Raw genomic sequence first — 120700 nt, forward strand, 5'->3', positions numbered from 1 at the left:
CAAACGGATGAATAGTTTGAAATCACACGTTCAGGATTATTAAAACTAAAGTGATAAAAATGATAAAAACCCATTTTAAGCAGCACACTTAAGTATTCAGCTTGAGTATTCCTAATTTAATCATAATATTTTGCTGAATATACGTTCATGCGATTATACATCACGGTGTTTTATTGCTCAATTTGCGCTTATTAAATAACATATCAAGATGCTTATCTGTTTAGTTAATATTTATATGATCAACATCATAATGTTGAGTTATTCAGTCAAAATGCTTATATTACATCGTATATCATGGTTTTGCAATGAGTAAAATTTATAGTGCTTCATAATGTATTACGTCACACACCAATATATTAAGTTATTTTACTGATATTTACAATATCAAATCATGTTAACGTTAGTTAGATCATACGTCGTAATAATGAGCTGTATAAATAAACTTACTATGTCATACAACATAGTTAGTTTTAGTTCACCGTTAGATTCCATCAAGGAACATAGGGCCGCAATCGCTTGCGGGTTCTTCAACAAGTATTTGAGTGAGTAGGTTGTTAGCCCACTGCACCGAGCCGTCCCTAATTTAGTAGTGTAAGACTAGAGGGAAGGCAGCTAGTCATCACCACCCACCGCCAATTCTTGGGCTACTCTTTTACCAACGAATAGTGGGACTGACCGTCACAATATAACGCCCCCACGGCTTGGAGGGCGAGCATGTTTGGCGCAAAGCGGGCGCGAAACCGCGACCCTCGGATTACGAGTCGCACGCCTTACGCGCTTGGCCATGCTAGGCCACCATATAACATACTGTTGAGCTATTTGATTAGGTATTAAGTCGTTCAATTAAATATAATTTCGAACAGCAAGATTACCTTTATAGGTTTACCATTAAGACCACTTTAATTACGTATGTCTTTAACTTGTTGATAGAAACTAAGAAGTTATGTGCTGAAATATTAAACTTATTATACAACGTTCGTGAAATTACATTTATGTGTGTAAAGAAAAGAACCGTGTCAAGTCGTGGTAAAAATAGTGTTCTATTTATCTAACGCAGAAAATACTTATACAACCTTGCCTATCAAAACACACTAAAACTAGTATTTTATATCATACATTATACTTTAATTTATATTATTATTATTTTATTATATTTTTAAAGATAGAATTTATTCGGTTAAAAATCAAAACACAGCATTTAATAGAAATCCATTTTCAGAAATAATACATACTTACGTGTCTTGTCGTGTAATTATAATCCTTTGTTTATATATATATGTTTTAACTGATTACCAAAATTATGGTGAAAACATCAAAATTAAAGATTTTAACACGATACATTATATTACGTGACATCATTTAAAAGTGTAGTATATATATATATGTAATTCTTATACCTAAGGAAATCCAAAACACTGATTTTTTGTAACTTCAGAGTTAAACAGGCTTCTCGCAGTTTGATGGATACAAAATTACCTTGATATAAAACTTTCGAGAGAAACCACAAAAACATACACATGCAATTATACAGGGTGTTCGGAAAGTCACTGTGCACTTACATATGTATATGATTACAGAACTGCACAGTGACTTTCCGAACACCCTGAACTTCTGAATACAAGATAGTCTATCCAAAAGACCGTCTACACGTGAAAAATGGTATTATTTATCTTTCGTAGCAATAACAGATTTATAACATGTTCAGTGTTATTGTTTTGGAATATTAAATATTAATAATGCCTTGATTAAGCACATTATACAAACGACATTTGGACATGTATTTTTCCATATTGAAATTTCCTTGAATGGCGGTACAAAGCGTGTGACGTTTGATAAAGAAAATTTCAAATTCACCCATTGATTACAAACTTCTTTTGCTTTTCTCTCACATGTGGAAATCTTGTGAGACCAGATTTATTTCAATAATATATTTTACATAAATATTCAGAAATTATGAGATAGATGTTTTTAAATAGCAAAGCAGCAAATTAACTAAAATGCTACATTTTCCCACTAATTATTGAAGTTATTTTAATGGGTTTATTCGATATGTACGTTAGTTGGTTCTAAAGGGTTGATAAAACATGGTTGAAAAATATCAACGCCAGTGGAAGATAGTTTTAAGTATTCACTACCAAGGTATTGTCTTTTAATATCAGCATATTTTAGAATAGTCATACAATATGCATTAAACTATTCCTGACCTAAAACGTTACAGCTTCTCGAACTAAGATACATAACTTGCATTAACAAACTCCAGATTTAATAATATTCAGAGATGCGCAATGGGACCGTTTACATTACACAGTTATTGTTAAAAAATAGCTACATTTTAAAACTTGTACATTTCTCCCTCTTAATTTTGAAGTCTTCATCAAATATCATATCTATTATGCTTTCTCTTCTAATGATATTAAAACTACCCTGAAATATAATGAGTAATCTTCCCACGGAAGCTTAGTTGTTTCCTATCACTCATATCAAATCCCGAAATGGTACATACGATTCGATATTGAACTTCGGCTAAATTGGAACAAGCGGTAAAGAATTGTGCCTTCACAAGCAACAAACATATGGTCACACATTGCACAACATTTCTATCATGTCTTATAATAGATGTAACGTGTATGACAATATCCGTCCATGTAACCAAATCGCCTTCGCCATCTATTGAATGGTACCACAAACAAAGATCCATAAAACATTCCAAACTTTTGAGTATTCAAAATTCAGACAACTGGAAAAAACCTGAGGTATGTACAACAACCATTTCTTTATAATAGAACACTATTCTAAATACAAGTACTCTCCTCACAGGAAGAACACGACTTTCACTAGGACTGTGCGAGAAGATTTGATTATATCTTTATTGGTTTAATGTTTAAATATAGTACAAAATAGTTTGTATCAGTAGAACTTACGAAAATTAGAATTGTGAGCTCTGTACAATAAATAATTTTAATGCATCTAGTTGTGCATAAAGATCACAATCCGAACACTTTTCCTGTACAGCACTTTTTCTAAGCATTTTCCAAAGAGGTATGAATATTACAATTAATAATTACTAGAACAAACAATCGCCCGTAAGGAGAAATATTTTCTACTTTATGGAGTATCTGTTGAAACTTGTGAATAAAGTTGAATACATAAGTGACAGAACTGAGAAAAATGACATTTGTCACAATAAAACTTTTAAGTTAATAAGTAATCTGTAAATGTTACATTTTTTTATATATAACCGAGGTGGAAAACTTTTAAAATTCAGTAAACTTTAAACTCTTTTTACACACAATACCTAAATTACAGTTATGCATAAAAATTAATAGATTTAATAGTTAAAGGGCTGAGAACAAATGATGACCTTTCGAAGAAAGACCAACACTAAAACCAATGTATTTGGCAAACATCAGACCGTTTCCAACTCACTCGAAACAATGAAGCATTTTCTACAAGCTGTATCATGCTGGCTACACTCTCGTATACCAGGTTGTTAATTCTGACATTTGTCATCTATACCTTCCAACGGTTTTACAGTTATACGTGTTTTTTTTTAAACCTACGCTTGTTTCAGTAGTTTTATTTTTTTGTATGTGACGTTTGTGTTCACATATGGTTGTGGTTTTACTAGATCATCCAATGTTCTTGATTTGACTTAGCTACTAATAAAAAGACTGACATAGTTAAGGAGGAATTTAGTCCTTTTGTGTCTGTTTGTTCTGTGTCTTTGCTTATTCCATACCCAGACGCATTTTACGTTATACTGAGCAGCTCAGTAATTGTTATTAGAAGGTATACTGCCTTAAGGTTCAAGTCCTGCCACTGATAAGTCTGTTATTGCTCAGGGTATTGAAGGTAGGTTTGTTAATGTTCCTCTTCATAACATTTATTTAACATCAGATCCAGTTTAGTTTCGAGACCACTTGTGGTTGGAGTAAGACCTACTCTGCCAATTAAGAGTGTATCATTATTGTTATGGAAAGGATAAAAGTTGGTGCTGAACCCAAAATGGGTAACGAAACGATCACTGTTTCATCTAATAATGACGTTGTTGTTGAGAAAAATCCAGAAATGTTTCCCTCGTGTGCTGTAATTTGATCTAAGGCTAAGGAATTAAACAAATGATAGAGGCGTATTCAGATAACGATATTATAGATTTATTTCAGACATTTTTTCTACTTGATGAGGATCATGTGAATAAGTGTCCTATTGGCAAATCATGACAATGAGGGATCTGGCTCACCTGCTGAAGTTCCTTTTGTTAGAAGAAAACTGATTGATGAGCAAGAAGATCTACAGATCTCATCAGTTTAAATATGCACTCCCATAAAATGAACTGTAGAAAGTTCCATATGGTTACTCTTTCAAAAATTGTGACCATTAAATGTACCAACTTCAGATGACCGGGCTGTAGGTTATCAAATTATTGTTCCAAAAGCGAATCATATTAATATATTGAAAAGTGGTTCATAAAATGCCCATAGGAAGTCACTTAGAAATCACTACGTCATGCCTAACCATTGAAAAAAATACAATAATAATAATAATAACAATTATTAAAATAATTATACGCTTCTTTTTTCTTTATCTTCAGATCAAGTCAGGTAACAAAGACCGGTAAACAAAAGGTACAGTTTAGGTAAAAAGTGGTTTATGAACGACATATTCCCTGTTTTGTCTCACAGTAATAGCTTGAACATTTTGTACGATAGCTATTTATTTTAAATGTTGTATCATTTAATGCTTTAGTTGTCATATGGATGTTTATGCAAAAATAACATCGTTATGTTTCATATCACAAACAGCTTTCTTTTACTCTTGGTGTTCACATATCATAGGTAAAACATATCAATTAATTTGTTACTGTCTTTATTTCAAAATATGTTTGTTTCTTACATACATGATTTTAAAGGTTTTATTAGGGAGATGTAGAAAAGTTGAAGGGGCAATAAATTAAACTGCTGAAATTGATCTAAGTTATTAATAAATTATTCTAAAAGTTTATATTTTTATTGAATGATAAAAACGAGTTTATTATATATAAAAGCTGAAAAATAGTATATGATGAATACGCTCAGAGTTTTCATGAGACGAGGCCTTGGCTTAACCTTTGTAAAGTAGAAAATTGTATTTATTTATTTAAAGCAATGTTTAAGAAGAGTCGGTAAAACAAACATACTATTGATAAGTAATAAGTATAAAAAAAAGACTTTACCTATCAAAAATCATGTTCTAAAGTTGCAAATAACCAGTCATAGTTGGGTATAGAATCATGTGTGGAAGAAGACCTACTACCAGAATCAAGAATGACGCAAGTTAATGTCACTCTGACAACATATTAGCATAGTTACTGTATTTTTCCTTCCGATATCGTTTACAAATGTTGAAATACATTGATGCACCACCAGTGATTCTCGGGTAGATTTACCTGAAGTCGTGCAATTCCTTCTCAGGTAGCTGTTTTTAACTTAGTAGTGAAACACTAGAGGGAAAGCAGCTAGTCATCACCACCTACCACCAATTCTTGGTCTACTGTTTTACCAACAAATAACGGAATTAACCGTCATATTATAACGATTCCACAGCGTTATATAATGTGTGAGCATGTTCAGTAAAGGGAATTTGAACCTACAGTTTACCTCTTGAGCGTCCTTAACACCAAATCAAGCGAGTTAGTGTAATATTAAACGGTATAAAATAGGAGGATACATTTCATATTATTACAGTAAGTTGAATAACAAGACAAGTCAATGAAAACTGTTTTTAAAGAGGATTTTAGATAAAATGTTGTAAGACTTACTTTTCGCGAATATCAGCATCCGAAACAACGTACGGCATATCGTTCTGAAATATTGAAAGTTGCACATGAACTTCTCATGGGAGGCCACCAGGTGCCAACAAGACGTGTGACAAAATTATGAGACGTTTCTTTTGGCCAACAATTAGGCAAGATGGTTTTGATCTTTGTAAAACTTGTCATACCTGTCAATTGGTCGGAAAAAATAACCGGAAAATTTCCGTTGCTCCTATGAAACCTATCTCAGATTTCGTAGAACACCTTACTCGTGTAATTATTGATTGCGTTAAGCCAAAAAAGATAACATTTGTGTTTACGCCTTTTCATGTACTATGTAATGTTATAATCAGCAGGTTGTTTGTGTTATGAAATGTCATGACTTTTGAAATTGTATAATTCTTTGAAAATGTACTGTTATTAATGTGTTTGTGTATAATATCTTACTTAAAATTGTCTAACACCTATTTTTAATTGTCTAAGGATGGAGTGTAACGGATTTACCGTCTAATATTTATTTTAATATCCAAGTTTGTTTTCAGTAAGTTTTTCTTTCTCAATGTGACGTATACTGTTGGATAGGTGTTGCGAAAGTCCCAGCTGTCCTTTAAATTCGTAGAGGATTCTCAAAAGTAAGTTTGTTTGTTTGTTTTGGAATTTCGCACAAAGCAACTCGAGGGCTATCTGTGCTAGCCGTCCCTAATTTAGCAGTGTAAGACTAGAGGGAAAACAGCTAGTCATCACCACCCACCGCCAACTGTTGGGCTACCCTTTTACCAACGAATAGTTGGATTGACCGTCACATTATAACGCCCCCACGGCTGGGAGGGCGAGCATGTTTTGGCGCGACTCGGGCGCGAACCCGCGACCCTCAGATTACGAAGCGCACGCCTTAACGCGCTAGGGCATGCCAGGCTCCCTCAAAAGTAAGAATCAACAATATTTGTTCTTCGAAAATGCAAGCGTGTTTCTGAACATTGTGGAACGTTCGACAATCTCACCTTAAATTATATAAAGAGACGAACCGAGAGACAGTTATTGTTATTCACCTCGAAAGCTATAATTGTGATTAACTTATTAATCGGAAAACTACAGAATTTGACCAGAAAAGTTAATAGTTTTCAAACATTGCAAACCATTCAACTTCTGTGAATTTGCTTTGGACGTTAATATTTCTATGAGGAAATTACAATTATCGTGGTGAAAACTTACGGGTGCTTCAGACTAGCTAGCCATAAAAAGAAGTGTACAGGTGTATCAGTAAAAAATTAATCACAATATTTAACACGCCAAATAAAAATCAAGGCCTATCTAAATGCCACCCTTAAACCACGCTACTTCATGTAGTTAATAAACAAGTTACAAAGTTAGAAAAATACAGTTACAATAATACCTCATTTTTAGATTGGGAAATCCCTTAAACAGTTGTTTGGTTTGTTTTGAATTTCTCGCAAAGCTACTCGAAGGCTATCTGTGCTAGACGTCCCTATTTTAGCAGTGTAAGACGAGAGGGAAGGCAGCTACTCATCACCACCTACCACCAACTCTTGGGCTACTATTTTACCAACGAATAAGGGATTGACGATCACATTATAACATCCCCGCGGTGAAAATGGCGAGCATGTTTGGTGTAACGGGAATTCGAACTTGCGACCCTCAGATTACGAGTCGAGTGAGTTAACCACCTGGCCATGCCAGTCCATTAAAGTTATACTACCAAAATAGAAAACTACACTAAATTATTCATTTAACTTTTCTTCTGAGAGATTTTTTCTTTCGAGACACATGGTATACAGATGGGATGTTTGTTGTCACTGATCATCTTGTCACTGGAAGTGTTGATGCTGAGAAAGTGGTAAGATGAATCTACTTACGTTTCCATCCTTGATGATCTTCTGGAAGTAGTCTCGCCAGGAACTCAAGATTTATCTGCAAGTTGCAATTCTACTGAAAAGTTCTAATGTTATCCAGTTTCCCATTTTCCTACTGAAATACTTCATAAAATGATCATAATAAGTGATATTACTCTTACATCGGCTATTCTCTGAATACCTACTTAATCTTCGGTTTTGTTCTCTCTTGCAATGAGAACTGTTCAGCCATACCATGTCACCTCGACGAAATTCAGTTGTTTCAGTACTTACAGTTTCCTTTCTCTGCATCACTAGCTGAATTAAGTCTTTCCTGGGTAAAGTCAGTCATGACATCTTTATTCTTTATGTCCAGCAGAGCTCCTCCAATCGCTTTATCTCACATGATATGCTGGAGTATTTGGCTTCACTGTGTTCCAGCTATAACTATTGCTACTAATTCCTGACAGGATATGACTATTCTGATTTCATTAGGTGTTCAACCTTTGGTGTAGTAACTTTCATGTAATACACAGTGATTTCTTCGTCATAAGACTATGAAGCTATCCTGACATCGCATATGTCTCTGCATGAATGTTTTAAATGCACTCTTCCTCAGTGTCTACAGTATGGATAACTTCTACTTTACCTCTTAAGGATTTACAATGCTAAAATCAGGGGTTTGATTCCCCTCGGTAGACTCAGCAGATAGCCCAATGTAGCTTTGCTATAAGAAAACATATGCACCTCCCCCCAAAACCTTACGCCCATCTGCTCTTTTCATCACTCAAGCTTTTTCATTCACAACCGAAGGCAGTCTCCTCACCTTTCATTATTCAAACCAGTTGAAATACTGTAGATGTAAAACTATTGTGAATCAGCTTTCACATGAATGGGCTCTTGAACACATCATTCGGGTTTCATTTCTTTTAATTATTAACAGTCCTTGATTCCTCATAATCTCCGCGAAATTCTCCATAATTATAATACCCTCTTTCTTAAATGTTCTCTGAGATGAGTTATCATTCCATACAAATAATTGATAAGTAACAATATTTACATAGAATTATATTCTAATTTCAGTAATTTCTTTTTGGACACAAACATATCAGATATTTAATAACAGAAGCAATAAAATATATAAAATATTGTTTTATACTTTTATAAAGTTCTTTCTTCACACAATGAGATAATACGATTGTAGTTCTGTTATAGCTCAAAGTCACCTAATAACAGTAATAACTTATACAGTATTATGTTATCATTGTCTTATAACTTCTTCCTTGTCTTAATTACATGACTATTAACAGAAGTAAGAATACTTATGTAAGATTGTTAGTAATTCTAGCAAGTTCGTTTTTGACCAAATGAATATTAAATAATCATTTATAGTTTGGTTGGTTGATTGATTTAGTGTTTTATGGCACAAAGCAGCTAAGCTATCACCTGTACAGTCACCTGTAGTTGGCCTTTCCAGTCCTGGTTCCGAGTTATTTGACGTTATGTACATTTTCAAAAAGTAAAGCAATAAAAAAGTTTTAAAAGACGTGCAGCAAAATTATAATAATAACTTGCCAGGATGACTAACGGGTAGTTCAAACAGCAGCGTCAGTCACCTGAGGTTGGCCGTTCCAGTCCTGGTTTCGAGTTATTTAATGTTATGGCCATTTTCAAATCGAACAAGATGTACTGTTATTCTTAAAATGGAACCACACTGAAAAAGGTATAAAGTATAAATTAAAAAGCTTAAATGGCATTAAAAAGATTAATGGCCTTTAAAAAAATAAAAACGTTACCAAGGTGGGCAGTGTCACCACCACCAATAACACTCTCTAACGTTATGGACAAACCGTGGGTCAGAACATATTCAAAATAGTGCCATCGTTGAAAATCGTAATGACGGCAAGAAAGTAAAATGTGGCTTATTGTAATCTGAGTGTTACACAGACTACACACTGGTGCATCAGTTCCAGATAAAAAAAAAACGATGAGTTAAAATGTGACCAATGCGTAGTCTAGTTAAAACAACTTCCTCTTTCTGATCCTGACGGAAGCAAGACGGCCTAAGTCCAATATAGGGTTTTATTTGGAAAAGCTTGTTTTCGCGTTGTTCACTCCAAGTCGACTGCCAGATGACACGGAGCCAAGCCTTGAATACAGGACCATAGTCCATGTGTGGAACAGGCACAACAGTGATAGTGCCAGAGTGGACAGATTTAGCTGCAGCGTCGGCGAGCTCGTTCCGACGAATACCAAAGTGGCCCAGTATCCAGAAAAACTGGATAGAAGTAGATGTTAAAGAAAAATGGGCCAATCGGTTTTCAATATTGGCGAAAACAGGGTGTGCACCAACGTGAAGCGATTTCAGGGCCAGTAGAGAACTAAGCGAGTCAGTATAAATAGTGCAATTTGAGTACTGCTTAGCTTCTATGTGATCCAGGGCAAGAGAAATGGCACACAGTTCAGCAGTGAACACATAAACTGTAGAATGGATTCTACATCAAACCACAACAAACCATGACAGAACCCACACAGTCACCTGATTTCGAACCATTTGTATAAATATAAATGGAAAGATGATTCGAAAGATGTTCAGCAAATAGCAAACAGTATTTCCAATTGGGAGTGTCTACTATTATTAGATGACTTAAAGATAGGTTACAATTTGGAACTATAAGAAGCCATGGTAGGATGGGCTGACCAGTGGATAAAGCAATGTTATCCAATGACAGACCCATTTCATCAAACTGCACCTGAATACAAAACCAAGAGGAACAATGGCAGACCATCTGTTCTAAAAAAGTATGGCACAATGAGAAAGGAAGACATCCTCAGGTGGGATGCTTTGATAAGGAGTGAAGTTTCGAAGCATATAGCAAAGACAGTTGCAAACAGCAGAGGTGCAAAGAAGGTTCATGAGACTATGTATAAGCTCTGAACTGGGGAAGTGCAGAAAGCCCCAGTGCAGAGCCTAAGTCCTTGATGATGAATGGGGTCCAGCATCAGTGATCCATAGTCGAGATTCAATTGAATAAGAGCAAGATATATCTTTAGCATAGAACATCGATCTGCTCCCCAAGTGGTGAAAGAGAGGACACGGAGAATGTTCAGTGCTCTTGGACATTTGACCCGTAGCTGCTTGATGTGTGGTATATAGGTCAGCTTACAGTCAGCGAGAAGCCCAAGAACTTTGTCTCAGTTACCACAGGCAGCATAACTTCACCAATACAGAATTCATGATTAGGGTGAATACCCCGTCAAAGGCAAAACTATATGCAAACAGTTTTAGAGAGAGAGAAATTAAAGCCCTTTGCTGTGGTCCGTTTCAGTAAACGATTAAGGACAGTCTATATCTGCTGCTTGGTATACCTCATGTTAGATGACTGACATGAGAGTCGTCGACATAGAGCTCATTTGCAACAGTGAGAGGGAGTTGTTCAGTGATGGCATTAATTTGTATTCTGAAAAGTGTGACGCTCAGAATAAAGCCCTGAATAACTCCAAGTTTCTGTAGAAAAGAACGGGAAAGTGTCGAACCTACACAAACTTAGAATCTCCTTACCATTAAAAAAAATTAATAAAAATGGGCAAATGGTTAGACCTCCATGTTGTATCATAAGCCTTATCAATGTCAAAAAATATTGATACAAGATGTTGTTGTTTGAAAAAGGCTTCTCTGATTGACGTTTCAAGTTGAATCAGGTTGTCCATGGAAGAGCGCTGTCGTCAGAACCAACACTGGGTGGGCGAGAAAAAGTTGTTTGATTCAAGGAACCAAACAAGACGAGCATTAACCGTCCTCTCTGAGGTCTTACAGAGACAGCTCGTCAAAGCAATTGGATGGTAATTTCAAGGAATCTTAGGATCATTCCCAGGCTCAGAGAAAGGTAGGACAATAGCCTGGCACCAGGCATCAGGAAAAACATTCTCCTGCCAGATCTGATTAAAAACAATCAGAATAGCAAGAGAAGCAGGAAATAGATAGCGCAACATGTCATAGTGTACATCATTAGGTCCAACCAATGTACTGCCAGACCGATTATAGGCCAGTTTGTGTTCTATTTGAAGGAATCTTAGGATCATTCCCAGGCTCAGAGAAAGGTAAGACAATAGCCTGGCACCAAACATCAGGAAAAACATTCTACTGCCAGATCTGATTAAAAACAATCAGAAGAATAGCAAGAGAAGCACGTCTTACCCACCAAGCATGTTCAAGGGCCTGCTGGAAAGCAATGCAGTTCGAAAGTGTGGGATATCTGCAGAAAGTATTCCAGGCCCGTTTTTGAGCCTTCCGTGCCATGTGGCAAGCAGGATTCTACCATAAACGAGAATATAGTGTCGAGGTTTTAGGAATGTATTGAGTAGCTGCTTGTATAATACAGTCAGTTACTGCTGCCAAACAGTCGTCTATTGATAACTTACAGACAATGGCAGGATCAAGTTCTGCAAAAGCAGTAAAGAGGGCCAGTTTGCCTGATCCAGCTTCCATTCCACTGGGACATCCGCGTCGGGTGGCATCGACCACGGCCAGTCTCTCTCACAATTATAGGTAAATGATCACTGCCCTCGTGGATTATTGTCAACCCTCCAAGAAAATGGGAAAATAATGAAGGGGAGCAAATTGAGAGATCAATAGCAGTAAAGGACTGACTTGGTGCATGAAAATAAGTAGAAGAACCAGTATTGAAAAGAGAAAGGTTGTGATCAGAGAGCATATGCTCAACAGAGCAACCCCTCCTATCAGTATCAGCATTTCCCCAGAAGGGATGATCTCTATTAAAGTTCCCCAGGATAAAAAAGGGGAAATGGGAACTGTTCAATGAGAGCATCAAGGTCTGATTAATCATATGTCTCTCCAGGCGACAGGTAGAGAAAACAAACAGTGATGGTATGACCCAAGGAAACACGAATGGCTACGGACTTCAAGATGTGTCGAGTGGCAAAGACAAGGTGGACACAGGCTGATTAGCCAACAGTGCCACCCCTACATGCTCTCGTCCATCACACAGCCTATCATTTCTGTACAAAGAAAACCACCGAAAGGTGACTGTATCGGCAGGTTTCAGAAATTTTCCCTGTAAAAAAAAACATACAGTATGGTAGGAAGCTATCAGTGTTTTGATGTCATCCAGATTAGAATGTAAACCTTTACAGTTCCATTGTATCAAGGTGGCCATTTTTATTTTCGTTTAGGCGAATTGAGTGCAGAATCCTTCTGTTTACGACCACGTCTTTTTTCCTTACTTGTTATCGAGGGAGGTCTATCGACCTCCATAGATCCTGCCCTGGGTCGATTGGGCAGGTCTTTGCTGTTGGAAGGGGATTCCAGTGACTGAGGACATAAACGAATGATTGTTTTGCATCTTAGGGTGGAAGATGTATCCAGGGAAATGCCTTTACCCAGAACCAAAGGATGTCAATCTTGGGGTTTTTTGGAATGTAAGGGACAGAGATAGGTGTTGAAGTTCATTCATCAGTTTTTCTAACCATGGAGATCAAAAGACTTTTCATTTGTTTTAAGAACAATTCTCTTGGAGGCACAGAGAGATCTGTCTGCACTACCACTGTAGTTGTGAAATGAAGTGCAGCAACATACATCCGAGATGAGTTGGTAGACAGCAATTTTCCAGCCTCAGGATAAGTAATGTTATGAATCATTTTCAAATGCTGCAACTCTTTCTTCCAACCAGTTAGGGCAAGAACAAAAGTAGGACAAGTGAGAGCCATTGCAATTGATGCAATGAGGGTCCATTTCACACTCATAGGCATCATGATTCTTGCCACCACAACGAACGCACGTCAGGGAACCACAACATGACGTCTTTGAGTGACCAAACCACTGACACTGAAAGCATTGGAGAGGGTTTGGAATGTACGGCCATAATCTGCAATTAAGATAACCTGCCTTGATGGTGGCAGGTGAACGTGGTGGTGTAAATGTCAGAATGAGAACATTGGTCGGCATCATAATTTCATCTTTGCGAGTGGAGATACGCCTCACTGCAAAAACTCCTTGAGTGGAGAAACCAGCGAGAATCTCTGACTCGGGGATGATCTTCACATCCCTCTCAACAATAACTCCTCATGATGAATTCAAAGTAGAATGAGGTGTAACCTCAATATGTATATCCACAATTTCCTTTGATGCAAGAAAAGTTCACTGTGTTGAGATGTGGATGTCTCCACTAATATGTCACGAGTTCGAAGCTTCTTTACTGACTTTGGAGAGCCAGCAAGTCCTTCCAGTCCCTTCTGAAGAAAAAGGGAGATATTTGTCCTAAAGGTTTGTCTGAAAGAGAATGTAGGATAAGAAAATGAGGTACAACAGGTGGTACAGATGTTGAAAATTGCTGCTCAGAAACTTCAAGACGTGGTCGTTTACCTGTGGACTGCTTTTCACTATTTTATTTGGAGGATCCATAATAAAGAAAGTGAAATTTCAGTGCCCTCTCACCATGGATCCCTACGAGGGGATGCACTACAATGTCAAACAAGGACACTGCAGCAACGCCAGGGTTTTGTGAGCACTATACCAAAACACCAGCATCAGGTACAATATCCACAATACCTGCTGAGAACATCCAACACTGGTACTTGTTTCACCCTAGCCTGAGTGGACCAGCCAATTGACCTAAGGGAGGACATCCCAAGATTGCCCGTTTACAGGAATTCAAGGACAAAGTGATGTGTTAGGGTTGGATCCCTTAACCAACAGGATCCTCTCCTCCCCTTCAGGGGCTGTCACGCACGGCAAACACGTGGGTGGATGTTCAGATCCCAGAGGAGGTAAACTGAAATAACAGAGCTTTCCCTAGGAGATCCCTTCACCACATACAAGAATCCAAACCGAGGGGATCATTAACACATCTGATTGTACTTGTCATTCTCATAAGCTGAACTGAGATGCTTCATAACAAATTCATAGCCCTAAAATTCTGATTCCTGGGCATCTACATGTCGCAGCTTATTCACGAACTGGATACCCTTGCACGTGTCCTAGAAATGGTGGATGTCATTCATCATTAACCTAACTACAAAGCAGCTTCTGTGCAGCATGCATGTACTACAGTTAGACCCAATCTATTTCCTGAAAGGTCCTTTGTCTTGTCATAGTATCTCTTCTGTAATTTATGGCTTGTCTTGCCAGTTCCTAGCATGCAAACTCATGCACCTACCAGCACGCATGTACTACAGTTCGACCCAGTCTATTTCCTGAAAGGTCCTTTGACTTGTCATAGTATCTCTTCTGTAATTTATGGCTTCTCTTCCCAGTTCCTAGCACGCAAACTCATGCACCTATCAATGCTATTCTCAAATAATATACAGGGATTGTGGACATTGTGGTGCTGTGAAATTAGGTAGATTCAGGTTTTGCATTACGCCTGATGAAGAAACGTTTTCCACTCAAACAATCTAACTGAAGTTGGTATAGTAAAATGTTCGTATTTACTACACCAGAAACTATATACAGCTCAGATAGTAAATATCGATACGTATGTTTCGTGATATACATGACTCTCTCCAGGAGGGCGAAAACATGCTAATTCACGATTTCACCAACACATTAAAAATGGGCTGTGTAAAAGGGCCAACCAACAGATACACTTTGGCTCATTTGGTGAAGTAATCAATGAAAACTAGTACATATCAGTTTCTTTTTTTACTTTCTAGGAAGAGAACAGAAATAACCAAGGCTATTCTTTGGAAGGAAAAATTGTTTGTTTGTGAATTTCGCGCAAAGCTACTCGAGGGCTATCTGTGCAAGCCGTCCCTAATTTAGCAGTGTAAGACTAGAGGGAAGGCAGCTAGTCATCACCACCCACCGCCAACTCTTGGGCTACTCTTTTACCAACGAATAGTGGGATTGATCATAACATTATAACGCCCCCACGGCTGAAAGGGCGAGCATGTTTAGCGCGACGGGGATGCGAACCCACGACCCTCAGATTACGTGTCGCACGCCTTAACACGATTGGCCATGCCGGGCCCGGAAGAAAAAATGAATTTTTTCCCGTGTTGTCATGTAATGAATATATCGTTGACGTACCTTTACCAGATTTTAGTTTCTTGGTGTGTATAATTTTTTCAAGACAGTTAATTGTTGTAGAATCGACACACAGAAGCCATTGTAACAGAAAATATCCTTCTACCTCACCTACCTAAATCATGCCAGTACAACTTTGCATCCAACAAAGAAAACTTACTCATTGAATTTACTTACTTAAATATAGTACTATCTCGAGGTTTCAACCACATCATCATAGATAAGGTTTACATCATACATCCAAAGAGTGAAAAGTATTTTAAACTCTAACTTTACACCTATCAAAGAACATAAAAACATATAAAATTTGTCTCATTTCGTTTTATGCCAGAAATTTCTGGTCTGTTTAAATATTTGAGTATTGATATAACAACTGCATTCAAACCTCAATATAAAATTAGCACCTTACAACCTAATCGTTATTGAAATAATAAAAAACAATGTATTTACAGTATCCATGTAAAGGTGTAAAGAAATACACAGGACGAACGTCAAGTTTATCACAAATAATACCTCAAAGCACAAAAGCCACGTGTACATTGGTAAATTTCAGATGTCCGCCTTAACTTACCATCAACATAAAACAGGTCACACTTTACTTTGGAGGGAAATCTTTATTTGACAAGATCTATTCATTAACCATGCATGTAACGTTTACATACATCCTGTCACTTGCTGACACCATTTTTGTGCCTTTCTGTGATATATAAACCTTGTATTGCTTAGAATACAGACCAACACTTTGTCGGAACATAAAGTACAAGCAGATGTACTCCTCTACAATGAGGAGAAAAGTTTGACTCGATTTTAATTACTTTGTATACTTTAAAGAAGACAGCGTTACACTCTTGGTTTCACTCAGAGCTACTTATACCATGAAGAGTTGTTGAATATCTCTCCTGCTAACAGCCACTCAACAATAACATACAGTAAACCTACATTTTTATTCTTCAAGTTTCGTATTTTGAAATATGAATGATTGTATGATTAACTACCAATAGTCTAGTATAGAATATTCCTATTGCAAAATAAAATTTCCAATCAACATTATTCATGCCAGTTGAGCTTTGTCTGCGTATGCAGCTTTTCAAGTAGAACATGATGCACATTAGAACAGATATAATTGTTCCACGATCTTTAAAACTCTTTCTTCAATCAGAAAAGGTGTGAAAAGCAATGTTATTACGAAACACAGTGTTAGGATCTTAAATGAATGGCAAGTAATAGGAGATTTCACATTTAATCTTAAAATGCTACATTAAGATGTACAAACCTCAATTTTTAGTAGTCCCAAATTACATAACAAGATTTGTCCCTGCAGGAAATGTAAATTTTGTAATTCTATCGCTTTAGGACATTTCACTATTATGAAAGATTTGTAATTTTTATGATTAAAGTGATTGTCTTTAAGTTTCATTGACCACAATACATTATTTACTTGGTGTTACGTTTTCTAAATCCTAACTGCAGCTGATAAAAAAAAAAAAGTGATTCAGGATTTACTCGCTAAAATGTATTTTGCACGGGCAGGGCAATAGTTGTTGATTTCAACATGATGCTTGAAGCATTATATTTGTGGGAAAACAAAGAGGGTAGTTGATATAGCGATCATCTCCTCCTAGTAAGGAGCTGAAAACGACTGATGTGTAGTTTTTCAGTATATTCTGTTTTTATCCCAATGGTACGTTTTCTTCGAACTAGGTTTTTACCGCTTAACTTACAAATCTGATGTCCCATAAAAAAATACAATTTTTTCCAGCACCCAAAAAGGACTTCTTCTGTTATTTAGTCTATTTTACCTTCATTTACAGTGCACTTTTCAAAGATATGGTCTAACTGGAAATTGTTTTGTAATTTTGACATACATACACCGAGCCTTCTTGTAAGACCATGTGTGCTAAAATGTATGGTGCATTCAATATTTTAGTTTTATGTACACATGCTTGAACAGAATTTTAACACAATCCTCTTGATATATTTTTCACATTGTGGTCCTAAATTTAGTTTTTTCAAACCACTAAGAGAAAGATATTGGTGGGACCACTCTCCAGACAGTCTGATTTATAGTTCATAGCCCTACATAAATGAACTGCATTGCTTGCCAATTTGTCAACAGTCTGAAACAATTTATCACGCTTTACACTTTTTCCTTTCTCTTTATTTACACAATGATCTATCAACATCTTTATAACTGAAATTCTACATATTTTGGAAAAGGTATTGTAACATCATCAATCACCACCATTTCTGTTCCCACTAAGTGAAACTGGCTTCTTCTACACATAGTTGATCATACCTCTTCAGGCTAAGGATTTAATGTTGTGCAGCTTACCTGCTTGCAACTTTAAAACATTCCACAAGCTATCCTTGAATGATTTATATGAGTAAGATAAAAAGTATTTTGAATTCTGTCATTTAACCTCCAAAAGATTCCAACTGATTGATCATCACAAGGTGACTCAAAGAGTTTTCTTTCAACAGAATTATTTTCTTTGTTAAACCTCTCCATTGCAATATATTGTTCAGAAATTTCTTATGCTCTTTCACTGTTATGGATTGCATTACTCCTAAATTTGAACACTTTCCCAAATAAGTTATTACAAACTGTCCTGGCTGCAGTGTAAAATATATTTGCACATTGGAATACATTTCAATGTACTGCCTGTCTCTCATCACCTTTTACTCTCAGTTTAACACCTCTAGAATGTATCCTCAAATAAGACTTTTTCCAGCAACTTTTTCAACCAAATACTAGCATTTCATCCAAAAGCAAATTCAGTGCATGGCATTATTATCAGTGAATACAATTCTTTAATGTCTCCAATGTTTTAAATCACCATAATCATGTTATTTATTTTTCTTTTTTGTGTTCCTCTGTTCATTTGATCTTTAATATTTTATTGATCGTTGTAAGATACAGAGTTCTTTGATGCTTACTACAATGTCAGTCTTCCTTTTCTTCTTTTCCTAGGCCATTATCTCTGGCCTTTTTTCTTGTGGTTTATTTTTGACTAGAATGTTAGCACAATCATAATCACATCTGCTTCATAACATGATCATCTGGTACATGCAAGTGATTAGTGTAGAGTGGCTTGTATATAGTATATACTGGTAAGATTATGTGCTAGTGCTATTGCAAACATGACAAGAGAGCAATGCACTTTTTCGGTCAAGCCAATGGTTTGAGTTTTTCATGGTCCATACTGAAACAAGTTTAAAAAATTCCATGGCTTCATAGGATTGAATTAATAAATTTCCAGGAACAATTTCCAGTGAATAATTATAAACAAAATATGACTTGCAGAATCTATTACTGATATTACTTCTGACATAACTTAGCATAATATACAAATAGGGGCATTTAATGCAAATTAAGTGTTTTAAAATGTTTTTATTTGAATGATTCTGTTCAATAAACTGCTTCATTGTCTTTGAATTTCATTTTTTTGGGCAATTGCCACTCAGATTCAATGTCTTCATTTAGACTGTAAAATGTTCATTTTGTCATTGGTTGTTCTAAAGATGTTTGACCTTATTACAAAGGACAAGTTATCCATAGCCTCTGCTCTATCAATATATACATCAGCATATTTTATAAGTTCCACTATGTCTTTTTGAATTGTGATTTTCTTGTTTTTTTATTCTTTTTTCTTCAACAAGTACAGATTTTCTTTTCAAGTTTCTCTTTCTTTTCCTCCAAATAATTTATGTAATGCTACCTTGTAGCAGCTGCTGATACCAAAAGCAGTTGAGAGATTTCCACATTATGTATTCTTCCAACTGATCAAACATAATCACAAATAAGTCTTTGATCAGTCACTGAGCCTTCCGAGAGGTTTTCTACTTCAATTTTTTTGTTACCAGAGGATCCTCTCTCCATTATGACTTAGCCATGGGACAACAACAATGATTGTTTTATTATTATCCAGGTAAAGTACACTGAGAGTGACTTCCTATTCCTTGGCTTGTAAAGAATGACGTCTAGTATTCTCAGCATACAAGTTGAAATTCTTGAGATTCACTATTTGCTACAACAGTTACACCTAGGAATTCCCCACTCTGTCTCAAAATTTCATCACACTGAGATACTTGTAACGTTTTATCACTAATCGGATTGTTCAATTTACTTTTCATTTTTCTTTTACATTTATTGCCATTACCTGCCATAACTCTGGGATATAGGCATGACATATTTCTGGCAACTGAATAGTTTATAAATGTTTTTCTCACTAATTTAGCAACAGTTGATATTGATACCAAAAAAGAAATGCAATCTACTTTGAATTCCATAAGTTGTTTTTCACCAAACTTTGGGGATGTCATTGTGAACAAGCCCATGATTTTGTCTTCAGCCACAAAGCCATCCTGCACATATTTGTGACTATTTATGTTCTTGTTTGTCACATTTACTTGAAGTAACTCTACAATGTTGGTAATATTCTGCCAGATTTCTTTCTTGACAAAGTGATATATTAGTCCTTTCACCCTACAACATAGATCCTCATACAGTTTGTATTGGCTTGTCTGTCTGGTACTTGTTTAAAGATACTCCAGCACATGGGGAAGACTACGTCACAGCAAGAGGATCAAGTGTCTTTCACCTCAAATTTTGTAGCCATCAGCAAGTAGAAAATGTAGTTGTTGTTTATTATGCTATGAATGTAAGGCCTAACTTACTTGAATATATAGAAAAGGTATCCATTGGAACTTTACCAAATGCTGGTATCACATAATATGATGTAGTGAGAATCAGTTGTAAAGATGTACTGACGGTAGCAAAGGTAGCATGTTTTGTTTATATTGCTAGTCAAGTTAACGCTATTCCTATGCAAGTAATACAGATTTCCAAAAAGGCTTCCAACTCTCCAACCAGATGTCACTGCACCTTTTCGAAATGTATTGTAGACTGTATGAAACCCACAAGAACAAACATTCACAAAATGTTCCTCATAATTGTTTTGTTTTTTGCAACTACCTGTAAAACTTTCAATTAACATTTGGTTTATCTACAGGCATTTCCTGCAGACTTCAGGAAATGTTTCAACACGTCTTCTGTAGTTGCATGGCAAAAGATGCCTTACCTGAAAAATATAAAGAATGTAAATTTTAAGTATAAACACTTTTAATTATATATATATACATATACATACAATCACAAATGAATCAACACAAAATTTTCCAGTACAATTTAATAAAACAATCATATAATTTCAGACTTACAAATATAACTGCAACATGATTTTTGGTTTTTAAAAGAAACAGATTTGAATTATTCTTGGAATGGATTTCACATGTCTTGCTGCAAGTGGTCTTGTTTCTATTGTTTAGACAGTATATCTGAAAATGTATTATGATGGGTCATATTTAAGCTCATCAATTAGTTCTGTGTATGATAAAGATCTTGATACATATGAAATGTAACAAAAAATAAAAAAAAATATTAAAATACATTTATCTGAATCTAAATCTTGATTTGGATATAATAGTTAATTTAACTTACCAGGTCGCTGCTTTCTCTTATTTGCTCATGAATATCCATCTGCTTTGATCTGGCTCTTTGGTTTAGACTTTCGTCAAAAAACAGTATATAAATATCTACAAAATAATAACCTCCTATCTTTTTATTTTGCTGAGATGTGACTTATGTACTGAATCAAACATAATGGCTTCATTCAACTCTTTCTATTTTTAGCAATGGACCCTTGTATACACTTTACTACAATATATGACATGTGAATAACACTGCACAACAAAGTTTTTGCGACTTGAACACTGTTGGGTATTCTTTATAGATTTTTGGCAACTAATCACAAAAATCACATCCAGATTTGCCCATCACGTACCATTTCATTGAAATATTTAGTTTTGTCATGTTTTTTTCTTATATTTATGTCCAAAACGTTTCGTTTCTGTAAGAGACCTATGAACAATGTTTTGTGTAGTCTGGGCATGTCCAGGCTTGAAATTGGGCCAGGTTGGAAGCTGTTCTGTGAAAGTATGCAGCCCAGGACAGGTCAGAGCCAGCTTGACACTGTCTCAGCAAACTATAAAAGTGGCTTGCATACACAGATGCTGCTCACTGGATTAATATAGACCTTATAGTGTGTACATATTGTTTCAGAATAAAGCATTGCATCAGTAGCACTGTAACAAGTAAGTTAGATGTTATACATATTTTACAGGATAACTGGTCTCGGTCAACATGTCTCGTCAATGTCGTAAGAGCTACAATACATTCTGCTATATTTGTGGCAAGCATATGCTTGTTCATCAGAGACGCTCAGTGACTGCTCTTGTGAAGAAGGCATATCATCTGTACTTCGGCTGTAAAATTGGTGATCAAGACCAGGAATGGGTGCCTCACATTTGTTGTGCGACATGTGCTGTCTGTCTGAAAGCTTGGCTCAGAGGCACTCAAAAGACAATGCCATTCGATGTCCCGATGATATGGTGAGAACAGAAAGACCATGTGACGGACTGTTTCTTCTGTTTGACTACTGTGTTTGGTTTCTCTGCCAAAAACAAGAAGTCAATTGAGTACCCCAATCTGCCTTCAGCAATGAGATCTGTGCCACATGACGACAGTCTTCCAATTCCGAAACCACCAGAGGAACGAACCTTAGACGAACTAGATGAAGAAACTGCAATATAGGGAACTACAGTGACATTGATCCAGATTTTAAACTATGCTTCTCAGGCAATCCACATCTCATAACACAGTCAGAATTAAACAATCTGGTCAGAGATTTTGGTCTGTCCAAAGCAAAAGCCAAATTGCTGGGTTTGAGACTACAGGAATGGTGTTTGCTGTCACCGGGTACAAAAATTTCTGTCTTTCGTAGCCATCAAGATGATATAACCAAATTCGTTGCACAAGTTGACAGTCTCTGTTTCTGTGTTGACATCGAAGGATTGTTCTCTGCTTTGGGTTGTGACCATGACCCGCAAGAGTGGTGTTTCTTTATTGACTCATCAATGTTAAGCCTCAAAGCTGTTCTTTTACACAATGACAACATTCACCCTTCAATACCTGTTGGCTATGCAGCACACATGAAAGAAACCTACGAGAACAAAGGAAATGTTGCTGAAGCACATCCAGTACAGCAAGTACAACTGGAATATCTGTGGAGATCTGAAAGTCGTTGCTCTGTTACTGGGACTGCAGCTTGGCTATACAAAGTACTGTTGTTTCATCTGTGAATGGGACAGTCGTGCCAAAGAGTAACACTATCCTAGACAGAGCTGGCCACTCCATAAAAAGTTAGTTCCAGGACAGAAAAATGTGGTGCATGAGCTGCTTGTTGACCGCTTAAGGCAAAGATTTTTTTGCCTTATCTTTACATAAAATTGGGACTTATGAAGAATTTCGTGAAATTAATGAACAAAGAAGGTGAAGGTTTTCGTTATTTAAGACAGATGTTCCCAAGAATAACTGAGGCCAAGATCAAAGAGGGCATTTTTGTAGGCCCTCAGATCAGACATGTTATGAGTGACAAGCAGTTCGAAGATCTGTTAGTTGAGCCGGAAAAGATTGCCTAGAAAACCTTCAAAGACGTTGTTGACAATTTTCTTAGCAATTACAGAGCCCCACATTACATTCAGCTGGTAAACAAACTTTTCAAAGCATACAAAACAATGAAATGCAACATGCCACTCAATATTCATTTCATCCACTCACACTTCGACTTCTTCCCTGCAAATCTTGGTGCTGTCAGTAACGAACACAGTGAAAGGTTTCACCAGGACATTGCTACAATGGAAAAACAATATCAGGGCAACTGGAATCTGTCAATGCTTGCTGACTACTGTTGGACACTGCAACGTGATGCACCGGACATTGAATACAAACGAAAATCAGAAGCAAAACACTTTTAATTATGTTGAACTTAATAGAGTATTAGAAACATAAATGCCATTAAATACGTTACTGCCGGTAAGCAGTTAACTGTCTATTTCTCAGAGCACCAAAAAAACTATATTTGTGCATACCCACCAGGTACCTGTCACAATCAGCAAAAACTTTTCAGGAAGCAAAACTTTAAAAAAAAAATTGTTGTGCAGTGTAATCAACAGACAGATCAGAATATCCCCCTAATGGTTTTCTCAGCCATTTTAATTTGTGAAAAGGCTACCACATTCTTTCGATCCAAGTTTTCAAGAAGTTAGACTGTGTCTTTAGTCTGCCTGAAGTTTCATATTTTATTTTATACCTAAATAAAGCTTAGTTACTTAGCTTGATAAATTAATGGAATTTTATGGGATCAGTATAGTTATTTATGATTTTTTGCTTATTCAAATGTACATATATATAAAACCTAAAAAACATTTTGTTTGATATCTTATAAATGACAAATTTTAAAAAGCTTAGCAATCTATGCCCAGTAGCAACCAAGTTCAAAGGTAGTAGGTACAAGAGATAATTGTTTGCTTTATTTAATGTTCTGTATTTTAAGAAAATAAGTTTTATAACTTATTTCTAAATAGTAATAATTTAAAAAACATAAATTTATAATAATTTAATACAAAATACTTGCACATGAAAACACAGCTAAGACGAGGTCAGTTCTATATTACTGGATACGGTAATGTGTGCATGGGCATCACATCAATACAAACTATCTAATGTTAGTTAGGCATGACTAGAAGTTTGATATAATAGAAAATAATAAATATATTATACCTACATAGTGTTATGAAACGTAAGCTACTTACACTAAATATTTGTTTTTTGTTGTTATTACATGTAGTCATTCTAGCATGAAAAAAAAAGTTTATATTTATTTCCTATATTTATATATTATATTTATTTATATTTATTTTATATATTAAAATATAAAAAATATTTTATATTTTTTTTATGATTGTTATGATGTTGGTCAGTTAACAGACCCCATTCAGCATATAGAAAATAACTAAAAATATACAGTCTTACTGAAAACAAAAGTTTGAAATGTAGTTAGCACGTTTTGGAGAATACACAGATAATATTTGAAATGTTTTGGATAAAGAATAGTTTTTAATAATAATGTGAAGTCACTTTGTGCTTGAACTAGTAACCAAACAGGTTCAATATTTTCACAAACAAATCTTTAGTAAAAGTATTTCATTAAAAAAATCATATTTTTTGTGTACATAAAACTTGTAATATTTACTAAAAGTTTGCCAAATTTTGTAGAGGTACACATACTGCATCAAAATTTATATGGTAAATACTTAACGTGTAAATGTGTACATGAGCTGTGTATATTATACTGAGCCCATTTCAAAAGGGTTAAGCAGATATTTTATACACGTAATTCTATATGTGGATAAGTAAACAACTCTTCAATTAGCACATGTGAATTTCTTTACAATGCCACTATCAGGAAACATCATAGCAAATTCTTTTTGAATATTGTAATGTAATGTGACATTACAACTTTCAAGGTCTATTATTTTTTATTTTAAGATGTCAGTATGAGTTACATAACCTGAGCACTGCTAATCAATCTTAGGCTTAGCATTAAAATGTCAATTATCAAAGCCATAACCATCACTGATAGTGCTACTAGATCTACTAGTACTACTATTAGTTACAGTAAAACTAATGCTAGTAGCACTTTCAAGTCTAGGCAAAGCAGCAACAAGGAATTTCATATCGATTAGAGTCTGTGCAATTTCTCTCATAAAGCTGTCAATTCCTAACATTTGTAGACATTGTTTAAATAACCCAAAGTACTTAGATCCTTTCAAATAGCTTTTAATCTCAGTTTTCCCCGTATTCAAGTCTTATATCAAATGCTTTTTTGCACATGTTGCAACCAGCATTGTGTTCGGCTGCATCATTATGTACAAGCCAATCTGCATATTCTGATTTATTAAGCCATAAGGTATTAAATGTCCATTACCAACCAGGAATCACTTTAATGTCTTTTACATGTTTTGTCAAGTACTAAGCATGATAAGTCAATTTTTTGTCAAGTTTCAACAAACCCACAAACTGCCATTTGTTAAAACTGTATTGTGCACGTATGAAAATAAGACATACAGTCTTCAATTCAGTAACACTTCTTACAGCCTCTGTATTATATATAAGGGACTAAATTATAATGGTTGTAGTATACCCATGTGTACTTGACCATGTAAATTGTTTTAAAATATTAATTTTTTGGGTTTATGTGAAATGAAAATACAAAAATTAAAAGTAAATTAATTCCACAAATTTTCAGGAGCTTTTGCACACTTCCAGGACTTAAGTACTTCTACAGGAGTATGTTAGTTTTCCAGGACTTTCCAGAAACTTCAGGAGGAGTATGGACCCTGTTTATTTTTCACTAGGTAAGGAATTATTAACATAATAAAAACATTGTATTTTGGATACTTTTCATTTAAAACTATCTGCCCCTATTAACTTTAGATTTTACTGTCTTGACAAACCCCAAAACTACCAAGCTGCTTTACATCATAAATCCAACATTAAGCATTAAACATGTTTAATCTATAGTCTCTTCTAGAAAAGTCTGATTAATCTTGTGCACAAAAAATATTTTCTTCATTCCTGTATTATCCTTAACAAAAAATACACTAATTCAAGAACATACAAAACTTTCCAAGCTCATAGCACTTTTATACAATAAAAGTATAAATAAAGAACTAAAAGAAGGTGGGATTTTACCCTGCTACCTTTTACTGCTTTAAACAAACTACTCAAAATGTTAAAAGCACATTTTCTGATTATAAAAAAAGCATATTTGCATTGTCTTCCCCATGAAACAAACAAGTTACATTAATTTAGTTTGTTGTCTTCTATTGAAACTATCATCATGATTTTAAAATAACTTTTGCATAAAATTTATTCCCTAATTGTGAGCATTTTTCCAAAAGTAAATTAAAGAAAATGTTAACTAGTTTCATTACTGTTCAGTCCAGAATATAAATAAACTCCTCTTAATAGCTAAGTTGCACTAAAATATTCATTCTGCCTTTTCATCAACACACTAACAAACAAACAAAAGTCCATGTGCTCTGATGTATACATAAAATTCAGCATACCTCAAAGTACAAAAACCTGCACAAAACATGAAATGGTAGATCCTTGAAAATATTGTACATACTAGTACAAGAATATTGTTATCAGAAAATCATATAAACACTATCTGCACATAACTAGTCTTCATAACCAGAAAATTAAATTATAAATAATTTCATTTACAGTATACTTCAACTGAAAAACCTGTATAAAGACTGAGTAGAAACTGCGTGAAGTAGTTATGAAAAATTGGCATATATATAACACATTCGCAATAGACAGCTAGAATATGAAGGAATTGCTAAATACACAACTTGTATTTTTTAAAGGCATCATTGTGTAAAACTCAAAACTGTTTGAGATGCATGTAAGTTTCTCCTAAACCTTGAATAATTCTGTTCTACAAAACCCATACTTAAAACTAACATTTTTCTCAAATATGGCCCAAACTACTTTACTCAGAGTACTAATCATGTGACATCTTCCTTGTTACTTTCCTTACACACAACACAGAATGTCTACAACGTGGTTGGTACAACACTAAATAATGCCCCACAGAAGTTAAGAGATATCTGGTATTACTATTACTATAAATACTAATCTAACAAGTGACTGACATACAAATAAGTATTATATATAAATACTGAACTGTTCTACACTTGGAAGGTTTTACTGAGAAGCAAGATTTGAAACAAAAGCATAGTTCATCACTAAATCATAATTACAACACAAATCTACCTACAGTTCTAACATTGATGATTTCCATGACAAGAAAGATGTTTGGCGAGCATTAATGTTTATACTTTCAAGGTTGTCTTCTTAAATAACAGTTTCAATTGGAACGGCAACTATAGTATCAAGAGCATTTGTGGACTTTCATTAAGAATTTAACGTTTGGTTGGTACAGCAAGACTGTGCCCTGAAGCAGATCCACGGTTACCTTATCAAAAGAAAATGATGCGAGTTTCACAACTTCTTTGTCAGTAGTGATCCAAAACAGTTGTGCATCCAATAGTAACAACTCCATGGTTATCTTATTCTCAATACAGGCCATGGTTACCATGCCAATAAAGATGAGATACCAGTTATACAACTCCTTTGTCAGTGAAGTGGTAGTCCAAGACGTCATCTTCAACTTGGGAAGAAGAGAAGTAAACTACAATGAGTGAAAAAAAATCCATACACACATGTACAATCATGTGAAAAATCATTTGTATGTATAAATACTTCAGTTGTTTAGTTATCGTTCAAGTAAATATAACTACTAAATAATTCTGAAACATTAAGATAAGGACATTATTTTCTGTACTTAAAAACAATTATTTTAATTTCTCAAACAAAATTTATTAAATTGTGTTTCTTTTACAACTATTACAATATTTGAATGTGGTTACAGCATAACATAATCACTTCACTCCATCCAAGGACATATATATCCTAGATATAAAAATAAAACAAATGTTTAAACTAACCCCCTTTTGACAAAGATGATGGATGACAAAAGTCAACACACAAAGATACTAAGGTTGGTGACATTTGTTGACATAATGACCCCTTGTGTGTTTGGCTAAGATATATTGTGTCATTTGGTTATGTAATACCAAATAACCCTCTAGCAAATAAAAATAAATGTTTGCAAACTAATCCTCATTGTTTTTATTTGTAAATACCATTTATTGCTAGTAATCATGAAGTTTCTAATGTGGTGTGCTTGTGGATACTATAAACTTTCAACCTGCAAATTATTGTCAAGTCATTTTTATTTTCTTACATGAAGTTTCCACCTTGTTTCTCAAGAGAAAAAAAATACACTGAACACCTTATCAACAACTCTGTTGACACTGCACCTACGTCTCATTTTCACAAATGGATTGATACAAATGTATCTGAAATAAAAGCTTATGTAACATTACAAAGTACAATGGGACTGTGCCAATAAAAATGAACCTGAAGATTACTAAGGAACTTTTTACTCACCTTCATTGTGTTCAGTAATATTGAGAGACAAACTTAAACTGAAAACCTTCTTTCTACATTATGCAGATAACAGTCTTGTTTGTTTGTTGAATTTTGCACAAAGCTACTCAAGAGGTATCTGCACTAGTTGTTCCTATTTTAGAAGTGTAAGACTAGAGGGAAGGCAACTACTCATCACCACCCACTGCCAACTCTTGGGCTACTCTTTTACCAATAGTGTGATTGACCATCACATTATAATGCCCCCATGGCTGAAAGGAAGAGCATGTTTGGTGTGATGGGGATTCGAACCCGCAGATTAAGAGTTGAGTGCCTTAACTACTTGGCTATGCTGGGCCCTGACAATAGGATCAGTCTGTATTTGATCCATTATTAAAAATATGATACCTTTTGGATACTTGTAATCCTCCACTAGACACCGCATTTGGTCCAAGTAAACACTTATCTACTGATAAAAGTTGTATTTGTGATGGCAGAAAAAAAACTTTGTTTCAAGGTGTATTAATATAAAATGACAAAACCCTGTAACCTTTTTGTCATGAGTTTCATCTGAACAGATTTTCTTTATCCTAAAAGCTTAACTGTAGGTAATGTTCCATTTAATATGAACAGGGTAACAGTACTGATAGTGAGGGTACTGTCATGTCAAGAAAGTTCATTGGTATAGTACAGTAATAAAAAGTAAACATGACTGTTTGGGGAAAGGTGTTTTCATATGAGATAAATTCTTTAAGTGACTCAAAATTGGCCAACCAAAAGAAAAATATGTCATCTATTAAAGTTTCTATGTATGAGGTTTCACAGGGCTTAATTTTAATATCTGGCTTTAAATATGATCCATAAAAGTATTGGCATAACTGGGAGCCATTTTGGTACAAACAGTTGAACCATTAACCTAAAGGAATTGTTAATTATTGAATTAGAAGTTGTACAGATTTAAGACCAGGCTGGCAATACAGTTACTATCTGGAATTCTGATAGGTCAGAAAGATAAATGCAGATATTGGAGTTTCTAGTCCTTCATCAAGTGGAATGTCAGTGTAAAGGGAAGAATCATCGAATATGCAAAGAAGCCTCTTAGGTGATTAGTGTCAATTGGTATTGATATTTTCTACAAGATTACCAAAATGAATAGTATCCTTTATGTAAGTATGGAGGTCACAATAAATATGTTTTATGCACTGGTCAACATAAGTGGACAGCTTTTCAATAGCTATGGTTGTGCTATAAATTATGGGTCAGACAAGATTGTATTTTCAGTAAGAGATAAAATCTACTTGGATAAGTTTGTGTGGGTATCAAATACTGGAAAGTTTCTTTGTTATTTTATTGCTTTGGAGAAGTTCTTTTAAGTTTATCATTTATAGTATAAACAAACCTAGTTGTAGGGTCTTGTGAGAGTTTCTTCTAGTTGGTGATTAGCTTTAGCAATATAATCATATTTGTTAAGAATAACAACAGCTCCATCTTTGTCTGCTGGGTTTATTATGATATTGTTGTTCAATTTAAGATTGTTTGGAGCAGTTATTTCATTTTGGTTAAGAATCTTGGCAGATTTTAAGACCTATATTACATCACTTTCTACTGCTTTAATATAACTAGCTCTCTAAATGTAGTTCTCTATTTAATGAAGGTGTCTGTGAACTTTTCTTTCAAGTTCAGTGAAAGATAATTTTCAGTATATAAAGAAGTTTGGATATATGAACTTTTTTTTTGGGTATAATTTGAGAATTTAATAAAGAGACTGAGTTCTATTTCTAAGAGAGTTATGTCTGAAAGATTAATGATGTTAGAAATACATGGAGCGTGTACATCATCTGTGTGATTTATGAGGTCATTATTATTTTTAACAGGTTTGTTTGAGAGAGCTTATGTGTATTAAAGAATGAAGCTATTTTAGGGGTTTCAGAAGTTTAAGGTTTTTTTTATCTTTTTGAAGAAAGTATCATCAAATTTAAGATCCATGTACCTTAAGGCAATATACGCCATCTAAACCCACATGTAGGAGATCAAACCAGAGTGCCTTATGAAATAGTAAACCTGGCTATGTTTTGAAATTTATTACTTATTGATCTAAAGGGACTTATGACTTCACTCGAGAGGAGTTTTCTGTGAATGTAATTATTTGCATTGAATTACTGAAGGAATATGATCACAGCTGAACAATAATGTACTTAAATGATCATAGTTTTCAAAGTTACCAAGTTTTGTTTTAGTAGCTTATTCTTATTGATGATTTGAACATTTATTTGTCTTTAAGCACAAAGAACTATTATCAAAACTCAATTTTTAGTATTACAGACCTTTACACTTACTACCACTCTGTCACTAGGAAGCTTGAATGTGTATAATTAAGGTAATTTTGTTTGAGATGACTAATTATTTCAGTTGAAGCTAGCACAGACTTTCAATGTGTTTGACATATCAGAAATAAGTTATTTTTTGACAGACAAAAATACCTCATTATGGTTATCTTCATTTCTAAAATGAAGTATCTTAAATATACCATTATTATTTTTTTATTATGATTTAAAACAAACTGCAGGAAATCTATGGATCAACATGTAATCATAAACATTTGCCTTTTAGAAAGGTAAAATGATTTTATTTCAGATGTGGTAAACTATTTTTTAAAACACTCTTTTTAAAATATATTAGGCTGTTCAAAAAAGAATTGCAGATTTTTATATTAGGATTTTAGTCATTTATAGGGATATATAACCTGTCTTTTTTATGACTTGACTTCATATATACCACTGAAAAACTAAAAGTTTCTTCTGTTCATTAGTGCTTTTATTCTTTTCTAAAACTATTTCCAATATTTCAGACCCTTACAATTAAAGATGGGAAAAAAAGTTGCACATTTTCTTGCACTAACTCAAACTAGGTCATAATACATCTCAAATAATTCATAATATCAACCAAGCATTTGGCAAAGGAACTACCTCCAAATGTACAGTACAGTGTTAGCTCCAAAAATTTCATAATAGATATGTAAGTCTTTAAGATAATAAAGGCAGAGAACATCCTCTTGCTGTTGAAAACGATGAATTGAGAACATTATTGGAAAGATATCCACGCCAAACTGTTCAAGAAATGATACAAGGATTGGGTGTTGGCATTTCCACAATTGTGGATCATCTTGAGCAAATTGGAAAAGCGAAATAGCTTGAAAAGTGGGTTCCACAGGAAATCAGTGAAAATCGGACAAATTGCTATTTTGAATTGTGTTCCATGTTGATATTGCACAACAGAAATGACCTATTTCTTGACTGAATTGTCATTTGTGATGAAAAGTGGAACCTTTATGACAACAGAACGCAATGTACACAATGGCTCAACAGTAATGAGGCTCCAAACAACTTACTGAAACCAAAGTTGCACCAACAGAAGATTATGGCCACTGTAAGGTGGTCTGTGGCCATTACCCCATTACACCTTCCTCAACCAGGGCCAGAATATCACTGTGGAGATTTACTGTCAAGAACTGGAAGAAATTCATAGAAAGTTGTGTTAAAAAATGCCAGCATTAGTCAATCAAAGTGGACCAATCTTGCTTCATCATAATTCTCAGCCACACATTGCTCAAATGATGCTACAGAAATGGGCCATGAAACATTGCCTCATTCTCCTTACTCCCCAGACCTGTTGCTCACTGAATACCAATTTTTTAAGCATTTGGACAACTTTTTACAGGACAAGAAATTCAACAACAGAGCAGCAGCAGAGAATGGCTTTGAGGAATTTTTGAGTTCTAGAACTTCATAGTTTTATTGTCATGGCATAAAGATTCACTAGGTTCCTAAGTTGCTTTTGATTTTTTTTTCTTATTACAGTTAAATTTTTAAATCTGACATTTTTTGAGCAGCCTAACATATACCTATAAAATTTTAACTTTTTAGTGCCTAGTTTAAAATATAATAATACTTTTTTCACTACAAACTAGTGACAGTGTGCCAGTTTAAAAGTTCGAAAAATTAGAGTAAAAGTAGCTGACATATCTGACTTGTGGTTTAAGTTATATATTGAAAAACCAAAACTGTCAACCACATTAACAACATAAAACTCAAACTATTTACAGAAACAGTTCTTTGTACAAAACATTCATAACGATTAACCAGAGGTCTAATACCCCTCAGTTCTGGAAGAACAGCTTCAAAATGAGCAATATCTTGAGAACTCTGTGTATTGAAACTATGTTCACTTCCACTGCTACCAGCTCCTCTTTCAACACCTAAATCCCCATGGTATCCGTCACTCTGCACACTTGGTACTTCCATTTCGCTACCCATTGGACTTGATGATTTTATTTCATTCTCTTTCTTAGTTTCACCACTATTACTGCTGCCACCTCGAAAAAAAAGCAATTAGTACTTCAAGCTTCTGTTATCATAATGTCAAATTAAAAGAAATGTCATGCATTACTCACACACATTCTACAAGTCAATATTACAAAAAAAACAAAAAACTCCTGTATAAACTGCAGCTGTACCATAGCTTTTTTTGTACTAAAAGTATGCTTACATGAAAGTATTTCACACATATCCCTCACACTTTTTCATAGTCAGATTTGGGGGAATCTGACAAAAACAACTCTAGTAGCTCATTCTTAGCCATGAAAAATTGAGAAAATGGTGATCACAGGCTTGTTGGGTGAAGCAACACCTCTCAGACAACTACAGTATTTAATGTAAAATACTCACTATAATATAGATATTACTCAGGCAAAAATTTATTTTGATAGCTATCATACCCCCTCTATCACAAACTACCCATAGTTCTCTGTGATAGTTTTTGCTATATCACTTACAACTAATAAAAAAACCTATATTTTGATCTATAAAATTATGTATTATGTTTTTTCTTTCTGTACCAAGAATTGTCCAGTTTGCCTCCAGTACTTCTTTTTATGAGAATCACCTTCATACATTTAGCTAAATTGTTACAGGCTCTTTTCATACGGCTAGAGAGTCAGAAAATCAGTAATAGTTATACAGTTTATCATGTGTAGTCTTTTCATCTAATTTAACTGAAAAGTTATCAACAGCATAAAATCTGTAAGAATTCTTCTGAAAAACAATTTCATGTACAAGCTATTCTCATGTAGTTTATAGCTGAAAAATTATGGTACAATAGAATCAATATCTGAATACTTAACCATTCATCTTACTAATTTCTGAAAATTCTAGAAAAGTATAAAAGTAAAGTAGTGGTTAATGACAAAACTTTAACAAATTGTACAAAATAAATTATTAGAGCAATATTTAACCACCTTGCCATAAGATAATATTCTAACTGAAGAAGCTCAGATTGAAGTGCTGTGGATATACAATCATATTCTATCACTTATAACTTCTATTGTGATTAATCTATCCCATGCTCTAGAATAAGCTATAAAGCCAAATGTTAAAATTTTCCAACTATGAAAATGTATTTGTAACATGTAGTTACTTCTGCTCACATATATAGCTATATTCATTTAGTGCTGCCTTCTATTTGTAAATTTTTTGAAAGCCACAATTCTTTCACTCCCATGCACCTCTCGATTCAAATGGTTTAACTGATTCTTACATGCACACTATCAAGTAACAAACCTCTACCAATAGTAATGCCAAATACCAATGTCACTCATATAATTCTTTCTATGCTATTCTTCTTAACTATCACTTTGCATTTAGGCAGAAATGTCAGTACCAGTTGACAGTAAGGAGGAATGGTGAGTGGAAGTAAGCATCTGTCAGAAATATATTTTCATTGCAGTAAAATAACTTTTTATAAGGTACCTTACTTACACTCACACATGTGGCTAAAATCCCACACTGAATAAATGGAAGGACCAGAAGAAAGAAAGCAGAAGCATGCTGCAAAAGGAAGTCCTCTCAGAAGAGGATTATACTTGATAACCGTTTATCAGGTACACTCTTTGTCCAAATATAGAAAAAGTGTGACAGATTTGGTTGAAAAAATGTGAGGTGCACAATCCAATAAGAGGGAAAATGGTTGGACAATGAACCTAACTAAAAGATAATTTCAATCTCCCTGATGAACATAATGGAGGTAAAATAAAGGATGTGTCACAGGGTGCAGAGAGACTAGAGCATATCAAACCAGACACAGCAAACTAACTGCATCCAAGTCTAAATCATTGGGAAATGACATTCATGCAGGAAAAGGAAAGAGAATCATATCATCTTCACTTGATGTTCAGCCCATCAGAGAAAAGAAATCCTACTACTGATCTGTGAATATGGCACATGTGAGCAGAGTCAACATACATCTAAATGCAGTAAAATCCTCTGCATAAGGGCATCAAGGGGTAGCTCAAAAGGAAGCAGAGCAACCAACAAGTGCACCCATAACATCATGGAAATGCACCTGAGAAAATGAGTGAGGTACCAGGCTTTCCCTCTAACACATGTGTGAGGACTTATGTTGATTGGTTCAGTTCTAGATACAAAACTCACCTGCTAAAAAATGTGAGGGTAGGATGAGGGATTCCAATCAGCAAAATCAACTTTAAATCAAAAACTCAACTGCTGGGAACAAATTTCCATGCAGGAGTAGGATGAGGAATCCCAATCATTATGCCTCGTGTCCTCCAAAGCTACAACATCCCCTCAGACAAACCTGTGCAGATATTGGAAGACATCTCATTACCTACACCAGCAGAACATCATCACCCCACTCTCCACTTCATTGAGTCTTTATATTGTATCTCTCCCATTCAGTAGGATACCTCCATGGTCTATTACCCAGCAGCTTGGATCTGGAAAGTGGTAAGGACATTCTTACTTCACTGGAAGTAATGAGGAGGGGATGCAGTGGAGAGTTCAAAGGAACATTCACACCTAAGATAGTGCAATGGGTAACCATGATTACAATACAAAATCCAGGCTACCATGAACTAACATTCATGTGACAGTTGGAAAGAGGATCACACCTGTCTTCACTTCAAGTTTATGAGACCAGAAAAAATCAAAATTCCCTAGAGCCATGTTAATATAAGAAATAGATAGATTGACCTGTGAACCCTAAATCCTCAATAAAAAAGATGCCTGCATAATGCAAACTATCTCCCTGAAAAATGAAAGAGACCATAACCACTCCAAGCATAAAAACATTCTTAAAATAATAAACATTGAGGGATAGCAGAAGTAATCTGTAAGTAACTCCACTATGACCCACAACACTAATGAAGAAACAAGAGTATAACTGAGGGAGGAATACAGACATCTGTAATACAAGTGTGAGCACTCATATTGATTGGTAGAATTCTAAATTCAAAAGTCAACCACTGGTAACCAACATCCGTGTGGGTGTGGATTTTAGGATGTTTATTTGTGACGAAAGCCTACTCTCAAGTGAACAGTTGTATAATCATCTCTTTATTTTGCTTGTATTTGTATTTTATTAACTCATTCAGGAGGATGCCTCCACAGTCTACCACCCAAGTGAATTGGAACTGCAAAGTGATAAGGTCTCTCAGTGCAATGTGTGACTATGAAATCCAATTTTTAAAAGCATACCATACCAATTTATTTAATACAAGGCATGGCAGGGATGGGCAGCTATCCCCTTCTGCTTTACCCATGTAGTTCAAGGGTGAGTATGGCCCAGTACAGGCAAATTTTTTTAATTAAAAATTCCATTGTGAGGATACACCAACAAGCAATCTAATGGAACACCCTATCTCTGCAGCATGGCTATGGAAATATAAAATAATTAGATAGAATAGCACAGACAGAGCCACAAGCAACTTCTGTGGGTGGCACCACTGTTGTTGTTGGATTTTTTGCATAATAACATGCATACAAGAATCAGACAAACCACATGAATTGAAGGGTGCTTGAGAATGAATAGCTTGTGGTACACAGAAACACACACACACATATGTATTTATATATAAACATAAATCCTGTTTTTTGTTGTTGTTTTTTTAATTTACCACTTACAAACATCAGAATGAATAGCTTGTAGTATACAAAAACATTTTTGCAAATAGAAGGCAGCAGTGAGCAAGAATAGTTATATATGCAAATGGAAGTAAGGTACTCTGTTAAAAAACAGATTCTACATATTTCCTGGTGTTAAAATATAAAGTTGTTTTATTTCATTACGTGTTCTTGTTTTATCATTAAAAAGTATATAAAATAACCTCTTCCACCTTATTCTATTAAAACAAACATAAATAAAAGTAGTTAGTAGTTTTAAGATTTTTTCAAGTTCAATTTCATTGAATACAAAGTACCAAACACAGTACAGTTTTCTATTCTTACCAGAACCACTATGAACACTCCCTTCAGGGAGAAAGCTTGCTTCATTGGTATAATGGAGGGACATTGGTACAAATCCCATAATTTGAGGGCTGTAATTTCCAGAATAAGGCATCTTTACTCCCCAAGGAGACTGGGTTGTGGGTGGAAGAAGAGGACCAAGAGTATCTTGGCTTGTCTCACTGCCCACTTCCTCATCTGTGACTTTGAGAGCAGTCATATCTGAAAGAATAAGAGCTGCTAACTAATTTCTTGACTTGCAAACCTAGTTAGGTAAACTATTTTCTATCTGAATCAAACCTGTTAGTTATAAGCTTTTGTACTTGAATACCTGTAAGAGCACTGCTTTCATAAACTGAATAAGTATAACCAGTTTATAAAGGAACTATTCTTGTGAAATTTTGTTCTGTAAATTTGATATGCTTTTATATTGCAGGTGCATTACTTACCAGATATAGAAATACATTTAATTACAACTATATAACTAATTTTTACAATGTACATACTACTACACATGTTGACCTTTACCAAAAAGGGTACAGAAAAATGTGTAATTAAAACTATATGTGATTTTAATGTTTGATAGTTTAAATGAATTAAACTTGTTTTCTTTTGTGAACATTTAAGTTTTATGCCAATTTTTAACTAGTAGTAATGGAAAATTGCAAGATTTTTTTAAATCATAAAATTCTACCAAACTATCTTATCCTTCTATGTTATTTCAGTTCCATGTTTGTGTCAAATATGAATCACTGGTTGCAGGCTGTTCCTACCCATAAAAACTTGATGAAATGAAAGTCAGAGTAGCAACAGTTAAATATACTATTATGGCATTACATATATGCAGAAAATCACAAATAAACATAATTTGATTTCCTTGATAAATTCAAAATATAGTCATATGATATCTAAGAAAGAAGTTTACTTTATGAATGGCTCTTCAGATACTTAATTTATGAAATCTTAGTTTTAGGAAATGTCTAATCAGCAAAAAATTATTAGTCACTAGTCTTTGATAAATATAGGTTATACATATCCTATTGTTTAAGCCAATAATTTATTGTACTTACTGTTACAAAGATCTCCAAAAACATAGTAACACTGTTCTGAAAAAGTAATTTTGTTCACTGTATGGCGAATAAATCCAGCCTTCAGCATTTGGATGGCATATTTGCGAGCTTCTCTGCGATCTTGAAATCCCTGAACATGATTTAAAAGCCAGTGAACCACATCTGCTCCTGAAATGGAATGTAAAATTATCACTCATAAGATATATCATTACAGGAAGTTATTTAGAATAAACGGTAGTAACTTAAATATAGTAACGTAATTTATTACAGGTGCATTCCAAAATTGGGGGTTGTGATCGTGAAATTATAATACTTTTCATACTTTTGTATAGCCTTTAAAGAAAAACTGTATTATCCTAACAAGAAAAAATATGCTCAATTTCTTTTGGATACTTGAAAATTGGTAACCATAACATGCACTCAAACTTTGACATACATATCTGTATACACTGAGATACTCAACTTGGTACTATAGATGGAATATGGCATCTATAAATTGTTGATTATCTTAACAGAAATATTAACATTTAACCATTTTGCAATGGGATCACTTTTAACTCCACAGTAATGATGCCAGTTTTAAACCCCATTATGTGCATTTTACTGAGCTACATTAAAATGTAATTAAACCCCTTTATAATAAATGTATTTTAATAAAACTACTAATATGAAGTATGTTAGAAAGAGTTCATTTTACAGTAAAAACTAACAATGGTTATTTTGAAATTTTTGGCACCAGGTCTTCATAACAGAGTACATGAAACTGGCTTGTTGGTTGCTTGATCGACTACAGCACTTATGATTGTTTCTTACGTAAATATGTTATAGTTACAGATACAGTTTAAACTGTAGTTAAGTCTTACTATTATTTTTTAGTTCATTTTTTATTAGTTATGTTTTACACTGCATAATTAAAAGACTTAAACATTTTTTTAAATATACTTCATACTTCACATTTATTATCAATGGTTATGATATTGAGCATAGAACAAAAATTTGGCTGAAGTGTTATGCATGTCTCCCAAAGAAATTGTAATATGTTTTGAGGGCATCATTGAATAACAAGTTATAAAACACAAGAAAAGAAAAGAAAACATTAAAAATTAACTACATCTGAAAAGGAAAAATGATGAAATTATAATTTTAACAAGGTAAAACTATTTAAAGATACAAAAAATTAAAAGATGTATTTTTTTGTATTTTCTAATTTTACTTATTTTGTTGCATTGTATGTTGATAATAATAACTAGAGTTAATGACATGGTAGAGAAAATGAAAAATAAAATATAAAAATTTATTATTAATTAAAAAAAAACTTTTGATATATATTTTAGGAGGTTCCAGAGATAAGGCAAAGGAAATACAAAATTACATAATGAAGAAAAGTATATTTATACTCAAAGTAAAAATCGCTTTGCATTTGATTTGTTTATATTTTAAATGCAAGTAACTACACAATAGAAAAATATATTTTTAGTAAAAAAAATGAAATTATAAAACTGTCATTATACATGTACAAGATACATATGATGTTTTTCTTAAATCTTAATAGTTTTTGAGAGGATATATTAAGAAATCTTAGAGTTATGCATGTACTGTTGTACAAGTGAAATTTATAACTCAATTCCAACAAACTGCATGAGCTTGAAATGAAAGGGTTAAACATAACTTATTCCTAATTTTTTCTGTAAAGAGCTTATGACGAACTATTGCAAACCACTGTCAGAGGTACAATAGTACAACAGCATTTGTTGTTAGTAATAATGGCTTAAAATGAAGATGTTGAAGAAAACTTATCACAAGTACAATGAAATGATAGGTTTAATTTAACTACCTAAGCCAGTAAAAAGTACAGCATACAAAACAGCAATGACACGCAAATAATTTATACATTTAACCATATTTGAAGGAAGTAACTGTCCTTAAACATTGAATGTATGAGTCAAAACAGCTGGTAAGTTACTACACTTCATGGAATTCACTCTGCACAGCAGTGCATTAAATAAACATATATCTAATTTGAAAATCAAATAGGTCTGTTTTTGGCTTAAAAAACAAACTTATGTAATACTGTAAAAGTTTGCTTCATATTTTTTTGATGTTTAGTATAATTTCTTACCTGACTTGCCATATTCTACTTTTACTGTGATTCTTTTAAAAAAACTAATAAACTTTGGGCCACACAAACTAATATGAAGATTTATAAGATTGCTTCCAGTACTTTTTAGTTTTTGAGACATCTTTATAATCTCTTAAGTTACATCTTGAATACAAAAGTAATCCTATCACTATGAGTCATGGGGCTAAGACCATGTCATCATGTTTGTTAACTTGCATTCACAATTCACAATTTTATTGAATTACAATTTTATGAATGTATGTCAATAACTTTGATATCAGACTGTAAATAGTTCAACTTCTATGTTATCCAATTTCTTAATTCAAAGGTAAATATAATAAACAACAACACTTAAACATCAATTTTTGTGTGGCATGTAGTATGTTAAATGTACCACCAGTTCAAATCAGTTGTTTGTAATGACAAAATACAATTTCTGTAGTTTTGTAGAAATTAGGAAATCAAATTACTGATATTAATAAGTTAGCATATTTAAAAAAAGAACCTTGTGTCTTTTCTACCTGCAAAGATACTGTTCATGTACTGAATCAAACACAGTAGCACCACTCTTCTCTTTTGAATTTTGGAAATGGTCCCTTATATACACTTATTTGTGTAAATGTAATGTGTGAATAATCATTCAACAGCTCAACCAGTCTCCCATGTAGTTTTCCCAGCCATTTTCATGTGTTAGGATGTCATCTAATTCTTTCAAGATGCTATTTCGAAGAAATAGATTGCATCTTCAATCTGCTCCAAATTTTATATTTTTCAGACCAAACTACAACTTAATTACTAAAATTGATAAATTGTAATGAAATTTTATGGTATATAATATTGTAATTTATGGTTATTCAAATATATATATATAATCTAAAAATCTTTTACATCCTTCACAAGTGAAATTTCTTAAAACTATGAGAAGCAGTAAACACATACAAAGGAGGTAACATGAACAGGTAATTGTTTGTGTTACTTCTCCATTTACTGTTTTAAAGAAAAATAAGTTTCACAACTTGTTTGTTAATAGTAATAATCTATATACATATATCATGTATAATAACTGAAATGTGACTGTACTCTACAAAATACTACTCCCACTGAAATAAAAAGCCAAGACAGATCACTTTATAAAAAATAAAGGCAAGTTTTACATTAATGGATATGGTAATATGTGTGTCACATCATTATAATTTCAGGAATGTCATTATAATAAAAATAACATACATAAATGTATAATGCTATGAGATTTAAGCTATTTATACTAAACATTTGTGTTTTTGTGTTATCACTTGTAGTCATTTTATAAAGAAAAAGCATAATTTATATTTATTCCCTAAATTTATACAGTGGTTATGATGATGGATCAAAATGACAGATAAATTTTTAAAGAAAATAACAAAATATAACGTTTTACTGAAAAACAAGCATTTGAAATATATTTAGGAACTTTTAGATTACATAATATTTGAGATTTTGCGGATGAATAATAGTTTTTTTTTAACTATAACAAAAAAATTTCTCACACCCAGACTGAGAAAGTTAAAGTACATGTGGCATAACATTTTACAAAGTTACCTTCAAAATTTAATTAAAGAACTTTATTACATATTTTTAGCACAAAAACAATTAGTAAATCCATGTTAACTGAACGAAAGCTTTAAGTCCTTAATTTTGTAAGGAAATACTTTTAAAAAATTCTTAATTCCCTCTAGCATGAAAATTGTGACATGTTATCTAGGTCTTCCCTCTTCTCTAGTTTATTTACTACCCCTTCTCTTAAGTTTAATGAAGTTTAAATTACTGATTATAATATACATACTACTAAATCAAAGTCTGAGTTTTATATCCTTGAATTTTATTTGTTTATGAAGTTGTAAATTAGAAAATCATATCAGCTTACTACACTCACCTGTCATGCCCTCTCTTTTACAAACTGACCACACTTCTTTTTGAAGTTTTATACTGTATTATTTATAACCAACAGAAAGGCAAAATTTTAATTTATTATTTTCATTATTTATATTTTCATCTTTAGTTTCAAAATTTCTCTCACTGTAATCAGATCAAAAAGATTAAGTTATAAGTATAAGAAATACAATAGATTACTTTAGGGTATTGGTAGGAATAGATTTTGATATGAAAGGAATAATTGAAACATGGTTAAATGTAGGTGATTTTGATAACAAATGTCTTTAAAATACATGGTTATAGGTCATTTAATAGGAACAGAGTAGTAAAGAGAGAGATAAAAGTCACTCTGTATGTAAAGTATGAGTTAGATCTTGTTAAAGTTAAAAATATTAATGATAATAGTAAGGAGACTGAATCCATTTGGTTTTATGTTAGTGAATATCGAGGGATAAAGCTCTTAGTGGGAGTATTTTACAGTCCACCAGATCAAACTTAAGAAATTAGTGGTTGGAGGACATTTTTTGGTGCAAAGCAACAAGGTTATCTAAGCCAAACAACAGGTAACAAGTAGGAGTAAAATTATTATAATGTATAAAAGAACATAAAAGTCAAAACAAATCAATGGTTAAAATTTGGATAAAAACCTTAAATGGAATTGAAAAGACCAATGGCCCTTAAAAAGTTAAAAACATAAGTAAGATGGACAGTGTCATCATCACCAATGACACTACACTGTCCAGCATCAAGGGTAAACCTATGGAAAAAACACATTTAAAACGGTGTTGTTCAGAGTCATAAGGATGAAAAAACAGTAAAATGTGGACTACTGTGACTTAAGTGTCACAAAAGCCATAAATTGGAACATCAGTTCCAGATAAAATAAAGCAATGAGTTAGAAAACTGTGACCAATGCGCAGCCTAGCCAGGACAACTTCCTCCTTCCAATCCTTATGGAAACAAGACAACCAAAGAGCAACAGAGGGTTTGATCTAGAAAAGCTTATTATCACGTTGCAGATGCTAAGTCGACTGCCAACTGGCATGGTGCCATGCTTTGAATACAGGACTGTAGTCCAAATAGGGAACAGGCATAGAAGTAATAGCACTAGAGCAGATGGATTTAGTTGTGGTGTCAGCACTTGTTCCTGCAAATACTGACATGGCCAGGTATCCAGAAAAACTGGATAGAAATGAAAGATAATGAAAAACGGTTCAGTCAGTTTCTAATATTCATGAGAACAGGGTGAGAACTAACATGAAGCAATTACAGGATAAGTAGAGAGCTAAGTGAGTTGGTATACACAGTACAATGATGTACTGCATAGTTTCCACATGATTTCAGGGTAAGAGAAATGAAATACAATTTGGCAGTAAATACAAACTGTAGATGGGATCCTGTGTGAGGATAAATAAACCACAACAAACAGTGGCAGAGCCCACAGAGTCACCTGATTTTGAAACATCCATATAAATGGGAATGCAAGGATGGCTTCAAAGATGTTTGGCAAATAGAAGATGGTACTTCCAATTGTGAGTATCTATCTTCTTCAACTCACTCAAAGGTCACAGGTGGGAATAGTAATAAGCCATTGTGGGATAGACAGCATTGACACTAGTGACATACCCAATTCAGCTGTGCCTGGATATGGAGGCCAAAATGAAGAATAACAGGCCATCTATTCTGAAAGAGCATAGTCCACAGAGGAAGAAAGACACAACCCCAAGTGAAATGCTGTGGTCAGGATCAAAGTTTAGTAGTATACTGTAAAGAAAGTTGCAAACTACAGAAGTTAAGAGGAGGTCTCTTTGCCAAGAGTATCAGTGATACTATGGGCATCAGCAACTTCCTGACCATCTGACAGCAAGACCATAAGGGGAGGGAAGTATACTGATCACTGACCTACTGATTCTTGTTCCATAGGATTTTGGAACTGATTATAAACTTAATCCAAGATTCCTTTTATCTTTGACATCTTACCTGTTGAGCATGCACATGGGCCCACTGAAAATTGATGTGGTTTGAAAGTGTGGGATACCTATAGAAGGTATTCCATGCCATTTGACAGGCAGCATTCCACCAAGGACAAGAATATCATGGAAAATGTGTTGAATTTTTATGAATAGACTGAGCAGCTGCCTGGAAAATACAGTCAGTCACTGCTGCCACACAGTTGTCTATCAATGGCTTATAGACAATGGCAGGGTCAAGTTGTGAGAGATCAGTGAAAGAGGATTAGTTAGCCTGGTCCAGCTTTCACTCAGATACTTGGGTAATGCTAAGTTGATCATGGCCAGTTTCCCTAAAAATGATAGGAAAATGATTACTACCTCATGGGAACAGAAGTGAGAGAAGAGTGAAGGGAAGCAGACAGAGAAAACAATAGCAGTAAAAGACTGACTTGGTGCATGAAAATAAGTATAAGAACTGGTATTGAACAGAGAAAGATTGTGATCCAAGAGCATTCACTCTATGGAACGAATCAATATCAGCACCATCCCAGAGAAGATTATGTCCATTAAAGTCCCTCAGGATTGAAAAGGGAGATGGCAATGAGAGTATCATGGTGTGATTGATCATAGGTTTCTCTAGCAAGCTGGTAGAGAAAACAAACAGTGACAGTACAACACAAGGAAACATGGAGGGCTACAGCCTCCAAGAGTGTATCAACTGGCAAAGACAAAATGGACATGGGCTTGTAAATTATCACAACCTGTCATTTCTGTACAAAGAAAACTGCTAAAAGGTAACTGTACCGACTGGCTTCAAAGACTGCTTCCTGTAAGGAAGGACACACAGGATGATAAGAATCAATCAAAGCCTTAATGTCATCCACATTAGATCAGACATATTGACAGTTCCACAACATCAAAGTGGCCATTTTTACTTATGTGGAGGAGAACTGGGCAGAGAGCCTGTTTATGACCACATTATTTTTCTTTATTAGAAGGAGGTCTATCGACCTCCACGGATCCTGCCCTGGGTTTAGTTAGCAGGTCTCCGTCTGTGGATGAAGATTCCAGTGAATGAAGGCATAAACAAATAATAGTTCTGCACCTTGGAGCTGAAGAAGTAGAAGGACCTGAGCAAATGCCAGAAGATGAAGCCAAAGGAAGTGGATCTAGGATGCCACTGGAAGGGTTGATGGGAACAAAAATAGGAGAAGTTGACTTGACAACATTTTTCACCATAGAGAGCAAAAGGCTTTTCACATTATGGGAAAATGAATTTATTGGAGGCACAGAAAGATCTTTCTGCATTTCCACCCCACTATTGCAATGGAATGGAGTGCAGATGCATATGTCCTAGATGGAGTAGAAGACAATACCTCCTGAGCCTCTGGGTATGAAATACTGTTCACTGTTTTCAAACGTTGCACTTCTTTCTTTTCTACCTAATTAGGGGAAGAATGAAAGCACGAGGGATGGGAATCATTACAAAACTGTAATTACAAAGCAGTGAATTTTTAGTTTGTACTCATAGGTGTCATGGTCTTTGCCACCACATTGAGCACATGTCAAATGGCCATAACAAGACACCTCTAAATGGCCAAACCACTGACATTGGAAACATTAGAGAAGATTTAGAATATATGGCCATACCTTACAATTCAAATAACCTGCTTTGATGGTGGATGTGCCAATGTAAACGTCAAAAAAAGAACATTTGTAGGCAGTATTATTCCGTCCTTATGTTTGGGGATATAGCACACCACAGAAATGCCACAGTTAGAAAAACCAACAAGATCTGACTTAGGAATGTTGTTTAGATCCCTCTCAATAATAACTCTTCTTGAGGAATTCAATGTAGTATGAGAAGTAATCTCAATTGGTATATCCCCAATGTTCTTTGATTTCATGAGGAGTTTGGTATGTTGTGGTGCAGATGTTTTCAACAAAGTGTCTCCAGAGCAAAACTTCCTAACTGACTTGGGGAAGCCAGCAAGCCCCTCTAATCCTTTTTGAATTAAAAAGGGAGAAATATTCCCTAAGGATTTCTCAGATAAGAAATAAAGAATGAAAAACAAAGGGGTGGAATCAGACTGTGATGGTGCCTGTGGAACAGTCTTCCATATGTGGTTGTTTTCTGATAATCTGCTTTACTCATTTTTGTTCACTTATTTTTCTTGGACTGGGGTATCCATAATAAAGAAAGCATATTTCAGTGCCCACTGACTCCAACCACCATGGAGTATTACGAGACAATGTATTACAATTCTAAACAAGGATACTGCAGCAATGTCAGGGTTTTGTGAGCACTATACCCAAACACCAGCATCAAGCACAATGTCCACAACACCCACTGAGAATGTCCAGCACTGGTACTTAGTGACAGAACCTTGGAGTGGAGCCACCCCATGGCCACCCATCAACAGGAATTCAATGCCAAAGTGGTATGTTGGGGTAGGATCCCTCAACCACCAGGATCCTCTCCTTAAAGGGTTGCCACTTACAACAAACACTTATTAGGTGGATGTTCAGATTCCAGACTTTTCTTTAGGAAGTCCCCTCACCACATACAGGAATATACCTTGAGGGGTGAAATTATTGAGATTAAAATTTCAAATGTTAATGAACTTATAATTATGGGTGGTTTTAATTTCAGACATATTGGTTTGGAAAGATTAGTGTCAAACCATAAGGGATAAAGATCTCTGGAAACTGTTCAAGATGGATTTCTTCATCAATTAGTCAAGGAACCTACCAAAAATAATGCTATTTTAGGTTTGTTATTAACTTCTAATATAGAAATGGTTGAGAGGTTAGAAATTAGGGAACATCTAGATACAAGTGATCATTGCTGTGTTAGTTTGACACTTTGCTGCATACGGAAATCAGGAATAATGAGATTTTGATTCTGAATTCCTATAAAGGGTATTTTGAAGGGATACAACAAGAATTATCTGTTTAGAATTGGGTAGCTGAGTTACTTGAAGATACTAAGCAAATATCGAAGTTTTTAAGGAAAAATGTTTCAGTATTCAAAACAAATACTCCTTACAAAAAGAAAAGGATAGGCTCACAAAAAATAAGATAAAATAAAAGAATCACAAACTTAAGAAATTTAAACTGACTGGTATTATAGAAGATCAAAAAAGTTGGTCAAACAGAAAACTGGAACATGAAAAAGGATGTATGAAAACATAAAAATTAACAGTTAAGGACCTTTTAAAGTACAGTACATAAGGTGTAAACAAACTGTTAGGGATGATAAAGGAAGGCTTGTATCTGATTATTATGAAATAGTTAGTTACTAGATTATGTTTTTTCTTTAGTTTTCACTAATGAAGACTTAAGCAGTATTAACCATCTTGAGCAACTGATAGTTGAAAACAAAGTCGAACAAAACAACTGCATAATTTTTTAGTTTTTTATAATAAAATTGGGAAGTTTAAAGAATGATACACCCTTGTGCAAATTAATTGAAACAAGACGGAAAATTACGATTTTTTTCAATTTTTTGCATTTTATTTCTGAGAATCCAAAAACTACTCACAAATTAATACATGATATGACCACCTTTATTTTTCAGAAGATCATTTATCTACTTTGGCATCAAGTCCACGAGTTGACTGCAATCTTTACTAATTTTTGGATTGCGGTACCACACCTCAATTATGGCCTCAATTAGCTTATCTTTCATAGTACAGTCTTTTCCCCAAAGTCTTTCTTTACAAATCGCCCAAAGACTTTCAATACGATTTAAGTTCGGAGAGTTTCCAGACCAGTCCAGCACCTTTATTCGTGTTTTAGTCATAAAATTCTTCAAAAGTTTCGATGTGTGGCACGAAGCCAGATCTTCCTGAAAAATACCAGATCCATCTGGAAATCTCTTTTTCAATTCTGGAACGACTCTTCTCTGCAAAACTTCGATGTACTGAGGTCCTCGCATCATACCTTCTATGATATGTAAGCCTTCGACGCCATAGTGGCTGAAAAAGCCCCAAATCAGTTCTTTATGAACTGATTGATGTGATATTTTCAAAGTTTCTCACCTGGAGATCTGCAAACATGCAGACTTCTTTGACCCTGTATGAAGAAATGAGACTCATCACTGAATAACACCTTCCTCCATTGTTCTTTCATCCAGTTCTTGTATTTCAGACCCCACTGATACCATTTTTTCTTCATTGAGTTGGTAAGAAGTTTTCTAACTGGTCTCCTTGCCTTTCTAATGCAATTTTGAATTATGTAATATTCCTGAAAATTTCATCATATATCCCATAAATAGATCGACCGTACTGCAAAACACAGCTAATGATGCAGTCTGTGTGAAAAAATGACTATTAAAGGAAATCAGCGGGTCCAGCAAGCCAACACCGGCCGCCATGCTGAAAATATTGTAAAATGACCATTTGTTTCAATTAATTTGCACAAGGGTGTAAGGTTCTTGGGCCAGATAATATTACCCAAAGGTTTTAAAGGAGGTCAAGGATTTGGTGTGTGAGCCACCTGCCACAATTTTTGTTTAAGTCCTTCAATAGTGGACAAGTACCAACAAACTGGATTAGCTAATCTAGCTCTTATCTTCAAGGAAAGTAACAGAAGTTATGTCAGTAATTAAGGGCCCATTAGCCTTATATCAATTGTGGAAAAAGTTTTGGAAAGTGTTTAAAGATACTCTGCAAAGTCATTTAACAAAGATTAGAATTTTATCAGATAGCCAACATGGTTTCACTAAAGGAAAATCTTGCCTTACAATCTTTCAGTGAGCTTTGAAAATGTTACTGCATATGCAGATAAGGTGTGTCTGGATTTTTAAATAGCATTTACAAAGTGCCACATAAAAGGCTTGTAAATAAACTTATTTCTACAGCAATGGGGAATAAGTTAACTAATTGGATAGATTAATGGAAGAAAGCAAAGGGTTGTTATAAATGTAGTTCAGTTAAATTGGATTAATGTTGCAAGTCGTGAACCCCGGGGCAAAGTTTAAGGACCCTTGCTCATTTTGATTGGCATAAATGACATAGATAAAGGAATGGTCAATAAATTATCTAAATTTGATGACTACATTAAGGTCTTGGGTGTTGCTGGCTGTGAAGAAGATGCTGTTGCTTTACAAAAGAATTTGAATCATTTAGGAAGTTGGGCAGATGCATGGTAGATGAGTTTTAATTAAGATAAATGGAAGATACTGCATCTGGATTATCATAACTTGAATTATAACAAGGGTGGGAATAGCCTTAACAGTATCATGAAAGAAAAGAATCTTGGTCTAATGGTTGATCAGTCTCTTAAGTCATCCAAGTAGTATGTTGTTGCTAATGGTATGGCAAACAGGATTTTACGATATATCTAGAGAAATACTGAATACAAGGCTAAAGAGGTTATAATTTCATTGTATAGATCACTAGTTAAGCCACATTTGGACAATTGTATTTAGTCTTGGGCTCGTTACCTTAGAAAAGACACTGAATTGTTGTAAGGGGTTCATAGGGAAGGTTACCAAAATGTTACCCGGGATGGAGGTATTGTTATATGAAAAGAGATTAAGATTCTTAAAATGTTTTCTCTTGAAAAAAAGAAAAGTTAGAGAGGATCTGATTGAAGTGATTAAGGTGGTAATGCATCAATATTTTATATGTTTAACAGTGAGAATTATAGAACTATGGGACACAATTATAGATTTATGCAAGGTAGAAGTCACCTTAAGATAAATTTATTTTTTAAATAGAGTGGTTGGCCTGTGGAATGGATTGTCTTGGGACATTGTGGAAGCAGTAAATGCGAGTGAGCTTAAACGTAACCTTGATAGATATATGAATGATGAGGACTGACTTTAATTTTTTAAATAGTTTTAGTTTGGCTTAGAGAATGGGACAGCCAAGACAGCTCAACAGGTTCCTTCTTGTCCCTAAACATTATTTTAAATCTTTAGTAAAAATAGTTAGTTAAAAAAAATTATGTACAAAACACTTGTAATATTCACTGAAAGCTTAACAAATGTCATGTACATACAACATATTAAGATTATAGTACAGAAACTTTGGGTTACAAGAATGGTGCAATATGCTGACCTCACATGGAAAAAAAAAGAAACATTATATAATTTGATTCAATATTTCAATAACCTTTCAAGTTGTGAAATTTCTGAAATACTGTGAGATAGTTTGAAAAAACAAAATAAAATTACTTTCTTGATTTAAGAATTTTTTTCGAATTATGGGCTAGAAGGTTCACTATATATATCCAGTAAGTTTAATGTCTGATATTTATTTACTTATTTTTAAATTTTATTTTGTCAACTGTAAAATTCATCATTTCCTACCCACAACTTCACCTTTCAAACTAGCATCACTCTTATCTTTATCAAACATCGTTTTTCAATTTTTTCACGATATTCTTGGTTGAGATTAACTTATATAAAAATAAATACCACATTCTTTTATTTGTGTTTTCTGAATGTAATAAACATAAATATATTCAATAAAACTTGTACATATCATCTCAACAGTATGTTGCTATTCACTATGTTCATAAAATGTAATTTACTGAATATCTTGTTGTAGAACAGTATTACTGCAGTTGTTATGCAAATATAATTTAACACAAAATCATTTTCAAAAATTAAAACAATTATAAAAAAAAAAACTGTAAAAAATATTTTAAAGTAAGTGATTTGTTCCTAAGTGTTGTAAACTTAACATTCGGATCATTTTTACACCCCTACAGAAATTCTTAGTAGTTAATATACCAGTAAACCGCAAATTACTGTTACAGTTAGTTTATTCTACACAGTTTAGTCTCTGTTCAATACAAATTATTTTCAGCCATTGGCTCTAGTTATTTTCAAAACACAGATTGGCCAGTAATTATTCCAATCACCTATAGTAATGCCATAAAGTTAGCAATGAAAGGATGTAGTAATAAATCCAAACAGAAATCTGTACTTCCAGATGTATAGAAAAAAAAGATGAGATTATATCACTAAGAATCATTGGACCTGTGCAGAAATTAAATTTCTAATGTTTCTCATTGTCTTTTAGAAAATATATTCTATAATACTAGAACACCCTTAAGTCAAAAACTGCTGAATATCTAATTGAAATTATATTCAGGTGTAGTTGTTATAAGTACATTTAAATGATATGATAAATACAGATCCGTCATTAAAATTACATTTATGATGCACAACAATAATTAACAGTATCCTGACCTTCTCACAAATAACATACCAATAAAAGCTTTAGGAATAGTTATTTTCAACCACATGCGGTCCTGAATATCCAAACCAGAGTCTGGAGCAGCCATAGCCTTCACAACAGTAGACATGTCTGTTTCAATTGTAAGTGGAGTTTCTTGAAAATGGCCTGAAAAATATTAAATCTTTTAGTACCTTTGAATAATTTTTAGCAAAATTACTCTCATTCTATTATCCATCCATTACTTATTAAAAATATCTGACATATAGATGACTTCTGAACTTGGTTTTAACCTTTAAAATTTTTTCCAGTTGCTTTAATATATAAACCTGAACTAAATGAAGGTATCAATTCAAATCTGTAACACTGCTGGAAAAACTGAATATAAAAGTGTTATCAAAAGAAGTATGTTGATTTAATTTAATAAGTTATGATATGAGAAAACAAGACTACCAATTTACCTGAATGGGGAGAACATAACTAAGCTTATCATTTTTTAAACAAAGATATTATTTTTAAACTGTTATACATAATAAAAAATGTGAAACTGAGATATTCCTATTGTCATAGTAGAAACATGAAAAGAAAAAACACAAAATATGAAAGTTGATACATCCGTTTTGTTACAGAATAAACACCAACAGAAAAACACAAACTTGGATACATCACTGTAGTACTTAACTATACCAATACTTCAGTATCAATGGTTTCATAATATTATGTTTGTCATGCTGATAATAGTAAAAAACTAGCTGGTGGAAACAGCCAAAAATACTTGCAAGAGCAGTGCTTTTAATAAAGTTAATAATACTATTTGAAATGACAACAAAAACAAATTCTGTACAAAATAAAAAACATACATTCAGCTTCAGGTATTGAACTAGTGATGGATGAGCTAGTGGAAGTCAATGTATTAACCGATGAAGGTCGAAGAAGATAGTCAGCTCCTGCAGTTACCCAAAAATATTATTTAAGACTGTATATTCTTAGTAATTCAACAACTAACATTTTATGATGAAATAAATAAGAATATCTTTACTTATAACACAAAGTGTCTGATTGGATAAACTACTAAACATACTTTTCCAAAGCATATTTTTTAATAAACATTGTTCAGTACTATGCAAAAGTGTTAGGAAGGGAATATTTTATCAAACTTTCCAATTTATGGAAAAAAAAAATATTCCATGCCATTACAGAATATTCTTTTCAATACTATGGTAATGCACCATTGATCCCTATTAACAAATGAATGAGCTAGGGGGTCAGGGTGAGAATACACATTCTTTACAATTCCTATATACTTGTACTAAGGGTATGTGTCATAAGGGTTCTGCTTGAATGAACATACTGAACAAATTTAGGGTCTGAAATAATTGTCATGGTGCCAGATGTAGCGTCTTAACTACAGAGAAAGACGCTGCCAGGTAGGTAACATCTGGTACTGGTATATAGTAGGGGAAATCAATTTAATAGCATTAAAAATAAACTTTGCTAAAAACAGTGTTTAGCATTATATATTAAGTTTTGTTCTCATGCTGTGGTCTCAAAACCATAGAGAATTGTCAGAACAGCAAAGAGTTTATATAAAAGCTTTATGTGGTGCTGGTTAGACTCTCTGACAAATTGTTGCAGAATTGAATGTCAAGTGTACCCTAGATCGTCAGACTGAGACAGGTAAATATGAAAATAGGAAAGGAAGAGGCAGAACATCTAGACTCAATGATATTGGTATCAGGTATCTTCTTTTATACAGCCTATGGGACAGAAGGAAGACTTCTACTGATCTCAAGTGCAAGATAAATTACTATGTACCAAATGACAGAAAAGCAATGGTACCCACAGAGTCCTAATCTGAACCAAACTGAGCAGATCTGGAATTTGATAGATCAAAACTTGACAAATCAAAGTTACTTCAAAATAAAGTTTATGGAAGTATATTAGAGACATGTGGAGTAAAATTACAAAGGACATTTTGATTAAATATATTGCAACAATACTTGAAAGGCTGTCTTCAGTTGTTAAAGCAAAATATGGACACACAAATTATTAACTGCTTACTGAACTCAAGAACTTCCAATGCGTCTCCATTATATTAAATATCAATAATAATAAAATGTTTCACCTGTGACTTACCTTCCACTGTTCTTTGAAAGTACCTTGAAATATAGTTTTTGACTTTTTCTAACACTTCTGCACAGTACTGTATGTGTGTTAAAAGTATAATAAGTTTGTTGCTATTAAGTATATCTAAAGGGTGCTTATAAAAACTATTTCTTCCTAAGAAGTGTGGCTGGAAGGAAAAAAGCAGAGAGTTGTTACAAATGGAGTTCAGTCAAAGTAGATTAATGTTGCAAGTTGAGTACCTCAGGGCTTAGTCTTAAGATCTTTGATCTTTTTTGATTTACATCAATGACACAGATGAAGGAATAGTCAATAAATTACTTATATTTGCAGATTATATTAAGGTTTTGAGTGTTGCTAGTTATGTAGAGTATGTTGCTGCTTTACAAAAAGATTTAGATCATTTAATTATTTGGGCAAATAAATGGCAGATAAGTGTTAATTATAATAAATGCAAGATAATGCATGTGGATTATTATAATTTGAATTATAAGTATAATTTGGATGTGAATAACTTTAACAATATTAAGAAAGAAAGAGATCTTCAAGTAATTAAGTCTTTAGCAGTGTGTTTTTGCTAATGGTATTGCAAAAAGGATTTTATGTTGTATACACAGAAGTATTGAATTCAAATCTAAAGAGGTTATAATTTCATTGTACATATGACACATTGTGTTCAGTCTTTGGCTCTTTACCTTAGGACAACACTGAATTGTTCAAAAGTGTTCAGGGAAGGGTTACTAGAATGATGTGGGATGGAATGGGTTGTCATTTGAGGACAGGCTGAAATCTCTCAAATTGTTTTATCTTTAAAAAGAAAAAGTTAGGGTGGATCTGACTCAGGTATTTAAGATTGTATAGTGAACTGATAGTGTTCATGGATATTTTATTTTGCATACTTAAGAGTGTAAGCAGTTGGACTACATGACACAAGAGCAACTTTTGGCAGGGTAGGAATCATCTTCAATGATAAGGACTGAATTTAATGGGTTTTTCTGTTGTTTTTGTTTGTTTTTCAATTAATTTATTTTACAGTGTAGAACAGTATAAATGGACCAATAGGGACCATGGTGTCCCAAAATGTTATGTTAATGTTTCAATATATACATGAATTTATAAAATTCAAGCTCAAGAGTTTTTTGGTCATTAACTTATAAATATATATCAATCATATATACTATGTGCTTTCCTTGTAAGGAATAGCAAATCTTCCTGTACAAAACAAATGTTAATGCATACTCTTCTTACTAAGCAACACTTGAGAAGTACGTTCAGTACTGGTTTTTAAATGACATCCGAAGAAATTAGAAGTTAAGTGAAAAATTGTCAGTCAAAACCAAAAGAAGAAAACAGATATCTTTAAAATCTTTTTAACACAAAGTAATCCAAGTTCAAACACTTGATACATAAAAACGTTTCATAATTTTCCAAAATGAGATAATCTATTTTTCAGTACCCCAAAACATTTCTGTTTTATAGATTAATTTACTGAAATCCAAAAAATTTGCTTTATTACTATCAAATGGAATATTATAAAAAACTAGCCTTCTTTTATACTGTCATTAAAAATGCTAGAATTAATGCATTAAAAAGCTTTCTGTGAAACATAATGAGCAGTAGCACTCAAAAAATAAAAATAATGGATACAAAATAATAAAAAGGAATTATCATATAATTAAAACAAAGTTTTGTATCATTAAAGTCTCTATTTGTGGTTCTTAAGCAAGTTATATTATTTTACTGTAGTTAATAATACTGTAGTGAAATGTGATAAAACATTTCACTACCCCACTCACGCTACCATATACTGAACATCCAGCTTGCACACAAAATTTAATAATTTCATTTGAATTGGTTGGTGGAATAGAGGTTTGACATTCAGCAATTAGTTAATGCATGCAAAGAAGAAACATACTTCTGAAATAACATATGCAAACACAGGTAATTTGCACATCTGACAATTCATGCTTTGAAAAGTTGAAATACTAAATGAAAACAAAAGCACATGAAGTATACAGTTCACTGTTTTATAAAGGTTAAGATACTTGATGTTTAGTGTTAAAAACTGGACATTTGATAGTCTTTCTTGGCCTCAACACAAGTTAAAATGTATCAAATAGCTGAATGGAGTACAGTTTTTATTTCATTATTGTTGTACATTATTACTTTATAGTCTATTAGCAAATGAAATGGCTAAAAACTTAGGAATGTAACTATCAATTCTGTTCAAACTCAAGATATCATGGTCAACTTTTTAAAACAAATCTGGAAGTTGAAAGCATATAAAATACCAGTAATAACTTCCTCCTTTCAATCCTTACTGAAAAAAAATATGGCCAAAGAACAACATAAGTAATCTAGAAAAACTTGTTTTGATGTTGTTCACTCCAAGCTGTCTGCCAAGTGGTGCAAATGCAAAGTTGAGCCTTGAATAGAGGACCGTAGTCGATGTATGGGACATGCACAGCTGTGATGGTACCATAACAGGCAGATTCAGCCATGGTGTCAGCAAGCTCATTACCACAAATAACACTGAGACCAAGTATCCATAAACACTTGATGGAAACAGAAGATATTAAAAACTTGGCAAGTTGTTGAAAACAAGGTGAAAACTAACATTAAGCAAATCCAGGACCAGCAAAGAGTTATGACAGTTGGTGTAATGCATAGCTTCTACATGATCTAGAGAGAAATGACATACAACTCAGCAGTGAACACAGAAACTGTACAGGAGATCCTATGAGCAACCAAGTGAAAACAAACCATGGCAGAGCCCAGAGTATCACCTAATTTTGAATCATGTGTATAAAGAGAAATGGAAGAATACTCCAAAACATATTCAGCAAATAGAAGAAGGTATTTTCAATCAAGAGTATTTGCCTTCCCCTGATATCTCAAAGAAAAGTCATGAGTAAGGATGGTAATGAACCATGGTGGGATGCGCTGATCATTGGAAAAAGCAGTGACACTAGTGACATACCCAATTCAGCCAGCTTTGAATGGGAACCAGCATCTTCAAGGCTGAGGTCCTGAGAGATCTACAGACTAGTGATCCATACTCTAATATGGATCAATTGAGAGCACAATAGATCTTCTACCTAGGAGATGAAAGAGAGTAAAAGGAGAGTTTTCAGTGACTTGGTTCAATTGACACATTGTTGTTTGATGTGAGGAATGAAAGTGAGTTTACAGTAAAAGATAAGTCCAAAAATTTTGCCTCAGGGACCATAGGATGAACAATATCACCAAGACAGAGTTCAATACCAGAGTCTAACATCCACTGGTGGAAAAAGTGCATAAAAACAATTTTGAAAAAAGAAAAGGTAAAACCATTTGCTGTGATTCACTTCAACAGGTGACTGGGGACCTTCCCAAGATGTGAAGGTAGTTGACATAGAGGGTGTTTCCAACAGTGGGAGGCAGTTGCTGAGTAATAACATTGATTTGCACACTACAAAGCATGGCACTCAAGGCAGCCTTGAGAGACTCAAGTTCCAATGTGATAAAAACGCAAATGATCAAACCTAGAGAGACTTGGAATCATCAGTCAAATATAAAATTACTGATAAAAAAAAAGAGACAAATGGCTACAAAACTCACAGGAATGGAAGTCCTTCTAAATGTTTTACTTCCATGTAGCAACATAAGTCTTCTCAAGATCAACATCTGAAGTCAAATAAGGTGGTCCCACAGTAGAAAGTTGTCAACAAAACTTGCATTAGGAGGGGAAGAGGAAGTTGTCTGATTCAAAGAACCAAACAAAAAGACCATTAATTACCTTATGCAAGGCCTTACAGAAACAACTAGTTAAAGCAATTGGATGATGAATATAAGGAATCTTTGGATCTTTCCCATGCTTAGAAAAAAGTAGGACAAGAACCTTGCACCAAGCATCAAGAAGTCATTCTCTTGACAGATCCAGTAAAAGACAAGAAGAACAGCAAAAGAGGGAAATGATAAATGAGGTAGCATCTCCTAGTGAACATTATCACATTCAATCAATGTACTGCTAGAGCAAGAAAGAGTGAGCTTGAGCTCCATCAACACAAAGAGGCAATTATAGTTTTTGACATGGTTGGACTGAAAGTAAAGACTTCAGCTAAGGTGGAAAAAAAATGAGAAGCCTACCTCCCCCTTCCAAAATCTTGTCCCATATGAATTTGAAACTGGTGGTAGTAGAGATGCTAGTTGTGAATTAAATCCAAGATTTCTTTTGGTTTTGACAGCTGATCTGTTGAACATGGGCCCACTGGAAAGCAATGTGATTTGAAAGAAAGGAATAACTGTAAAAGGTTTCTGAGCCTTACATGCCTGCTGACAAACTGGAGACCAACATGGACAAGGATACCATGTTAAGATTTTAGGTATAGTACGAACACCTGCTTGAATAATGCAATCAGTTATTACATTCACAGAGTTCTTAAGAGATGATAATGGCTTAAGTGAATGTGGCTGAAACATTTAGCAAAAGATAATTATTGTTTCAATGGTGTATTACTTTTATAAATGAAATATTATGATATATATTTATATACACACACAAACACACAATATTTATTAACTAATATCTAAAAAAAACGTTTTGAAAAAAAAACAAAAACAATTTGATAAAGTTACTTTAGTTTTCAAGGATTCTTGATAATACTAATTCTTTCAGGACTTCCAGGTCTGAAAGTTGAAGGCACAAATATCTAAGATATTCAAGAGTTTATACAAGTCCTGAATATTTACTTCACATTATTGAATCTGGATAGCAAAACTTCTCTTAAAAAATCCATACTATGCACTATATAAATCAGTAACAGTGGCCCAAAGTGAAAAAATATATTTGTGTAAAAATGCATATTTAATAAAATAAAACCTAGCACTAGTTCATGTACCTTGCACTGCTTCTGTATGAGCAATCCAGGCCCCAGGATCAATGGGTCTCACAGGTTCCAAGCGAGGTACTGTGAAGTACCCCTTAGACTTTGGGTTCCAGCATTTAGCTACAACCAGTTTGATTGGCCTGGAGTGTAAGAAAATATTATATTACTCTCTAGAGTAAGGAAAAGAGCTAACTGTTGTTATTGTTATTAAACTATACACTTCTTAGAAATGTATGGCATTTACTTTATTGTAAATGTAGGTTTGTTTCACACATATTTTTCTAATGTGAAAAAAACTACACAACATTACAAAATTAGTCTTTTTTTTGTCCAAAATATTTTCACAGATTTATTTTGTTCTTATAATATTAAACAAGAAAAATAATACAACTCAGTAAATAGAAAACTAACATGCTTCTACTCCCCCAAAATTTTATTTATAACTAATAAACACAAAATTTTCATACCCAGATTTCTGTACAGCTTCTCTCAAAACTCTTACAGCATCATCATTACTCATGTTTTCGAAGTTGATATCATTTACTTGTAGAATCATATCTCCTGGTTCGATCCTTCCATCCAAAGCTACAGCACCACTGTATTAATTAAAAGTAATTTTAATAGTTGAATTCTGTATAAATAACACCAGTTTATCATCTTCATTTTTCTTTCATAAACAAAAAAATAGGAAAGAATAATAAAGTTCAGTGTGATAAACGTGTGCACATTTTGACTAAAAAAAATTTAAAAATTTGCACCACTGTATGCAAACCTAAGTTTAAAAAAAGTTTAACTTCCACTGACACTATAGTATAATCCAACACTAACAAGATGAAGAGGCTAGTGCAGGCATGGTCCATACAGAAGATGAATGCATAGAAAAGAGGTGTACTAAGATAAGAGTGGTACACAAGCTGGGGAACCATACTACATTTATAGCAAGTATGTTTTTCATCCAGACCTTGTTTCTGTTCAAGGGTGGAATAGTGCATGAGTAATTATCATTATAGATTAGCCCTAACCAGGCAGCTAAGGTTCTTATTAAGGGGTCTTGGTCCATATATTCCACATTGGTGGCTAGGACTATTGGATTGCAATGTTATATATTGGGTTGAGGAATAATTCGTGAGCGTTTTTTCAAGTTAAAAAAATATATTCATAAGTAAAACGCTTTCGCAAAATATTTCATGTCATTTGGTAGATAATTTTTTGCTCTAATAGATGGTGTGTTTGATTTTCATATGTCTTTAATTTTTGCTTTCATTTTCAGCTCATTAAATGGAATGTCAAGTGGACAAAATCGAGCATTTTCGACACCATCTGCTTTTTGAATTTAATTTCTTGCAATTTCGTTTACAACAATACATACTATATACCTAGGTATTACATGAAATAAAGTATCATAATAAATGTTTTGGGTGTAATGTGTTCATGCATTGAAGTATTGTATAGTCTTACATGTAATGCTTGAATGAAATTATTTAAAAACACTCACGAATTATTCCTCAACCTAATATAAATATACTTTTGATTGGATTCCCACCTGCAGTCATAAAGTGATATATTCTAAACCATTGGAATCACAATGGGAAAGTAAACAACACTGACGTGGACAAAAACTTTCTCCTCCACCTGAAAAAGTATGAAATGCAACACTTTATACTTAGAATGACAAGTTCATGCATGTCTTGCTTAACCAAAGGAACAGAACTCATCTTGTCTGGAATTATGAAAATTCATCTTCACTCCTAAACAATCAGGAAAAAGAGTACTTTACTTGCCTCTGGAATTATGGAGAGGACATGGAATACTTTGACCAAACAAGGACCTAGGATGGGACCATTTTGACTTCAGAATTACAAGGAGATAATGACCTCCTTCCATGAACAATATATGAAACCAACGCTGATCAGAGAGAAAGGCCATGTACACCCCAAATAGATAACACAGTGTTTTAACTGGTATTATGAGTATGTTTTAATGGAGGCTGGTGTCACTTTCACTAACAACTGGAAGAAACATTCAAAGACCCAAGAAATAGAGCTTCCAACTTTACCTTCTTTTCCATGAGTGGAGGAACACACTCTCAACACTGAGAAAGAAAAGCCTCTGTCCACCATTTCAGTGACTGGAAACATGGTAAGGTAAGGAGTACTTTGCTCTACTAGTATAATCTGTGGGATAATGCATGTTGGGAAGCCCCAAGGAATAATGCAATAGGTGAACCAAGTTCTCTATATTTTTAAATGCAGATTAACTCCAATGTATTCAACTTGATAATTGGTAGGGACAGGTAGAATCCCCTTTAGCTTTATTCATGATAGTATATAAATGGTAGTCTATGTTAATATGGTAATACCATTTGGTAAGTGCCAAAAAGGTCTTATTGAGCACCTCAGTTCTACAGAGCCTTTTACAACCAGCAGTAAGAGCAATCAAATTGGTTGTTGGTGTAGAACTGGAATGAGGAAAGCACACCTGTTTGGGTGATACTCACCACAAAGAGTGGTCAAGTGAAAGCAATATATAAAGCACTTTGGAAAAGATAGAGAAAAAATGGTGACAAAAGTACCTCCCCCTCCTTATCATCAAGTAGATGTTAAAACAGCCATGGGGTAGTATGAAACTTCCAGAAGAAAGCAAGCTGCCAGATCATGTAAAAAATGTGAGAAAAAATCACTGGAAGAAGTCTGAATATTGGTTTGTAAAATGTCCCCGACTGGATAAATAAAATGGGCAGCAAAAGACAAATGTGCTGAATTTAAGATACAACTCAGAAGATACCTCACATGTAAAAAACAAAATATGCAAAATGGATATTTGTGAATACACTTCTAAAGAATCAGGGAAAATCATGGGTAAGTGAAGGATCACAATGAATACAGAGTAGAGATGAACACCACAAAAGTTGCCCACATATTGTGTAATTCAATAGGGTAATGTGAACTTCATGTTTACTGAGTGATATACAAATTTGACAACAAGAATATTAGTTAGACACAGTTCAAAGTGCAAAAAAATCTATAAAATAAAGGTCTAACTAAGTGTATACTGTTACAAATTTAAAGCTATTTAGGATAAACAAATGTTGTTTTATGCTTCAGCTTAGTCATTCTAGAAAGAAAACAAAAGATAAAATATAGTGTTTTGCTTTAAAATAAAGCTATTTGAAATTTAGGTAGTTTTAGAAATTATACAAATAAAATTCAGAATTTTTCTGATAAAGAAAAGCACTTTTAACCTTAACATGAAAATCATTTTGCACTCAGAGATATATACTTCATGCCGTAATTTTTAATGAAAATACTTCATGAAAAATTCTGATTTTTTTGTCTACAAATGACTTTTGATGCAATGCTAAAAAGCTGCAAAAATATACAAAATATATCTGAAGTTATAATATGGAAACTTTAAAGGTCAATTTGGGGTCAGTTTTTAGGTTGAATCAACCTAGCCCATAGTGAGAGAGTTAATTGTTCTTTATGGAAACTATCCATATTTTACCATTTCCTTCAGTGTTAGAGAATAAGTTTTAACTATGCAACGCTTTAATGCACATCTACTGTAATAATGATAATATCACACTTTTCTATATGTATTACTCACCCTTTCATAATGGATCCTACATATATTCCTCCATCTCCTCCTTTATTTGACTGGCCTACAATACTGATTCCTAAAAAGTTCACTGTGTCTGAAATAAAAAAGTCATAAGCATATAAAACATTAATTTCCACTGAGTTCCACAAGATAACTTCAGTGTTTACAACCATTTACTTCTCATTTCAAACTTGATTCCTTGAAGCATGTGGATAGGACAGTCTGTGGTGTAAATATCACGAATAGAATTAAGATTATGCTACTTAGGGACACAGCTGGAGGATATAACTGACACCAGGAATTATAATAAAAGGAGACTAACAATGATTCAGTTTTCATTGTGTAGGTAGGGACCAGAGGTGTACAGAAAAGTAGGTCAAAGAAGCTAATAGATAACCAGCTAATGTGTTTTATATATAAAAAGTATAAGGAGATAAGGAATTTCAAGATAAGGTTCAGAGCTTAATTCTGTCAGAAATACTGCCAACAAGTAATTTTGGGAAAAAATGAATAGTAGGTCACCAGAGACAAATGCTAGGCTTAGGTTAATATGTAAGGATGAGCAGATAGGCTGGTTGAACTTGTGAGATCAGTCTAATGAAAGAATGGAGCTTTTGGGAATGAATGATTTATATCTAAATAGAGTAGCATCTGGCTTGTTTGTTACACGTATTAACTCAGCTATAAGGAACGATTCAATAATGGACGAGACAACGGTGAAGGACTAAATACAATAAACAATATAGAGAAAAGTTTAGCATATGAAATAAGTACAGAAATAGTTCTGAGGATAGATTTAAATGTTATTACTGTAATGCTAGAAGTATAAAATTAAAATAAACAACTGTAGAGCACTGATAGAAATGGAGAATTTTGATATAACAAGCCAAACTGAAACATGGTCAAATGTTGGTCATTTTGATGACGAAAATTTCTCTGAAATACAGAGTTTCAGGCTATTTAATAGGAAGTACTAAATAGAGGGAAAAGTATATATATATGGCTTTATATGTAAAATGTGAGTTATATCTGGTTGAAGTAGAGAATAGCGAAGGGATTAAATCTTGACAGAAAATTTTAGTCTAAAATTCAAATTTTATCAAATTACTTTTTGTTTACATTATACAAATCAGTGTAGTATAAAATCTTAGCTAAGATTATGTATGTTAATAGTATATAAGTTTAAGTTATTAATTATAGAAAACCCAGTTTCCTCTATTGTGACACACGACACATTTTCTCTAGGAATCTTCTATTTTATTTACCAAACCTTCAAAAAGTATGAAATTAAATGTAATTATCCACTGTAATTGCTCAGACAAACCATAATTATTATAACTTTCAATTATGGTGGGTTAAAAAGTTGTCCAATAGGAAATTAGACTCCTCCTGCTACATCCTATCTTTCAATAATTGTTAACTCTTCTCTTGTTTAATTATATGTTACCTATAACAAATACAAAGTTTTTAATTTATCAAATGTCATACTGTATAAAGTTGTGTTCAGAACAGAAAATAATTGACAAGGTTGGATGTATTTGTAATAGGTCTTATTACATAATTAAAAACCCAGAAAATTTAAAGTAGGGAAATTTGTCATTGTCTACATTTTGGACACCACTAGGCTATGTTCTTTAATGTATTATTTAATTAAATAAAATTTATTTAGTGTATAAAAAAATAGGGTTAGTTGTCATTGACAATTGACAGCAAGAAAAAAAGATTAGATAAATACCTTTTTTTCTTGTTTTTCATGTTTATTCTTAATTATAAAAATAACCAAAATGTAAAATAGAGGTATTTTTAGGTTAATTAAAATTAGATTAAGTAAAATAAATAATACAAATGTTTCATTGGCACACACATGAGCAGCATGTGCCCCAAGTAATTTACAACTTATAATGGAGCAAACAGTAGTTAAATACAGTTCAGAGGGCAATAAAACATGAGTTTGTCTGCACATTTGTACACGTTAAGTATCTGTACTATACTTTTTGATACAGCATGTTTATTTTCACAAAATTTGGTAGACTTTTAGTAAAGATTCCAAATATTTTGTACATAAAAAAATCTGATTTTTATTGAAATATTTTTACTAAAGATTTTTTGTGAAAAAAGTGTTTTGTTACTAGTCTGAATGCAAATTGATTTCTTGTTATTATTAAGAAAACTATTCTTTATCCCAAAAATCTCAAATATTATTTTTGTAATCTCTAAAACCTCCTAAATACATTTCAAATGTTTGTTTTCAGTAAAACTTTATATTTTAGGTTATTTTCTATACTTTATGTGTGGTCTATTACTTGACCAACCTTGTAACCATCATAAAACAAAATCAGAAATAAATATAAGTTATGCTTTTTTTGTGATAGGATAACTATATTGTAACATGAAAATACAAATAGTTTAAGTCTCATAATGCTATGTATATATTATTTTATATTTCTTCTAGCAATAACCATTGAACTCAGTTGCTGCTGGAGATAGGTTACTAAGTATTTTAAAATTTTGTATGTGGAGGATACCAATTTTTTTTAGGTTTTTTATATATAGAGTTGAATAACCAAAACATCATAAATAACTATATCAATACCACAGAATTCCACTATAATTTTTTAAGTTTAGTAACTAAGATGTATTTTAATTTAAAAAATATGAAACTTTGAGCAGACTAAAGATGCAACCTACCTTCTTAAAATCTTCATGAGAAAGAATGTAGTAGCCTTTTCACACATTAAAATAGATGGGAAAACCACTAGGGGCATTCTAAGTGTTGACTGGTTATTTGCATTATATATTATGAAGTAAGTGTATATAAGGGACCATTTCCAAAAACAAAAAGAGGTGAACAGGGCCACTATATTTCATTCAGTACATAAGCTATATCTCAACAAAATAAAAAGATATGAGGTTGTTATTTTACATTCTAGCTTGTTAATATTCATAATTGGAGTTCCGAATTTGTACAAAACCAGAGATTTAGCATTTTGATATCACAAATATCTAATTTTAAACAGTACTGCATTCAACATATCAAGTGACTCACTAAAATCCCTATTTAGGTGTGTCCTTTTAACATTTACTTTTAAATTAAGAAATTAACTCTTATATAATATTAAAATTTGAATTATAATCTACAATTTGATTCAAAACTCATTTTCGTAAATTCATAAAACAGTAGTTCAATAAAATTTTGAATGCAAGTCAACAAATACAATGACATGCCCTTAGACCAGTGACTCGTTGCTAAAGGGTTAAATGACATGATTATAGGTCTTTAATAAAAGAATAACTCTTTATAAACAATACACTTTTTTCTCTTTCAACTGCAAAAATCTAAAGATTTTTCTGAGAATTAAATGTAAAATATGTTGTTCAGTGTGTTTTTTCAAATGTTTACAGTTATGTAAGCTGTACAGAAGTACCTAAAGTTGGTTGGTAAGAATATTTCTTCAATGTCAATTACAAGTGGCAAAATCCGTAATCTTCTACATGAGTACTTTTTAAATTCTGTTTTCCACATTCCAATTTCCATTGTTGTTAACTTAAATTTATTGATATTCTTACTCTCCTACCTCTGTTTTAGAGTTTTAAATTAATAAATAAAAATAGTAACACTGATAGAACAAATCAATATATCTGATATCAATCTTGGAAAAACATTTAACAACACTACCATATACTCGTACTATTTCTTAAATTGTTATCATTAAACTTGTTATACCAATATAGTCTTCATAAACTTAGATTTTACCAGGTAAATGATAAATAACACATCTGCAACTTGCTAATCAGATCATTTAGGTGAGAAAAAATAAATAAAATTTGTTATGAAAAGTCAAGTTAACTATTTTACAAATTCTTACCTATATTAAGGGTTACTGTGATGATATTTAAAGACATAGTTGATTCTGTAATGCTACTGATAGAAGATGTCTATTAGAGAAAATGGAAAGCAAATGTCAATGAGAACAGCAAAAAGTGATACATATTGCAAAAAGGTATATTAAAAGCTTACAAAGATTAAATGTTTTCACTAACAAAATAAAAAGTAAGTTAACTTTTTTTAAATTAGATATTTCATGAACTTAAAAATTTTAATAGCTCATATTTACAAAAGCCAGAATGAACAAACTGCACTTGTAGAAGTTACCATCAACAGAAAAAGAAAATGAAGTCAAAGAGTAGTATGAACTTCTGTATGTATAATAGTATGAACTTCTGTATGTATAATAGTATGAAGTTCTGTATGTATAATAGTATGAAGTTCTGTATGTATAATAGTATGAAGTTCTGTATGTATAATAGTATGAAGTTCTGTATGTATAATAGTATGAAGTTCTGTATGTATAATAGTATGAAGTTCTGTATGTATAATAGTATGAACTTCTGTATGTATAATAGTATGAACTTCTGTATGTATAATAGTATGAACTTCTGTATGTATAATAGTATGAAGTTCTGTATGTATAATAGTATGAACTTCTATATGTATAATAGTATGAACTTCTGTATGTATAATAGTATGAACTTCTGTATAAATGTTAACATTTAACTCGTAACTCCACAGTTATGGCAATCTCCTTTCTTTTACAGAAATTTTTATATATTATAATTGATATGCAGAAATCTTGGTTCTTATTCCTGGTTTATAATTTTCAAAACTAAAAATATTAAGTAAAGAAAATTATTACACAATGGTACTTTGAATAAGTGTACAAAAATATTATACTTGTCAATTAATAAATGTTGACAAAGAACTTAACCCATCAAAGTTTGTTAAAACTTTAAAATTATCACTACATAAGGTCCAACTTACAATTTCTACATGGATAATCTTTGATTTATCTTTCTGTATACAGTTGAATATTTTTAACTGAAGCAATAATTTATTTCTATTGAGTATGATTTTGATATTGAATGCATAATTCATAGAATTACTACTTCACTCGCACAAGAAACCTTCACTAAATCACTAATTACTTCTTATTCAGTTCTTGTAACAGTGTAGAATCACAACCAGCTCTAATCAGCTTCTGTGATTTCAGATCTTTTTTATATTTAGCTTTGACCAAGTTCACTTTTTTCTTTATAAAAACACTCAATTATCCTATTGGACTTCCTTTTGGCAAAGAGTCATGTAAAAGTACAAGAGTGTCACCATCATACCCTTTCAATGCAATGACTTACTCCATCTTGAAAGTTAGGTATACCACAGTTGTCTCCCCTTACCCTACTCATTGGAGGCATTCTATGTCGTCGTCTTCTTCGCCTATGACGAGCATGAATCTTTGAAACACTACTTTCTCCAGTTGTTGTGGATATCCTTATATTTTAAAACAGAAACAACAATTACACAATGTGTACATGTAGTACAAATGTTTTGATATTAAATTATAAGGTTTTACAAATTTATCTTTAATAACATTTTCTTACACCTTACAAAAGTTGGTGTATCCTACGTACTTCTAAGATACTTTACATTTTCACTGATCTTTCCTTTTAAGACATAAAAATTGGTTTTTTTCCCAATATTGATACCTGCTGGTGGTCTCATCTTCTGAATCTACAAAACTCGTGGTATCAGTATCACTAATCACCATGGAAGAATTCTCATATGCATGTCCTCCTTGATGTTTCTGCCCAAGCCCATGTTTGTTGTGGCCATTGATTCTCCCTATGATGAAAACAATTCACTACTATGTGCTTTAAAATCAGAAAGCTTGTTATAATCAGTTTCCTTGAACTTCAAGGAAAAACAATCATGAGTACCCCCATATATTTAGACAGAGAAAATAAATGTTAAAAAAAAAGTATATTACAATCATATTAACAGAACACAAACATCTAATTTGTATCTGACATGACCAACAAGTGTTGAGTATAATCTGAAATCACTATTTTTGAAATACATCATCTGAAATTGTAAAGATCATCATGAAGAAAAACCTTATCAAAACAATGATGGACTTCAAATCTTAAATAAACACTTCATTTTATTAACAATGCTTCTTTAACAATTGCTCAATTGTATAACATAAAAAAACTACCTGTAAAACAGGTTAATCTTCAGAACAATAATTATCCACAAAAATATCTTCTAAACTTTTAAACGTCATGATGCTAGAGATAAACAAGAATTCATTAATTCATTCACAACTCATTATTTTGTACTAATTACCATATTATATTAAAAGTACTTTACATATGAAAATTAGGAAGTCACATGACAGTCACAGTAAAACAGAATGTACCAGAAGCCCATTCTGACATTGCTTGACATTTTATATGTAAGGCAATGCCATCAAAAATTGAATACTTTTGAAAAAGAGTTTGTAATACATACAACCCTTTCCAATGAAAAACATTCACACACCCATATACTAAAAATGTGTTCAGATCAATGATTCAAAATTTTTAAAACAGAAATAACACCTGTAAATTCCAATACTAGAAAAATATGTCATGTGGATCAATTAGGGGTGGGTTTTCTTACAGCAAATCCACATCGCATTATCTGCTGAGTCAAAAATCAATTACGACACAGGACCACCCAAGAAACAAGAGACCTACAACAAGTCATATTCTAACTGTGGGGTTTCTTGTAATATGAGAGGATCCATAAATGCGAAATTGTCAGTGACAAAAGTTGTCAATTTGCCTCAGGCAACACTATGCACAAGTCACATGCACATAAGTTGCTTCCATAACACAATTTTCAACCTTCTTATACCTCACACAGCTGGAAAATGAAACAGGTATTCATTCTGCTACAAATAAAAAGATAAACTGGTTAGGGCAATGGATGTTTTTTTCATGAATATGGCTTGCTGAATCCAGCTGAAACAGTTTTTAATTGATTTCAATATATTATTTTTTTAATAGCATTCCCATGTGTGCTTTCTTTCTTGTATTATTTTAGCATGATGATTCCATGTAACTACCAAACTGATGCATAGATATCTCCCTTTATAACTGTTTTGAGTTCCATATTACATGCTTAACCAGTCAACAGTAACTATAAATATATTTAATGGTGACATTCAAATTTCACCAGTAATCATATGATCCACGTCTAATGAAATAAAATAACTGTTTAAAGTTGAAAAAGTGATATAAGTTTCAGTAGTACAACCTACAGAGGTAATTTATAGTTTTTTATGCTCCTATGACTTTAGAAATGTTTTAATCCTACCTTGATGGGTCTTCCCATCAAGTCAGGGGCTATAGAGCAAGACATCACATTTGAAATCAAACTGTAGATTAGAATTCAAATTTGAGTATTATACATTAGTTATTTCTTAATTTCAAAGTAACTAATTTTTTACAAATCCTAGATATAGATTTTTATGTGTCACATGTTATGTTAAATTGACCTTTATTTCAAATTAGATGTTTGTGATGCCCAAATATAGTCTATAGTTTCTGATGAATCAGAAACTCAAATTACCAATATCAAACTAAAATATAAGATAAGAACTTCATACCATTTTCATTTTCTGAGATATTAATTATATTTAGCAAATCAATCAAGACAACCCTGTCTACCTCTTCCATTTTTGAAAAATGTGCTTACATACACATACTTTGCTCAATAATAACCAACTGAAAGCTCAGAATGTTCCCCACATGGTTTTCTCAGTCTCTGCAAAGTGTTAATGTGATGATCATTTTCATGATAGAATCAAAGCACTAAGGTAAAATACTATGGAGCTAAAAAAATCACATCTTATTAGATCCAAATACAGATTAATTAATGTCTGAAATATTATAATAGAATTCTGCGATACTGGTTTAATAATTCAGGATGTTTTGTTATTTCAAAATGCATACATAAAGCCAACAAAAGCATTTTGTTTTACATCTTCCACATGGGAAATTTAACACGGCTTAGAAAATTATGGCAAGCAGCAAATGAGTATTAAGTTAATGCAGAAGAGATCATTGTTTTCTAAATTCTTTATTTACTATTTTACGTTTTAAGAGAAATAACTGAAATTTATGAATTTATTTGTAAATAGTAATAATATATATATATGTAATATCTTATAATTAAAATTCGTCTCTTATTTTACAAAATACTGATTTGCTAGAACAAAACCAAGATAGGTCACTTAGTAAATGCCATGTTTTCTCCAAGTGGATACTGTAATATCACTGCACAAAAGCCACATCACTGCACTTTTTGTAATGCTATACAGACATGGCTGAGAGGTAAATACAAATAAATATATAGAGATGTATAACATTATGAGATTTAAACTACTTAAAATAAATATTTGTGGTTTCACATTATATCAAGTATGCTCCTTGATATAATGAAGAATTGTTTTTGATTAATGGAATGTTTTTTCTCCATGTAATGTTTAGTTATGTACCCATTCCAAACCACCTACTCAGCTTTGTCCTCAATTATTTTAAAACTTGTCATTTTCCTGCCTGAGGTCCAAGGTAGACACAGCTTCTCCAGACAGCTAGGCCTGAAGGGCAAAGCATGATGGGGCCTCAACATATTCTCATTGAAAAAGACATTTAGTTCTTTCAAATGTCAGCACATCATGTTTAGAAGATGAAAACCCTAAATATGATTTACAATATGTCTACATTGCTTCTCTATTATGGAACTGCAAGAAATTTCAAACTATGAGTAACATGGTCAAAGTGTTTCTACTAAATAAAACCATGTGATGACATATGGTAGTATTTTATTATTACTTATAACACCAAGGATGGGCTTGTAGATAAATGATAATGGTAGTAATTACAGAGTTTACAGATGATTAATTCCAAGGGTTACTCCAGACATCATAATTAAAGCTTGATGTGTTTGTGTTTCTGTTACTTAATTCTTCTAATCATGATTAAAATTTTAGAAGTCTGCCATTCAAAAGGAAAACATAGTTGACAATGTATTCAAAACTGGAAAACTGGATACATGTCACTGAAGATACCTGTCTAGTGTAAGGTTTTCATATCTTCAAACAGTTGTTATTTTGTTGCTCTGTTATCACAAAATCAAATCATCTTCCCATATTGGAGCTTGAATGATGAGAGGTTTAATATGGTAAAGTTACCTGATTGATGGCAAGGAAGTGTGTATTTGTGTGAAGTTAGCATCTTCAAATATTTCCTTTTTCAGATGCATATAATAAATGCAAATTATTTCATCTTATTTCTAATTAGCAGTTATTGCTTCTAAAAATTATTAAAGTCTACCTCTCATTTTTCACTTATCACATTTAACTCTTTCCTAACTTTAATTCTCAATTACATTAAAGCATTTCTTGTAGTTGGTCATTCTGGTAGTACTAAAGGCATACATTTTCCTACAATACTTAAAATTATGAATACAATTTTTGCCCTTGTTTCTTTACTGTTGTGACGTATTCCTTAATACCAATTTTATTAGTACTTATTCTTAGATAATAATCCTTATTTATGCTTTACAGTTACTTAACTCACAGAATTCAAGTAATGCTAGTAATGAATGCATCCCTTATTTATATAAAGGAAAAAAATATTCTTCATTGTTGGCCTAGGTCACCAAAACAGTTTGGAATAACTTTGGCTATTCAGCTTTTACTGACAGAATGCAAGAAAAAATTATTTATAAGATTAATGCAAGGCTTCCTTACCAGATAATATTCCAAAAATTTAAGTACAAAGTACCTATAAGAAATTACAAAAGTAAAAAAGAACATACAAAAGTAACATCCAACCATGTGTGTTAAATCCAATGCTGAAGATTCCTTTTACTTAATACCAGAGCTCACCTGGCTAGCTGAGATATGACAGATGTAGTAGTCAAGATTCTAAATATATCATCAGTGATTTGAACAAATTTTAGATTCACAAGTTGGGTAGACCATGTTTTGCTGACAATGTTACTGAACTTTAAAAACTCAGAGATGATGACAACACATAGGATAATATTGTTGTAAGAATGTGACTTTCTCATTGTACATTGCCTTGGCTTACAACATGAAAGGACTATTTCACCATATGATGAGAACTTATCAATTTGTGGAATGTTCTGTTTCAGGACATCATGAGGGAATTGAAACTACGGTAATTTCAGCCAAAGCAAGGGCCAACTATGCAGTAAATGATGATGGCAATGGCTGGATAGCAAAGTTAATGCTTCAGGATGATTCACTGAAATACCCTGATCTAGCATAGGTACTTCTTACTTTCCAGCTAGAGAAAGATTCACTTGCATTAGTACTGTGTAGCACCTGCATAAACAATTAGAAGTGCAGGATGTTTTGCATAATTTTTCTAGCCCACAAGGTACATTGTTCCAACAAGACTGCAGGTTGTGTTCCCAGGGACTCTACAGCAAGAAATGTTCCACATTTTGAATAAACTAGGCCTGAAGGGCACCAAGGTGTAATCCAAACTTGCACAAATTGTTGATGGGTGTTCTTCTGCCTGTAACATATTTAGTATTGATGTGAATACTGTACATTATGTGCAATCCAGAAGGAAAACAGAAAGAAGTAGAGTAAATCCCAATAAAGAATTTGCTCTGCAAGGAATAGTCTCTAATGCTATGGGTCAACTCCCAGAGAATGCAAAAGGTTATTACTGTAAATTAATGATAATCAACTACATCACGATGCTAGTTGATTATTACAATGCTAATAATAAGGTGGAAGTTGCCACCCCATGATAAAACCTTTTAATTTGAAACATAACTATTACAGTTCATGCATCAAAGGTGAAAACAGTATATGAATGATTATCATTTTAGGCCAACATCACTAGATAGCCAAGATTCTAAAATTTGTGGTTGGAATTAAGGGGCCTTGGTTCCTATATCCCACATTGGTGGCTAGGAAAGCTGGACTACAATGTTAAATATATGTGTGACCAGATCCCAATCCGTAACCATGGAATGAAGCATTCCAAACCACCAGAATCATGATAAGAAAGAGAGTAGCACTTAAGTGGATAAATTTTCTCCTCAACCTGAAAAAGCAGCTAAGCAAGAGACAGGAATATTATTATAATTAGTAGTAAGTTACAGTCCTAACAAGCTATAACTATGATTATTGCCTATTAAATGAAAAACTACAGAATCTGACCAGGAACGTTTAGAGATTTCAAACATTACAAACTATTTTAACATCAGTAAATTAACTTAAGACTTTACAGACATTCTTTACAAAAACATTTTTATTTCAAGCAGGTTTTTAGTCAAGAATTTTAACAATTAAATATTAAATTTATATTAAAATTTTCAGTTATTTGAAATAGTAATACACAATGGACATAACATAATAAATCAGAGACTTGTCCAAGGCAAATTATAATACATAACAAACTAGTAGAATAACCTAAACCTCTGTCACAACATCAGGTTAAAAATTAGGAAATGGTGGGCTCTTTTGGGTGAGGAGGATTCAGTTTTCTCACAAGACACTATTGATGATGTGTGTTATTTCTGCTGATAAATGGTCATCATGGGTTTATGAATAGATTGAGACATATACAAGGCAACTTCAGACATTACACCCTGATGTTACCAAAAGGACCACCTAACTTCCATACATGAAGTGTGAGTTTGGAAATGTCTGGGAGTAGAATGTTGGATTAAAGTTGCCTCAAAAGAAATGGCCAAAGAGAAAGTGGGAGAGGTAGACACTCTTCAAGATACTGTAGAATAGGAAAATATGACTGAGCTGACCATGTTGGAGCTATCAACAGTACCCAACAAGTAGCTTACTGAATCATAGCTAGAACTCTGGATAACAGATGGATTGGGAAAAGGCACAGAAATGCAATTTTGTCCAAACCTGGCTGAATGCATTTATTTCTAAAGTCCGAGGATGAAATACCAGGGACTAAAATGCCTATAGGTGAGAGTTCAAATGCATGGCAACTGCAATGATCATAGAAGTCCTGAATTGAGAGGCAATTTACCAGAAAATCTTGAAATAGTGTATCTATTCAGTCAAGAGAGTGTAGAGTTAGGTCAAAACAAGTGATCTACTATTACATTCATCACTCCTGGAATATAGCAAAAAAGAGGCTGATATGATAGGAGTGAAATCAGTAGAGAATGGCCTTGACAAAAAAAGTAAGAGACCACTGTGGAATTATTTAAATAAATCATGATGATTTTCCCCTTCAACAGATCTAGCTCTTGAACCATAGTCCTAGAATAATGATTTATCTTCCTATCATAGATCCTGGAATTCCTAACCATCAATAAATGCATCCCATTTCTGAAGTGTGGCATCTGTGAAGAGATTAATCTCAGGACAAAAGGTGATGTGGGAACACCAATAGTAGCTGTTCTGATCAAATCACCACTATAGATTTAAGATGTTCCTTATTAGAGAGACTGGCTTATTCAGTGGATTATAGTTCATGATCCATTGTTTATGCAGCAACCACTGAGGGGACCCCATGTGACCTTGTCCCTGAAAAGTCACATATTTAAGTGATGCCCACATTCCCCCCAAAAATGCATTTGTGCAATAGGAGAAGGAGACTTGAGTAAAAACCTGGATACCTATTTCATAGTTTGGAGTTGGCTGAGTCTAGCTTAAAATATGTTTAAAGAGATATCCAATAAACAGTATATTGCATTGGTAAGAGAATGGATTTCTCAGCTTTAATAAGAAAGCCAGCCTTGGTGACTTCTGAAAGGAGAATGTGAGGGCATTGTTTTGCCAACCAACAAGATAATGCCATAAGCAGCCAGCTGCCCTCATAATGGTGAGTGCACAAGCTTAAAGTACAAAGGTGAAAAAAGAAAGCCTTTACCACTCTGCAGAAAACACAGGGTGCAGAGGCTAGTTTAAGGGGCAGATCCCTGAACAGCAGAACCTGACCCTCGTACACAAAATGTAGATATCAGAGATGACTACCATGGGAACTTGGAGATAGGCATTGGCAACATTGGACTTGGTCAATAGTTGACCAAAAACAAAAATTGAGAAAATACTCTACTGTGAACCTGACATGATATAAGAATTAAATGTGACAAGGTAGATTAATGATTGGCTGCCATTCTCCCATCTTTTGGGAACACAACAAATAACTGGCAATAAAATCCCACAAAAATGGGAATGATTCTTTCTACAGCTTTCTGACCAACAACTACCTAATTGCCTTAGAATGAAGATACAAATTAAATGGATCAGATGGAGGTGGAAATACCACAAATTGAGAAAATAATGGAGGAGATAAAGTGAGTTAAATGAGAAGACTTGTTGCCAGAACCTGAAGGACCCATGCATCTATAGTGAAGGAATTCCAGATGGCCAGAAAATGATGTAACCTTGTTCACACAGAACCCACTCACATAAAATAGTCATTGATGCCATTGGTAATGTTCAGTCTGAGCAGAGAAGTCAAGAAGATAAGGATGAGATTCTGTTTTGAACACCAAAAGCTTGAAAAATAGAAATCTGGACACATAATGAGCACTAATCAAAGGAATAATCCAAATGGGCAACATAAATTGAAGATTCCAGTGCCTTTGGGATACCCATGAATGTGAAGGAATGAAGAAAAGAAGCCTCGTACAACTCACAGATGGCTATACAGCAGGTACATGAGCTCTGTTCAACAAGGCATCTCTAACCATTAAATCCCAACAAGCAAGGAAACCATAAAAGAGTAGAAGCCGATAAATTGGTAGAAGTCACGAAAGGACCAAATTCATTCTCAAATTGCTGTGAGAAATGATGGTAAGATTTCAACAAAATGTATAAAAAAGATAAATACTTCAAGACAGAAGTGAGGGTCAAATGAATTCAAGAAAATTTTGGTCTGTTCAAAGTCTGAAGCCACACATATCCAAAGGTGGTTCAAGTTTTTGAAAATCTAATTATTTATCCTCCTGGCACTCGTAATCCAAAGCAAGCTGTTCAGAAAAACATAGGGAATGAGGCATAGCTATCCTTTGCATAATTGAGCAGCAAATCTGACAACATGAACAACAATATCTGGTGAAGGTGGAAAAATGAAAAAAAAATCACCCTCAACCCTTTCTGTCATCAAGGAATGAGTAGATTTCTATGAAGCTAGAGGAAACCCTAATACCTGACAAACCCTATTGAGTAACTGAAAAAAAGGAGCAGTAAATGGCTGACCCAAGTTGGCCTTGTGAGAATATGACCTAATACATGAAAGCACCAGAAAATGAAAGTCCAGATTCTCTCCAGACTATGCTGGATCATATGAAAAGCCACCTCAGAATCCTTTGAAACAAATATGTGTGTCCTTTTCATGGTGGATCCTATCATGAGCAGTATCTACTGAGAAGGTATGTTTGAGATACACTAGACATTAGAGGTGGAACAGAGGAGAAAGGATCAGCCTTTATGCTAGAAACAATAACCTGCAAGTACATGCTTATAAAAAAAATGCATTGGTAGTTTTTAAATAACAACTTTAAATATCAGTTATAGCAAAAACCACCAGGTGACATTAGAATCACAATCAAGTATGTGAATTGTGGCAGCATATTTATAGAGAAACCTTCATCTAAATGCTTTGACAAGAAAAATCATTAACATTATCTGAATGAGAATAGAGGGCATGTTGATGTAGGTAAAGAGGATATCACCAAAGGCATATGAGTGAGACATAAAAGACTGGAATAAGAGAGAAAAAATCTTAGATGGGCAAAACTGAAATGTTGAAGGACAAAGAATATCTATAGTGTCAGCAAATGGTAATTATGTTTTGGAAAATTGTTTTCAGGTTTTATAAGATTTAAGAAAAATAAGAATCTTAAAATGAAGTAACAGAAGACAGGAGAAATGTTAAATAACTAAGAATAAAATGAAGAAAAAAAACAGTATCACAACAGGACAAAAGTTTTTTTTCTATTCTTATATGGTTTCCTAACGAATAAATGATTTTTTGTTTCTTTGAATCAAATACAAAACTACAACATGATCTATCTGTTCTCTGCCCACCACAGATATCAAAACACAATTTCTAGCACTCCTAAGTTTGCAGACATACCAGTGTGCCACTCAGGGGTATGTGTAACTGAAATACCAGGAAGAAGCCAGAACATTACACTTTAAATAAAAAAGAAACTTGGAACAAATTTAAAGTCAAATAAAATTACCCACATTAAGTTCAGTAAGGTGGAGATAAAATATTTTTTAACTAAAAAAAAATGCTCTTCAGATCAGAGCATCAAATATTTAGATAAAAAAATAAAAACATAATTAACTTAGTTATAAAAATAATGCTATTATGATTTTTTTATAATATTTTTCAACAATTGTAGTTTGTTCAGCTAAATAAATTAGTATTATGAGGCAACTCTAAAGCTATTTCAATGTTAAATAAAATGTAAATCTATTTTTTTGCATTGCATTATATTTCTATCTCATAACTGTATAACTGATTTATTTAATGCTGAATAAGGTGTGAAGTTTGTTTATATTTTGTATCACAATGTAATTTACAATTTCTGTAACTTTTTAAATAGGTGTTAAATGAACTATAAATTTACTCTTTCCATAGTGTGTACATGTTTTGTCACACAACATCTCTAACATTCCTGAATTTCTGTCCTGCTAGAAGTTGTAATAGGCACGGTCATGTCTGGAAATGGCAAATTCCTGATCACAGGGTCAACAATCATAAACCAATATTCTTTATCCACTTATTCATGTCAGCTCTTGTAACCATGTAATGAATAAAAAAATAACACACAATTTTTGAAAACACGAAACATACTGTTCCATCCTCTAAACTAAATCAATTTAAAAAAATCTTATAGCCAGTCTTAATCATTTATATCATTATCAAGCTTTTTCTTAAACTGACTAATTTATTGCTTCTACAACATCTTAAAGCAGCCATTCCAAAGCCTAACTACCCTGTTAAGTAAATTAAACTGTTTTAGCAGAAGATTATTCCTACTCTGCAAAATTTTAAGTCTTCCCCTTAATCCTACTATTTTCACTGTTAAATGTAAAAAGACAATGCATCAAGACTACCAATTCCCTTTAAAATCATAAACACCTCAATTAGACTCCACCCCCAAGACTTTTCTTTTTTTCAAGAGTTACCTTTCTCTGAACCCTTTCCAACAATGCCCTTCCTGATGTAATGAGCCCAAAATTAGCAAATAAATGGCATATGGGTTTGAATTAAACCACACTTGGAGTACTGTGTTCAAACTAAATGATCTACATCCTTTTGTAAATCAGGAACATCCTCACATGTAACAAACCCAAGTCCTTGATATCATTAACAAATTTAAGTACTGATTTTCATCAATGTCTTTGATATAAATCAAAAATAGCACAGGTCCTAAGACTAAGCCCTGTGACATTAAACCAGTTTGACTGAGCTCTATTTGTAATAACGCTTTGCTTTCTTTTATTTAGCCATTATTCTAATTTGCTAACTTATCCCCTCCACTTACAGAAACAATTTTTTTACAAGCCTTCAAATTAGCACCTTGTGAAATGTAGTAGTTCATGTTCAGTAAACAAGAAGACCAATAAATTAATACTTACAAATTGTAATGCCATATTAACAATTTTATTAAGGTAGCAGAATAAAAATATGACATATAATTTTACTCTTAAATTTTACTTTGTAGCATTTAAAATAATAATATTAAAACATTTTACAGTCCATTATATATAAATAAACTGTGATTGCATTGCAGCTTCTATAAGTCATGAGGAATAGGGAAACAATCTGTTTTTACCTCAAATGATCAACCATAAAAAATTCACAACTTTTCTTTTAATGTTGCAAAACAATATAACCAGGTAAAAAATTGGATACTAATTTGGAACAATACCATGCAAAAGACCACTTCATAGTAATTGTAATAAATGCATAAAACATACTAAAAGACAGTTGAGTTTCACTTCTCATTACTATGCTAATAAGCCTTAGTGGGTAATTTAATGCACGTTGCTTCCAAGTAATGTAATTTCTTTATTACAGCATGTTTTATTTTCAATTAATTTGCGGGAACTACATCATTTACATTTTTTAAATAATTATTTCTCAAATAAATCCTTTACATTGCTAACAGGTTGTTTGGCATTTTATGGTGCAAAGCAACTATGCTATCTGCAGCAAACAACAGTAAAAAATTAAAAATAAAGTTATTGAAACTCATAAAAAGGAATCATATTAAAACAAAACAAAGTCCAATTTTGACTTAAAAACTTAAATAGCATTTAAAATATCAGAAAATAAGGTGCAGTTGTTAAAGAAGTTGAAGATTGCTGTTCAAAATCTTCAAGATGTTCTGTTTTACACTATTTTATTTTTATTTGGAGGATCCATAATAAAGAAGAAATATTACAGTGCCCACTAACCCTACACACCATGAAACCCTATGAGGGAATGCACTACAATGCCAAACAAGGACATTATACAGCAACACCAGAGTTTTGTGAGCAATATACCCAAACACCAGCATCAGACACAATGTCCACAACAGCCATTGAGAATGTTCAACACTAGCACTTAGTTGACCCTAGCCCAAATGAACCAGCAGATTGACCCTAGAGGGAAGGGGGGAGCACACCAGGGCCACCCATTTATAGGAATTCAAGGCCAAAGTGGTACATTAGGGTTGGACCCCTCAACCAGCAGGATCCTCTCCTACCTTCAGAGGTTGCAATGCAGGTAAACACTTGGGTGGATGTTTAGATCCCAGAGGAGGCAAGCTGAAAGAACAAAACATTCTCTGGGAGGTACTTTCACCATGTACAGGAATCCACACAGAAGGGCATTGCTAACAGGGTAGTGATTGATATGTAAAGATGGGGTGGTAAAAAATATGTTGCTTTTCACAGTATTAAATCTCTCTTATAACAATCTAAGTAGCTTTAATAAGCAACTAACTAATGGTTTTGAGGTTTTTAAAAGCTATTAAGACCCTCAGTTTAGCCAAAACAACAAAGTTAAAATAGAGACCCTGTGAGTAGCACTCCCAAATATTCTACTGATTGTTGAGATTCTGACTTCAGAAGGGCTAGCTCACCAATACTTGAAGTCATTGCAATGATTTACACACCAAAATGCTGCATTTTAACATGGAGAATGCAGAAGCATTATAGTGTACTAACTTCAACACAATTTATCACACTGGTTAAATTACTGCCTTCATAGTAACTGCCACTCATTAACACTGATTATTGCTGTGTTAATATAAGTGGCCTTATAGGAAATAAGCAATAAAAAATTGAAAAGAATAAATATGATGTTGGAATGGTGAGATGAATTCAAAAAAACATACAAAAATATCTCTCATTTGATTCCAATAAGTAACAAGTTTCCTCTTTAAGAGAAATAGCTTAATGTGCAGGTGTTCATACATCTCATGTACCAATGCTTTTATATGTTATGACAACTAATGAGAAAATTTTATGAATGTTCACTTGCTCATTTCAAAATTCTTACAAGTACTAAATACTTTCTTTGAAAGTGTGCATAATTATCAGTCAACATTGATGAAAAACTAAAATGTGACATTTAAAAAAAAAGTAACACATGCACATGGTGTTCTGCAGATACTACAATATTAGTAGATAATGCATTATACACAAAGTTTGGAAACTGAGAAACATTTTTTATATTGTAAATAATGTTTATTAAAAGCATGCAATTTTACACACATCAAAAAAAGTTTTCTTTCACTACATAAGAATTTAGAGCTTTAAAATACCTAAATATTACTGTAGAGCAAAAATAAACTCCTTTATTTAATTCAAAATGTATTATTTATTAATTTGAATTTTGGTAGTTCATATTACAGAAGAACAATTAACTATTAAATGTTATTAAAAATGATGATTTGGCAAGGTGTTTATAAATGACTTACAACTAATATTCTAGTACTGTACTGATAATTTATAATGAAAATGAATAATTTACACATATGCTGTTCATAATGAGTGATAATTCTATAATTAAGTATTAAAAGTTATTAAAATCACAGATTTGGTATGTTGTTTGTAAATCACCTAAAACTATTACTGCAGTATTGTATTTTCACTAAAATGTTATTGGACCTATAAGCTATGAAAAGCATAGGGATTTATGAAAAGTAAATATGCTTAAAAACAAAAGATAAACTGCATATTTGTAAAAATGAATGTAACATATTACTTGATTTGATTGAATATGTGAAAAACATTTTGATAATATTGTACCATGCAGTGTAAAAATGTTTAGCAAAAACTGATCTACTTAAAAATATCTACTTATCCTATATATTCTATATTTTTTCCTGAACTGCAACAATAAATAAGCATGAATTTATGATACAGTGTTGAAAATATGTGGAAATAGCATTCTGCTTTTTTTTTTGTTTAATACAAAACAATGCCTAACTTCATACCCATGGTATCCATATTTTCCTCTAATCCTAACAAATATAAGTAGCACATGCTCTGAAGTCTACTATCCTTTTAGACAGTAGCAATACACTTAAATGTACACCATGTACAAAATTGCAGTTTCCAGTTACCATTATTGTAGTAATTGAGCTAGCCAACTGTGGGTGATGCAAGACAAAAATCTATTTAAAAAAAAAGTGTCTAACTTCAGGGGCTTTTTTTACCATTTGTTTTCAACAAACTAATAAAAAATTACCACTTAATAGATCACCTGATAGTTTACTGTAAGAACTCAAATCAATGAGATAATGTTCTATCATTTCAATAATAGTTGCATGACTGAGGAATCTACACAGACAGGAAATCATATGGAATGCATGAAAACTGTTACTGTTAATATGAATATAGTCAAGCTAATTTGTAATACACACATATACTACTGCTCACTTCAAAACATGAATAAGTATAATATCAGTGATGACTTTAGACAGTAAGCATGTTAGAGCACTAAGATTAATGTATTTTTTTCTCTTTTTTTGTAACTTGTGTGAACTGACATTTCTGTGAGTGAATATACCCTATGATGTAATTTCTATGCATGAACTTGGAAATCTAGGAGTCAAATATTTTGGATTCCAAGTTATTGAGAACTCTGTCACATACTTAAACAGTAATGATGATACAGTTCAATAAATGAATTTACAGTGGCCCAAAGAATATAAAAGGTTACCTATCTAACCAACTGACATTTATTTGAAAATTGTCAGTTTAGCACAATTTTTTATTATTAGTCATAGAAGAGTGGGTATACAACAAAGATAAAAGTTATAAAAGATTAATAAAAATGTTACCCTAAACTATGTTTACTGAAGCATAAAATAGATATAAAAAATGGAGATGGAGAAGGACACTGGAAAAAATTACTAAAACACATAATTTTACTGGAAATACTTAGAGTCACAAACCTTGTTACACATTTCAGCTACAATATTCTGTTATTTAATTGTTTAATGTTACTGTTTTTATTTCATAGCATTATGAGTATACCAAATATAAACATTACTGCAAGTAATTATGGATATAACGAGGAACAAGGGCCAACAAGATAAATACTACATGAATGTCTCCTTTGTCATGTGCAAATGAATTACATTTATATGGATATCAAATTGTCACAGTCCACTACATGATTGGCTGCCATTCAAATAATCTACATATATATAAAAGAGTAGCCAGTCTGTCCTGAGAACTGAAATACCTATGACAAGCATATGCAAAGAAAAGTTTTGGCTGGTCAAAGATACAAGTAAAAATTTATGTTAAGACTGAAGAAGTTACATAAAACTGGTCAAAACAGAAAACCAAACATGTCCAAAACTTATATCAAGTATCTTGGGTTTGTGTTCTTTACAAGACAATGAACATTAATTAAAAATTTTGTCAATCTTCTTGATGTAAATATAAGTTTGACTCTTACCTCAAAATCAGTATGAAATACATTACCATGAAGTGGTTTCAATGGATGTATAACTATTTGAAAACTACTGCTGAAAAAAAGTAATGCAATCAAAATACTGATATGATCATCAAAACACAAACAACACAATACAAAAAGATGGAGACATGTACCTTTCACAGATGAATCCAAGTTAGAATTGTTTGATAAAAAACAATAACAATTTTAGACAAAAGATAATCATATCAAAGACAGTGTACAACATCTGCAACAAATCATATAAATTTGGGCAAACTCTAAGCTATGGTGTTAGTGATCTACCCAAAACACTGATGTCACCCAAACTGCTGAGAAGTACAAACAAAGTTTTACTAATCTTGCCATTTCTTGAATAATGACTCACTCAGAAAGGATAATTTTAGAACTGGAAAATAATCCCATGCATACAGCAAATGTGTTGAAGTGATATCTTGACAATGAAGAGACTGATGGAACATGTACAACTATGAATTGTCCAAAAAACAATTCTCAATACATTCTTGAGGCTATATGGGCTCATGTACAAACTGAAATTCTAAAGGTGATCAAACAACTTAGATGAATTGTGAAAACTAATAAAGGACACTTGGAGCAATATTCCCCAATCATACTTTGTATGGCAATATGAACAAAGTGTAATATTCTGAATAAAGCAAAAATCATGTACAGAATAGTATCGTAGAGAACAACCTTTTCTTTGCACTTTCTGTATTAACAGTTTGTGTCTTTAATACATTCACAATATAACTGCTATTACTATGTGTTCATAACTCCTGTACGTGTATCACTTTAGAGTTTTCCATATTATTTCCATTACTACATACAAGAGTGTGTGATAAAACAAGCAAACAGAACAAATACGTCTGTCATTATCAACAAGTAAATTAGAGAGCAGAAATGAGGGGAAAAATCAGTCCCCATATTAAGAGATAATAATAATTTTTTTTTTTTAATTTATGTGACTTTGACCCTCCAAAAGCTAATCATTTCTAAGTTTGGTCATAGTCCAAATGTATACAGACTTTCATCCAATTCATTCTGCCACTTTTGAGAAATCCTGTCGACAAGTGGAAGAAAGGTTTCTGGAATCTATTCAATACGGCTTTTTTCACAAATTAGTCAAGGAACCTACTAAAAAACAACGTTATTTTAGACTTTTAGCTTCAAATACAGAAATGACTGAAAGGGTGGAAACTGGGGAACATTAGGATGCAAGTTATCACTGCTGTAATAGGTTCAGTTCTTGATGATGAGAAACCCACTTGAAATAAAAATGTATCTTAGAATAGCTGGTATGAGTATAGAAATTTTTACTAATAAAACAGAACATTTAGACTTTCCTAGATCATCTTCAGGTTAACCTGAAAGTTGATTTTTTTTAAGACTTATCTATTGTGAATTGCCCAGCTGAGTTATTTAGAGACACTGATCAGATGTAGAAAATTTTTAAAGATACATTTTTAAATGCCTTATAGAAATAAAATGGTAGTTGCATGTAAAAAAACCAGGCTAGCTTACAAAGAGTGTAAGAGACAAAAGTAAAGAAAAGCATAATGAGTTTACAAAATTTAAATTGATTGGTATTACAGGAAACTTAGATTATAAAATATCAAGGAATTGGTTAAACAGCAAAGTAGGACACCAAAAGGGATTTTTTCAGAAAAAGTTGGTTAGAAATGTAAAATTTAACAGTAAGAATTCCATTAAATACCTTAACATAAATAAAATGTTAGAATGTGGACAGGACCTTTAAGGAATGATAAAGGAAGACTAACCTCTGATGAATATGAAATGAATGGGTTATTAAATTTTTTTCTTCTCAATTTTTTACCAAAGAAGATTTAAGCAGTATTCCACATCTTTAACAATTGATAGAAGGAAATAATAAGATTAAATAAGATAACTGCATTAAATTCTGAGTTGGTTAAGAAAAAAATTGAAAAGTTTAAATAACGATAAGACTCCTGGTTCAGATAATATTTCCCCAAGGGTTTTGAAAGAGGTTAAAGATTGGATATATGAGCTACTTGTTACTTTTTTTTTTTTATATAAGTTCTTGAATAGTGGGTAGGTACCAGAGGATTGGAATTTAGCTAATTTAACTTCTCTTTTCAAAGGAGGTGATAAAAATTGTCACATTAATCACAGACTCATTAGTCTTACGTCAGTATGGGAAAAGTTTTAAAAAGTCTGTTAAAAGATGCTTTGCAAGGTCATTTAACAAAGTTTAGAATTCTATTGGATAGTCAACATGGTTTCACTAGGGGAACAATTTTTCTTACAAATATTTTTACCTTTTTCAAAAAGGTTACTGCTTATGTAGATAAGGGTAAGAATGTAGATTTTCAAAAAAACGTTTAACAAGGTGCCATTTAAAAGAATTGTAAAAACATTACCTCCAGTGCTTGGATGGAAGAAAGCAGAGATTTATAAATGCAGTTCAGTCAGACTGAATTAATGTCACAAGTCTTAAGACCTTTACTCCTTTCATTATCAATTATTTAGTTTTTCATTCTAATCCTCAATTACAATGCCTATCTTAAATTTTTATACAGTAATATTTGTACATCAAATAGGTTTTAAACCTGATCTAAACAGCAGCTGAGTACTGAATAATGTAGTCATATAAATCACATCTAATAAAATATGGAATGTGTACAGATAATCTACACTTTACAATTGCAGGCTTTTTAAATATGGTGGTCAGCTGAAGAAAGAAAAATGTTTATGAGAAAATACTACACACAGGTCACACTGTCATAGCCAGGATCCCATACATCTTACAACTAGAAGCCAAACAAGTTCCAGTAAAATGTACAAAAGAAAGTTCAGTTTACCAGGGCTAATTAAATATTATCACATGCATTAATTTTGGCATAAAACATAATTTCAAAATGTACATTCATATCTTCTTCCTTACATCCACTGTAACTGTTAATCTTCTAAATATACACTTCTAAAACATGCATACAAAATGCCTGTGTGTGTGCTTATAGTTTCTTCGTATGTTTGCTATAACTATTAAGACCTTTTCTTTCAAAATCATATTCACTCTAAAAGGAAAAGATATAAATAAGCATGTAACCTTATCCTTCATATGTGTAACCATCTAAACTGTGATAATCATTGTTCAGTTGAGTGTAAAAACAAAACAAAAATAATACAGCAGTAAACTACTGTTAAAAACATGTAACATTCAACTGAACATGTATGTATGCATCTTAACATGTATTCTCCATAATTGGACATAAAAAAAACTTGAGAAACAAGATTGGTAAAAATTATTAATTTTAAAAAAGGGGGGAATAGAGATCACCAAAAAGCACAGAAACAAGTTCTACTAGGCAGAACATGTTTCTATGCTTTCTTGCAAAGATTATGTCTTCAAGGCTACAACTAGGGACTCTTAAAAAAAAAAGTAAACAAACAAGGCTGAAAATGACATCTACATTTTCTCAAGCTCCAAAACTGAAAAGTACCACAGACATGAAATCAATATGAATTTGAAGATTGAGAAAACAATATAGACACTACTTCCAGCTTTGTTTGTTTTACTGTATTTTAAAGCCCCTGGTTGCAGGCTTCAAGGTTAACATTTCTGTAAATTGAAACTGTTTTTTATAGCACTTACCTCCTCTCAAACGTATAGAGCTATTACTCAATTGCCAGGGTCCCTTCCTATGCCTACCTAAACACTGGTTTGTTTTTTTGTTGTTTTTTTCATGCTTGCTTCAGTCTTTTTTATATCCCATTCAACTGCACTTGGCAGTATTTATCTTGGGACACTCTACAGTCTATAGCATCAGCTCTTACTGGAGAGGAACAGGGGGAGAGTGGGAAAGAAAATAAGTATTATTGGAAATACTTTTTCCCTTTAGAAAAATGTTAACTTCCAAACCATACTTACCTTTTCTCCCACTTATAAGCTAGAATCCTACATTATTAATATGGAGAGGTTAATAATGGTAATATATTTGGTGTGTCGATAGTCGATTGACACCCCAGTGGGGAAATCGTCCTATGTACAGAAAAGGTATGCTCTTCATGTAGAGCATAATTCCTGTATTTTAGGTGGAATTTTATGTGAGGTATCATCACTATATGCCATGTACTAGCCACCAATGTGGGATATAAGAACCATGACCCCTTTATTCCATCTGTCCGTGTGTGTGTAGATCCCAACCTGTAGCTACAGAGTGATGCATTTCAAGTCACTTGCATCACAATAAGAAGGTAAGCAACATTAAAATGGACAAACGACAACATCCCAGGCTAGGAATCACGGGATAATGTATGCCTACCTCTACCAAAGGAAACAGAACTCATCAGATCTGGAATTATGAAAACTTATCCTCACTTTCCAACTATGTGAAAATGGTATCTTCCACTTGTACCTGGAATTATTAGGATGATGTGGAACAACTATGATTAACCAAGAACCCAGGATGACCACTCTGTGTTCAAAATTACAAAGAACGAGGAGACAGTGGCCCCTCTATCTAATGAAAAATGTACTGAATTGACGCTGATAAAAAAGAAGGGCCATACATGCCCCAACTGGATAGTTGTGTGTCAAATCTTAAATACTATTACAAATAAGGCCCTGCACAGCCTCTGTCTACCACCCCAGTGACTTTAAACCAGGTAAGGACTCCCTAGTTCCACTACTAGAATCTAAGGGCAGGTTGGTAAATGTTCAATGGGGAGCCCCAAGAAATAATGCTATGGAAACAGTGCAATAACCAAGTTTCCTAAATTTTTAAAAGCAAACTGGCTCTGATTTATTCAATCCAATGACTTGAAAGAGATGGGCAGGATCCCATTATGCTTCACTGATGACAGTCCATGAATGTCAGTCTTTCACAGTACAGTAGTACTATCAAACCTGCTGCTAGATGGTATTATGAAACACTTCCTTTCTATAGAGCCTGTTTTAACCTATATAAAGTATATTGAATTACTGGATGCAAGTTCAGAAGTGGTTTGATAAAAGCACATCTGCCTGGGCAACATTTGCCACAAAGTGAGATCATACGAATAGGAGGTAATGAAAATACTTATCTTTCTGTTATAATCTACCAAAAATAGTTAAGATAGCTACAGGAGGTAGGTGAAAACTCTCAGATGAAGAGACTTTCAGATCATACAGATAATGAGAGATAAAAGTATTGGGGGAGGTTCACATAACAGTATATACAATGACCTTCAGCAGGCAATTAACTCAGGCCATAAATGGCATACACATGTGACAAATCTGATTATACATAATTTGAAGAAGATTCCTCAAATTCAAAGAGAGCATAAAATAAAATATCATTGCTTAGCATCTCTAAAGGCATTAGAGTAGGATCAAGATTTCCAATGAAAATGACCATGATCAAAATCTGACTGGACATAGAAGAGAAAAGTAATGATCAGATCAATCAGTAATAAGGATTTATCCTCCTCTTTGTCTTACAATGTCTTGGGTAAGAAGAACTGGTCTGAAGACATGGAGAGATTGAGAACGTGGTCTTTTGGTGAACAGTACAAATCACAAACAGGTGTTGAGAAAGAATGTGTAATGTAACCTTAACATTCCTGTTAGATAACTGGAATGATTATTTGGGATAAGTGATGTAAAAAACTGAGGGAATCCAAAAATGACTGGGGACTCAAGGAAAGGAATATATAGTTGCAAAAACTGAACAGTAGTTGATAAGGCCACCTTAAACAGGGCAATTATAGAAGATGCCAAGTCTCTACTGAAAAGCCAGATCTATGTGAAAAATAAGTTAGTTGGGGTTGCCACTTCTAATTAAAATGGGTTCAACCTTCTCTTATTACAACATTATTAATGTGTGATTTCCATTGAGAAATGTCACTTTAGAATGAAGCAAAATCTTAAATACACTGCAACTCTAAAATTAAATCCAGATGCCATGCAAAAGACTTCAAAACCTCTATGCCTGTAGCTTGCACTTCTGGATAGCTGAGATATTCTATGAGGAAACAGAAGAGATGGACACTTTAGAAGGCACCACAGAAAAAGGAACCAGGATGTAGCAACTAAGCTGGTTCTATCAAGAGGATCTGACAGTAGGCTGGAACAAATCATAATTAGTACCTTCAGTACAATACGAAATAGAGGAAAGGTCCAGGGTTGTAATCTTGCCCTGTTCTGACAGAATGCATCCTCTGTCAAAGCTTGAAGATTAGGTACTGGAGATCAAATTATTAGGAGTTGGGTTACACAATAAGAGTTGCAATATGAGAGCCAATCTTGCAATACAGCACCCCTTCTATCTGAAGAATCAGGTCAGGTCAAGACAATTGATCTGCTATTGCAGGCATTACTGGTGAAACATGGCAAGCTAGTAGAATGATAAGATAGAAATGGTCTTGAGAAAGAATGTCCAACATTTGAAAACAAGGAATCCTAGACCAAGTGATTGTGAAATAAAAGTCACCACCACAAAATTATCACAATGAAGCCTGAAAACATTTCCTTAATAAGTTGAGACAATAAGGCACTGTCTTTTGAAGAGTAAAACGAGACTAAAACAATGAGTAAGGAAGCCTCTTTGTATATGTATAGACCCTATAATTCCTGACTGCAGGTATACACACACCATCTCTGAAGCAAGCTGTTTGCAAAAAGATGGAAATTTAGATATTGTGGAGGTAGAGGAACCCATAATATGGTAGTGCCTCTACTTAACGTCCCTTAGAGATAGCAGAATGATTCTGACTAAGGAAATTGGTGAATCCACCAAATCAATGTTTATAACCTCTTATTCACATAAAGACCATTAAAAGGATCTCTTGTGTTCTTGTCCCAAGGGTATGAAGGATACAAGTGATAACCACCTTCCCAGAATAAAAAGAACTATCTATGCAGTGGAAAAAGAAGAGGAGAGTGAGAATCATCTGCTCTATTCAAAAGTACTGAGCCAGATGGAAAACAGCTGAGCCCAACTGAGAGACTAGATGAAAAGTAAAACATACTCAGACTGACGACATATGAAATTGTAATCTCTGCCTTGAAAATGAAATCTTTTTGATTGTTTCTGAAAGAAGAATCAGGATGTGATGGTTTGACAACTGGTAAGATAGTGTCAGCAGTAACGAGTTATTCATTATTATGATTTGCATAAACTCATAATAGTGTGTTCACAGTGCAAAGCATCTATTATCAGGCTTTTAAAAACATTTATAACCAGTGATGTAAAGACTAATAGACCTGTAATTCTCAATATATACATATAACTATAAATTTTTAAACCATAAACAAAACATTAAAATAAACAAAATATGCTGCATATTTTTAAAAAGATCCAAGGGTACAAGTTCTTATTTTCATTTTATTTATTTATTTTTTTATGTTTATCTTTTTCTTACTCTTATTTTAACTTGGGAGAGCAGTCACCCTCTCACAACTTTCTGCAAGCAGTGGAAGGTGATATAGATGTGGGACACTGTGGGCTTGAGCACCCACATCTTGCTCTCCTAATTTTTAAATTTCTAATCTTATATGAGACTAGAAAAATGGAGGTTAAGTCTGACAGACAGTGTATCCCCACTCCAATATGAGTCCTACTTCTTCAATCATCTCCAAAACCTAGGATACATTTTATAATCCCATGCTACAACTTGTACCCTAGGATCTTTTCTTAAAATATGCAGCATATTTAGTTTAATTTTAATGTGTTTTGCTTATGGTTTAAACATTTATGGTTGTAATATGATTAATCAGAGGTTGGGACTTGCAGTTTTTAATGCAATCCTTCCTCATTATTTTGTTCACTTATTTGGCTACATTTGGATGTAATTATTTAATTTCACCAAAATACACACACACACACACACATATATATATAGTACCTGGATAGAGGCTTAATTGATGTAGGTGGAAAGTTTTGTGGGATAAGTATTTCCATGTGCACTTGAGTGTGGTATAAAAGACTGGAACAAGTAAGAAAAATACCAAGATGGTCATAGGAAGATACACTGGCAAACAAATAATAGCTATAACAGAAAGAGAGAGAGGTAACTGTGTTTTGAAAATATAATATTTATAATTTGATGCAATTTCTTTCTCTATTTTCTTGACAATTCATATTCTTACATTTTTAAATTAAGAATTTTTACAAACTTCGTTAACATATTTAAGACAGTATCTGGGCTTGGAAAAGCAAATTTAATAAAGATTTTAAATAGTTCTTTCTTCCATCTATCCAATAAGTCTATCTCTCCCACATTTTTTTTAACCAGCCTGTTATGTAGAACATGTCAAATACTTCCTGAAAATTTAGATACCCATATCCACACTTGTAACCTCTTTAAAGAATGTTAAGAGATTAGTAAAGCAAAATTTTTCTGTAGTGAAACTACATTAAATATTCAACCAAAATTTAAACTTTGTTACAACTTTGCAAAACATCTATTATCAGGCTTTCAAAAATTTTTACAACCAATGATAGCCCTATAATTCCAAAATATCTCTAAGATGAGAAACATTAGTCAACTTGAAAGCACAATACATATAATCACAATTAATAATCAACTTGCTAATTAATATAGCCAATTTCATATACTGCTCTATATAGGAGTATGCAAAGTCATGAAACAAAATGTTGTAATAATTAGGATGCATTGTGCTTTCAAGTTAATGATAATATAATAGTTACAGCATTCAATGACCAGTTATTTTGAAAATTTTCCCTCTATATTTATCATCAAAACACAAATTTCAAAAATGATACCCAAATCAGATATTGAGAGCATTAAACAGCCACACTAGGTTGATCCCTCATGTTGTAGTATTGGTTTAAAATTGCCATTAGACTCTTAACACTCCTAAGAGGTGGCTTAAGGTTTTGTAATCCACATAAACCTTTATCAAATGCTTAACATTTAATAAAAAAGAAACAACCAATTTAAATTGTACTTTTGTATCTCAGCAAAAGCTAAAAATAATAACAAATAATTTGAATATTTATATTTCATTTTGTAAAGAAAGAATTGTAGCTGAAAAATCAGAGAATACATAATAAGTAAGAAATAACTTCCAACCATCTGCTTCAATGGCACAAACAATTTCAACCAGACACGTAAAAATGTTAAGTGTCCACAATTGTCAAACTGGTTCATATTTTCTGGAAACAACTTGTAATATGCTATAGCATACTCTTCAGGTATCCACAGATTAATTCTATTTACACATGTAATAAATACCAAAAACCTACCTCTTCTTGAACTAATGACCGATTCTGTCTCTGTACATGTTGAGTCGCAAAGGCTATCCACCAAATGGCTACTGTATAAACATAAATCATATCAGTAAAACATTAAATAGCCTGTGTAACAGTTTGCTTATGCACAATATTTACTCTAACATCACAAAAGAATTTGACTAGTATTTGAAATGAAAAAATTTAGAACTGATACTTACTGGTAAGATGGTGGTCTCAGATCATGAGGTCTTCCTGTCTTATCCTTTGAACTTCTGATGTCAGATCTATCAGTACATTGAGAAGTTCCATCAGAAGCATTACTGCCTTCTGCTGTAACAAGCTGAAACAGAAAATTCTATTGAATATTAATATGCACAAAGTCATTAATACACAATATTACTCGCATCATTTATGTCAGCATTTTCCTGAATAGGCTGTAATAGAACTGTAGAATGAAAGACAATGTATGTTTTCCACCTGTTTTCTTAAAAAGCAAAATTTTAAACATATTATTTCCTAAAGCTCTACAGTCTGACAAACAGAGATGCTAAAATGTGTTACTAGCTTCAAGTTCCTTGAATTGACTACCTAAGTTATTTTTGAAGCCTGCATATCTGATTCTCTTACAAGTTATTCTTGTTGGAAATGGAATTACCTTTGATATTCACTCCCCACCAACTAACTGATATAACAAAATCCAATCACTGTTTTTGTGTTAGAAATTTAGGGTTTATTAACATATTTAAGAATGTTTGGGCTTTGGAAAATAGATTTAACATATATTTTAAAAATTGTTTACAGGTATTTAAAGAATGTATACACATTTCAATAAATTAATTGTTTGCTTGATTTCTGTTATTTACATAATTGAGATTTAGTAAGCATTCAACTCAAACTTTGAGTTTCTGCCACATTTCTTTGTACTTTTATCTCCAGTTGAGTTTGTACAACTCATATGCACCTCCTTTGTCCTCTCACTCACTTTGTGTGGGAGGGGTTGAGGTCTGCTCACATTAAATGTTAGCTAACTTAAAGCATAGCATTGGCTCCACTGTTCAAGGTTTGACACGATTGTAGATTTGAAGGAGAGTCAAAGGGTGATCTTGGATTTTGCACAGAATATCTATAGTATAAAGCAGTGTTCACTTAATATGGGGTAATTTTCACAGAGTGTTTTACTTAACTTTTTCCTCTTGTTTTTGTTTAACTTTCACTAAAGTTTCACTTTTAATAAAACCTTTAACCCATTTCAGTCTAGGACAAGGATACAGCAGGAGCTCTCAACAAGATGTGGTATACATCTATCTCACTGCTCTGTGATTCCACAAGAAAGAGTTGGGCTTTATGACAATGAAATCTTAAGAGCAACACCCTCATGCCAAACTCTCATACCAGAGATAAATCAGAAGGCAATTTGCAAGAATTCTGGAATTATGAAAATAACATGAAACACTGCTTAAGTCAAGGACCTAGGATGAGGCCACTCTGTGTTTAGAATTATGAGATAGTGGACCTCTTTCCATGAATCATATACTAAATTAATATTGATCAAAACAAAGGGCAAAACATATCCCAACTAGATAGTTTAGCATCAAATTTGAATCAATACTATGACCAGAATCCCAGGAAAGCTGGTGTCTCTTCTACCAGCATCTGGGTAAAACATCCAGGGAGCCAGGTAGGAAGGTCTGCAAAGTTGCCATTTCTCCAAGGATGGAGGAATTCACTTAAAAAAAGCCTCTGTCCACCACTCCAGTAGCTAGAAAGTGGGTGTTGTAAGGACTTCCCAGCTACATTAGTAGGAATCTGGGAAATAATGTGTATTGGAGAGTCCTGTGTCTCAGTGCAAGAGATGAAACAAGTTACCTAAATTTTTTTTAAAGCAAACTGATCCGGACTTATTCTATCCATTGATTGGTAGGGACAAGCTTTACTCCTTTAGTCCAATAAGTGGTGGTCCAACAGAATGTGATGATACCTAGAGAGTCCCATGAAACAACTCATTTTTACAGAGCCTGTTGCAACTAGTAATAAGTATGGTTAAATTTGGCCCTAGTGTGAAAATGGGTTTGTGAAAGCATGCCAATCTGAGGAACAGTTGTCACAATGTAGGATCTCTTGAGAAAAAAAAAGGGACCTTGTAAATGAAAGAGACAAGGGGAGGACAAAGAACACTCACTCCTTAGAATCTAGCAGATGTTATTAAAATGGCCTCAGGGAAGTAGTCAAAAACACATAAAGAAGAAACTGCTAGATAATGTAAAGAATGTGAGAGAAGGCCACATCCACCCATCTGATATCTCCAGCAGGTAATTAAAATGGGTAGCAAAAGACAGAAAAAAGTGATGAATCTAGTTAGATGTAAATAAAGTTCAGGATACCAAAATGGAGACTTGCAAATGTACCTTGTCAAAGTACTTTGGGGATAAATATTGATAAGCTGAAGGATTTCAATGAATACATAGTTGAGCACTATTGCCTCTAAAATAATAAGTACATGCCACAAACTACCTCAGGCTCTAACAGGACCTAACAAATGAACATTGTATGATCAGTTGCAGAGGTGAGAAACAGCTGGCAAATGAATTGATGAGAAGGATGAATCTCTTTCCCTTTATGCCAGAAAATTAGGGAGAAAGGATCTATCCAGGTACAGCAGGAACAAAGTGGGGTGACAAAGAATCCTGTGCACATGTAGTGCAAACAACAACCTACATTCACATGCCAGCAGAAACAAACTTACCCATCAAGAGAAAGGTGATGCATGGTGCATGAAGCTAAAGGCTCAAATTAACATTGAAACAAAGCAATATCCTAGTTAAGTAAATGAAAAGTAAATTTGGGAAGAAGGACTAAATGACTGGAGAAGGCTAGATATCACTGAAGTGTACAAAAACTTTTTAAGGTTGAAAATAATGAAAAGTAGTTGATTAAGCTACCTTATATAAAACAATAAGAGACAAAGCTAGAGCTAAATAAAAAAAATGAGATGGTGGACATGTCTGGGTGAAATGGGTTCAAATCTCTTAAGAGGTACCCACAAGTCAACTTTAGAAGTTAAACCCCAATAAGCCTGGAAAAGTATAGGTGTAGAATGTTGTTCAAGGTTGTCTCAACAGAGTTGACCAAAAAAAAAAAGAGCCAGATGTGAAGCCACTTGAAAATACTGAATAAGAAAAAACCATGGTAAGACCAGCCATTGCAGGGCTACTAACACCTCTCAAGTAGAGAACTGAATCATAGCCAGAATGCTAAATAACAGATAAATTAGAGAAAGGCTCAGAAGTGCAATCCCATCCAATCTGGACTGAATGCATCTATTGCCTGTAGTTGAGATGCGAAAGTGACAGATACTTTGATCACCAGAGGCCCAAACTGAGAAGAAAACATATGAAAAACTTGGTCGGAAGAAATCAACTTGGTTAAGACAGGTGACTTGCTATGAAATTCATCACCCCAGGAAAATGTCAAGCCAGAGAAATAACAGAATGGGAGTGATCCCCATAAGAAATAACTAAAGTTTGAAAACAAATATCTCAAAAACAAGCATGTGTTTCCATGCAGAAAAGTTAAGAGACCACTGTGGAAATGATGGAAAGAACCCCAATATACCCTCAAATTCCTGACCTTCAATATAAACACCCCATTCTGGAAGCAACACGTGAAAAAATGAGACTTGTTGGTGTTGAACCAATCCAACAACCACTTGAGAACTAAGATGGAGACTGGATGATCATATGGACTGGAATTTCTGATCCACTGGTCATGCAGTGACCAATAAATGGACTGTATATGTGATCATCCTCTAGGAATCAGACATTTAAGGGATGCACAGATTTTCAAGAGATAGAACCACCCATGTAAGAACCCAAATACTTATTTCATAGCCTACAGTGAGATGCGAGTTGGGTTAGCTGGGCTAACTTAAAACATGTTGAAAATCCCCTATGATCCTGCAGGAAAAATATGGTAAAGATGCTAGACCAAAGGGTACAATCTAACTCCTATGTATGAAATGTAGATAATGGTAGGATGAATCCACTATAAATATATTAGCAACATTGAACTTGGTCATCCACAGACCTGGTGAAGAATGCTAACAAAGGACTCCAGTGTGAACCTGGAAGAATAAAAAATTGGTTGATATGAGAAAGATCAATGACTGTCAACCAATCTCCTATTGTCCTGGGCACAACAAATATATGTGATTGACTCTCAGTGTGACCAAGAACTCGTTGAAAGCCCAGGAATGAAAATTCACAGTCCACTAATGAGTAGGGAGTGGTAATACCACAGACTGAGAAGATAACAGAGGTGGAGAAATAAATGGAATGACCAACCCTTATGCCATAACCTGAAGTACCCATGTATCTGCTGTGAAGAAATACCAGGTGTTTATCAACTGTAGTAATCTCACTCATACAAACCCAACCCACCAACGGAAGACACTTAGATAGTCAACCCAAGTGGAAGAGTCTTAAAACTAAGAACTGAATCTGAGTATCCATAAAGTGAGGAAATGAAGATGGAGTTGAAACATAAAATGCATAGTCATGCCCTGACTAAAAGCAGGAGCCATAGAAAGTCTAGGGACCAACAACAACAAGAGCAAATGCAAATGTGTGACATCATTTCATGACTCCAATGCCCTTGAGATGTCCATGAACATCAAGAAATAAACAAATGGACCCTCATGTAACTCACCGAGGACCACAGCAAGTAGAAGGACACCTTCCAAGAAGGCATCTACTCAATAAATCCCAACAACGTACAAGTTTTTGGGAGGAAGAAAACCTCAAATAAAAGTGGGGATCAAACAAATACATGAAATTGTGATATGTTCAAAGTGATCACAGGGTCCACTGTGAAACCTTGTATATCAAAAAGCAAATCTAATATGTGGAATCAAAATATACATCCACAGAGTGGTGGTAAAACCAAAGCATGCAACCAGATAAATGGAGGTTACAAGGTATATCTATCCTATCACATAATAACAAAGTTATCTCCAAGCTTGAACCATCAATATCAGGTGTTGGAAGAAAAAAAATTCAGTAGTCTCACCTCCCTTTCCACAAATTTTATGCCATCAAGGAAGGAGTAGACTCAAAGTCAACTGAGAAAAGCCCCAAATTCTCACAAATACAAATGATTAATCAAAGAAAAGGAGCAGGAGGTGGTTGATCTAAATTGGCCTCATGAGAAGCTGACTTAGTGAAGAAAGGCACCATAAAAACAGAGACCAAATTTCCCCAGAATATCCTGGATCATAAAAAAAAACAGCCTTGGATACCCCATGAGAAAGACCCCTGGGATGAAAGTATGTTTCCATCTCATAATGGATCAAATCACAGACAACCTAAGTTAAGAGTCATTACCCCCTCTGTCTGAAGAGAGACACTAAATAACAGAAGACAAAATAAAGATCTAATGAGTCTTCAAACTGACAACAGTAACACAGAAATTCATGTCTAAAAACAATATTAACTTTTGTTTGTTTTAGGAAATTATAACTATATGGAAATTCACAAGGCAATATCAAAATCACAATCCAAAATATAAAGAAGCACAGTACTTCAGAGAAAACCATGACCAACTCTTTGTCAAGAAAAAAAGTGGTTACATTATCTGACTGAAGTGCTTATATAAAGCACAAGGTTAAAGGGTGAATTGACGTGGGTTGAGAGTGTCACAAAGACAACAACTGCCATGAGCATTTAAGTGAGTAAATGACTTCAATAAGCTCAGATGGGCAAAGTGAAAGTTGAGGAATAGCTATAAGTGTTTGCTGATGGCAGGTATGTTCTGGAATGCAAACTGGTTATTATCCATCATAGCTGAGACAGCCAGTACTGTACCTTCCTTAAATATGGCTTTGAGTGGGATGGGGAAGACCCACTCATTTCCATCTGTTGTGGGACGCAGATTAACATATATCTAGTAGCATGATAGAAAGACACTTCCATCTCAAACAACTGCATAAAAAGTGTAGTAGGGTCAGTAATGACTGTGGCAATGAGCAGTTGTTGCTGTGATGGAAGTTTTATGACAGTAATGGAGTCAAAGATGGGTTTTGGCCACTGACTCAGAGAGGCACAACAATCAGTTTGTTCAGAGAGAGGTACTGGTCAGCCTAACTCTGTCCATATTGATTTAGTTGGTGACCAAACTCAACTTAGAAAACATGCAATACAGAGCTACAAAATTCCTGGTGAACAAAGGATTTTCACAAACATTTTCAATGTTGGCATTCTGAGTAAAGCAACCATTCTTGCAGATAGACATGAAAATCATCCTTGTGAATTGTGACAGAATGGACACAAGAGAGGCACATCTTCAAATAAGTATGGGCTCCATGAAATACAGAATGAAGATCGTGGTTACAGATCTAGGATCTGGGATTGGCATACTGGTGTAAATGTACTATGGAACTCTTAGCTATTTTGCTTGTGCATCAAATTAATTTTGGTGAGAAGTCCTTCCACAGTCAATCTAAATGTAATGAGGGACAGTGAGCTATTTGATTATATTTAGAAGAGATAATTGCAGTACTTTCAAATATTCAACTTGTAAGATATGGTTTAAAATGGACATGATCTTGCACTTTGACTTCATGCACTGTGGTTGTTGAATCAATGTACAAGGTTTACAGTTAGCAATGGTTGCAATACATCTGGCAGGGGCAGTGTCCCAATATTACTTTACAATTGTGCAAAATCACTAGTTTGCTTCCTGCTGTAATGGTCAATGGCACAGGAAATATGGTAGGCCATATTAGCTGTAATGCTAAGGTCATTTCCATCATACCATTTTGAAAACTCATACTCTTCTCCCAGTCTACCTATTACTGTTAGTTGAGGATTACAATTCCAGTCTCTGTGATCAACTGGATAAGTGGACTGATATATTTGTTGGAATTAATGAGTAAAACAAGAACCATGCTGGCTTCCCTGAGGCACAAGAGAAATAAGCAGTGACCAATATAACTTTGATATTAAAGCAGAGGTTCATCCAATCCCAATCCTCCTCACATACATGGTATTTTGCAGTAGTAATTGTTAGAATGAAGGATACCATCTACAGCTTTAGTTGATTTCCACTTGGCACTCATTGATATCGTCTTGTTGCTGCAAATAGATGTGTAATTTAATACACTAGAAAGGTCTCAGTGATTCAGAACTTTAAAACTGGCCTTCATACACTAGCAGTTTGAGATAGATGACAGCAGGACCAAAACTGTTTTCAGATGGAATGTCCAAGTTCAAAATCAGGCCCATTAGACAATGCAGTATTTCAGCTGCCTTCAAAAAAATTGATAAAGCTACTTCTTACGGGTCTGAAACTGTAGAGATGTATATTTGAATGATGCCTTCCAGTTTCATACACTCCACATGTTTCAGTCTTATTGCATCATCATGAGTGCAATATTTTACAAATGTTATGATACTTACATATACTTTTTCTCAGAAACCACATGATGAAATTTATATATGAAACAAGGATGATATGTTAAGATAGCTCCACAGTCTATGACCACAAAATTTCTGTATGCTACATGACAATTACCACAATAGAGGTTGAACTTCCAGTGACAGACAGTAAAATACTTATAACAGGAGTTATTAGGAAAATTATATATTTGTAGAACCCAAAAATTTAACATGATTTGAAGGATTAAAAATTTGATGAATTCTCATGGATTTGAAAAAAAAAACATTTCACTGTCATGGCCAAAAATATAACACACCATGAAATCTGATTCAAATGTGGATAGGGCATTGCAAAATGTGAAACTGTACAAGTATTTCCACATCAACAAATATTAGAAGATGTATGAAATCTGATTCTACATTCATATAGAATTCACTTACTTTTGCCATGCTAGAATAGAAAAAAAGAACATCCTATCTTTTCAGTTTCATGAGATATTACTATATTTAGTGAATCAACCAAGGTGGCCCCACCCACCTTTCAGTTTTTTAGAAATACATGTTCACATATACCTACTTTGCTCTATGATATGTTAATAACTAATCAAGAGCTTAGAATGTTTCCCAAAAGTTTTTTTACCCTTGCACAGGAAAACCTTTCTTTTCATGGCAGAATTGAAGTGGAGAGGTAACAGATAACGAAGCTGGAAATATATTTTAGACCCAAATACAGTAACTAAGACTGATAAATTGTAGTAGAATTCTGTGGTACTGACACAGCAGTTCATGATTTTTTTAAATTTCAAAATATATATAAAGAACCTAAAAAAATGTTTTACATCCTCCATGTGCAAAATCTGATAAGGCTTAGCAAATTACAAGCAAGCAGTAACTTTATATATAAAGAGATCATTGTTTCCTATGTTTATATTTACTGTTCTACATTTTAAGAAAAATAACAAATTTAAGAATTTTTGTGTAAATAGTAATAATATATACATACTAAGGTAACACAACTGAAATGAAATTATATTCTACAGAATAATTGTCCATTAGTACAGAACTAAAATAGTTGCATTTTGTAAAGACCAATTTTATACTATTGGATATGGTAAGATGAGTGTACATGTGCTGCATCATTGCAACTTCTTTAATGCTAGTTAGAAACAATCGGAAAGTAAATAAAATTAAAATAATAAATTATAAGTGTATAATGTTATGAGATTCAAGATTTAAAATACATTTTAAAAGACAGTTGTGGTTTCATATTATGATATGTAGTCATCACATGTACCTACTATATTATTTCCAGGAATTAATGATTTTTTGTACATGAGTATTATGGATCAAGGCAAGAAGATCAGAAGGACCAAATCCAATTCCACCCATTTTGTCAAAAAGTAATAGCTGTATTATTCTTTTCTATTTCTTCAAACATTAATTAAAACATACCAGTTAGACATTCTTACCTTACTGTATAGTATCATTAGATGTCAACATTTTTATTTAACTGGGCTAATAATTACAATGAAAGCTTTGTTGATTAATTTTGTAACATTCACATGGTGGAAATTAAGTTTTATGAATATTCGCATTAAAAGCCTTTTAATGAGAAAAACTTACAACTACATCTTATTTGATTGATTATGAATATTCTGAAACTGCATCCAAAAATTTAAAACATTTTGTGAGAGAGAAAATGTAGCAGCCATTTAGTAAGTATTAATATAATGTCTTTTCTATATTTACATATGTATTATTATAATTATGTACTTATGAATTTTTCTTTACAGAACATAAAATCATTGTACAATATGGATCAAAAGCTATAGTATAAACATAAATACAGAAAAGTTGCAAATAGAAAGACCTGCACACTGAAAAAAAAGAGAGAAAGAAAAATATTGTTAAATAATAAATAGACTTATTTATCCTTAAATAAAAAGCACGTATATATTGCTGTACGAAGGTCAGAATTTGAATTACATAACTGAGAATCTGGCACTTTAATAATTGTATACACTCAGAAAAAAAAGCAAGGAATTTTACTTGAAATGGTAAAATCAGCATACAAACAAAAATGTCCACTACAGATATTTGCTGCATTTAAGTGTTTACCTATGTGAAAATACTTTCATAGCACTGTATCAGAATATATTTTATAGAAAAGTACTTACAACAAAGTTACATTTACCTGTGGGAATAAAAGAATGAGTTATTATTATGGGTGATGGGCTCTTTAATAGTTTTTAAAAAAATATAATATCAAGTACTTATTAAACATTTTATATTATTTCTTGCACATGTTTGAGCTACTGGTACAATATATCAGGGGTGGTTCTACATAGTACTCCTTTGAATTTTTAAGCTCATTAAATCAGGATGTAATACAACCAACACAAATGTGGTTGAATCCCAGACTGATTAAGTGAGCTCAAGTTTCAAGAGAATGACAATCTTTACAGACTAAATCCTGCTATTAAATACAAAAAGTCAATAAATTTAATAAAGGTACAAAAACAACTGTTTGTAAATGCTAAAATCTTAGAAGTAACTTTACAAAAATCCTGCAAAATTTTATCAGACCCTTAAGCAATTTAATAATATATTTATCAAGATCCTTTAAGAATTTATTACAATTATGTAACAAAAATACTAAAATCTTAAAAACTTGCATATATCTTTTCTAGGATTTTATAAAATCTTGAAAGATCTCAAATGATTTTGGTACAATCTTGTACATTTCTTTTGTTTGTTTGTTCGTAAGCACAAATCTACATAATAGGCTATCTGTGCTCTACCCTCCCACTAGTATCAAAACTAATTCTGATCATCATGTTGTTCAGTCACAAAAATTTTATGATCTTAGACAAGACTATCATCTGGAAATACTCATCAAACCTGTAAATCACATACCCCCTCTTTTTTTTCATAATTAATGAAACTGCTAGATGGTGAAATCATAAAGAAAGTATCCTATATATAGATAAATGTAAAATTGCTGACCAAAGTTCTGTTAATGAATACATAAATCGAAATAAATTTAAAATATCTTTTTTGCTTTCTAGAATGACCTCAAATTGTAACATGAAACTACACTTGTTTATCCTAACTAGCTTCATGTTCATATTAGTATATATCTATTTATAATTAAATTTTATTGTCCTTTGAATTACATCTAACTACTATCTGTAATCCTCCTAGAGATTTGAGAGAAATATTTCTTAATGGTGTATTTTTAACTTTCCTGGTTGTACAGTTCTTAGCAATAATTTAAACAAGTATGGAAAGAAACAAGCTGATGCAGATTCATATTTAAAACTGTATCTCTTTTCTATTGAGCCAAAACCTTAAAGCACAGGGTTCTTCAAAACAAGCTCAGAAAAACTCTTCTTTAGTTTCAGTAAAATGGTTTTATTTTTTATTTCTTTATGTTTCAAGAATTATATTTCAATGTTACTGGGTGCTTATTGCAAACTGATGACAATAACAGAGATTCAGATTTTATTATAAATGTGTTACAGAATTTTTTTATTTTAAATAAATTCAACATATTCAAAAGTTCTTATTTTACAAAATTGATTACTACTTAAAATGGATTCACTACATAAACTATCATTACACAAGGGGTTTGCAGAGATAAAAAGGTTCAGAACTGATGGACTCTGTTACCATATCAGCAACTAGTCTGAATAAACAACTTACTTACCATAGTCAACTGTGCTAGTATTAATTAATATCAATTTCTATGGTATGATAAAACAGTCTCTTCTACAGACACTGTTAGTTCAATAAGAAAAATACCATACAATAATCTTTTTTAGCTTGACCTATAAAGAGATCTACAAGTAGAAATATTCTGAAAAAATAACCCAATTCTAATATAATGACAGTTTTGCACTTGGTAACACTTAGTTGTTACCTTAGTTCAATGGATGATTTTTTGGGTACTACTTAGTCTGTGCAGAAATCCTTCAGGATAAATATATTAATTTGGTAAAAAAAATAATTAATATTTTAACTGCCGAATACTCTTTACTCAACTCTTACCTTTTACTGTAGTACCTAGGAGTTATAGTCAAATGTGTAGTGCAATTTGTAGCATAATTTACAATATATTAGCCACAACATAGCAGCTCATAGAATGGTTCAGAGTTTTGCAAGTACAAACTCATGGCTCTGTCATCTTGATACTGATTTCAGATCTAGTAACAGTTTTCAAGTCAGGAAGTCAAACCCTTATATGACTGATGTATTTGACCACGTCCAAGGACTAGCAGATTAATTTACTCTAATCGTGCCTAAAAGAATTAAGTGCCACAGTCATTGAAAATTTCCTCATTTTTCAAACAGCTGCACCACCTTGTTTTTAGGCAAGAATCACTGACTTAATTATAAGTTTAGTTAAACTTACCCAAGATACCACTCTTCCATTAAAACAGGGGAGTTTAGCATCATCTTCAACAATCTCCTCCTTAACCATTCTAAAGAAATTACAATATATCAGAATGATTCAACTGACAAAATAACGATAAATACAATATCAAATATACAATATTATGTATAATTGTGTCAGTTTTCCAAGGGCATTAGTACAATATAATGATACTACAAAAATTCACATTAAAATTACAATATTAACTTCTGACCAAAGCAAACTATTTAGATCAAAAGTAAAAATCAATCTGATAATAAGTGTAGCTAATATAAAGATTACAATATACAGATTCATCAGCTGGGTACCTTTAATATAAATAATACTTCTGACAATAACCCAAATAATAACTTATGAAGTTCAATCAGTTTAGAATATTCACAGTAGTCCCAAATCCCTATAGTCTTCACTCAGAACTTAACATTATTATACAAAAGTAACCACAAATAATACAACTAGATAAATTAAACCAACATTATTAGTTGAAGTCAACATTCTAGCCAACACTATTAGTGAAAGTATCACTCAAGAATTATTATATCTCACTTACAGATCATGTGAGCACTAGTTCATAGATTTTTGTTTGTTTAGAATTAAGCACAAAGCTACACAATGGGCTATCTGTGCTCTGCCCACCATGGGTATTTAAGCCCAGTTTCTGATTGTGTGAATCTTAAGACATACCATTGTGCCACTAGGAGGCAGTTCATAGATTCAAGTACTACTGTAGAATTAATGTTCACTAAACAATGTAGCATCAGTTTAGTAGCATAGTACCAACAGTACAGCCAAAAACTACTGTTTATAATAGTTAATGTTTTCCTAAACTTAAAATGTATTTCCAGTAATACTTACCCCCACTGTGAATATAACTATTTCTTGATCTCTATGGCTTCCACTCTTTGTCCATCTAAGCACTGAATGTACTTGTTCCAGTCTTTTATATCCCACTTGAATGCCCTTGACAAATTCTAATTTGTAAAATTCTCCACCAGCTTCAATGTGCCCTCTATCTAGGTACTGTATACAAGCACCTCATTAAGATAATGTAATCACTTTTTTGAAACATAAACCAGATCTTAGTGTGGAGGTAAGGCAAGAGAGTGCCAGTAGAGACAAATATTGTTGGAAATACATTTTCAGTTTAGGAAAATGTTAACTTCCAAAACATATGTACCTCTGCTGACAATATAGCTAGTATCCCACACTGAGAAGGTGGAGGGGCTGGTGCAGGCATGATCTATACAGAAAGCATCTAAACATAGGGAGCTGCATTACATACAGAACATGTATGTTCTTCACACAGAACCTAGTTCCTGCATCAAATGAAATGGAATAAAGGTAATCATCAGCATAGGCCAGCCCCAACCAGACAGCTGAGGTCCCTCAACTCTGGGTTGGAATTAAGGGATCATAGTACCTATATCTTAAGTTGCTGGCTAGGGTTACTGGACCACAATGTTATATACATTACATTTGATTACATCTCAATATATAGCCACAGAGTGATGCATTCTGAGCTACCAGAAATCATGACGAGAAAGTAAGCAACACTGAAATGGACAAACTATCTCCTACACCTGAAGAAGTCCAAAAGGTAACACCCTAGGCTTGGAATGATGGGATCATATATAATGTACTCAACCAAAGCAAAAGAACTCCCCCTGTTTGAAGTTATGAACATCATCATCACTCCCCAACCATGTGGGCAAGGAATATTCCATTTGCTCCTAGAATTATGATAGACATGAAGCCTGTGCTCAATCAACTATCAAGGATGGGACCACTATGCATTCAAAATTATGAAGAGATAATGGACCTCCTTCCACAAACAATATAGGACACCAACATTTATTATGGAGAAGGGCTATGCATATCCCAACTGGATAGTACAGTGTTAAATCTGAACTGGGATTATGAGTAGGCTCCCATGAAGGCTGGTGGCATTCCTACTAACATCTGGGAAAACACACCTAGGAACCAAATTAGGAGGGCCAGGCCCACAAGAATGGAGAAACACACTCAAATATTCTAGAGAAAAAACCTCTGCCCATCAACCCAGCAACTGAAAATTGAGGATGATAAGGTTTCCCAAGCTCCATCAGTAGAGTCTAAAGGGTAATAAGCACTAGAAAGTTCTGAGGAACAGTACTCTGGAAACTGTGCAATAAGTAAACAATGTTCCCCAGATTTTTAAAAGCAAACTGATCCTGACTTAATCAACCCGACGACTGGTAGGGATAGGCAGGATCTCCTTTAGCTTTACTCATAACAGTCCACATGTGGTGATCCACAATAATATAGTAATACCATCAGTTAGGTGCCTAGATGATCTTATACAACATCCCATTTTTAGAGAATGTGTTGCAACCTGTAGTAATTATAGTAGCCCAGTGAAAAATAAAGGGGCTCTGGAAATAAGAGTAGGTGACTGAGGAAGATCCTCATCTATGGTAAAAATGTTATGTATTATAATTTATCTCAGAAAAGCCTCTGATTTATTGTTATATATATTATTTTTCAAACAGTTAGAGAGTTTAATTTAGAAGTCAATATTATCAAATTTATAATATTTGCCAGCAAGATTGATACACACAGATTTTCTTTTCTAACACAAATATATTTTAATATACAAACAACAATTCAATTTATAATAATGGTTATTACAAATAATGATATATATAAACAGTTTTACAAATTTGCAGACAAGTTTGAATCATATATCCAGTATAGAACTGAATATTTTATTGATGATCCAGGTCCACAAAAAATATTAATTCTGAGTTGATACTATTACACTTCAATTAAGCATGTAGTGTCTTTTCTTGGCTGGCCTCACATCCATACAAGCTGAAATTTCATAGAGAAAGGTAGATATCTAATGTCTGTGTAGAAATACTAACATTTGAAGTTAAATTGTTCATAATGTTGAAAATCTATAAATGTTTCTGGTTAAGTTCTGTAGTTTACCAATAAATAAGCATTAATCACAATTTTAACTTCCAAAGATCATAGTTTACTGACTGTAGCTGATCAATAATAATAATAATAACTGTCTCTTGGTGTGTCGGTTTTATATACCAATCATGAAAGATTCTCAAACTTTCAACAATGTTCAAAAACAAACCACATATTGTTGTGCTATTGATTCTCACTCTCCAGAATCTTGTACAAATTTAGAGAAGAGGTGGAACTTGTACAATATACATCCAACAACATACATCACTTGCATCAAACTGAAACACCTGTAGTTAGTAAAGCAAGCATATAACAGTAAATTCATTACAACAGTTTAACAGATGTGGTCAAAAAAGTGTCACGGTGATAGTTAAAAACCCTCAGAAGAGTAAACTACCAGATCATGTGAAAAATGAGATAAGAATATATTATTAGTAATCCACAAACCAGCCCACAAAATGTCTTCCAGAGGGCAATTTAACCAGACAGCTAATGGCGTAGAGATGCAACACATTTGGTGAGATGAGATATGCAAAAGATTCCCTCTCCCATAACAACAAGCCATGTGAATCAACTTATGAAGCCATATCCTTAAAGAAATTGGAGATAACTCATGGAAAATGAAAGATTTTAATGAATAAACAATCAATTTCTAGTACCTCAAGATGAATTAGTATGACCAACATTACACTTTAGGGCCCTGACATAACACACAATCAGGATTGGATTGATCATAAAGGTGAAAAATAGCAAGCAAAGGGATTGATGAGAAGGATCTTTCTCCTTCCCTGGCTGCCAAAGTCTTGGGAAGAAAAGACATACCAGGGTAAAGCAAGACAAAAGTGGAATAATAAGTGGATTGCAAATTACTCCAACTACAACATCCACAAGCCAACAACAAACAATACAATTTAAAAAAAAGGTGAAACAAAGAACATGAAGCTAAGGGCTCAAAAGGAGGATCAGACAATGCATGTAAAACAATTGTAATATACCACTTCAGTATTCGAAAAGATCATTTGGGGTGAAGAATACAAAAGGAGTTGAGCAGACTTTATAGCACTGAAGAGTCAAAAACATACTAATTTTTGGAATACTGAAAAACAATGGATAAGGAAGCCTTATATAAAGTCATCATAGGCAAAGCAGCAAGAATCTCAAATACCCAAGTCACAAAATGATGGTAGATACTGTAGGATGGAGAGTTAAAATTTCTTTTTATACACCACTAATGATAAGTATGTTATTTCCATTGATAAATGACCTTAGTTGGTCTTCAGAGAGATTTAGTTAATTAAACTCCTATGTTGGGCAAAAGAACAGATAACTTTCAGGCATGAAGACTGAATTTCTGAATATGTGGGTGGAGAACGTTTGATTGAGGTTCTCTGAACACAGATGGTTACAGTGAAATAGGCAGAGGTGGACATTCCTGCAAATATCAAAAAAGCAGAAACAACATTTGAACTGGCCAATATGATGCAAGCAAAATAACTCAACAGGAGTTGAATAAACCATAGTTGAAAACTAGGGCAATACCAAAGTCAGCATCACTTATACTTATTTCCTAATTTTTTTATGATGTTTATGAGATTGATGAAGTGAAAGATCCCACCCAGAGTACAGACAATAACATTTGAAATTTTGGGGACAAAGCATTTGTTTTTTTTAATCATCACATGAGATCACTATGCACTCAGACTAGTAACAAAACAGACTATTTTCACAAACAAATCTTTAGTAAAAATATTTCATTAAAATAATCTGACTTTTGTGTATAAAAAATGTGTAATCTTTACTAAAAGTCTACCATGTGCAAATGTGTAGAAGACCTTGTGTATATTATACTGTGCCTGTTGCAAAAAGGTTAAAACGTGAGTTTCAAGTTCTGCTGCCTTCAGTAGAAGAAGCATTTAATTTTTATCAACCTAACTGGTTTTCAATGTATGTGTAAGCCAGGTTCCTTACAGTAGTAGTTTGCAACTTGTTGCAATAAATTAAATAATTAACAAGCAGCTACTTGATCCAATATGTACGAGTACTGATGTATCTAAAACAGACTGTTCTTCTATATATATTAAAATGTTATCAGAGAATTTCAAATTCACATTAGGACAGTTCATTAGTACTAGTAAAATAAAAGCCACATTTTCCTTTTATGGCTCATTTTCATTTATTCTGAAGTGGAAGACAATAATAAAATAGGGACTATCGTTCATGATTATATTTCAGTCTACCATCAAGTATCTGCATAAAAGCCAGTGTCCAAAGTTGTATTTCCAGTAAAAGAAACATTATGTGGGACAGGGATATCTAACAAATGTTCATCAGCCAAATGAGAAGCAATTAAGTTTTTTGTTTGTTTTTTTAAATCTGACAATTTCCAAAATTTCCTTACTTTCCCTGACCTTGAAAAATTTCAAATTTCCCTGATGTGTGGGAACTTTCTTACAATATTGATATTTAACATATTTTGATTGCCAGCTTTTTCAGCTAAAATTCTTACAAAACACAAGAAAATCTGAGATGTAATAGTTATTCTGGGCCTCATCTTTCAAAATGGCATCATCAGTAGCTTTTGTTAGACCAGATATGAGGGATTTTTCTAATGATATTGTTGGTATGGATGCGTACATTGTTAGTTTCAAGTAAAATAATAGGTTAATCAAAGTTAGTGTCTCTGATTACCATTATTTTCAATTAATCCTACAACAAGTAAATGAAATAGGGGCATTATGATTTTCTATTTCCAATTAATTCAAGTTGTTCAGTTTAGTACACTAATTTTAACACTAACAAGCATCAACTAAATGATATTAATGTTTCCAATTATTCCAACTATGAAAGTATGTTGAATATAATTAAGCCTAATAAGTAATAAACCAGAATATTTCACTAATCTCCTACATTTAACTCTTGGCCAAGATGAAGCTGCTTTAATCTGATGTAGTTTTTTCTCATCAAACAGTTCTTCTACTTGTGTACTTTGAACATGACATTCATCACCTTGATTTTCAACTGTTTAGAAGCTAAACTTCTCTTGGGAAAGATTTTTTTATATTATTACCTAGAATAAGGAAAAAATGTAAATTATCCATACTTTTATTGATATGGCATCTGTATAAACATATGCTTCAACCAGTGGAATGGCATACTTCCTGTTATCACGTTAGAAACCACTTGTACAACGTTTGACATTAGTTTTTTCATTTGGCTATGTGCTTTGAGACAAACTTGTAAACACTACTCTTGTGTGAGTTTTCTAGATGTAAATAGGTAGGAATTATATTATTTACAGTGCTAAAGTTTTTTTTTTATAATTTAGCTGAGGAGGGATTTGGTAACTTTTTAAGTAATGACAATAATACAAAAAAAATCTCATCATCAGATTCCACAATTGCAAGTTGGTAGATTTACATTGCAAGTTCAATTGTGTAGTTAATGAAAAACAATTAAAAATTGTACCTATACACAATTTTTTTGTTCCACGCTACCTTCCCAATGGAACAATGTAAACAAAATGTAAGTGATTGATATCAGATTATTGCTTTACCTGGTAATCTGTTACTACATGATACCTGTGTCAAGGCAAGATAAAATGTAGTCCCAATGATTTCCAGTAATTTCAATCTCATATACATATATTCATATTAAATGGATAAATGAAAGGAAAATTGTCAATAACCAACTGTTAATAATAAAAATATGAATTTAGCCATATATCTACAAAAGTATAGGAGAAATTTGGAATAAATACATATTAATAGTAACTTCTTCCCATTCTGTGCCATATCATGACGAAACTGACACATTGTTCATACCACTTTTATCATAAACTACACCCAACAAAATGATGTATACCAAACTGTTGTCAGGACAACATATAAGCTGCTTACTATCTCCAATCATGTTTTTGGCTTGCTGTTGATTCAACTTGGGCAAACACTTCTATATATTGGTTTATGCATTATGTAATCTGCACCACAAAATTTATTGTAGGGCCTTGTTTCTACAAATTCAATGGCTAAAAGCAATTTAAAATGTTTTTAGTTTTCTTTGTGTATTTTCAAACAGTAAATGTTTCTGGATCTAATGAAACTGGTTAGACCAAAGTATAGCATGAAGAGAACTATCATTTGATGTACCACTGATCCTTGTTGGTCTAGCCAATTTGAATTGACACCCCATTTTTGGTTTTAGCATTCACTCACTGGTCACTTACAAATGGTGGAGAACAAATGATGTTTCTAAAGCTGACTTCCAGCAAGTTGGAGTACAGCTGTCTTAATGTAAATTATGTAAATTCAACACATATTAGTATTATATATGTTTTTTGTTTTTTGGTTACAATAATTAGTATTTTGATTATGTAAAACTTATTTACTTACAAATGAGTTTTCACACAAACACACTTCATTGTCTAGAACCCTTCACAAATAATAACTTTTAAAATAAATCCTAAATACAGCCATCCTGCTTAACAATGCTATAATTTTCTTTTTAAATATAATCATAATTAATTTTAATTTAAAATGTTTAAATGTCTATTATTAACTTTTCATTTTCACATCAATCACATTAGTATACATAGAGATCTAAGCTTTGAAATCACTTGATTATAACTAGTCATTTACAGAATATATTAATATTAAGTGTTATTTACTTAGGTTATTTTAAGACTACTTGGTGAACAGTGAAAAATTCAAATTACTATATTATTATGGCATGAATTTCTTCTTTCAAATAAAAAAAGATTGAGAGTTTGACTAAAGTGCTACACAACTTAAGAGAAGTTAGCAGTTATACCATTGTTATAAAAGTGAAACATTTCTGCAGCTACTGTGAAATTAAAGCATTGTTGTTACTTGGTAACACCATAATAATATTTTATCTCAGCAGACATAATTTCTTTCTTATTTATTCCCTAATGATTGTATCTTTTTGACCCAAAAACAATTTTTTCATAATGTAAGGAAGCCTTTATTTTTGAAATTTGAATCAATATAATAACTTGGTTCAATTCTAAATTATGAGAAACCATTATCTAAATTGACTGCATTTTCATTTTTTGTAATGCAAGTCATGATTTGTACTCTCAGTCTACATGTATACACATTGCTTTCCCTATTTAGATATGTAAAAGCAAATTTCTATGTGTATCCATTTGCTAACTTCTCACACACTGTTTGACCAATCACTACTAAATTTAGTATAATAAATTCTATGGTCCCCAATTTTTGGCTGTTAATTCAGTTTCTGTCTTCATGTCACACTTGTTTTCATAATACTCAACACTATACATCACTGGTTAGCAATAAAAGCATTACAATATTGTTATTTTAAACATTTAATGTACATGTTAATTTATGATTATTCCAATTTTCTCTGTTTTTAATATTTTCAGTAATATAAAAGAAAACAGTTTAATAAGATATTTGCTACTGTTTCCAATCAATCATTCAAATAACTTCATTATTATTCCAAATATATGGATATCTTAGTTACAGATATAGAAGAGGTAAATATAATCGTTTCCCTAATACTTATCAAAATTATTAATGGTTGTGGAATGAGCAATTCTTGCATCTTGAAATGATATGGTTCATGAAATAAATGATCAGTTATTGCAAAAGAGTCCCCAGATAAGGATTCACCTACAGCTTAAATGTCAGTGTTCCAGTTACAGTCGATGCTGTAAATTGCCCAAATGAATTTCTAAATTTTCTTAAACCACTGACAATGCCTGGTCATATTCTGCAATTAAAGGCTGGCTTAAAATAATGTTGTCAAGAAATCTTGATCCTCCAACATTATGTAATGACACAAGATTAGGTGTTAAAACTTTACTGCCACATGTTATTGAAGGAAGTCAATGCTACCAAATGATTACCCTATTTCCAAAGTTACAATTTGTTTTGTAATATCAATTAATAAGGTACAAGATCAAAGTTCAGAGGTTGCCAGATCATTTTTGAAACAGCCTTACTTTTTTTACTTGGTCAATTCTATGTAGGATGGTAAAGGACTGGATCTCATCAAAACCTCTTTATGTTGCCAGCAACCAATATGGTATATCAAGAAGCATTAACTTAGACTGTGTATTTTTTTATTTTCAAAATCAAACATTTATATAAAAATTAAAATTTATGAAATTGTATTTTTTAAATAAATATTCTTAAAAGTAATTTCATTGCATTTTTAAATACCCATCTCAGTAATTTGGACAACTGTGCAGAGAGCAGATAACTTAGCAGGTATCATTATAAAATGAGCAGTGCCAGAATCAGTCGGTATTTTGCCCAAAACTTAGTCATTCTGACTCAAAACTTAGCAAAACTTTTGATTTTCTAACTTTTAAATCAGCTTTTCAGTCTGGCTAGAACTTTATTCAGATTTTTCTGCAGGTTTTATGGCCAAATTTCTAGACATTCTGTGCAAATGAAGAATATAAGCAGCAATATAAATATATAAATGTGGCTTTCTGACATGCTTAAAATACGTGTGTGTGTGTGTGGAAATAAATAAATAAAAGCAATTTGAACCACTACTTTGTGGTACATACCTTGCTTAATTCAGTAATAACTTCCATGAGAAACAGTCCAATAAAAAGTGCAGCAATCCATGTACCAAAAGACATGGCACTCTCTCTAGTACTTGATAAAACTATGTAATACAAATTTTGTTCCTGGATAGTATATGTTATTTCTTAATTGCTTATGTTGTAAAACTACAGAAAATAGCCAAATTTTCCATTCAAACTTTGCTTTTGTGTTGGCAATTAAATTTAACTAAAACAAATTGCAATGGGCAATCAAAAGAGGAAGTATTACAGGGGAAAAAGTAGAATTAGACTCATAACTTAAAAGATTTGAAGAAATCAAACATAAGTGACTGACTAATTCACAGATGGCTTTTACAATTATGACTGTGACAACTTTTACAATTTTTCAGATTATAATTTAAAACAAGGAGCTTAAAATATACTGAAAAATGTTATCTATGTTAAACAATGGGTTAAGTGTTTCTGTTATATAATTTTGTTGTTGTTGTTTTTTTCCCTGGACCAGTCCAGATAATCAATGCACCAATATATACTTATTGAATCTCACAGTAATGTATGCATGCTAACACTCACACGATATCAACAGCCACTAGACAGTATTGTCTCAACTAACTACCTTTGGTAATATCCAAGTCTAAACACATACAATGATCAACTCAGCCTGGGGAAAAAGATAAATACGATGTGAAATTAGTAACATGTTATGCAATTGCAGTGCTTAATTCTTTGAAAAAAAAGTGCTGAATCCACTATTAAAATCCTGAAATTTAGGGCTCAAAGAATGCAGAAACAGTTCTAGATTTCCAAGAATTAACTTATATTTAGCACAGCCATATGCTCAAATACAATGGAAGAAAATACCAGGCACCACAATGAAATTTTTAACCATAGCAACCTGACACCCAGGATTTGTTGGCCTGCCAAAGGGATAAGAAAAAAGGCAAATCAAATTCAGATTTTTAAACACAAAGTTCAAACACATTTATTCTTATTGCATAACTCCTGTATTATAAAGATTGTGTTCTAATTAAATGACGAATTCATCAATAAATCAATTAACCAAGTCCTTGTTAGCTCTCTGTTTATTAAGCTGTACTTTTAGTATTAGACTTCCTTATAAGATAAACATATTAGAAGCAAATTAAATTAAAACAGGTTACTAGCATAACAATCTTACTCTTTTTCAGTATCATATTAGCCTTTACTTTAGGAATAAACTTTTCAAACACTTACCCAAAATCATCATCCATTGACTTAAAAAAGTACTTGAAACTTGGTTTGTTGAGTACACTTTTGAAATCAGCTAATGTCACACGATCAGAATTGATTGGTAATTTCACAAGATACGGAGTTTCCTCATCATCAACGTGATAAATAACTTTTGTCTCTTCCATTACTCTTCATGTAAACAAATGTTTGCATAGACAAGAATGTGTATTATTTCTTTCAATATTAATGAAATTAACACCACACTTTAGAATTAACTTCTATTATAAGCCATGGCACATAACAAAACTTGACAGAACAAATTTATTTAGGCCTAACGTTACACCTCAGTTTTAGAATTTAGTGATGTTTAACTTAAAAATAAAATACTTCATCGAATTTTGAATACTCTTATATAACTTTTGAATTTAAAACCAAAACCCCGAAAATATTAAAAAGTATTAAAAGCGTTCACACTTCTAAAGATAAATTGATAATGTCTGGCGATGCTTAAGATGCCATAGCTTCTAGCTTAACTCTCACATCAAATATCACTTAATTCTCTTGTTACTGTTAGCTTCGTTACAACTTACAATGTACTACGAATAGGACAGTAAACGAAATGTCAACCCAGATTTACTCTTGTTAAGCCTAACGTAGCCTACACATTGTAGTTACTGTCATTGTATCTTAAAAATATAACAAATTTAATGGGATGGTTTGTTTGTTATATTATGTGCCATGGCTTATAATAGAAGTTAACTCTAAAGTGTGGTGTTAATTTCATTGATATTGAAAGAAATAATACGCATTCTTGTCCATGCAAACATTTGTTTACATGAAAAATAATGGACGAGACAAAAGTTATTTATCACATTGACGATGAGGAAACTCCGTATCTTGTGAAATTACCAGTCAGTTACTTAATTCTCTTGTTACTGTTAGCTTCGTTACAACTTACAAAGTACTACAAATAGGACAGTAAACGAAATGTCAACCCAGATTTATTCTTGTTAAGCCTAACGTAGCCTACACATTGTAGTTACTGTCATTGTATCTTAAAAATATAACAAGTTTAATGGGATGGTTTGTTTGTTTTGAATTTCGCGCAAATCTACATGAGGGCTATCTGCGCTAGTCGTCCCTAATTTTGCAATGCCAAACTAAAAAGAAGACAGCTAGTCTTCCACGCCCTCCGCCAACTCTTTGGCTACTATTTTACCAACAAATAATGGGATTTACCATAACATTATATACCCTCACTGATGAAAGAGAGAGCATATTTGGTGGGACAGAGATTCGATTCCGCGATCTTCAAATAGCGAATCGAGCGCCCTAACCATCTGGCCATACTTTGCCAAGTAGTATTTGTTAAAATAATCAAGTCCAAAGTGTAACCATAATGTCTTGACAATTATAATTTTTACAGCCACTAAATGCACAGTACTAGGTCGGAGTGTTCCACAAGTTTATTTGTAGATTTGTTCTCATGTTGCATTTGCTTCATTAATATGCCCATACCAGATTACATTCACCTATGTACTTCATGAGTAAAGCAGAAAGCTGCCCATCCCTGACATACCTTATGCTGAATAAATCACATCAGGTCTGCTTTTCAAAATAGAGTTTTTGTAGTCTCTCATTACACTGTTTCAGGTGTTGTCATTTCTTCTTCGTCTCCGCCACAATCCTCTTATTTTCTTCCAGTGGAGTATTGAAGTCTTTATTATTTTCAAATTCCAAGCCGCTGTGATGATGAACCATGAAGGCATCCTCCTGAATGTAATGATAACAAAATATACATATACTGTTAAAACAGTTCAGTTCACAGTAGGGTGGTGGTATTCTGCTGATGTAGGTGACAAAGTGTTCTCGACTGTATATAACTGGAGCAAGTCATTTAATTGCAGTTTACTTCTTCAAATGGAATCCCTCATTCTATCATCACATGAATGATGATAACTAAGGGCAGGGTTTCGGATTTAGAACTGTTTTTATGTTTTTTTATTTCGCGCAAAGCTACTCAAGGGCTATCTGCGCTAGCCGTCCTTAATTTAGCAGTGTAAGACAAGAGGGAAGGCAGCTAGTCATCACCACCCACCGCCAACACTTGGGCTACTCTTTTACCAACGAATAGTGGGATTGACCGTCACATTATAACTCCCCCGCGGCTGTAAGGGCGAGCATGTATGTGGCGATGGGGATGCGAACCCGCGACCCTCAGATTACGAATCGCACGCCTTAACACGCGTGGGATTTAGAACTGAACCAATTAACATGAGTCCTCACACATGTATTACAGGTGTCTCTGTTTTCGCACTAAATTACACCGTAATTCCTCCATCCGGGTTGTTTGTCATTACAATCACCATTCATAGATCAGGGGGTACGAGATTCCCTCTGGTCTGATGAATGTGAGGTGAAGATGGTATTTCCTATCCACACCACTTGGCTATATTTTGGGTTTTAGTTGAGTTGTCATTAGTATTATCCTTATTTGTAGGGCGTTGTTACACGATTATTTACTTACAAGACACATCTGAAATAGTTAATTGTAAAGTAAAAGCCGAAGGCTTGTGGGATGAAAAGAAACAGCAATGAAGGGGAATAGCTATTTATTTGAAGGAAGGAAGTACCTAACGGAAATATAGTTTCATAATAGGGGTATTATAACTTTACGCACACAATTCAGTGTATGCTCTGAATGATATTTTAAATTAAACTGTATGATATGTGCAACAGTTGCTATCGTTTATATTTATTGAAGTCAAACGATAAAAAATCATTTTACTTGATTCAAGTGTAATATTTGATGGTAAAATTGTGTATAAATATTCAAGTATACTAAATACGATGTAATATGTATTGAAGTGTAATAAATATAGCAGTGAATATTATAAACAAATTGACAAATTAGTTTATAAGTGAAAAATTATTCACACAAATAACACACACAATTTAATAATATTTCTATGCCATCACTCTCCACAACGAAAAGGTTCTTCAACCACCCTAAAAACAGGGTTTCGATACCCGTGGTGAGCAGATCACAGATAGCCCATTGTGTAGCTTTGTGCTTAATTCAAAACAACAAGAACAACAATCTTCAACCACCACTCATTTTGTAGATTATTTCTCTGATATTAAAATCAAATAAAACAAATATCCAGCTTTTTGTACCATATTCACATTCAGAGTTTAGAAATTATGTGGGCCCCCCGCTAGTATAGCGGTAAGGCTACGGATTTACGACGCTAAAATCAGGGGTTCGATTCCCCTCAGTGGGCTCAGCAGATAGCCCCATGTGGCTTTGCTATAAGAAAAATGAATGAAAAAAAAAAGAAAAGTAGATCTAGCCATGGCCATGTACACTAATGTTCCTAATTCTTTAGTCAACACCAGTCAGTATCAACTCTTAAGCTACTCTTGTCAGACTTTATACTGGAATTTGATTATAGCTTTTATAATACACACACAACCCCAAGGTATGAAGCATGCTATACATTTTCTTGGTGGTAGGGTCTGTGAAATCTCATAAACATAATCAAGCAAATTAACCATTGGGTTACTCTGTAGGAATTCAGGATAGACCTATTATTTGATAAATGAGTGTACATCACCAAATACAAATGTTTTACTTGGTTGATGTGATTATATGTTTCCAAGGAAGATATGGACACTTTAATTTTCTTAACTATTGTAGCATGAGTTTGCTGTATAGATATATTCATCTCATTGAAATTTATATTCCATCAGTAAAGCGATAAAAACATAATTCACGTGCTTTGTGAATGATTTTGTACAGCGAATTGTGATTTTTTGTTAAATTTAATTATTTTACTCCGATACTAGGACGTGTAAAACACACAACGGGGCATCTTGATATAACGTGAATATATTTACTGTTGGATTGTTTCGACCCACCGAAAGAAGATACACGAATATCACCAGTTTAAATCGCATATTATTAAAATTGACTTTCAAAAATAATGTGCTAGATAAGACCTAAAAGGTAATTTTTGAAGAAATTATGATATAGCAAATTTTAATTTTTATGACTATAGTTACATTTATCCTTCATTTATTATTTCTTTGTATCGTTTAGTTTATCTATGAATTTTTAGTTGAATTAAAATGCTAAATCACCTTCTACATAATCATTTTCATTTGGGTAAATATATATAAGTTTATAATGAAACTGATATCAGCTTCTCTAGTAGTAACGTAAATATATTATTGATGTGGCATAAGAATATATAGGTCTGGCATGACCAGGCGGCTTAAGGCGTTCGACTCGTAATTTCAGGGTGACGGGTTCAAACCCACTCGCACCAAACATACTCGCCCTTTCAGACGTGGGGAGGTTATAATGTGACGGTCAATCCCACTATTCGTTGGTGAAATAGTAGCCCAAGAGTTGGTGGTGGGTGGTGATGACTAGTCTTACACTGCTAAATTAGGGACGTCTAGCGCAGATAGCCCTTGTGTACCTTTGCGCGAAATTAAAAAACAAACAAACAAGAATATATAAATTTATGATCACATGAGGCTGTACTCTCGTAACCTACTCTGTGAATAAATACTCTGTTAGAAGCTTCACTAAGAGAGAGAGCTACGAGATGGTTATTCAAGAAGATAGTTATTCTTACTTGTCATTCTATACTGATATAGAAAGTTACTGTTGGAATACTGTATTTGCTGTATTATTTGGGAGGGTATGTTATGTACGTTACTGTGCAAGGGTGTTAGGCTAAGAAAATATTTGTCATTCTTTCCATTTTATGGGATTAAATCCAGAATGTAAATTTCAACACTATGGTAACGCTTCACTAATCCCTGTTGGCAACTGAATGAGCAACGGTGAAAACATTTAGCATCTTTTAGAATTCTCATGTACTTGTACTAAGGGCATGTCGTGTTTTGTTTGAATGAACATACTGATCAAACTTAGTGTCTGAAATAACTGGCATGGTGCCCCATGCAGTGTCTTAATTGTATAGAAAGAAGCTAGCAAATGGTGCCAGTATATGCCAAAAGAAATCAATATAATAGCACTTCACAAATAAATCCTGATAAAAACAGTGTTTTACACTTTATATTAAGTTTTGTTTTCATGCCACGGCTCAAAAAGTTTAGAGAATTGTCAGTGGAGCAGAGAGTTCACATAAAAGGTTTACGTGATGTTGGTTGGATTCTCCAACAAATTAGTGAAGACTTGAAATGCTCCACAAACACTGTCAAGGGCACACTAGATTGTGAGACTGAGACAGGTAAATTTAAAAATAGGAAAGAAAGAGGGAGAACATAAAATATTTTCTGTTTGTTGAACTTAAGCACCTCCACTGAGTTTCTATTGTACTAAATATGAAGATTAAGTGTTTTACGTCACCTGGCATGACCAAGTGGTTAGGGCGTTCAATTTGTAGTCTGATGGTGGAGGGTTTGAATTCCAGTAACACCAAAGATACTTTCTCTCCCAGCCATTAGAGCGATGTGATGTAGTGGTCAAAGTTAAAATTTTACTAACACATGTTATTGAATGAATGTGTCTTTATTCCATGAATTTATTTGATACCAGGTGATTACTCTTTTGAACGTAGAAGGTTCTAATTACCCACTTACAGTTTCAAGGTGAAAATTTAAAGGTTGCTGGATTGTTCCTAAAGCAGCCTCTATTTTTATATTGTAAATTCTATGTAAGATGTTCAAAGGTTAGATCTCATCAAAACCTAATAGAACAATGGCCAATGGGGATATCAAGAAGTTTAATTCACAACTTGTAGTTTTTGTGTCGAAAATCCAATGTTTAGATAAAAATTAAAATGTTATGAAATTTAATTTTTAAATATAAAAATTAATTTTGTGTTTTTAAGTAGCTATTTCAAGAAATTTAGACATCTGTAAAAGGAAAGGGTATTTCAGCTAGCATGTAATGAACAGCGCCGTAACAAAAAGTTTAATGGATAATATCTGACTCAATAAAGTTTCCTTGAACAAATTGCGGAGTAGTAACTGCTTGTATAAAAACTTGTCAGCTCAGAGTTAAATCCCATTTACTCTTAAACCTACAATGTTATAGTATTGATATATATATTTAAGTAAACTTAAAAAAATACAATAAGTTTTGAAGTATAGAATATAGAATTTTTCAAGAAAGTTTTATGAATATAGAATACTACATCTCAAGAGAGGAGACAGTAAAACTTTCCTTGGAGTTGGAATTCTAGTACCCAATATAATGTTTGGTCTAAATATCAAGTTTGT

At 33.2% G+C, this 120700-nt stretch overlaps 1 protein-coding gene and 1 long non-coding RNA gene across 19 annotated transcripts; one reads left to right on the top strand and one right to left on the bottom strand.

Moving 5' to 3' along the window:
* The first annotated feature begins 6178 nt into the window (after positions 1 to 6178).
* Positions 6179 to 29775, top strand: LOC143247126 (uncharacterized). Its single transcript, XR_013026384.1, has 3 exons — positions 6179 to 6423; positions 25894 to 26002; positions 29652 to 29775. It is a non-coding gene; the product is annotated as an uncharacterized LOC143247126 (long non-coding RNA).
* On the bottom strand, positions 25105 to 115477 carry LOC143247124 (segment polarity protein dishevelled homolog DVL-3-like). Of its 18 annotated transcripts, none has more exons than XM_076494658.1 (17): positions 114464 to 115206; positions 103690 to 103759; positions 92064 to 92185; positions 91858 to 91928; positions 90494 to 90637; positions 67322 to 67457; positions 66950 to 67106; positions 65647 to 65716; positions 61787 to 61874; positions 58648 to 58776; positions 58193 to 58320; positions 52049 to 52135; positions 51222 to 51356; positions 38014 to 38181; positions 36947 to 37165; positions 32750 to 33021; positions 25105 to 27849 (listed from the first exon to the last, which is right to left on the bottom strand). In XM_076494658.1, exons 1-17 carry the CDS (start codon positions 114622 to 114624, stop codon positions 27550 to 27552), a joined length of 2457 nt encoding a protein of 818 aa, XP_076350773.1. In that variant the 5' UTR covers positions 114625 to 115206; the 3' UTR covers positions 25105 to 27549. The 18 variants fall into 18 exon arrangements, with proteins under 18 accessions (XP_076350773.1, XP_076350774.1, XP_076350775.1 ...); XM_076494659.1 differs by having other exon boundaries at positions 90494 to 90574; positions 92064 to 92200; XM_076494660.1 differs by having other exon boundaries at positions 90494 to 90574; positions 114464 to 115205.
* Positions 115478 to 120700: the final 5223 nt, after the last annotated feature.

The sequence above is a fragment of the Tachypleus tridentatus genome, chromosome 3 (assembly GCF_004210375.1).
Source record: "Tachypleus tridentatus isolate NWPU-2018 chromosome 3, ASM421037v1, whole genome shotgun sequence".
NCBI lineage: Eukaryota > Metazoa > Arthropoda > Merostomata > Xiphosura > Limulidae > Tachypleus > Tachypleus tridentatus.

Bases quoted from the DNA above. Each gene is read 5' to 3' on its own strand.
- LOC143247124 (XM_076494658.1), bottom strand. From the start codon at position 114,624: ATGGAAGAGACAAAAGTTATTTATCACGTTGATGATGAGGAAACTCCG. The intron at 67,107-67,321 runs GTATCAATATTG...TTAAAATATAAG, and splicing joins GAAGATGAGACCACCAGCAG to GATATCCACAACAACTGGAG. The intron at 65,717-66,949 runs GTATGATGGTGA...TTTCTCTAATAG, and splicing joins TAAGTCATTGCATTGAAAGG to ACATCTTCTATCAGTAGCAT.